Source organism: Sorex araneus, chromosome 3 (genome assembly GCF_027595985.1).
Source record: "Sorex araneus isolate mSorAra2 chromosome 3, mSorAra2.pri, whole genome shotgun sequence".
Taxonomy (NCBI): Eukaryota; Metazoa; Chordata; class Mammalia; order Eulipotyphla; family Soricidae; genus Sorex; species Sorex araneus.
In genome coordinates, this window is record NC_073304.1 from 218091783 (window position 1) to 218213518 (window position 121736).

The 121736-nt window shown below is 41.3% G+C and overlaps 5 protein-coding genes across 7 annotated transcripts in view; all 5 read right to left on the reverse strand.

Moving 5' to 3' along the window:
- The window catches only part of LOC129403566 (keratin, type I cytoskeletal 27), a 5581-nt gene extending 293 nt beyond the window's left edge, over positions 1-5288 (reverse strand). The window contains exons 1-7 of the mRNA XM_055132444.1: positions 4857-5288; positions 4141-4223; positions 3447-3603; positions 2619-2780; positions 2400-2525; positions 430-647; positions 1-41 (exon numbers count right to left, since the gene is read on the reverse strand). The exon at positions 1-41 is cut by the window's left edge and continues 9 nt beyond it. Coding sequence (XP_054988419.1) covers positions 1-41; positions 430-647; positions 2400-2525; positions 2619-2780; positions 3447-3603; positions 4141-4223; positions 4857-5288 — 1219 coding nt within the window. The remainder of the gene's footprint in view (positions 42-429; positions 648-2399; positions 2526-2618; positions 2781-3446; positions 3604-4140; positions 4224-4856) is intronic.
- A 12910-nt stretch (positions 5289-18198) lies between these two features.
- Positions 18199-27920, reverse strand: KRT28 (keratin 28). The gene is made up of 8 exons (XM_055132452.1): positions 27471-27920; positions 26765-26847; positions 26059-26215; positions 23525-23686; positions 23276-23401; positions 19894-20111; positions 18608-18663; positions 18199-18341 (listed from the first exon to the last, which is right to left on the reverse strand). Exons 1-8 carry the CDS (start codon positions 27918-27920, stop codon positions 18199-18201), a joined length of 1395 nt encoding a protein of 464 aa, XP_054988427.1.
- A 10900-nt stretch (positions 27921-38820) lies between these two features.
- Positions 38821-43123, reverse strand: KRT10 (keratin 10). 3 transcript variants are annotated; one of them, XM_055132375.1, is made up of 8 exons: positions 42509-43123; positions 41720-41802; positions 41194-41350; positions 40887-41048; positions 40663-40788; positions 40116-40333; positions 39579-39638; positions 38821-39152 (listed from the first exon to the last, which is right to left on the reverse strand). In XM_055132375.1, the coding sequence occupies exons 1-8, from the start codon at positions 43121-43123 to the stop codon at positions 39044-39046; spliced, it is 1530 nt and encodes a 509-aa protein (XP_054988350.1). In that variant the 3' UTR covers positions 38821-39043. The 3 variants fall into 3 exon arrangements, with proteins under 3 accessions (XP_054988350.1, XP_054988349.1, XP_004609002.2); XM_055132374.1 differs by having other exon boundaries at positions 38821-39150; positions 39567-39812; XM_004608945.2 differs by having other exon boundaries at positions 38821-39150; positions 39547-39812.
- Positions 43124-83815: 40692 nt separating this feature from the next.
- LOC101552012 (keratin, type I cytoskeletal 12) lies at positions 83816-90609 on the reverse strand. Its single transcript, XM_004622712.2, has 8 exons — positions 90016-90609; positions 88827-88909; positions 87689-87845; positions 86599-86760; positions 86177-86302; positions 85843-86063; positions 84706-84782; positions 83816-83913 (listed from the first exon to the last, which is right to left on the reverse strand). Exons 1-8 carry the CDS (start codon positions 90607-90609, stop codon positions 83816-83818), a joined length of 1518 nt encoding a protein of 505 aa, XP_004622769.2.
- Positions 90610-97522: 6913 nt separating this feature from the next.
- On the reverse strand, positions 97523-104499 carry KRT20 (keratin 20). Its single transcript, XM_004608946.2, has 8 exons — positions 104113-104499; positions 102380-102462; positions 100807-100963; positions 100142-100303; positions 99892-100017; positions 98862-99082; positions 98128-98162; positions 97523-97620 (listed from the first exon to the last, which is right to left on the reverse strand). The coding sequence occupies exons 1-8, from the start codon at positions 104497-104499 to the stop codon at positions 97523-97525; spliced, it is 1269 nt and encodes a 422-aa protein (XP_004609003.2).
- Between the last annotated feature and the right edge of the window lie 17237 nt (positions 104500-121736).

Consider the following 121736-nt stretch of genomic DNA (forward strand, 5'->3'; position numbering starts at 1 on the left):
GGTTTCCTGGTCCTCCATAGCCCTTAGATTTGACACAAGAGCTGCAAAAATAGAGAGCTGTATTAATTACTTCCAAGTTTAAAAGGAGAAACTGAAAGACAATGACTAGAGATGGGAAGTCATTTCTTTATTTTAATTTTTTTGGGGGATGCATATATGGAGACACCCAAGGGTTACTCCTGGCTCTGCACTCAGGAAATACTCCTGGCGGTACTCAGGGAACTATATGGGATATCTGGGATCAAATCTTGGTTGGGCACACGTAAGGCAAGTGGCATACCCAGTATACTATCTCTCAGGCTCCTTATTTGTTTCTTAACACCAGACATCACATATGATGTAGGTCATTGATGCTTTGAACCTGACTTTAACAAATCTTTAATAACCTTTAAAGAAATAGTGTTTTTTTTAAACAGGAGAAATATTTACCCATCCTCTCCATCTATCAGATGGCAGTAGGTTTCAATTTCTTTTTCTAAGTGAACTTTGATGTCCAACAATTGATCGTACTCCAGCTTCTGGCCTTCCATCTCAGTCCGGACCTGGTGCAGCTGCTCTTCCAAGGCCCCGATTTGCGCCTGGATCTGGGCCAGCTGCGTGCAGTAGTTGCCCTCGGTCTCAGTGAGGGAGCACTCCAGAGAATGTTTCTGTAGGTCAGTAAGACATAGCTCAGTTAAAACATATAGATGTTTCAGTCAAAAGCAAGGGTTGAGTTTAAACCTTTGCTTTTGAGGTAGCTGAGTTATTCCTATATTATGCAAACAACCATATCCATTTAAAAAATTCCACTTGTTTGACACTTGTTGCATTTTTAAAGAAATTATGTCTTACTATTTTTCTATTTGGGAATAATAAAGAGATAGTGAATGTTTTATATCCTCATTAGTGTTAGCAAAGATGAAGTTATTCCTCAATAAGGCCCTGTTTAAAGAACCCTCCCTCACACCAGCATAGCCTGTACTTATGAGATTTGGTACAATTCACCACTTTTTTGTCTAGAAATTCCTGACTTGCCTTCTACACTTTTCCATGTTTCAAATTGTGGGAGAGACTTTGCTATGTTTCAGATAATGAGGATTGCCACTTTGCCACAATTTTCTATGTTTTAAATCATAAGGATTGACACTTTTATATTAAAAAAAGGAATTCTGTAATCACCTGTAAACACTTTCCAGAAGTCAAATGAGACAGAGAAAAGAATGAGCCCTTTAGACATCAAATCGATGAACTCATTGGCTTACAACTCCAGATGGGTTTAGATAGACTTATCCCATGGAGGGATGCTTACTGAAATTTGGCCTGGAACGTATACGGGAATGTCTTAGCCTTGAATCAGAATGAAATTTTATTAAAGTTCTAACTTAATATTCATTTGTAGCCTCCTTTGTGGGTAAACTGGAGAGGTTATTGCCCTTAATAGGAGCCAAGTAGACTTGGGACTTAGGTTTGGAGAGAAGTTCTGATGCATTTGCATCCAAACCGTGGGACTCAGGGAAACTCCTTAACATCTTTGCATCTTCTTTTGGAGATAACAAGAGCTCTGAAGTCTGCCAGGTTCTTGCCTTAGGGTTCTCTGGGATTCATGTGGGTGAAAGGGCTGTACAAACCCTTAATGAAAAGGGTGCTCTTATCAGCACACATTTACCTTCATGTCTGCTTATTGTTTATGCCTTGTTAAGGGAACATGCAAATCTTAAGTGGTCAAAAGAAATGCCAATTAAAGAGGCTAGGAGTTTTGCATTGCATAGACAAGTGGATTTTGATCTTTTGACCTGGGAAGATTTGGGGTGAAAACAGATTTCTTTTTTGTCTTTCTCAATATATAATTATACTTGTTAATTTCTCATGTTTCACAGTTATGCGCATCTTGGTATAATTTCCAGGTAAAGAGGATTTTACTGGCCTCCTACTTCAAGTAGCACTGTAGCACTGTCGTCAGGTTGTTCATCAATTTGTTGGTGTGGGCACCAGTAATGTCTCCGTTGTGAGACTTGTTGTTACTGTTTGGGGCATATAGAATACGCCATGGGTAGCTTGCCAGGTTCTACCGTGTGGGCGGGATACTCTCGGTAGCTTTCTGGGCTCTCGGAGAGGAACGGAGGAATTGAACCCGGGTCGGCTTATTTCAAGTATCATGATTATATAAATGAATATAATAAATAAATGAAGAAAAAACTCTCCCCTCTCTCCCCAACCCTTGCCTCAATGTTCTTCTTCTTCTTCTTTTTTTTATTGAGGGGTGGCACACCTGGAGATGCCCAGGGGTAACTCCTGGCCCCTCACTCAGGAATCACGCCTGGTGGTGCTCAGGGAACCGCATGCAGCGGTGGGAATCAAACCCAGGTCTGCCGTATGCAAGGCAGGGGTCCCTACCCGCTGCACCGTTGCGCTCCACTTACCATCGCTAGAAGGGACTGAAGTTCGATCTCCAGGGTTTGCAGAGTCCGTTTCATCTCAGTGAGCTCATTGCGGGCGGAGGTGGTGGCCCCAGCGTCGTCAGAGATCTGCTGCTGCAGCGTCGCGCTCTGAAAGGTCACGGGTGGGTGGGTGTCAGGGGCATGCCAGCGGCAGCATCAGGGGCCAGTCCCAGGCAAGGGCGCCCTGGCGTGCCCGTGTACCTTCTCGTTGAACCAGGCCTCGGCGTCCCTGCGGTTCTGCTCCGCCAGGTCCTCGTACTCGGCGCGCATGTTGTTGAGCAGCACCGTGAGGTCCACGCCGGGCGCCGCGTTCATCTCCACGTTCACGTTGCCTCCCGCCGCGCACTGCAGCGCCTTCATCTCCTGAGAGGTGCGTTCAACTCGGTTAGGAGGGGAATATTTTCTTTTTTCTTTAAAACTATTTTTTTAATCGCGGTATGGGGATGTACAAAACGGTCCATCTATCATACTTTTCACGCATGCATCAGTCCAATATCACACTCATCATCAGAATGCCCGCATCCCCCCACCGGTGTTCCAAGGACCCCTACCACCACCCTGCTACCCACTGAAGTTCAGTTCTATAGACAAAATCTTCAGTTCTGATGACTTTGACCCGTTGTAGTTCCTTAATATGTTTCTTTTTAAAATCCCATATGCAGGAGATCTCTCTCTCTCTCTCTCTCTCTCTCTCTCTCTCTCTCTCACTCTCTTTTCTTTCCTCTCTCTTCCTCTTTTAATATGGAGGTGGTGACACCAACTTACATACAGATATATGGAGCTAACCTCCTGGAATTAGAATGGTGATATTTCAAAAGAGCCAGACAGTCATGATCCATCAGCTAGACACTTAAATTAAAAGATGAGCTTCGCCCCCCGGCCCCCAAGGGATGTATGGAAACAAGCTTTCAAAAAGCCATCTCAGGCGATTGTCAAGTACCTTGAAGAAAGGATGTGAAAAATCACCCTCTTTCTTATGTGAGGTGACTGAAAAGTAGGGGGTGCGCGCAGAGGCAGTAGGGTGCCTACCTCCTCGTGGTTCTTCTTGAGGTAAGCCAGCTCCTCGCCCAGAGTTTCCACCTGGATTTCCAGGTCTGTTCTGCACAGGGTCAGCTCGTCCAGCACCCTGCGCAGGCTGTTCACGTCGGCCTCCACGCTCTGGTGAAGGGTCAGCTCATTTTCGTACCTTAGGAAACATGCCAGCGTAACATCCATGATCCCTATCCCCTTCAAGCTCAAACTCAGTTTTGGGGTCATACTGCTAATATACACCTAAAATATCCGTTAAGGTCATTGATGCATTTCTTTGCAATGATAGGGTAGGGGGTAGCATTCTCCTTTAGATGATCTTGTTGCTCATTTATTCCAGTCCTCCATTTTCCCGAATAAAATATGGATTCAGGACTAGAGAGACAGTACAGTGGGTAAGGTGTTTGCCTGGCATGAGGCTGACCCAGATTCGACCCTTGGAACCCCATAGGGTTCCCCGATTCTGCCAGGAGCGTTCTCTGAATGCAGAACCAGGAGTAAGCCCTGAGCACAGCTAGTGGCCCCAACTTCCCAACCCCGTAACTCCTTCCCTACCAAAAAAGTTCAGCCAGATGCTCTAATTTGCATTTGGTGAAAAAATAGATAAAACAAATCATTCAACTAACCTCTTACAGCCACACCCAGAGAGAGAACTACTTAGAAAACATTCTGGTTTTGTCTTTATTCTACTTACTTTAGCTTGAAGTCATCAGCGGTTAGTCTTGCATTATCATTTTGAAGTATCACATTGGCATTGCTTGTAGTTGCAGAGATGATCTGAGAAATGGAGAGTTAAGAGAAAGAAAATGGGGGAAAATAAAGTATAAAAAATAAGTTATGTAAGAGAAAGGGTGGATGTTATTTTTTCTCCAAGTAACCTTGAAATAAAGTCACCTAGGAGATCACAGTAATTTTTGTGGCATTATCTTTACACAGCTAAGGTTATTCTTTTGAAAGTGTACTGTATTTATAAAAAAAGTCCTTCTAGGAAAGCATATAAATATATAGCTAGAAACAGTCAGCAACTTTTGATATAATATTCAAGAAACATAAGTATACAAAAGATAAACCACATCATCTCTTTCCTGTCTATTTGTAAATTTCTGAACATCATGCAATTTTCAAGTTTTCCCAGCTTTTCATACTGTTTGAAAACAGGCAATACAACTTTCTTCTCTCTTAATTGAAATGGTAATAAAAACAAAGTACAAATTATATCCACCTAATATCAAATGATGGGTGCACCACGTTCAACAATTCCACTTTTTATATGATTATGTTTAATATTAGGACCTAGATAACCCCAATAAGAAGCCAATCCTTTGCATTTGGGATTGCCTTTATGTTGAGTGAAACTTAGTGACTAAATCCTTGCTTGGGTAGTAACTCTCGTGAGGTTGTGTTTCTTACCTGGTTCTTAAGGTCATCAATTATTGGGAAATATCTGCTGTAATCGTGATCAAGACCGCGGCAAGAACCAGGCCCAAATTTCTCATACCACCCCTTGATCTTCTGCTCCAGGTCAGCATTGGCCTCCTCTAGCGCGCGCACGTTCTCCAGGTAGGAGGCCAAGCGGTCATTGAGGTTCTGCATGGTCACCTTCTCATTGCCGGAGAGGAGGCCGTGCTCATTCCCGGCAAAGGTGGCGTAGGAAGCACTTCCCCCACCCAGGCCGCCTGCAGATGAGCTGCTTCCGAAGGCACATGAGAAGCCACTTCCAATGCCTGGCACCCCACAGGTGTTTCCAGCCCCGAAGCCTGCGCTGGTGCCGGAGAGCCGCACAGAGCCAGCCCCGCTGCAAGAGCCACGGCGTCTGGAGGCAGAAGAGAAACGCAGAGACATGGTGTCCAGACTGGAGGGATTGTTTCTGGAGCGGAGCGCTGGTGGCAAGTGTCCTGCTCCGACAGTTGGGTTTGTCTTTATATACACATTATTAGGGTGTTTCTTGACAACTGTGCTACCCATAGCAAAATGATGTTTGCCAGCTCATCATGAATTATTCATAATTGGGTGATTTTTTCCCCCTTAATGAATGTCTTCACTGGGTCCATTTCTGTAGGTGGATAGTTACCTTGGGGTTATTTATTATCTCCGAAACGGGACAGGGAGGACTATTATCAAGATTATTATAGTGATGCCTTTTAAAGGCAGTATGAGTCATCTTTCCTGTCTTCCAGACTTCAGGACTATAAAATTCCTATCAGAATAAAAAAGTTGATAGACAAATTTCTCTTCCCCTAGCTCAAACCGACAGCACTGCATTTACTCTGGTAGGTAAAGTATCACAAGGGTTGCTTTCTCTGTATTCTGTGATCTTTACTTCCCATAGGTTGAAAATGATTTCAAGACCATGGAGTTATCATGGTAGAAAGAAGGACACTGGGTCCTAAGGCAAAATGAATGAATTAAATGGACCCTTCTCTGGAGGTGGAAACTTTTCCCTTCATTGATGTACCTTTTGAATAGCCATTTCATCTTTACTGACTTTTGGGGTCTAAACTCTGTTGCTAGTTAGGTTAAGTGAAGGGTTGATTAACCACTTCGGGCTTCAGTTTCCTCATCTGAAAAAAGAAGGCACTAGACTTAATATATTCTCCCTATTTAGATATTTCTCTTACTTTTACATTTCTTCTAATGTTTCTAGAAAAAAAATTTCTTTTAGTTCTTCCACTTTGCATTTCCTATTTTGTTTCTAATTCCTAAATTTTGTTTCTAATATTTTATTGAAATTAATCTCTCAAAGATTGGTCATTAACCCCATCTATCATTCGATCCTTCTCATATTCATCCTCCCACTTTCTCTTGGATACACTCAATGCTGACCCCCTCACCCCACCCAGTCTTATTGAGTTGTACATGATTACTTTCTGAGAATACTTTTTCCTCTCTTGTGACTTCTCTTCTTTCTTCTATACAGAGCTTCTGTGATCTAATCCATCATTCCTGTTTTGTGCTTGGTACCTGGGTTTTCTTATTTTCCTTTGTTTAACTGTCCTTTCTTATGGCATTTTCTCTAGGAAAACTGTTCCTATGTGAATGGTTTCTAAACATACATCAGTAGCACTGGCTGCTTTACCATTTTAGGCCCATATCCTATAGGGCACACCAGACTATCATGACTTTTAACTCAACACACCATACTTCATTGTCAACATTCTCATCTTTTTTCATTAGTTGTTGGTGGAATTACTCTGAGTTTTGCTTAGAGTTACTAAGAAATCTTAAATTGTGGTCATTTCGTACCAGCCCACATCCTGTAAATCTCTAGGTCTGGTGAGATCTCTTTTTTTGCAGTGTTTCTTGAAAACTTTGTCTTTTCTGTCACACTTCTTTACTATAGCTCAATTATTAGAATCTTGATTTGATTTCTGGTTTTGAGTCTTATTTTCATCATGGTCAGTAGGTTAGTGGGTTTCAAGGTATTATTCCTGATACAGAATACCATCCATCCATTGAAAGAACTTGGGCTCTTGAATCATATGTAGCACTACAGTGTTGTTCCATTGTTCATCGCTTTGCTCAGGAGGGCACTGGTAACATTTCCATTGTGAGACTTGTTACTGTTTTTGGCATATCAAGTATGCCTTGGGTAGCTTGCCAGGTTCTGCCGTGCGGGTGGGATACTTTTGGTAGCTTGCCAGGCTCTTTGAGAGGGACGGAGGAATCTAACCTGGGTCGGCCACGTGCAAAGCAAATGCCCTACTCACTGTGCTATTGCTCCAGTCTAAAAATGTATCAGTTCCACCATCATCTTATTGTATGGTAATGCAAAATTCATTCTAAGTCCTAATCTTTCATTTCTTATATGGAGATGTTACTTGTACTATTGGAAAGCTATTAAATGATAGTTACGAGGGTGCTCTTGGGAAGGTGGGAGGCACCGGCCCCTCCCACCGCCGAGATGTGATCCCGGGGGCAGCACACATGTGCGGCCTCTCCGCAGCTGTACAAGCATGAATCCAGACCCAGCAAAACCTCTTTCGGTGTGAGCAACTCCTCGCAGAATGTCTCCAGCCTGAGAACTAAGCCTCGGCCCTGTGCCCGCCCGGGAGGGGAAAGGTATTTCTCTCTCTCTCGCCTCTTTCTCTCCGGGGATGAAGGGCGCGGTGGCCGCCATATTAAGACGACCACAGATTGGGTTTTCAAGCCTGCAATTATCTAATATCTGGAAGAAATCTCCCTGGACTTCTTGTTAAAGTACAGAAATTCAAAACTGCGCGGCCGCTACTGTGGCCGCGCGAACTTATTTGTCTTCACAGTAGGTCTGAATCTAGTGGGGTACTCCTAACAACAATGGTGAGGTTTGTGTTGAAATATTGAATGTAACCAAAGTAAACAGAATGTAAAATGAAACTTATCAGTTACAAGGTAGGGGGTGGGGGGGCGGGATGGGAGGTGTACTGTGTGGGTTTTTTTTTTTTTTGGTGGTGGTATATGGGCACTGGTGAAGGGATGGTTGTTTCAGCATTGTATAACTGAGATCTAAGCCCGAAAGCATTGTAATCTTCCACACGGTGATTTAATAAAATAAAATAAAATTAAAAAAATAAATGATAGTTAAGTATGTGATATATTTATCAATACTATAGTATTTCTTCCCTTTCTATACTCTCTTATTTAAAATCCATCTGCTATAAGCTAGATAAAGCTTCTTTGTCTGATATCTACCTGACTTATTCGTTATTTCATTTGAATTCTCTCCACCTCCCATTTATCTTTGCTCTTGTTGTCATCTCCATTTGTTATCATTTGAGACCTCCTATTTGCCAAGAATGACTGTCATCATTTTCCATTATATTGATTGAAAATGAAATTGCTAAAAATAATTTTTTATGACCTAATCCATGAATTTGCAGAAAAGCAAGCCAGAAAGAATCTGTTGAGTAATCAAGAAACCAACTAAAACCATATAATTTATTGTATTACACAAAATTATATCAGAACATTGGATTTTGAAAGTTATATATTTATGCTATTATGCATATATCACTCCTATTTCTATTATATGTTATAAATAATAAAATATCAAAAATTTCTGTTTTAGCATCTCTGGTTGTTCTAGTATCTATGTTTGAATTTTTTCCTGACTTCTGAACAAAAAGTCCCATGTTTCTATTTTGCACTGGGTCTTTCTCCAGGGAAGATGAAGAATTCTAAATAAAAGAACCTCCAGATACAGATTATTGAGTATTTCCCACAACAAGAAGTTTACCACCAAACTACTTTGGAGTGCAATGCACTTACAAACAGGGCTGCCAAATGTTTAAGACCTTCTTCTTGAAGATCAGTAGAATTTCAATGAAGATCAATTAAAAAAAGATAATTTTATTTTAAAACAATACCACAAAAGACAAATGTTAAAAATAGTAGTTGGAATAACAAAGGAAGAAAAAAAAGGGGGAATTAAAGCAAACCAAAACAACAACAACTTTCAAGAAAAGGCTATGAAGATTGGCAAGACGACTCAAATGGCAGAGCATGTGCCTTGACTTGTGGGATCTGCCCCGTTACTATTAGATGTAGTCCTGGCCTCCAGGGTACTACTTGAGTTATTCCCCATAACTAACACAACAACAAAAAATAAATTAGCTATAACTAATGTCCTTAAAAGTAACAAAAAGACAGCACATTTTGGACATGAATAAAATGCCATAAATTTAAACAGCAAAGCAGCAGTAGGAGCTTATAAAATGAAAAATTAAGCCCCAAATGAAACTTCTACAAAAGCACTGGAAAATAAACTTAAAACAATATTTCTTCATAGTAGAACAAAGGGGAAAATATAGTATCTGAGAACATTAATTAGATGCTTGGCCAAAGTAAAACAACCTTAAGTGGAACTCCGAGAAAGAGAGAAGGAAGAACTGAAGAAGAATTTATCTTCTGAACACATTCCATAGTGCTATTGTGAAGGATCAAATTTCTATATGGAGAGAAACCACCAATAACTATTCATTACAAGTGAGAAAGAACCACAGCAAGACCTGTGTGCTGAATATTTTAAAACACCCCTGGAGAAAAGAGAGCCCTTGAAGTTTCAAAAGAAAACATAGGGCTACTAAGTCAATGATGGTTGGAAGAATCGCTCAGGATGGGAGATATGTGCTGAAAGTAGACTAAGGACCAAACATCATGGCATCTCAGTATCTTTATTGCAAACCATAATGCCCCAAAGTAGAGACAAAGTAAGAAGGAAGGTACCTGCCACAGAGACAGGGGATGGGATGGAGTGGCAGTGGCGGGAAGGATACTGGGAACATTGGCGGTGGAAAATGTGAACTGGTGGAGGGATGAATGTTCGATCATTGTATGACTGAAATTCAATCATGAAAGCTTTGTAACTGCATCTCACAGTGATTCAATAAAAAGATAAAATTAAAAATAAATTTAGAAAAAAAAAGAAAAGGTAGTACATCTCCCGAAAGGGGCAATCACTACAGTGTTGGACTTCTCACCAGCCCCCAAGTGCAGTTCTAGTGAAGAATGCCTCCAAAAGGTGCCCCCCTCCCTGCAAAAAATGCACAACCTGAAATGCTGTCCTTTGACAACCAATTTGTCACAATGGAGTGTGGTAAAAAATATTTTTAGACATAAAAGATCTTGAAATTTTACCTTCTTTGTACTCTTTACCAGGATGCCCCTAGGAGGAAATGAAGAAGAGGAAAGCTTTGGGTTAGAAAATGAACTGAGGTCTCAGAGTCAATGACTGCTTGTCACTATCACTGTCATCCCATTGCTCATCCATTCGCTCGAGCGGGCACCAGTAACGTCTCCATTGTGAGACTTGTTTGTTACTGTTTTTGGCATGTTGAATACACCATGAGTAGCTTGCCAGGCTCTGCCGTGTGGGCAAGATACTCTCGGTAGCTTGCTGGGCTCTCCGAGAGGGACGGAGGAATTCAACCCAGGTCCGCTGCATGTAAGCTGAACGCCCTACTGCTGTGCTATTGCTCCAGCCCATGACTGCATGTAGCAGGTCTAAACGCCTGGTTCATTCTCAAGAGGAGGATGAATTCTGAGTGAGATTTTAAGGGGAGAGCAAAAAAGGAAGACTGGTTTATGTAACGTGAAAAAGAGGTGTGTGAAAATAAAATACATAGGAAACAATTAGCAAATGTATTAGAAAAAGATTGCTTGCATGAAGAATAAAATATTTCCCAGTAAAATATGGAGTATTCCAGTTGACCCTACAGTGGACAATATTTACTTAGAATAATAAAAATAGTGAGCATTGATTGAGGCAATAATGAAGGCATAGAACACTATATTAGGCCATAAAGGGGAAAGATGGTAAAAGCTAAATTATCAATTTCCTTTTAAGAGGACAATAGATGCCTGAGAGTCAACCAAGTAATAGTGAATAAAATGCATTATTAAAAAACCATGAAGATTAAAGAAATGCTGAGTTCATTTAATTTTATTATTTTACATTCTTTATAGGGATTACTCCCCTTGCTAAGTACTGATGGAAGAACTTCTCCCTGAAAAAATAATTGACATGGTAAATTTTATTTAATTACTGAGTTTATTTTAGGTTTCTGCATCACACCCAGCAATACTGGGGAACTACTTCTGGCTCTGTGCTTTAAGTGGTGTTAAGGGGTCATATGCAAGGCAAGAGTCTTAGCTCCTGGACTATCTCTAGTCCCAAACAAGTATGCAAAATTTAAAAATAAATAGAAAATATAGCTAAAATAGAAAGTTTAACTGATGGAATAAGCAACAGATAACATACAACTGAAAAAAATTAGTAAACTATAGGAAAAATAAATGGGGTATTATTCTAAATGCTGGAGAGGGAGAGAGGGAGAGAACAGAGAGAGTAAAAAAGAGAGAGAGGAGGAGAGAGAAAGACATTCTACTACACAGATATTTCACTGAATTCCTATAAAAACAATATTAGCGTAATGGTGCAGAGGGAAAGAACTTTCTTGAATGCATTAGAAATATCAGACTGCGAAAAAAAAGAGAGGTATGAACTTGCAACAGTGGGAGGCATGCCTGATCTCGGGAGGGGGGTGATACCGGTGCGCTCTCCACCAAGATGCGACCCTAGTGGCCACACGTTCATGTGGCTGCTCTGTGGCTGATCGACCATGATCTGGAGGCCAGCTAGAGTACTTTTGGTACCAGCAGCTGCTCGCAGAAATGTCTCTAGACCGTGAACTAAGCCATAGCCCCATGCTGCCCCAGGAAGGGAAATGGTGCAATTTCTAAACATAAATCCCCTGGACTTAGTTACTAAAATACTAAAATACAGAAATCCCAAACCATGTGGCCTCTACATGCAACTTCATATCTCTTCATTCTCAGCAATGGAAAACTAACTATCAAATGCTTCCTTTTCAGCAGGGCTGTTTTTTTTTGGGGGGGGGAACTCCAACAACAATAGTGAATTTTGTGTTGAAATATAGAATGTAATCAAGGTAAAGAGAAAGTGAAGTGAAATTTATCAGCTACGCAGGTGGGGGTGAGGTAGTGGGAGGTATACTGGGGTTTTTGGTGGTGGAATATGTGCACTGGTGAAGGGACGGGTGTTCAAGCATTGTATAACTGAGACATAAGTGTGAAAGCCTTGTAACTTTCCACAGGGTGATTCAATAAAATAAATAAATTAAAAAATATATCAGACCGCTAGGGTGGTGGAAAAGACAATACAGCAGGTAAATCACTTGTCTTCTATGTGGCTGACCTGGGTTTAATCCCTGACACCCACTACAGTCCCCTGGGTCCTGCCAGGGGTGATTCCTGAGCACAGAGTCAGGAGTAAACCCTGACACTGCCGATGTTACCCCAAATCACTCCCTCCAAAAAAATATCAGTCCTCCAACTTAAAAAGCAAAGTGAATTTAAAAAATGTGCTGTCGGGGCTGGAGCGATAGCACAGCGGGTAGGGCGTTTGCCTTGCACGCGGCCGACCCGGGTTCAAATCCCAGCATCCCATATGGTCCCCTGAGCACCGCCAGGAGTAATTCCTGAGTGCAGAGCCAGGAGTAACCCCTGTGCATCGCCAGGTGTGACCCAAAAAGCCAAAAAAAAAATGTGCTGTCACTCATAGCATTGTTCTGATCATTATGCTGAAGAACACTTTTAATGCCTCCAGAGAAAAAAATACATATCTACAAAAGAAGCCTAATCTGGCTTTCAATAGCTTTCACCTAGCCAACAACAAAAATCAGAAGAAGCTGCAAAATAATAAAACAAAAATAAAGTGATCAGATCAAAGCTGAGGACCAAGCAAAATGCTTTTTAAAGAATAAACTCTGGGGGGGCCTGGAGCAATAGTACGCGGCGAACCTTCTTCAATTCCCGGCATCCCATATGGTCCCCTGAGCACTGCCAAGAGTAATTCCTGAGTGCAGAGCCAGGAGTAACCCCTGAGCATTGCTGGGTGTGACCCAAAGAGCAAAAAAAAAAAAGGAATAAGTTCTGATGTTGGGGTTGCAGGGATAGTACAGTGGATAGGGTGATTGCCTTGCATGCAGTTGAACTGGGCTCAAACCCTGGCATCCTATATGTTTCCCCGAACACTACCAGTAGTAATTCCTTGCTGCAGAGTCAGGAGTAACCCCTGAGCATCGTGGGTGTGACTGCCCCCCCAAAATAATCTGGGAAATAATGGCAAAGATGGCAACATTATGAGTCTTTACTTAAGAATCACACAGAACAATTACACAGCAATATTAAAAGTTCAAATACAGCATTCACAGCACAGCTTGTGATAGGAAGCTATAAAAAGGGACCCCAGAATATAAGCTGGTAACCCAGACCATCACTTGCCATAGGACATGTCCCTCAAAGTATTTCTGTGGGAAGAAAAGGGAATTCAGAAGCACTGGAAGGGTCAATGACCAGGGATATCCCATAGAGCCAACTGAACATGGCACCAGGCAGATTTGAGAAGAGCAGGTAGAAGGAGAGCATACTTTCCAGGAAGGCAAATGGGGGATCAACCTAAAGTCTGTCATTTCTTAAAACCCATTGCTCGCTGTGGCTTCTGGGAGTGTGGCCTGGCATGAGGAACAACTTCTGGGAGAAGAATTGTAATTGATCAGGATTTAACTCTTAAGACCATTAGAGAAGAGGGACAGAGGAAGGTCCAGAGGCAGATGGAACCACAAGAATAAAGGAGATGTCAGAAACCAAGCCATAAATTCTGGACACTTCAAGGAAAACACGAGGAGAGGAAATGCCACAAATTTTGAGAAACAATTGAATTAAACTCACTTGAGAAGTTAAGGAACATGAATTCCCTGCGAAAATGACCAAAAGAAAACAGAGGTAAAATCCCTCCCAAAGTGAATAAAAACAAGAAAAGGAATTGCTGAACAACATCCTTTTTTGAAAATGAAAGGTTGTCATAGTATCTTGACCACAAAACTGACGAAGATCTAACCTGCCATTTCAAAGGAACCTAAATTGCATCAGCAATCTCAGGAGGGGAAAAAGTCAGTCCAAATAGAATTTTCAAATACCTAGAAATGAGAGCACAGAACTTAGGAAAGAAATAGAAATAAAAGAAAAGATATCATTATACTATAGAAGAAAGATACAATCACAGGCAATAAGAAGTTCAGGGTAAATTAAGAGAAAAGATGTAGTCTGAAAAGGTACAAGCTTAAGAGGTCAGAGAGGGATCTTGCTGGGGTTAAGTTTCTTGTGTTGATTGTGGCTGACCTGGTTAGATCCCTGACACCACATGTGGTTCCCTGAGCACCTCCAGGGGTTACAACTGACTCCTTGGAACAGGCCACAAGCATCCCCTTCGATGTGGACTCGCCTCCCCCATCTTAAAATGTTACAAATACAATTCAACAGGATGACAAAGAGCACATAATATTCCAAGAGAGTAACTGAAAGGAAATGTGGACGATACAACAATATGTGGAGCAGCTAAAATGACTTCATGACAAAAAAAAATATATGATTATATCAAAAGTACCAGAAGAAAATCTGGGAAAATTTATTGGCGAAGTTGGAATGGCAAAAACTTTTCCCAACAAAAATAAAACTCAGAACCTATTAATGGAAAAATTTATACATATTCCAATGGATTATGTTTTACGATGATCTAAGGAAGGAAAAAATGAATAATATAAAAAAATTTGCAACACCCAATAAAAAGTGACAATTTTCTTCCTTTGCAGTGACCACCAGCAAATCTCAGGTATTTGTTGAAAGAAGGAACAGTTTTTTGTGATTTTTTGCTGCAACCACCCTCCAAGTCCAGAATTTTCAATTTCTTCTCCTTCAGAGAAAGGCTGCTTCCTTGGAAGTAACTTAAGGGGATAAAGCAAAAAGCTGCCTATTTTTTTGTATACTGCATGAGTTAAGAATGGCTTTTATCCCTGGCACCACGTGTGGTCCCCCAGGCACCTCTGGGAGTGATCCTTGAGCACAGAGCCAGGAAAAAATCCTGAGCAATCTGGGTGTGATACCCTCCATCCCTCCCTGGGATCACTACCAAAGGAATGTTCAAGAACCTTTTTTTTAATGGAAAGAACGGCATTGAATGACCTGCCAAAATAATTTGAAACTTGAATTTTACTATGATTGAACAAAGCCATGTTCATTTGTTGAGCTACTGCTATGGCTCCGTTCTGCTATGTTGGCCGAGTTTTATGTGTGGTTAAAATGGGGACCTCGTGTGCCGCAAAGTCTAATTTATTTACATCTCTGTAAATGTATTTACATCTAATGTATTTACATCTTTGCCTTCGGTCCTAAAAAGTCGTTAGTACTAGGGAAAAACTAATTAGTACTAGGCTTATTGCTATGATTTTCCCCCAGAGGTAATCCTCTTTCAAAATTTTTCTTTTATTATTAAAAAAATTCATGTATTTTGGGGCTGGAGAGATAGCACAGCGGGTAGGGCGTTTGCCTTGCACGCGGCCGACCCGGGTTCAAATCCCAGCATCCCATATGGTCCCCTGAGCACGGCCAGGGGTAATTCCTGAGTGCAGAGCCAGGAATAACCCCTGTGCATCGCCAGGTGTGACCCAAAAAGCAAAAAAAAAAAAATTCATGTATTTTGGGGCTGGTGTGATAGCACAGTGGTTAGGGCGTTTGCCTTGCACTCGACCGACCCGGGTTCAATCCCCACCATCCCATATGGTCCCTTGAGCACTGCTAGGGGTAATTCCTAAGTGCAGAGCCAAGAGTGACCCCTGTGCATTGCCGGGTGTGACCCAAAAAAGCAAAAAAATTATTTATTTTATATATTTTTAATATATTCTAATTTTTATTGTATTAAAAATTTTATTTATTTTTTAAATTGAATCACAGTGAGATATGCAGTTACAAAGTTGTTCATGATTGAGTTTCAATCATATAATATTTTAACACCTTCACCAGTATGTTTTTCACCACCAATATTCCCAGTTTCCCTCCCCCCTTTCCTCTATGGCAGGCACTTTTTTTTAATTGAATCACCATGAGATAGATAGTTACAAAGCTTTCATATTTGAGTTTCAGTCATACAATGATCTAACACCTATCCCTCCACCAGTTCACATTTTCCACCACCAATATCCCCAGTATTCCCACCCACATACCACCCCTCCCCCCCCCCCCCCCGCCGCTGCCTCTACGGCAGACAATTTCCCCCATACTCTCTCTCTACTTTTGGGCATTATGGTTTGCAATACTGAGAGGCTATCGCATTTGGCTCTTTATCTACTTTGAGCACATATCTCCCATCCTGAGCCATTCCTCCAACTATCATTGACTTAGTGATCCCTTCTCTAGTCCAGCTGTCTTCTCCCCCAGCTCATGAGGCAAGCTTCTAACCATGGAGCAATATTCCTGGTCCTTGTCTCTACTGTCCTTGGATATCAGTCTCATATGTTATTTTATATTGTGTGGCATGCACTTTTAGGGCTGGAGCGATAGCACAGCGGGTAGGGCATTTGCCTTGCATACTGGCCGACCCAGGTTCGATTCCTCTGCCCCTCTCAAAGAGCCCGGCAAGCTACCAAGAGTATCTCGCCAGTAGGGCAGACCTTGGCAAACTACCCATGGTGTATTCAATATGCAAAAAACAGTAACAAACAAGTCTCACAATGGAGAAGTTACTGGTGCCAGCTCGAGCAAATCGATGAGCAACGGGATTACAGTGACAGTGGCATGCACTTTTATCCTCTCCCCCTCTCTCCCTCCCCCCTCCCCTCTCTCTCTCTTTTTCTCTCTCCTTTCCTTTTGGGCATTATGGTTTGCAATACAGATACTGAAAGGTTATTAGGTATATCTCATTACCTACTTTCAACTCAGTACCAGTCGAAGTGATCATTTCTAGCTATTATTGTCTTACTGGTCCCTTCTCTATTCTAACTGTCCTTCACCTCCCACATACTTGTGGCAAGCTTCCAACCATTGACCAGTCCTCCTGGTCCCTGTCCTGTTATCCCTAGTCTTGGATATCAGTCTCAGACTATTTTATTTATATTCCACAAATGAATGCAGTTGTTCTATATATGTCCCTCTCTTTCTGACTCATTTTACTCGGCATGATACTCTCCATGTCCATCCATTTATAAGCAAATTTCATGACTTCATTTTTTCCAACAGCTGCGTAATATTCCATTGTGTAGATGTACCATGCTTTCTTTATCCAGTTGTCTGTTCTTGGAAACTGGGGTTGTTTCCAGATCCTAATTATGGTGAATAGTGTTACAATGAACAGCAGATGGTGTTTCTGCTGGGTTTTATTGGGCCCCCAGTGTATATTCCCAGAAGTAGTATTGCAGGGTCATATGGGAATTCAATTTTTTTTTCTCAATTCATTGTTGGTGGGAATGCCGACTGGTCAAGCTTTTTTTTTTTTTTTTGGCGGGAGGGTCACACCTAGCGATGCACAGGGGTTACTCCTGGCTTTGCATTCAGGAATTACTCCTGGCGGTACTCGGGGGACCATATGGGATGCTGGGAATTAAACCCGGGTCTGCCACGTGCAAGGCAAATGTCCTACCCGCTGTGCTATCGCTCCAGCCCCGTGGTCAAGCCTTTTTGGAAAACAATATTGACACTCCTCAAAAAACTAGAAGTTGAACTCCCTTTGATTATTTTTTTAAGAAATTGAATCATAGTGAGATACACGGTTACAAAGTTGTTCATGATTGGGTTCTAGTCACATAATGTTCCAACACGGGTCTCTTCACCAGTCTACATTTCCCATCATCAATGCCCTGGTGGTGGGCAGGGGGAGAGGGAGAAATGGGGGAAGGTTGGGGAGTGGGTGGGAGGTTTTCCTCTTTCTACCAGGACTGGTAGGTATCCTGCCTTTGTGAAACTTACCCCAGGAGTCTGAGAGGCTCAGGGCTAAACTATTGGGATTGTGCCATCTAGTGGTGGAACTTTTCAATCACAGGAGACTTTCTGAACTTTTCCATGTTATTTACACATGCAAAAATGATGGAACTGAAAGACCATGCCTGTGTCATATGATATTTACTATTATTTAAAATTGGAGTAAAAGCCAATTAAGATAAATCACATTAACTTCTGCCTACAAATTAACAAAGAAAAAATGAACTGCAAACAACTATTTATTAGTCACAAGTGAAAAGAGATGAGTCCATGAGATTTTTGATTTACCTTGAAACACCCAAATATTTAGTAAAAGTGAACTAAAGAGACAGATATTTTTGTCCAGTAACTTGTTAAGGGTAAGTAGTGTTTTTTATTATCCTCCCTTATATGTGAAGTTATGAAGCTGTTTGTAATTTCCCAGATAACTTTCTTATGAGGTGACAAGCTAGAAAGGGACTTTTTGTTCTGTCTTGCCATTGGTCATTTTAGATGTTTTTTCCTCAATGGAGTGAACTCTTGATGAAAGAACTTTGCCACGTTGATCTATTTCTTCAACCACTGTCTTAACTAGTGTAGTTTTGGATAGTTCTAGAAATAAAAAAGATGTGAATGAATATGCATATTCTATCAAAAAGCTTGGATAAGTAATCCCTCTTCTTCTTTTCACAGATTTCACACATTTTTGGTGAGGGAATGGAAATAGACTCGAGGGATGAGTTTGGAATAGTTTCATCCACTCAAAAGAAAAACAGTTGTTCACAACACGTTAGTTAAAATAAACTGTTGCTATCGTGTTCGACTCCCAGTAATGTGAAATTACTTGCTGCAGTAAACATAGAAGTAGATTTTATTACCTTTGGAGGAATTTGCTGAGCTTCCTGATCCAAAGCCCTTAGATTTGGAGCATGAGCTGTGAAACAAAAACAAACCAACTCATGAAGTTTACTGTTTAAGTGTAACCACTTTTTGGTGTATTGATTTCTAAAGTATCTTCTTTAATTAAAAAAATAATTTGGCCCATAGCTGGAATGCTCAGGGCTTACTCCTAACTCTGTGTTCAGATCACTCCTGGTGGGCTTCATTGACCATATGGGATGCCGGGAACTGAACCTGGGTCGACTGCCCACAAGGCTAGCACCCTACCCACTGTACTATCTCTCTCCAAAACTATATTTAGTTTTTTTTTTATTTTAAAGTGTTTGCTTTTGGTGTATTTACTTTTTCTGTGTATCAATTAAGAAATAGTCATTGGATCAATAGATGAACTCAGGTGAACTCTGAATACCCCATACAGAGAGGGAAAACATTAAAATTTTTGTTTGCAGGAGATGATAATAATTACTTGATATTTACAAAGGGGGTATATAAAACTCTTGCTTTCTTTTGAGTTTTTTATTTGTTTGCTTATGTTTGGGACACATGTGACTGTGCCCAGGGCTCACTCCTTACTCTGTGCTCAGGGACCCCTCAGGACATGATATGGGGTGCTAGGAATTAAATTTGGGTAAACTGTCTGCAAGGCAAACGCCCTACCTGCTGTACAATCTCTCTGACCCCTGTTTTAACTTTTTAAACCCAAGTATGTAAAATTATGGAGACGTCATAGATATCTCCTCTTAAGCTTATATATCCTGATTTTGCACAGAGGACACCTCTCTCTCTCTCTCTCTCTCTCTCTCTCTCTCGTTTCCAAGCTACATCTGGAAGTGCTTAGGGGTTACTTCTGGCCCTGTGCTCAAGGATCACTATTGGCAGGATTCAAGGGATTGAACCTGAGTTAGCCACATGCAAAACAAGTGCCCTTCCCACTATACTATCTATCTGACCCAAGGGGTCACTTATTCAGTGATATTTATTAGGAATAGATATAAAGATAGAGAAAATGGGCAGAGTTGGGTGGGAAATCCTGAAATATAACGATTAACATGGGTAACAAATTAGGACTTCAGCAGGGACGACTGGGGCCACCTGAGGCAGGTGCAAGAGGCATTGCGATGTGCAGGACATAGAAGAGATGACACCCCTCTCTGCAGAGGGAATGAGGAAGCAAGGGCTGGGAGGCATGAAAACCAGACCGGCAAGCAGTTAGGGTCATAGTGAGAAACGGGAGAGACCAGGGGACTCAAGAGGCGTGACATACTTCCCGTCTCCATCTATCAGGCGGCAGTAGGTCTCAATTTCTTTTTCCAGATGTAGCTTGAGGTCCAGCAGCTGCTCGTACTCCAGCTTCTGGCCCTCGGTCTCGGTGCGCACCTGGTGCAGCTGCTCCTCCAGGGCTCCGATCTGTCCCTGGATCTGGGCCAGCTGTGTGCAGTAGTTACCCTCGGTCTCGGTGAGGGAGCACTCCAGAGAGTGTTTCTGAAGAGGGAGAAGATGCCGGAGGTGGGATGAAAACGCTTGGAGAACTAGGCAGTTTCTCAGTAAACAGTAGGCGCTTAAGGGAGGTGTGTGCGCATGCGCAGGAGTGGGATAGGGTGGGGGGGGGGCTTGTCACAACCCAGTAGGAGGGGGAGAAAGAAGGCAAGTGACAGGCCCTTCCTGGGAAGTTTTGTTTGTTTGTTTTGGGGCCAGATGACCTGCTGTGAGATAAAAACATTTACTCACTGGCTCCATGGATGTTTATAATATTTGATACATGCCATATGATTACTGGCACATGTACTAAGTACTTTGTGGGGAGAGCAATAAGAAACAAATTTTAAACAAAGAAATGAATGTTGGAAAACTAACACTTTGAGATTCTGTATTTGGGGTTACCTGCTGCTAGTCAACCCCCATAAATTCAGATTCTGTATTTATTTGGGGTTTTCTGTCAACCCAAATAAATACAGAAAATAGTATGTAACTATTTTCCCCAGAGATTCATCCAACTGCTCTTCCAAAACCTGTGTGCATTGCTTGTTCTTCCAATCTGTCCTCAATATTCTATCATCTGTCAAAGTCTTTTATTAAGTCCTTGAGATAGAGTGAATGCTTTCACGGGGCTGGCATTTCAAGGCAAGAGATAGATTTACAACACAGACTTGATCAAGATTTCAACATGACTCTCATGAATATTATACTTCCTCAGGTCTCCTTCCAAAGTCTCTAATTTGCCTGTTGGGCAAGTTCTACCTCAATTAAAGCAATTTTCCTCTTCCCCTTATCATATATAAATACACCTGCATGGTAATTACTTCTGATATTGGTTATTATGTGACCTTTTACCTGTATCTCCACTCTTTGATTTTCCTTTTTGTGGGGAGCAACTCTGATCTTTCTTGTTTAAAATAAAACTTACTTATTAAAGGATGATACAAGCTTCTGTCTTTATCTGTTTTTTTTTTCTTTTGGTTTTTGGGTCACACTTGGCTCTGCTCAGGGCTTACACCTTACTCTGTGCTCAGGGTTCATGGCTAGTGGGCTGGCGGGCCACATGTGGTGCCAGGGAATTGAGCTGGGTCAGCTGTATGCAAGGCAGGCGCTTTACCCACTCTTCTATGTCTGACTCAAACCTCTGCCTTTTTCATAAGACATTTTAGGAGAGATGGTCCAACTCTTTAAGTTTTTAGTCTATTGTATTCAAAAATGCTCTTCTGTTTTTTCAAATTGCAGTTCTGGCATTATATTAGTTAAAATTGGTATCTTGTAAACTATGTTGTTTATTGACCTCATTCTAAGATTATAAGTGAGAATTATGAAATATTCATCACATGAACAGATGCTGGCATGAGTACACTACAACCAGCTGGTCTAAACAGATGACTGGTGCTTGCTATGGGCACTGCTGGGTGCTTTGGAGGTGAAGGGGTGCAAAGTGAGCTGGAAGGCAATGGAAAGGTGAGGTAGGTGAGTGGTAAGATGTTGAAGTGGTTGTAGAGCCATTTAAAATGCTAGTTTCCCTGATGAGCTGTCCTCATGAAGCATTTTTTGAAAAAGGATTGCTAGTATTCTCCTAAATCAGAGTCGCCATGTCTGTTTCACCTTCCATTGTCAAGGCTTGGCTTCTAGATGAGGAAAGAGGGAAGACAAACTTGGACCTTCATATGCTACAGGGAATACAAACCAGCTGCATATTCACACAATACCTGACTCACACAATATTTCCGTATTGAATGATAGAAGAGCAAGCTTCGAATTTGTCCTACTACCAAAGAATCTCAGGCGTGAAAGTTAGGCTCTTTGCTGCCACCAATTTACCATTCAGTTGTTTGTTAAATTATCCTTTATCAATTATATTATCTTATGCACCCAAGCTATGACTGCACATAGCACAGATTTTAATAAGACTCCAGACAGCACAGATTCTAACCAACCACTTTCTAACACCAAGGCTTCTATGTGAAAAGGATCAGAATTCTGGGAACTGAGGATTTTCTTTATTAGAGCTCAGAATAGCTCAGCAGCCGGATTCTAGGTGCTAAAAAGAAGGAAGTGGGGAAGGGATTCAGGGATGTTCTAGGAACCCAGAGTGGCAGGGAGGGTGTCTGCTACCAATGTCAAGGGGAGGAGAAGAGGGGGAGGCCGTTAGCTGGGATAAGTCAGAGGAAAGCAAGTGTCCAGTAGAAAACCCAATGGGTTAGAAAGCAGTGGTCCTTTTGAGGGTGGTAAAATCAAAACACAGGTTTTGAATCATCTTTTCCTTCTGGGATCACTGCTTATACTTGTGTCATAATAGCCGCTCTTCCCTTAAACCCTTCCTGATGTGCTGGGGAAGGGAAAGGTTGTGCAGGGGACAGAACCCTCTATCATACCTGTGTCACAATTCCTGGAATCAAGTCTTTTGGTTGCCCCCAGTCCACACCCCCGCAGGAAGTCCATTTGGCCCTGGCCAATGTAAGGTCTCAAATTCTTAGTGCTTACACTGCTTTTTGTTCCTCTCGGAGAGCCCGGCCAGCTACCCAGAGTATCCCGCCTGCACTGCAGAGCCTGGCAAGCTACCCCGGGCGGTATTCGATATGCCAAAAACAGTAACAAGAAGTGTCACAATGAAGACGTTACTGGTGCCCGCTCGAGCAAATCGATAAACAATGGGATGACAGTGGTACAATGCTACAGTGCTTTTGCACCACACACACACACACACACACACACACACACACACACACACACACACACACACACACCGCTAAATGGACTTCCTTTGGGGGTGTTGAGGGGTGTTGTTGACTGCAGGGCTCTGTGAGGTAGGGGGCGGGGACCTTGTCCTCCTGGTGAGGAAGGAAGAGACTGGCAGGGGTTCTGGGGGGGAACACAGAGGACCCTCCTTTCCTCTGCCTCTTGAAAGCACAGGTGGCTTTTACCCCGCCACGAGGGAAGCGGTTCCCACCAGTCGGCCTGGGGTGTCGGAAACACCTAGGTCTGCCCAGCACGTCCAGTTGGCAGCAGAGCCCAGACTAGCTCTGCGTGTCTCTGCCATCCCGGTGCGCGCCTTCAAACGCCTGCCAGCGGGAAAAGCGCGCGCGGGGCCAAGGGACCCAGCCGTCGGGGCGCGCCTGGGCCTCATGTACCGCGGCAAGCAGCGCGCCCAGGCCCTCACCTACCATGGCCAGCAGGGACTGCAGCTCGATCTCCAGCGTCTGCAGCGAGCGCTTCATCTCCGTCAGCTCGTTCCTGGCCGAGGTGGCGGCGCCCGCGTCGTCGGAGATCTGCTGCTGCAGGGTGGCGCTCTGCAAGGCGGGCGGGCGCCCAGGTGAGCGGGGGTGGTCGGGGCATCCCTCGCCCGCACCTCCCCCCCCCCCCCCCCCCCCGCAACCTCCAGTCCCGAGGGAGGGTCCCCGCGGTGGCCGCACCTTCTCGTTGAACCAGGCCTCGGCGTCCCTGCGGTTCTGCTCCGCCAGGTCCTCGTACTCGGCGCGCATGTTGTTGAGCAGCACCGTGAGGTCCACGCCGGGCGCCGCGTTCATCTCCACGTTCACGTTGCCTCCCGCCGCGCACTGCAGCGCCTTCATCTCCTGCGGGGGGGGGGGAAGCGAGCCAGGTGGGCACCTCGAGGGACACTATAGAAGCAACCCTCGAGTCCCCGGAGGGGTTTTCCCAGGTGTGACTTTGCCTCCCAAGGTTTAAAAAAAATTAAAAGAGAAAAAGGAAAAAACCTCAAAAAACCCCAACACAAAAACCACAGTCACATCATCTTCTAATCATCTATTTAATGACTGATTCGTTCATTCAAAAGTCACTACCAGAGCCACCACCCAGATGTCCCGTGTCCAGAGACGTGTTTTATACTCTTCAACCAGGAGAGCTGAGTTATGAAGCACACCGTTATTGAGGAAACGCCTGGGCGACTTCTCGGGAAGAGAATTGATTCCTGCACCCCCCCAATTCCTGCCCTGCTCTCCCGAGCCTGCATCTGGCAAGCGGGAATGGTTCTCGCCGTGCTTCTGTGGGAATTCTCTCAGCCTCTGCACATCCGACCCAGAGGCAGCACTGCCCTGGCTGAGCCCAGCCTCAGGTCCATCACCCACGGACTCAGAGAATCCTCTGATGAATGACCTCAGCTTAGTTCTTAAGCTACGGTGTTTTTAAGTCCTTAAGCTAAAAGGAACTTTTTCCTTTGTTAACTGTGCTCGCTCGACTGGTAGAGCTGCTTTCTTAAATCATCCTTCCCAGGAGCTACCAAGAGTAAAAGATTTACATTGTCCAGGGAAATTATTTAATTTCCACATTCTTTTTGACGTTTTGTGTCTGATTCTAGGTGAAGAAAAATATTGGCGCTGGGAAGGGGGCAGTGGCGGGGAGCTGTGTGTGTGTGGGAGGGGTGGGGGGGTGGGAGAGGGTGTCTCACAAGCATTGCTCAGAGGCCTCTCCCGCTGATACTAGACCAACCAGCCCTGGTGGTCTAATGCTCAGGTAACGATGCACCGAGACTTGTGCTCTGTATTCCTGGGGACCACCGGGGTCACCCCAGCAGGTGATGGGCAGGGGCCCTCCGTGGTCCCCCGAGAGGTACCAGACTTTCAGTTGAGGTCCTGGTGCTCACAAAGAGCACCTGTGGCCCTGGGCCTTCTTCTACTTCTGGCCTGAGAAAAATTCTTGTTGCTGTAAAGGGTGCTAGTTGACTTCTTGAGGGTTTCCTGGGAAGAATGGTCAAGGGTGAGCGGGAGACACGGGGCATTCTCAGGGGATGTGATGTTAGGAGTTCTCTGCATCCACTCTCTGCATCCAGTGAATGCTATTTAAGGGGCACAGTGCACCTACTGTTTGGCCCTGGACTTGAGAGAAGCCCTGCTGGCCCTGCCTGTTCTCTGGGTCTCTTTTTTTTCTGATTGCCACAAGCACAGCCCTGTTGGGTGCTCTCAGTGAATGCTCACCCATGGCCCCTCTCTTTCATCCTTCTGACCTGGGACTTTCCTTTCTCCTAGATCTCTCTCTCTCTCTCTCTCTCTCTCTCTCTCTCTCTCTCTCTCTCTCTCTCGCTTGCTCGCTCACTCTCTTTTTCTCTTTTATTTTCTAATATCCCTTCTTTTCTCCTCTTCCATAGTATTCGTGTGTGTGTGTGTGTGTGTGTGTGTGTGTGTGTGTTACTGAAGTAGTTTTGGTGTTCGAGCCATTTCTCAATGGTGTTGTGACTTTACCCATCATTCCCAATGATAGTATATCTATGTATTCCTGCTGAAGGGTATTTTCTGAAAACTGATCATTCATGATTTTCAACACTTTTGCGATTATATTTGGGAAAACCGTTTTTATTTTTTGGTAGAGTACTGAAGTTTTTTAGTTTTATGTATTCAATAATGGGTTTGTTATTTTGCAGGGTTCAATATTACAGTAAAGCCAGGCTCATCAGCAGAGAGAAAACTGATAGCACTTGTCAGAGAGATCTTTTGAGAGAAGATTAACCTCAAGATAGGTTCAGATGAATACAAAATATAGTTCAGTGGAGAGAAAGATGGTTGTACTAAGGCAAAAGTCATGCCTTGTTTGAAAAGGACAGGCTGTTTCTGCATAAGAAATGGAATGATACAGATCCAGTAGCTCCTATTTGTTACATTGAGGGGATGGATTTCTTACTTTTTTTTTCTTTTTGAGTCACACCCAGCAATGCACAGGGATCACCCCTGGTTCTGCACTCAGGAATTACTCCTGGCGGTGCTCAGGGGACCATATGGGATGCTGGGAATCGAACCCGGGTCAACCGCGTGCAAGGCAAATGCCCTACCCGCTGTGCTATTGCTCCAAACCCCAAGAATTCTTACTTTCTATTCCTTGGCATTGTTAGAATTGTTAGAAGGAGCTTGGTTTATTCTTTTTAACTTATTGCCCTCCATGGAAGTATATAAGACATACAGAATTATGTTTGCACTTGAAGGAAAGCTTCTCCTACCTCTTCATGGTTCTTCTTGAGGTATGTCATCTCCTCGCTCAGGGACTCATACTGTAGCTCCTGGTCAGTCCTGCAGAGGGTCAGCTCGTCCAGCACCCGCCGCATCCCATTGATATCAGCCTCTGTGTTTTGATGAAGGCTGAGCTCATTTTCATACCTTGGGAGGCAGGGAATGAATTTCAGCACAAGACAGACTCTCACACGCAATGAAGAGTCAAACCTCCATGGCTTTGAACTGGAGTAGTAAATTGAATCAGGCATCTAAGTATTATCAAAAGATACAAAGAGGGCCCTCCTGCACTCCACACCCCGATTCTTTGTGGGCAAAGCCGCAGTGATTTAATCAAATATATTTTAAATGACACATACCAACAAAATAAAAAAGATACCATTTTACGATTTTATTTAGATAATATTTTTTACTTGTTAACCAGTACTAAGAATCCACTAGGCATTGTTCTAGGCAGAGGTAGAAATGCAGTGATATTTTTGTCTCCAGAATGTAATAACTGTGTATAAATTTGTTGTGAGTACAGTTGAGTATAACAATAGAACATGCTTTGTGTTCTAGTATGTTGTAGTATAAACACTGCTTCATTTAATTCTAAGCTAAGGATCATAGTTTATTCTAGTTTGGTTGAAATTGAAATTTTATTGCACAAGTTAATAACAGGTTTTTTTTTTCTAGAGCGTGATCATCACTTACTTGAGCCGGAAATCATCAGCAGCCAACCTAGCATTATCAATCTGCAGAATAACATTAGCATTTGCAGTCGTCGATGCGATTATCTGGAAGAAATTAAAAGGGAGAGCACACCAAATAAATCTGCTCTTACATTTATCTTTGTGTGGAACAAGCTTGTTGTGGGATGAAGCTCTTGCATAAAATATTGCTTTCATAAGTTACAACCTAGATGATTGAGATCAAATTAAAATTTACAGATAATGACGTTACTTCTGCTCACATATTCATCTATCTTTTAGGATATTAAAATTTTTATCCGTGGATACATTTCAAAATAATAGTGGAACCAGTAGTATTTAAGGTACACTGAAACTCACAAATCAAAGTTCCTGTTTTGAATAATAGAAATAATTATTTATGATAATAGAGAATAAAATGCAGGCAAGTCATGAAGAATTTCCTGTTGTTTTATTTCTTGTCCTAGGTAATTCTTTTAGGATTTTTTTTTTTTTTTGGAGGGCACACTTGGTGGTGCTCAGGGCTTACTCCTGGCTGTGTGCTTAGGGAGCACTCCTGGTGGGGCTTGGGGAACCATATGGACTGAAGGTTTGAACCCAAGTTAGACCCATGCAAGTTAAGAGCGCTTTACCCACTGAACAATCTTTCCAGCCCCCCTGTTAGGTAATTAAAAAAATATATAACTAGCTCCATATTTGTTATTCCTCACCTTAGTCTTAAGATCTTCAATCGATAGGTGATATCTGGTATAGTCCTGGTCAAGTCCACGACAAGATCCAGGTCCATATTTTTCATACCAGCTCTTGATTTTTCTTTCTAGTTCAGCGTTGGCCTCTTCCAGAGCTCGCACATTATCCAGGTAGGAGGCCAAGCGGTCATTGAGATTCTGCATGGTCACCTTCTCGTTCCCAGAGAGGAGGCCCCCATCACTTCCAGCAAAGCCAGCGCCAGCAGCATTTCCAAGGATACCACCAGGATGGTTTCCACCAGGAATACTGCCCAAGCCCCCTCCCAAAGCACAGGAAAATCCACTTCCAGTAAGGGAGTTGCCACATGCATTGTTGCCCGCAAAACCGGCACCTCCGTTCGAAGGTCTGGCAGATCCAGTTCCAGACCGTAAACAAATATGCCTGGACCCAGTAGAAAAGCGGAGAGACATGGCAGGAAGAGGGTCCTTCACCTTGCCTGTGGATGGCTGCAACTTCAAAGAAGAACAGAATATGGTGCGCCGATGATTTTGTTGTGCTTTTATATACAATTATTGGGGTGTTTCTACTAGGCCTGCCAAAAGAAAACTGGCATCACCCAGATTAGCATGAAATTATGTATAATTGGATGGATTTTTTTTTTCAAATTAACGTCTAACTTCCCTGGATGTTGCTTCAGGATATTTGTTATCTTAAATATAGTAGGGCCTATTCTATATTAAGTTCATTATTTCAACTTTTAATTTTGAGTGAGTAATCCTTTACTTTCATCTAGACCTAAGAATATGGCATCATTATGTGGCAAAGGGTATTATAAAGTTTTATAAGTTAAAGAAGGTTGTTATAGAGTACCATCAGCTACAGTCAGGTCTTAATTACCAGAAAGACATATAAAGAACCATTAGGTACTGAAACGTATGTTTTAGACCGCCTAAGTAAAAAAAAAATGTGCTGTTAAAAATACTATTCTGTACTGGAATACTGTTTTGCAATTTGAAGTCAGGCTCAAAGAAGAAAAAGGTTGCAAAGAATTTTTTGATGTGCTTCAGAAAATGGTTGAGCTGACTGACTGTATTGTTATATGAAAAGAGGAAAGGTAAGACAAGAGGGAAAAAGATAAGGGCTGAATCACTGGGTATGTTTCCAAAGTCATGAAGCAGACATGGCATGAGCCAGAGATAAGTGGATGTGAAGGAAGTTGGTTAAGTTGGATGGGGGATGCCAGAGTCTCGATTTGATTTTATTTTAAAATTATTTTTATTTATTTATTTATTTTTGCTTTTTGGGTCATACCCAGCGATGCTCAGGGGTTGCTCCTGGCTCTGTACTCAGGAATTAGTCCTGGCGGTGCTCGGGGGACCATATGGGATGATGGGGATTGAACCCAGGTTAGTCCCATGCAAGGCAAACGCCCTACACGCTTTACTATCGCTCCAGCCCTGAGTCTAGAATTTTCAAGTAACATCAACTCAGATTTTAACAAAGTCCAATGAATAATGATGGGGAATAGACCCAACAGTAACCAGAATAAGAGGAAAAAAAGTGGCTTAACTGAAAAGCCATTGGAGTAGGTTAGGAACCTTTAGATAGTGGTATTAAATAAGTCAGGGACATAGGCATGAATGAAGTCTATTATTCATGGCAGGAGACGGGAAAGGTTGACTGTGAGCCAGATGTCAAGGCTCTTGGATGATTTGATTGTGAGGCGGGTAATTTGGATGGCATCAACCTAAAAAAATGAACTTTACCTTAAGAACTAAATGATATTAATACAGAAGTGCCAGTGAACTGTAAGATTTCAGCTTCTTCAACCATCATTGGACAATTGGGTTACTTCCATATCCTGGCCATTATACTAAGCACAGCAAGGAACTTAGGTATGCACATTTATCTTTTCGAGTTAATGTTCTGGTGTTTGGAGTGTAGATGCCACTGGAAGTGGAATTGTTAGGTCATATGGAAACTCTTTCCCTCCCCCCCCCCCCTTTTGGTGATATATCATACAGTTTTCCATAAAAGTTGAACCAGATGACATTCCAACCAACAGTGAATGAGGATTAACCCCTCTCTCTTTATTTAAACCACATCCCCACTAACACTGGTTGTTTTAAGACTTTTGATACATGCCATTCTCCCTACAAGAGATGATAGCTCTTTGCTATTTTGATTTGTATTTCTCTGGTAAAATGTACCAGCGACACTTTTTCCATACACCTACTGGCCACCTATATGTCCTTTTCATGGAGGACTACCTACTTTCTCCTCTTCCCATTTTTGATGGGATTATTCCTTTTATGGTTGTTGAGCTTTGTGAGTGCTTTCTAGATTCTGGATATTAGCTCTTTATCTGATGTATGGCATGTAATTATTTTCTTTTATTTGGTAGGACAGCTTTTATTTTAGCCAAGTTTTTTTTTGCCATGTAAAACCATTTGAATTTGATGTAGTCCCATTTGTTTATTTTTTAAATTATCTTTATCAATGGAGTCCAAGAGCTGAAAATCTCTCTCTGAGGCCCATATCTTGCAAGAGTTCTGCTAATGTTTTCCTGAAGGAGTTTTATGGATTCTGGCCTCATCTCAAAGTCTTTAATAAAAGTGGTGACATCTTTTCAGATGGGTGGACAGCCTTAGCAATCACCTGGTCTAAGATAATAGAGACCCAGAAATATAGATCCTGTGAAGAACTAACATATGTTCCAGGTGACCCTGAGATTAAGGCATTATCAGTGCATTTTAGAGATAATTATTCTTAATGGTCCATGCAAACGTGAATATTTACTTGTATTGCCTTGAATAGTCTAAGCATTGTGAAACATAGAATAAAATTATTGTGCAAAATTCTTATCATTGTGTCACTGTCACTGTCATCCCGTTGCTCATTGATTTGTTTGAGCGGGCACCAGTAATGTCTCTCATTGAGAGACTTATTATGTAAAATTGTTATTTAATAATTTATCAAAAAATATAAATATTAAACCACAAGAATATTAATATATTAAGAACTAGAAATTTCTTCAGTAAGTGAATAAACAATCAAACATGATGGCTTTTCAGTATCTGGACTGCAAATAATTATTCCCAAAAGGAGAGAGAGACAGAGAGAGAGACAGAGAGAGAGAGAGAGAGAGAGAGAGAGGGGTGGGGGGAAGTGCCTGCCATAGAGGCAGGTTGGAAGGTTTGGGAGGGTGGGATGGGGAGGTATTGGTGGTGGGAAGTGTACACTGGTGGAGGAATGGGTGTTGGAACATTGTATGACTAAAAATCACGAAAAGTTTTGTAACTGTATCTCATGGTGACAGAGTGATTCAATAAAAACTAAATTAATTTAAAAAATGAAATTTCTTCAGTGCCAAAGTATTAACTGTAAATAATAATTAGACATAATTGTTGGATATATCTGTATCTTGCATCTGTAAATAAAATATTGAATAAAAACATCTGTGACAAGAAGAGAAAGGAGTTATTTTACAGGGCCAGAGCAATAGCACAGCAGGTAGGGCTTCTGCCTTGCATGCAATCTCCGGAATCCCATATGGTCTCCGGAGCACCGTTTGGAACAATTTCTGAGTGCAAAACCAAGAGTAACCTCTAAGCATCGCCGGGTGTGACTCCCCCAAAATTTGTTTTACAAAAAAGCATTCCACCCACAAGGTAGAACCTGGCAAGCTCCCTGTAGCATATTTGATATGCCAAAAACAGTAACAAGTCTCACAATGGAGACGTTACTGGTGCCCGCTCAAGCAACTTGATGAACAACGGGAGTACAGTGCTACAGTGCTACAAAAAAGCATAAGATTAAATAATTTCTTGAAATCACTTTGAATCAGCATCCCCCCGTTTTTCCAAGCCATATCATTTATTTATTTTTTAATTAAAAAATTTTTTTATTTGTGAATCACCGTGAGGTACAGTTACAGACTTACAAACTGTCGTGCTTGAGTTTCAGTCATACAATGATCGAGTACCCATCCCTCCACCAGTGCCCATTTTCCACTACCAATGGTCCCAGCATCTCTCCCACCATCCTCACCTCATCCCCTCCACCCTGCCCTGCCTCTGTGGCAGGGCATTCCCTTTTGCTCCCTCTCTCCTTTTGGGTGTAGTGGTTTGCAATAGTGGTATTGAGTGGCCATCATGTTCAGTCTATAGTCTACTTTTGGCACGCATCTTTCAACCCAAATGGGTACTCCCAACATCCTTTAGTTGGTGTTCCCTTCTCTTTCTGAGCTGCCTTTTCCTCCAGCATGTGAGGCCGGTTTCCAAGCCCTGGAATAGACCTCCTACTCTTTACTAGGAGTCTCTATTACTCTCCAAGCCACCTTATTGACCACACTGGCCCTGCGCTTCTACTTCCACCAGGGGGCAGTGCTTGCCTTCAAATGGATGTTGCCTGTGCTTTGCTCTCTCCTTGTGCCTGGGTCCCACACACTGTCAGAGGGAAACCATTACATCTGGGACGAAAAAAGCACGGATTTAATGGTGCTTAGAAAAAAGATAAGTGGGAGCATTTATCTTTTCAAATAGCATGATGAGTATACAGAAGACATTTCCTACGTGTGATTTTCACTTTTGAAAGAGAGTTGTATTTTTTTCTCATTTGAACTTTACAATGAATCTGTAAATTGGGAAGAGAAGTTTCCTTCTTCTGACTTAAAAAAATATTAAAAAAAAATTTTCCTTCCTCCAACTTAAAGATGAGGAAATTGAGGGAAAGTCTGGCATGAATCTTGTAGGGTAAGGTCAGAATGGGTCTTGAGATGGTGGGGTGGTCCTTTTAGATCACTTAATTATCTGTTAGATAAGTAAAACTTAATGTAAAATGCCTCTTAATGAAAAATTTTTCTTACAAAATTGTTTTTACAATTCCTGATTAATAGACAACCCTTCCCACCCTCACACCAACCAAAAACCAACCAAACAAAAAACCCCAAACAAATCAAAAAACAAAAAAACCAAATACCCTTGATTCAATCATGTTGCCTGTTAGGTGTCATTAATTCACTTGCGTTCATTCAAGAATCACTTAGTGAACACCAGTGTCTTACTTGGCACTAAACTATTAGTGTGGATACAGTGAGGGAAGAAAATTGATGCCTTTTGAGCTTGTACTGTGAATAATGCTGATGTGAACACGGCATGTACAAATATCTCTTTAAGACCCTGACTCAAATTGTTTTTGGCTACAGACCCAGAATTGGGTTGATAAATTAGATTTGCTGGGTCATATGATAATTATATATTTAATTTTAAAATCAATCCCATCTCCCTAGCAGCCCTCCCATTTACATGCCTATCCACAGGACACAAAACTTTGAATTTATCCACATCTCTGCCAAGATTTAAAAAAAGTTTGTTTCTGAGGTAGGGCACACCTGAAGTGTTCAGAACTTACTCCTAGCTCTGTGCTCAGGGACCACTCCTGGTGCTCAGGGGACCACCTGGGTGGTGGGGTTCAAATCTGGGTTGATGATATGTGAGGTAACAGCAGTAGCTATCTGGTCCTCAACATTTGTTATTTTAAAGTTGTTGTTGTTGTTTTTTTGGATAGCAGTCATCCTAAATTGTGTGAAGTGGTATTTTTTAAAGTTTTGTTTTATATTTCTCTAATGATTCCTGATGTTTGAGCATCTTTCCATGCGGTTATTGGCAATATCCAACTCGCTTCACTCTTTGCAACAATTGTTATTCAGCCTGTCAAGATGCGTTGTGTGCCATTTTGTTTTCTGGTCTTTCCTAAAAGCTTTTCATATTACAAAACCTTACAGAGATTTTTTTAGATAAAAACTTACTGAGTGTTCCTTTTCCTAAGGGATCCTGAGCTTGGTCATGGCTCGGTTGGAATTTAAACCTATTTTCATGATTTTTAAGCAGTTTTCATGAAATAAGGTGTTTTGAGTAGGACAGATTAATACCAAACTTAAGTATGTATTTGTTTTTTTCTTGGCTAAAATCCTGAAGGAGATATCTGTTTTCACAACATCACTCAGATTATTCTTCAAGATAATAATGCCCACCACTCACACTAATTCACAATAATTCCTTCCACTTATAATAGGCTGGAAAGAGCTCTTATTCAAGTTGGGATGTGGTTGGCATTTGTAGGAACTACGTGACAACTCAAAGAATTGTTCCTCCATTGGCATAGTTTCTGTGTACAACCTTAATCATAAAGTAGCCTTCAAAAAATTCTTCCCATTTTTCAGAATGAACTTATTCCTGTTGTGATCTCTTATTTCTCTTCATCACTGAAGAACACAACTAGAGAACTTGCATCGTGATCAGGCTGACCGCAGTCAGAGCTTTTAGGGACGGCCAACCATCTTATGAATTAAGGCCAATCCTCTGGGCCTCTTCACTTCCTCTCATGGACTTCTTGATACATATTATTGGATTTAAGATTCACAGGATTAGGTTAGTCATAATCCTTTGTGACACACTCTCACCATTATTCCATCGTCTGAAATTTAGTTTTTTGCAGCCTTGGGACAGCAACCTGACCTTATTCTTGACTGCTTGGCAGATTACATTAACAATCACCTACGGTAACAAATTATTGTGATATTTCTTTTTATTTTTGTTTATTTTTATTATTTTTATATTTTATTTTTTGGAGTCACATCTGGCAATGCGCAGGGGTTGGTTGCTCCTGGCTCAGAGGTTACTCCTGGATCTGAACTCAGGAAACTCCTAGTGGTGCTTAAGGGACTGCATGGGATGCCGGGGATCAAACCCAATTCAGCCACCTGCAAGGCAGGTACCTTACCCACTGTACTATTGCTGAGCCCCTTGTTTTCATTTCTATAGAATCACGTTTATCTAGCCAGTAAATATATTTATTTAAAGATGAACAGGATTCTATTTCTTTATTTCTTACTCTATGTGCTGAACATTATTTTAAGGAGATCATAGGTCTGAACTTATTTTATTTCTCACAATAATCTGGTATGAGTTAGCTATTATTCCTGTTGTATGGACAAGAAAACAGAGTCTCAGAGGGTGGAGTAATCGGTACAATCTTTCTGGGTAAACTTGTCCGTGTAAATTTATGTTCACATGAATTGCAAGTGTGTGCCAGGAAACGAATCCCAGGAATTATTGACTTTGAGACACATGCTTATAACTGCAAATAAGCTCTTCCACCAGTTCCCACTCTTGATGCAATCTAGATGGAAGATGTTGGATGGACCTTACTTAGTTACCCTTACTCAAACTATTTATCCCATAATGCTGACTATAAATAAAGTCACTTCATACACAAGGAAAAAATATCAAGTCATTATGAATAACCAGATCAGAGTGTAAAGCTTTTGTTTATGGTCTACATCCATTGGTGCTCAAGGTTTACTTCTGGCTCTGTGCTTAAGGATCACTCCTGGAGCGCTCAGAGGATTTTATGGGGTGCTGGAGATAAAACCTGGGTCTGCTGCATGCAAGGCAAGAATCTTACCTACCTGCTGTACTATCACTCCAACCATCCTTCCCAGCTCACCCCATGGTGCAAAGCTTTAAGTCCTATAGCAACATTGTAGGATAACATTGGGTTTTTCCTTTCAGCCTTGCTGCAGGGAATTTAGGTTTATCCGGTTACGCCCATCACAGTGCTCCCGAGACACTCCCATTCCTTTGTTTATCTGTAAACTCTTTTCTGCACTCTCCTTCCCAACCAGTTAATCACGTTTTCCCTAATCAAATTCTGTTAGCTTGCAAGATCAGATCCTTCTAAGGACTCTGAACTTGTATTGTAAGTTAGTGTCTTTTGCATAGTTTACCTTAAAGCAATGTCCTTTCTGTATGGACACAGGAAGACAGTTAATATTATGCTTTGTAACTTGGGAGTTGATTGACTCCAGTAATATTTACTCCTGGGCATCTGCTTTCTCTACTCAGTTGCCTTTAGTTCCTAGCACTCCAAAAGCAGGGTCCCGACGAGGGACAGAATGGACCCAGGGCAAGCTGTGAGCTATGTGGCATCGAAATGGGCCAGGCCAAAGCGCCACAATACACAACTATAAGTTGAGGGCATGATCATGAAGAAATGCTGTCATGATCCAAAAGTAGCAACGAGATTAAGATCCTGCTGGGGTTAGGAAGACTAACCTGACCTGAGGACTGTGTTCTGGAATATATAGTGAATGTCCCCAGGAAGAACCAAACTTTAAGTTTATATCTCTTACTGTGCTTATACAGAATGACATTGCTAGAAATATTTGAAGTAGATTTACTACAACTATTTAAGTGGATTACTAGTTGAGGAAAGAAGAAAGGGACACAGCCTCGTTGGGATCCCACCCTTGAGCAGATCTCCTAGTAATCTGAAGTAATCTCTTTAGATGAAATTTTGTTAATCTCCTTGAGGAGTGGTCTTAACCCTCTTTGTTGATTTGTTAATGTTCAACCCACCTTTGTGTTACCACTCTATGTGATTGCTATATAAACTAAGACTGTAGGAGAAGTAAGGGGAAGACACAGAAGCAGAGCACAAGGTGAAAGAGAAACAGGGAGTCATTGGAGCCAGAAGCAGGGGAAAGAAAGAGCACAAAGTGAGTCAGAAGTAAGAGTCAGAGTCACAAGTAAGAGCGAGAAGGGCTGAGAGACAGAAGCAGAAAGGGAATGGATATTGGAATAAAATTGCAATTGATACTGACCAGCAGGGCCCTCATTCGTTCCTTCGCCTACCTATCACCATTGATCTCCCCGGGGTGGGGGGAAAGGCATGAGACTACCTAACGCAGGCGGCAGAAGAGAGATAGAGAGTGAGTGCCACTGACCTTTTGTGAATACACACATTATGCAAAAAGTTTGGAGAAACAAGCTTTTGCTATCTTTGCTGTTTAAGATTCCCTGTCAAAATGACTTGCATATCAGGGAACTGCAACACTTTTATAAACTATAAGGTTATAGGATTTAAAAAATTAATAGCCACATGATAAATATCTATAGCAAATTAGTGATCCATATATATATGGATGGAGCTTATTTATTTATATATTTGATGGAGTTCAGACAGTAGGAAACAAATCATAGACAGTAAAATATATATATACACCTCTCAGAGAGCCCGGCAAGCTACTGAGAGTATCCTGCCCAGATGGGCAGAGCATGGCAAGCCACCCGTGGTGTATTCGATATGCCAAAAACAGTAACGATAGGTCTCATTCCCCTGATCCTGAAAGAGCCTCCAATCATTGGGAAAGACAAGTAAGGAGAGGCTGCTAAAATCTCAGGAATGGGAAGAATAGAGATGTTACTGGTGCCCACTCGAGTAAATTGATGAACAATGGGATGACAGTGATACAGTGATATCTGTTCTTATTAAAAATAATCAATTTTTAGACAAACCCCTGATTTCAGAGTACGGTGAAGAGAGTGGTGTTTTTGTAGTACTTATTTAAAAAATGACATACAGTATCATATATAGCTATAGCATAATGGTTCAGCAAATATTTATCGTAAAATAGTACCATAAGTTTAGTTGACATTCTTCAAGATAATATTTAAGAGATAAAGAAGTTATTTCATTAAAGAATTTAATTGCTTGGGGGCTGGAGTGATAGCACAGCGGGTAGGGCGTTTGCCTTGCACGCGGCCGACCCGGGTTCGAATCCCAGCATCCCATATGGTCCCCTGAGCACCGCCAGGGGTGATTCCTGAGTGCATGAGCCAGGAGTGACCCCTGTGCATCGCCGGGTGTGACCCAAAAAGCAAAAAAAAAAAAAAAAAAAAAAAAAAAAAAAAGAATTTAATTGCTTAAGAAGTTGCTAGAAGATGAAAAAAGGCAAGAGAGTCCTCCCAAAGGACTCTTGGGAGGAAGAGGGGAATACTGATGATGGGTATGGTGTTGGAATTATGTCCACGAGAAACCATTATTAATAGTATTGTAAACAAAAAAATTAAAAAGATAGGACCCAGGTGATTCAATACTTTCAGGAATGAATGTTTGGATTACCATTCAATTAGATTAAGAACCGACTAGTTGAGATCCTGGGTTACAGGTGGTGGGGAAAACTGGGTATAAGAGACAAAGTTTAGTAACAGCTACAATGATCTTATAACTACATACTTGCATTTATGTTAAATTAGCTATCATTGTATAAGAAAATACTTTTTTTTCTGCAATGAGGCAGATGACCATCTTGACTTATGAATAATACTCTAGGTTCTGTAGACTTAACCCGATACATAATATTTTTAAAGACAGTGTTTGGGAAAAGCAATCAGTGTGTATATATATGTGTATGTGTGTGTGTGTGTGTGTGTGTGTGTGTGTATGGTGTTCAAAGACTCCTTCTGTAGCAATCTTTCAGATTGAGGACTTTACACTGAGGCATGTTGAAATTTCTACAGTGAACCTTGGAGGATTGGACATGCTCACTAGTCCATATATGAAAAGACATGTGTAAAAAAATGGAGAGTCTGAACACTTGTAACACCAAGTCATAAAAACTTGGCTATAGGAAGTTCATTCATATTCAAATAGGGCTTCAGCCATCAGTTTGGGAGACAGAGGGTAGGCTTTCCTACCAAGCAAATGGTCTGGGGCTTAGGTCCTAGGGAAAACTGGAACTCAGGATGGATACCAAGGAAGGTTGCCTCTTGGTGGCCACTGAGAATTCCAGAGTCTGTCAGGAATTATAAGATAGTCTTAGGACCATAAGATAACACTGGATCTTTGTACCCCATATACTGGCTGAATACTAAGCATTACGAGTACATTGGGCTCTTATCAACAGAAGGATGTGATGGGGTTGACCCTGCAAATACCAGGTCTTTAGTGCTGATCACTGAGCAGGGTTGGCAAAGGCAAGAATATAGAAGGAATCCTTTGGTGAAAGTGGCATCACCCTCTCTGGATCCTGCTTCTCTTCATCTGACAGACCCCCAATGCTTCTGTTGGGGTGCTATGATTTTAATGGGCAATTAAGTTAGATAATTGATTAGCTATTGCAATTGAGTTAATACTGCTAATAGAAAGACTATAAGGACAGGTAAATGTGAGGAGTAATCCCTAAATATGAAATTGCTAATGAACTTGATTGGGGGGTCTTCTATGAGATACTTCAGAATTTCCAAGATTGATTTAATTTTGAAGTCAATGAACTGTGAGCTTCTCACAGGGTGTGTGTCTTTAGGAAAGAGTAAGACTGGGGAACTCAATGAGATTACTTGACACTGGTTCAATGTACTACAAGAGTAAATCACAGCGGCCATAATCCCATCTTAGAATCTGTGGATAACTCAGTCTTCACCATAAAACCATACCCATGCAGTAAGCAACCTCAAGGTTAAAAACAGGAGCTAATGCCAATAAGGACCATTCAGACAAAATCAAATTGTTTGCAGCAGTAAGAAAGTTTATTGAAATTCGTTAGTAAATGAGAACAGAAAGGCATTTTTTTTTTCTTTTTGCATCTGAAGAACACTTTCTGGTAAAGTAAAGAGAAGAACTACAGAAACCACAAAACACTGCTGAGACACTCATTTCCAGGGGTGACCATTTGCATAGACCATTCAGACTGCAGGTGTCACTGGAGCTTTCGCCAGCAAACTTGCAGGGTCGCTGTGCTCTCCATGCCTCAGTAGAAATGCTTCTTGGTTTCCGATTCAACAAAAGATGAAAGGACTCTACCATCAGGTGCCACCTCTTCAATAATCGTCTTGATTACCCTGGTTTTACTAGTATCTGTAAGTGAAGCACACACACAAGAACCAATTAGATACAGACGATGCAATCTGGGTGTGCCAGGGTGGTGGTGGTGAAGGGGCTTCCTAGTGAATCGGCCACATTTCTAAAAGAGAAATGCAAGGAGATCCAACTTAAAAAAATTTTTTAATTTTATTTTAATATGGCTCTTTTAGAAAAAGAGCAATGTTTCAGCGATAGCATTTTAAACCATGCCATTTGGTGTCGGGTATAGTTCGCTGTTTAAGAAGAAAAAAATAAGGCAAGTAGGGAAATTCTGATTTTTTAGTGCAAAAGGGCACTTAAAAAATTTGATAAAAAAGGAAAAAAAAGAACGGCTTTATAGCTGAAAATGCAACAAAACCATCACAGAAAGTTAAAGCGGATTCTGATTACCCCAGTTAGTTTCTGCTGACCTGGGTCCCTTATTTGAAGATTCGCCCAAGGAGCCGGAGCCGGAACCAGGGGACTTAGAGCCGCCACCGTAGCTGCCCCCTGCTCCACCGCTCTGGCCACCGCTGCCGCCGCCGGAGCTGCCGCCGTAGCTGCCGCCGGAACTACCGCCCTGGCCGCCGCCGGAGCTGCCGCCGTAGCTGCCGCCGGAACTTCCGCCGCCGCGGCCACCGCCGCGCCCGCCGCCGTAGGAGCCGCCGCCGGAACCCCTGGTTAGAATAACGGGTCACATTTGCTTAACTCTAACTGGGGCAAAGGGAGGCTCGCCTCCTAGATAATTTAGGCAGGAACATGGTTTTGGGTGGGGGGTAGGGAACCTCCAGCTCTGCCAGATTCGTATTTAAAAATCGATTCTTTAAAACCAGTGTTAGAATTCACACCCCTTTAGAGTGTCATTCTTGAGCCAAATTCAGATGGCAGAGAGACTTTCTTTGGATTTTGGCAAAGCCTTGCAATTTGGAGTGTTAAATTAAAGCACTGGAAGCAGGTAAGAAAAAAAAAAAGGCATTTACCCTCCCTCTCCATCTAACAGGCTGCGGTAGGTTTGAATTTCATTCTCCAGTCGGATCTTAATATCCAGGAGTTGTTGGTACTCCGAGTTCTGGCATTCGGTTTCAGCTCGGATCTGTTGCAGTTGTTCCTCCAGAGAGGTGATCTGGCCCTGGATCTGGGAGAGCTGCACGCAGTAGCGACCCTCGGTTTCTGCCAGGGAGGATTCCAGGGATTGTTTCTGCAAGGAAGGAGTAAGCCACAGGTTAACGACCTCCTCGCTTAGCTGAGAACAGCACAACTTATTTACTGATGTAATGAATTACATAAAGAGAAAAGCGAGTAGAAGCTGTGTTTGATGTTTAATGGCAAGCATTCAAATTCAGCATTGTTAGATCAATGCCACTAGTAACGCTTTTTATGCCAATTAGGAAAAAAAAGGCTGCTTTTTTTTTTTAACTCTTTCTTACCCCAGTTCTGCATGTTCTCTTATATTGCATTCCCTCACACAAGACCATGACACTTTGTTGATAAAGTTAAAGCCACTTCACAGGAGAATTATTCACATACCAGGGCGAGTTGGGACTGGAGTTCAATCTCCAGACCTTGCACGGTGCGTCTCAGTTCGGTAATCTCAGACTTGTGGCTGGACATTTGTTCAATGTTGCTGTCGATTTCTGTAGTCAGTTCCTTGCTCTAGGATATTAAAAATAAGGGAGAATATGAGAAAAATAGGAAAAATAGAAAAATAGCCCCATTTTTTTTCAGCTTCACGAGGAAGAAAGAGAAGTTACCTTTTCATTGAACCAGGCTTCTGCATCTTTCCGGTTCTGTTCCGCAAGTTGCTCATACTGGCTTCTCATGTTGTTCAGAAGTTGAGTGAGATCCACACCTGGGGCAGCATTCATCTCCACGTTCACGTCACCAGTGGACACATTTTGAAGGTCTTTCATCTCCTGTTTGAGGAACAGGAAAAATTATAATGACATCTCTGTAGCTATATTGGAGCTTTCTTGTGTGTGTGTGTGTGTGTGTGTGTGTGTGTGTGTGTGTGTGTGTGTATGGGGGGGGTTGCTGGGAAAACTGCAATGTTTGTCTCACCTCTTCATGGTTCTTCTTCAGGTAGGCCAGCTCCTCGGTTAGGCTCTCAATCTGCATCTCCAGGTCAGCCTTGGTCAGGGTCAGCTCGTCCAGCACCCGGCGCAGGCCATTGATGTCTGCATCCACACTCTGGCGCAGGGCCACCTCATTCTCGTACCTGAAACAGGCAGGATAGAAATGCTGTATATAACAGTGTTGCTCAGAGATGTTCCTGGGCAGAGACTTCTTAAAAAACAAATACAGAGTTATAGCATGGGAACAGTTGTCAGAGGCTAACTCACACAGGGATATTAGGGAATTTATACAAAGAAACCTGGCAGTTACTTTACAATGCAATTTCTTTTAGGATTGCCCCACAGGTAACACTGAAATGAATGATTTCTCTGACAACTCTAAAATAGTTTCTGTTGGAATGTCTTAAGGGAGATAGTGATAGTATTGTGGGCATCCAGAGCCATTGTTAAGAACGACTCATTTATGTCACAGTAACTGTGTGAAGGTACTATGTCATGTTCACTTAGCTTACTTCAGTCTGAAATCGTCAGCTGCCAGCCTGGCATTGTCAATCTGGAGCAGCACATTAGCGTTGTCAGTTGTTAGAGTGAGGATCTAGAAAGAGAGGCAAAGAAATTAGATACCTACATGGCATACATAGGTGAACTGAATTTTACAAAATTGTAGGAAACTTAAATCATGAAATATCAAAGCATACCCATCTCTTTGAGTCACTTGTTAAAGTTTCTACACTGTTTTCTAGTATCACCCCTTTCTGAAAACCAACCAGAATGAATTCATTGTGTTCCTATGTGTCACCATCTTTTACATATTATTTCCATGTATTTCAGCCAACTTTTGATTTATATCTGCATTTGGTTTAACTTATGATGTATATTCTGAATAAATAAATTCTAAGCTGTCACAAAACTAAGGTAGGCCAGTAATATCTCATTTCCATATTGAAAATTCAGGTTTCTTGGTATTAAGTTGTTTTTGTTATCAACCTGGTTTGATTGATAATCTTTTTAGTTTCTTTGTAATGATCTATTGTGTATTTTAACTATGAACTCATTAAAACCTAAACATTTCTCAAGAATCTACCATCCTATAAGATAGACAATGCCCATGTTGGCTTAAAGATTACAATGGCATACTATCACAAATTTTTAATTTTGATGACAATATATACTTTTTTGAAAGCAAGGATGAATCACGGACAAACACATAGAAACGTCTACATTGCACGTAAGGAGGAGATATCTCTGGATGAAATGAATAAGCAAGAGGTTGACAGCTGGGTTCTGAAAATGCCCCTTACCTGATTTTTAAGATCTTCAATGGTTTGGTAGTACTTGCTGTAGTCACGGGGCTCCCGCTGGCTCGAGTTGCCATGCTTTTCGTACCACTCCTTGATTTTGCCTTCTAGCTCATAGTTGGATTCTTCTAGAGCCCTGACTTTGTCCAAGTAGGAGGCCAGGCGGTCGTTCAGGTTCTGCATGGTGACTTTCTCATTTCCGGAGAGAAGGCCTCCATCTCCTCCAAATCCACCACCGCCGAAGCTGCCCCCTCCGAAGCTCCCTCCGCCGAAGCCGCTCCCTCCACCGAAGCCGCCCCCTCCGAAGCTGCCCCCTCCAAAGCTGCCCCCTCCGTAGCTGCCCCCTCCAAAGCCGCCCCCACCGCAGCTGCTTCCATAGCCTCCACCGAAGCTGCCTCCACCAAACCCGCCTCCCATGCCTCCTCCATAGCCACCAGATGAGCCACCCCCGAAGCAGCCCCCACTCGAGCTCCCACGGCTGAAAGAGCCCCCGCCTGAGCTATACCCTCCCCCGAGGGACCCTTTGCTGCTGGAGATCCTGAGAGCTGATCCCCCTCCTCCACCTCCTCCGCTGCGGGAGGAGGAGAATTGCCTGCTGGAGCTGTATCTGACAGACATGGTGCTGCTGATGAGATCAGGGAGTGAATGCCTGCTACCACGGACAGGGACCAGGGACAGCCTTTATATACGCAGAGGGTGTGTCTCACCGGTCCCACAGGCTGCTTACGTGCATGGTTTTCTTTCTGCCAATTTAGCATCTTTGGCTGATGATTGCATAAATTATCTTCAGTAATAACCAAACCCAGTATGGATGATCCTAAATTTGCCTGGAGAACAAAACAGGATTTTGCTATGTTGAAACTGAAGTTGGGTGTAGTTCATCGTGAGCGCAGGTTTCATTAAGCTTTGCCCACCTTTTTTGAAGAACACTGGGCAACTTTCAAAATCTATATATATATATATATGTATATATATATATATATATTGGCACCAACTTACATGATGTAGAATGGTTGTAAACTTTGGGAAAAAGAAGTTAGTTACAAACTAATAGCTAAAGTAAGATTTTTGAAATTCACATGTTAGCTGATTGGAATAGCAATTAAGCATAAAGTCTGACAGAAATATGGCATAATAGGTATCTCATGGAAAACTGAAAAAGGGAAACATTATGAAAAACTTAATTGATATTCAAGAGTTGCCTCATATAAAAAATAAAGTAATAAAGGAACAAGTTTGTTTTTCTGGCCATACCTGGCAATGCTCAGGGCTTACTCCTGGGTCTGTGCTCAGGGATCACTCACGGTGGGCTCGGGAGACCATGTATGGTGCCAGGGATTAAACCCAGGTTAACTCTGAGCAAGGCAAGTGCCCTACCTGCTGTACTAGCACTCCAGCTAAAAAAACCCACAAGTTTGTGACTGTGTGCAATTTTAAGGAGTACTTTATTTGGAAAATGAGAGTACATTAATATTTTGAAATAAGCAGTGACCCAGAGGGTATAGCTAAAATTTTTAGGTTTAATGGTAAGTTTCTTTTTAATATTAAAAAGTCTGAAATCTAGGGATCTTGGAGGGACTAAAGGGATGAGGCACTTGCCTTGCATTTGATGGAACCAAGTTCAATCCGTGGCACTGCAGATGGTCTACAACACATACATACCAGGAATGATTCCTGAGCATAGAGCTGGGACTGAGAGTAAAGCACTGTCAGGCATAGTCCCAAAAGTTAAAAAATAGCTGAAATATATTGAAGTTATTCTGGATTTTTTAAAGTTTAAATTTAGTAAAGGCTATGTGAACACCATATGCGGAAATTTGTCGCACATAGCATGAAAAACTAGCTTCCAGCTAAAAAATAATTTGATTGAAAGGGGAAATTTTAGGTACGATTTAATTGTGAGTAAAATTTTTCTTGGAAGACTATAAACCTAGGTCAGAGAATAATAATTGCTCCAAAAAGTACGAACAAGATTGCCAACATGTTTTCAAGCTAGATTTAGTCTTCAAGAAAACTATTTCTTGGATGTACTATGTTAGAATTTCATATAAAAGTTCATCTAGTGAAGCAATTAATTGTGACTTTAGCACATCATATAAAATTTATATACCTGCTATAGGTTATACATTTGCTATTATTTAAAAATGTATTACATATTTATATGAACATATATAGTTTATAGTTGTATAGTACTGGTTGTTATGCTGTGATTTTATAATCTCTGAAAGAAGCTGAGATAGTGGTGATAGTTAATATCTCTAGTTTATAGAAAAGGAAGTTGAAGGTGATAAAGATTATGATTTTGCTTAAAGTTACATAATAGGTGGCTAAACTGAGAACAGTTGAAACTTGATCTCTGCACACTTGGATTTTGATTCTTTATACTTTATCAGTGTGATTTCTATTCTGCCATGTTCTCTGACTATGGTGGATTTCATCTGATAGTACTAAGTACTTTTATTTCTTACCACAAAACTTTTCTTTGTCGTCAAAGCAACAATGCAGCAGGAAAGGCACTTGTCTTGCATGTAGCCACCCCGGGTTCAATCCCCAGCCTCTCATACGGTACCCTGAGCACCACTGGAAGTGGTTTCTGAGTATGAAACCAGGAGCAGTAACCCCTGAGCATTGCTGGGTATGGCCTCCAAACCAAAATCTAAAACAAAACCCCTTTTCGATCCATAAAAATGAAACAAAAATACTTAGAAAGATGAAAATGTTGAAAGGGTATGTGATTTGGCACCCATTCTCCCATCACTGATTATCTTTCAAGTTTATGACTGCACATTCCGGTTTGTCAAACTGGAGAAATAGCTTCTGCAGGGAAAGGGAATGTGTTTGGAAGCAGCAGTGAAGAGCTGGTTGTGAGAGCGAGGTTACTACCCAACACAGTGCCGCTCCTCCAACTTGTTAGTACATGCAAGTGGGGCAGCAGATGGGAGAGAAAAATGAAACCCAACCATGGGAATTGATCCTTGATGAAGATAACAACACAGTAAAGGAAAGCTATGATAAACCAAGGTAGACAAAAAGATTCCAGTAAGTTCAGAGAGGATGGTAAAGCCTTGATATTAATGAAAACAAGTTGGAAAGAAAGCACGTCAGAATGGGATCAGTTTTACCTGAAATCATCACAAATTTTGAATCTTGATCTGAAAATTTTTGCTTAGTATTAGCTTTTATTCCCTCCATCTCCACCCACTCTGAGGTGGGAAAATATAAAATCTCAGCCTAGTTGTGTTACTTAACAAATAGTTTGAAGAGACCTGATTAATCAAATTAAATAAAATAATATGTGAGATAAAACTTTGCATAAAATTACATTGGACAAATATAGAGAAGGTCTTCAAATGCTGATTCCCTTATAAACCAACTCCAACTTCAATATTATAATAAAATATTACTTAATAATTTGTATTATTCTAAAAATTAATTTGTTGGGTTTGAGCTGACATTTGTTAAAATGTGTCTTTGGCATAAGTGAAATTAAGAGTGTCATGGCATAGTTCTACAACTAAAATGGATGAAAATTTGTGACTATCAGTTCTTTTTTGTGGCTCTCTACATTTGCCTGCAGTAATCAATGCTCTGTAACTGTAATTTTACTATTCTCATTTTAAAAATTGTGTCCCTATGGATGGTAGATGAAGTGTTTAAGACAATAAATGAGGTTTTGTTCCTGCCCTTAAGGATTGTACCAAGTCATTACAACTTAATTGAGACATAACATACATTATCAACTTAAGTGCTGTGGAAAAGGTAATTGAAGTTGGAAGGAAGTGGTGATCATCTACAATGTTCTAGATGGCTTATCTTCCTTTAATACTCTCCCAATATCTCTGATAGGTATTATTTTTCTAATTTCTAATTTTAGAGTTGAAAAAAATTAAACCTTAGGAAGCTTCTGAAATTTTCTCAGAGAAACACAACTAGTTTATATTAGAATTTGATTGTTGGGGCTGGAGCGATAGCACAGCAGGTAGGGCATTTGCCTTGCACGCGGCCCACCCGGGTTCGATCCCCAGCATCCCATATGGTCCCTGAGTACCTCCAGGAGTAATTCCTGAGTGCAGAGCCAGGAGTAACCCCTGTGCAGAGCCAGGTGTGACCCAAAAAGCAAAAAAAAAAATTTTGATTGTTAATTCAGAGATAATACTGTTTTAAAAACAATGTGTTCCCACTGTAATCCCGATGAGTAATGAATCTTACAAGGGTTGTTGTAATGGGGAAATGGAATAACCTACAGTCTAATGGATCAGTTGGAATTTAAGCTGAGCCTTATGGAAGGTGGGTAGAATTTTTTGGGGGGTGATTTTAGCTGGAACATATAACCCATATTATGAATTCATGTGACAGTTTTTATTATTTGCAATATTTCCTGGGAATATATCAAAGGTTAAGATATAATTTCCATCCCTTAAAGTGTTTTTGTTTACTTAGAGAGGCAAACAGACATAAACATAAACCAGAGATAATGGTATAGAGTATTCTAGGCTACATTTGATGTATGGAAAAATATTAAAGGGGTGCAGAGAGGAATCCTAACAGTATGGGGTTTGTATTGTATTGTTTGTATGTATATCTTTGATATCTGTAAGAACAGTAGTGAAAAAAAATGGAATAGTGAATTCAACTTGTTTGTTTTGTTTTGGGGCCACACTTGTGGTGCTCAGGGGTTACTCCTGGCTCTGCACTCAGGTTATTCCTGGAGGTGCTTTGGGGTATCATATGGGATGCTGGGATTGAACCCTGGTTGGCTGCATGCAAGGCAAATACCCTACTCACTGTGCTATCACTGTGACCCCCGAAATCAGCTTTTAAGGAGAAGGGTTTAAGAAACGAATTTGAAGCAATACCAGAATATTTATGTAAGGATTTTTTTGGGAGGGGTGAGTTTAGACGTCTAAGATTATAATTCAGGAAAATGATTAGAGCAGCAGATTTCAGGATTGTAATAATACCACAGTGAAGAAATTTAGAAATAAGAAGAATATCCAATCTTGAACTAACAGAGCATCCACTTTTGAGGGGCAGGGAAAAAGAATTCCAGAGTAGTATTGAGCTGGAGGGTAACTAGAATGGGGGAAAAATTGGGGGAGGAACCTGAGGCCCACTGAGAAGGAGACCAGGATAAAGTTAGATAGTCCCCAGAGACAGGCCAAGAAAAAAGATGATTGAAGAAAAACTGGTTTGGCAGGAAACATAAACTAGGAATGGGAAAATCTGTGACAGAAACTCAATATCAGAATGGATTTAGTCTGCTTATCATATTTTGTTTTCTTATAGTTCTGATTACTGCCAAGGTTTCATGGATACAACCCTTCCAGCCTGCCCTGCCTCTGTTCCCCCACTGCCTTGGATCTCCCCTGGGCAATCCCCGCCCCCCAGAGTGACCACTGAAACACGGTCAGCACAACTTCCTCTCGACTGCAACTCGGGGAACTTTTCCTTGCAGCACTCAGAGGGCACAGGAGCCTGTCACCGTGAACAGTCTTGTGGGAGCGTTAGGATTCCTTGCCCCTTTATTCAGGCTTTTATTTTCGGACTGTTTGAGATGCCGTGATTGCAGAGTTGTTCATATGGAATCATTACAGGTGAAGAGTGTTCAGCTCCAGCCCCGCCCCCATCCCCACTCCCTGTGACCCTGACCACCGCCAGCCTCCCCAGGGTCCCCCCACCCGCCTTGGTAGGCACATACCATTCGTTTCATATTACTTGGTCCAATAACACAGGAATGGCAAGTAGAATTTATCAGAAAATAAATCACGGAAAGTCAGTTTGTGATGATGAATTGTGTGTTTTTAAACTTTAGTAGAGAACATTGGGCTGGAACGATAGCACAGTGGGTAGGGCGTTTGCCTTGCATGTGGCCGACCGGGATTTAATTACTCCGTCCCTCTCCAAGAGCCTGGCAAGTTACCCGTGGCGTATTCGATATGCCAAAAATAGTAACAACAAGTCTCACAATGGAGACGTTACTGGTGTCTGCTCCAGCAAATTGATGAGCAACTGGAGGACAGTGCTACAGTGCAGTACTATAGTTCTGATTATCAACTTATTTAATTGTTTCTGGATTTTTAATCATGGTTAGGAGATATCACTGTATCACTGTTATCCCATTGCTCATCGATTTGCTCGAGCGGGCACCAGTAATGTCTCCATTGTGAGACTTGTTGTTACTGTTTTTGGCATATTGAATACATCACGGGTAGCTTGCCAGGCTCTGCCATGCAAGTGGAATACTCTCGGAAGCTTGCCCGGCTCTCCGAGAGGGGTGGAGGAATCGAACCTGGGTCAGCCGTGTTAGGAGGTATTCAGATGTTATTATCATGGTGTTAATTTGGCTGGGACATTTGAAGCATGCCACTGATTCAGCTGTGCCACCACTTGACTTATCTCACTGTTGGGATTTGGATCTTTCCAATTCCTTATTTTGCTTCAAGTAGAATTCTCCTTTGAAGTTTCTTATTGAAAATTCAACCTGCAAATTTCTTTCCCTGGATGAATGATTGAGATACAATGAGCACTTTAGGTAGTAGTAGAAAGAGGACTCGTGTAGTGGAGATTGTGTCTTAGCATGACAAGATTCATGGGGGAAAACAAGTTTAGAATTATTATTGTCTATCATGCCAGGGTTGAGAATTGCTTGACTGTTTTTGGTTGTGTGCAAATTGCTGAATGTGCCTTCCTGATTGCTTAGCAACAGCATTAACCCCATTAAGTGCAAGATTGCACAACTGATGAATTTGGTGACTCCTTCCCAGATAGCTGAGTAGTTAGGACAACCAAGATAGTGATAAGGCCAGATAGTACCATTATTACTATGATCTATTTTTCAAACCCTTTCTCATTGGTTAACCCATAGGAAGGACAGCATAATATGAATGAGTGAAAGGCTACAGTTAGAAGCTAAAATGTGGCGGCGAGGAGAAAATTGATAAGTATTGACAACTGTGAAAAATGATGCCATATTTTCCTCTGAGTGGTACTTGATTGTGTTTTCATCTCTTACTTTCATCTAGTCACTAGTTTGGCTACATTTTCTTTTGTGATGCTTGACATCTTGTGTCTTTTAGTACTGTTGCAACTGCCCTAGCACAGGCTTTTACTATTTCCCTTAGAGATGACATCACCAGCTTGTGCAGTAGTTTTCTTGGCTGAGCGTTAGTTATGCTACTTAAGGTCTATTCTGTTCAAGGATGCAATATTAGCATTCTTGAAAAAGTACAATCATCACTTCATTAATATTCACAAGCACCTTCAGTTTCTTTCTCTTGTGGATGGATTAAGCCTTTTCAATAACCTTGCCCTATTCTGTCTGTTCAACCCTATATTTCCTGTTGGTGAGTAAATATGGTATGGTGGAAAGAGGGCTGCATTCTCCTCATAAAGTATTCATATGACCTTAGGCAAAACACTGAATCTTTTGGTGACATTTACTACCCTATAAATATAGGTTGTAGCAAATATGAAAGTATGTGTAAAAGAATGCTTCATGGGCCAATGAAAGATTATGTTAGATTTTCCTTTAAAAATTCTTGGGTAGTGGGGTCAGGGATGTGTCTCAGCAATAGAGCACATGTCTTGCATGTGTGAGTTTCTGGATTTAATTCCTGATACTGCTTGGTTGGGAGAGCTTCTGGGAGTGACTTAGGGACCGAGTAGGGAATAACCTCAGAGCACAGCTGGGTGTGGCCCAAAACACCTCCTCAAATTCTGTAGTTTTAAGCAAGACTTTCTTTTCTTTTTAATTCTGGCCAACACACTATGTTTTAAGCTTTTTGGGGTTGTTTTGGTTTGGAGCCACATCTATTGCTCAGGGATTACTTCTAACTTTGTGCCCTGGGATCACTTCTGGCAGGCTTGGGGGACAAAATGGGGTGCTGGGAATTGAAATCTGGTTGCCTGCATGCAAGGCAAGTGCCCTACCCACTGAGCTCTCTCTCTGGCCCCTTCTTTGGATCTTTCTTCCTCAATCCAAGTTCTGGATTAAGTGCCATTTTTGGTAGGCTTTTCCTAATCTTGAAGGGGTGACTTTATTTCATTTCCTATGTGTACAGTTTATTATTGTGCTTAAACATGATGTCGTTATTATTGTTGTGGTGGTTATTTTGGCCACTTCCAGCCGAGCTTGGGGTCCACCAGGCCTACACCCAACGGTGTTCAGGAACCATGTGGTGCTTGGTCAGACCTGGGACTACCTTCTGCAAGACCTGCAGCCCAGGCCTCTGAGCCATTTTCCCCCATGATACATAATTATATTTCATGATGAGATGAGACACTAAGACATTAGAGAAGGGAGCTATGCATGGTAGGTGCTTCTTGTTTTCTGAATGTTTTTGTGTCGCCTCAGTGTTTTTCCTAAGTATATTTTCTTTGCTTTTATTTTACTTTCTAAACTCTTCTCCTTTACATTTTGGTAATAGCGTACGTTCGAGATGTAAGTAAAGTCTAGTATAAGACAACAAATTCAACCCTTCCTTTAAAGAAAATTATAGATGTCAGAAGGTTGTGTGAGAATAGAAAGAAACCCAGTGTTCCACAGAGGAATTTTAAGATGTATTGCGACTATACATTTGCAGTATATCTTGAAATTATAAAAATGTATACCCTAGGATATATATTTATTTATTTTCCTGTTCATAGAAAATAAGAACACAAGAGATTTTACTTATGTTCAAGATTGGACAAACTTTGCTTATTATCCCTACATTTGTGATAAAAAAACACCCAAAAAAAATTTGGGAAAGAAAAATAATCAAGGAGACAAGACTTCCTGCTTTTGTTTGGAAAGGTCAGATTTGTGGGTCTTGCCCTCACTTTCTGAGGACCCCTTCTGCTGGCCTCCTGGAGGTTTCTAACTCTCCTGCAGATTAGTCCTCAACCCCAGACCAGTTATTAAAATAACAAATCAGAGTAATTAGCCGTCATGCATAATTGCAGTCTTAATCCTTTTATAATGCTGCTTTTCCCAGAGGGAGCTAACACCCATTCTAGAAATCAACTGCTTCCACCATGTTATTGTTTTCTCGAGTACTGGATTGATTCAGTGGGATATTGTGACATAACCCCAATGTCTACAATTTCAAATGCTGCAAAAATGCTTCTTTTTGGTGTCTTTCACAGAGTTCCCTATGTTGGTCATCATTTTGGTTAAAGTGTGATGCTAAGGATAGCCTTTATAAAAGTTTTAAGTGATTGGATAAATATAGAATTATAAGATGTTGCATTTTATATTATTTCTTGAAATCTGGAGTATAAATGCAATATAAATATGATTTAGTACAATTATTTTTTAAAAAATTAAAATCTACCCCAACCAATGATGAAGTTCCTACAGCCTATAATAGGAAAACTATTATAATGCTCCATTACACTCATGTTCATCAAGTATGAGAATGTTAAAAATAACAAGAACTTTTACTACCTTTCATCACTAACATTTATTAAACATTTACTCTGCATCAGGCAATGTGTTAAAAGCTTTATATGCTCTTTCTTGGGGCCGGAGCGATAGCACAGCGGGTAGGGCGTTTGCCTTGCACGCGGCCGACCCGGGTTCGATCCCCGGCATCCCATATGGTCCCCCAAGCACTGCCAGGAGTAATTCCTGAGTGCAAAGCCAGGAGTAACCCCTGAGCATCGCTGGGTGTGACCCAAAAAGCAAAAAAAAAAAAAAAAAAAAAAAAAGCTTTATATGCTCTTTCTCATGCAACCTACTTAACCCTAAGATAGGCATATACCTATCTGCCTTCCTTTTCTTTTTCTTTTCCCTCTTAAACAGAGGAGAAAATTGAAGCTTAGATGGTTTCATATCATATACAGGTAAAAAACTATTAAATTGGTAGTTGAGCCAAACTGAAATTGGTTTGTCATTTCCAGATTCTATGTTTTCCAATACTGTTCTTTGCCAAATATTTAATTAAACTTTATTTTGTGGTTTCAAAGACTATTCCAGAAATAGGAATTACAATAATGAGGATGAAACCATTTTTTATTATAGCAGGTTAACTTAAGACTAGGCTTTTGCTTCATATTTAAAAAATGAATTTAACAATTTTTAAGGCTAACAGATTTTTTGAGGAACTGTCTTAATTATATAGATCACTTTTATTTTTTTTTTTATTTTTTTATTTTTTTATTTTTTGGTTTTTGGGTCACACCCGGCAATGCACAGGGGTTACTCCTGGCTCTGCACTCAGGAATTACCCTTGGCGGTGCTCAGGGGACCATATGGGATGCTGGGATTTGAACCCGGGTCGGCCGCGTGCAAGGCAAACGCCCTACCCGCTGTGCTATCTCTCCAGCCCCTATAGATCACTTTTAAATGTTGTTTGGGGCAAAGAAGAGAGTTCAAATGATTCCCAAGGCTCTGAGTTTGATCCCTAATGCCACCTGATTCCTGGAATACCACTAAATATGGCTCCAGTGACCTGGGAGCTGCTGGGGGCAGGATCACATGGGCACCAGGCTCAAATCTAGGGCTGGGCGTTGCTGGGAATTGGCTCCAGCCCTCTCCTTCCTTTCTCTTGCCTCAAATCCTCCAGTACTTCTGGGCATGGTCCTTATAATAAATAAAAATATTGTTTTTAAAAATACTTTGCAAAGGGTCCGTGAAATAGTACAGGAGTTAAATAGAAGCCTAGTATGCCATTGATCCTGGTACCACACAGTCCCCTGAGCATCACTAGGCACAGCTGTAGAGGCTCCTGAGCACGACTAGGTGTGACCATAGTGGCCCCTGAGTGCCAGTGGGTACTCACAAGGCTAGAGCACCACCCTATCCTTGGACCCTCACATTGAATGTTCTGACCAGGTTGCCTGGGAGTGGCGCCCTGAGTCCAAGTGGCACGTTTTGGACTTCTTCCCCTTCCTAAAAATGCTCTGAGAATACTTTGTGATGCTGATACGTCTTGAGATAATGAATTTTACTGGAATAAAGGTGGGTTGACCACAATGGTAAGCTATTTTATGGCAATTGCTCTTGTATGTCAAGTGTTCTAGGTTTTAGCAAGTATGCAAAATCAATTTAAGAAGAATATTTAATAGAAGGGCTAAAGTTTTAATGGGTTCTGTATTTCATAACTTGCCCAGACTTTCCGCTCATTAGTTTATGATAACTTTCAGTCTCATTCATTAATCAAATCTTCATGTCAGATGTTATTCTTATTCAGTGTTCTGGTTTTCTACTGCAGAGCTTGTTTGTCGCATCTTCAATTACTGATCATTTCTTGAACTTATGGCACATTAGTTATTTTTCAGCGTTTGATTCACTAGTGCCAAAGGATTGTGTCTGAAGGAATAGTAAGGAAAAATAAGAAAACAAACAAACAAACAAACAAACAATAAAAGATTCAATTAAAACTGCAAACTAGGAAAAAAGAGAATGACATCTACTACCAGAGGGAATGTCATTTGTAGTTTTCAAGAAACCATTCCAAGTTTATTTCCTCTTGGCATTTCTCTTTCTTTATCTTTCTCTCTTATCTCCATTCATCTACTGTTTTTTTTTTAACTTTTTGGGTCACACCCCCCCGATGGCTAGGAGTTACTCTCCTGGTGGTGCTTGGGGGAGCATACGGGATGCTGGGAATTGAAGTTGGCCGCACACAAGGTAAACGCCCTATCCACTGTTCTATCACTCCAGCCCCTGAACCTAGTTTTTGCTTTTTGGGTCACACCTGGCAATGCACAGGGATTACTCCTGGCTCATGCACTCAGGAGTTACTCCTGGCGGTGCTTAGGGGACAATATGGGATGCTGGGAATCGAACCCAGGTTGGCTGCGTGCAAGGCAAACATACTATCTGCTGTTTTATCACTCCAGCTCCCCTCCACTCATCTATTGCTTAACCTTAAAGAAGGTTTCTTTTAATTTTTACAGTGCAGGCATTCATCTATGGAGTCACAAAATGATCCGAGAAATCGGTAACTCTCCTGTAGCTGTCACCCAGGGAGATAACCACATGGTGCACTGTGTATGTGATGACTCTTTGGACTGTCACAACCACACATCCCGGCATTGTTCCCTGGACGTTGGCCCGAAGTTCTAATTCCTGGGAGAGTTTGAGGCTGGGTTCTGACTCCAGTCGGTACTTGCCAGTCAATACTTGCTGGTTCAGTTCTTTCCTTGGAACTGTTAGTGTGGAAGGAAAACATAAACACAGAGTGCCAGGTTTTAGGAGCACAGCTTAATGCTGGATTAATTTTTTTCCATATAGAGTTGGATATACCTTTTCATTAAACCAGGCCTCAGCCTCTCTGTGGCTTTGTTCTGCCAAGACCTCAGTTCTGCTCCCACACCTGGTTCAACAGGACCACCTTATGCCTCCCTGTGTCCTGATTTTCTCATTTACATCAGCACGAGGTTGGTTTTTGTCTGGAATATGGTCATTGAGCTTCAGAGTTTCTGAAGATAAGGCTCTGTTCTTGGCTTTCCCATTCTCGGCATTTTTTGGTGGTTTGGCACAAGCCTCAGACAACCACAAGCTAATGTCCAAGCTCTCAAAGCTGTGCAGAGAAGCGACAAAGGAAGACCTCAAAGAGAGAAAAGCAGCAGTGTTGGCTGATGTGGCAGAAGTGGGGGGAAAGTATTTGCAACGCTCGCCTGTCTGCCAACTACAAGACCAAGATGACTGCCCTCTGACGTCCTGATGGATCTATCATATCTTCCAGAAAGGCAATAGAGAGGATTATTCGTGACTTCTACTCAGATCTCTTCGAAAGCCACATCCAACTGCCCACATACCAAATTCCACAGGATGGATATGTCGTTCCCAACGTCCTCCCTTCTGAAATCCGACATGCCATTTCATCGATAAAGACACATACAGCACCTGGTCCAGACAAGGTCAAACCCAAACACCTGAAGAATCTGCCACCAGTACTTTGCAATACACTGGCTTGGCTCTTCACATGCTACCTGTCTGAATGCAAGGTTCTGTCCCAATGGAAAACCAGCAGGACAAGAAGGGAGACATCCACAACATCAGCAACTATCGCCCAATCTGCCTGTTATCTGTCATCTACAAGTTGTTCACTTGAGTCATCCTGAATAGAATAGGCAGAACACTAGACAAAGGACAACCATGAGAGCAAGCCAGGTTCCAAAAAGGATTCAGCACGATCGACCATATCCACATGGTGACCAAACTCATCGAAGTTTTGCGAGAGTTCAAGATGCTGCTCTGTCTAACGTTCATCAATCTAAAGAAGGCCTTGAGACTGAAGCGGTCATCGAAGCCCTAGATAAACAGGGTGTTCAAACTCAGTACATCAAGATCTTCCATGAGCTGTATTACAGATTCACCACCAGGATCTCACCATTCTACAAGGAAGTGATCATTGACGTAAAGAGAGGGGTTCGGCAGGGTGATGCCATTTCACCGAAATCTTCAGTGCCACCCTCGAGAACGTTATGCGATGACTGGAATGGGAAGGAATGGGAGTGAAGATAGACGGTTGGCAACTACACCACCTCCTTCGCTGATGATAAGATCTCATAACACCAAACATTAGCCAAGCGGCACAAAGACTGGCCTACTTCGATTTCAAGTGTGGAAAGGTTGGACTACAGCTGAATCTCATGAAGACAATGTTCATGAAAAATGAACTAGTCCCTGGTGTTCCATTTGCGTTCAATGGAACGAACATCTCCGAATGCACCAGCTCTGTGTACCTGGGTCGAGGACTCAACATGAGGAATGACTTGGTGCCAGAACTGCACAGGAGGAAGAGAGCAGTGTGAAACGCCTTCAAGAGTGTCAAAGAAGTGGTTAAGAGGACTACGAACCTCTGGCTCCAGGCACATCTTTTCTACTCCACTGCTCTTCCTGCACTAACATACGCCTCAGAGACCTGGTCCCTACGCAAACAGGATGAGAACACTATTCTGGTATCCCAAAGAGGAATCAAAAGAGCTATGCTAGGAGTATCACGTTTCACTCAAGTGAGAGAAGGAATTCGGAGTTCTGACCTCTGTTAATGGTCAAGAATCAAGGACACTGTCTTGTTTGCCAAGGCATCAAAAATCAGATGGGCCGAACTCATAATGTGATTCAGAGATGACCGATGGACTAGAGCTGTTACTGACTGGATTTCACAGGAAGTCAAAAGACTGCATGGCTGCCCACCAACGAGATGGTCAGACTTCTTTGTCAAAACCCTGAATGAACGATTTGAGGCTCTTCCTGTTCCTGGAGCAAGCAGATATCATTGGGTTATGCTAGCACGCAACAGGGACAAATGGAGACGTTACTGGCGCCCACTTGAGCAAATTGAGGATCAATGGGATGACAAGTGATACAAGTGATGGTCATTGAGAAGATAAAATTGGAAATGTAGATTTTAGAAGTCATCATTAAGAGATTTAAACATCCTAGAAATGTTTTTTTCTACTCTGGAGAAGCGCATGTTTTCTTTTGAACACTCATCTCTCTCTTTCTCTCCCCTCACATTTTTTCTAAATTTCTTTCAATAAATGGTATTTTGCTTTACTTAATATATTCTAGGAAGTTAAAAAATAATATTGCTACATTTTAGCAAATAAATACACAAATGCCCAATTAAATTTGGTTATCAGATAAACAATAAATACTTTTAGTAGAAACGTGTCTTGTGCAGTTTGGGGAATGTACTTCAGCCAAAATTTATTCATTTTGTCCAACCTTTAATGGAGAGGGTCCTAACTTTTATTTGGAATTCCTATTACAAAATATGTTCAAGACCAATATAAGATAATCATAGTTTTATATTTTACAAAGAATCATAACATTTGTATTTCTTCTGATCCTTACCATCACAGTAATAGAAAACTTGAAGTAGGGGTATTATTATTATTTAATTAACAAAAAATTTGAGACTCTGAGAGTAACAGTTTGTCCAAGTCATGTTTAATGACCACAAAGCATGAATCTAAATCCAGGGTTTTCTATTCTAAGTACTGCATGTTTCTTAAACATTTGATGCAGTTGCCAAATACAAAAAAAAAAAAGTAGCACTAAGGATTAAGAGAGATGCAAATGGCAATAATAATGTGAGAAATAACTGTACTCCTGATCCCAACACCTAACATTTCGGACCCAACTTTCACATATTTGCTTCTGGCTGAGACTCCTCGCCAGCACAGCATATCATGATTCTGTCCTCTGAAAGCATCCTTCTCAGTGACACCCCCTCTCTTGACCTGCCTCTTGGGGGCTATTACTAGGACAAGTGACCTAGGCAGATAGAAGGGGAAAGGTGATAAAAGTCAGATATGTAGCTCAATTTCATACTCTTTGTTATTTTACTGTGTTTAATGAAATGTTTATGATTTCCCCAGAGGTCAGAGAATTGCATTCCCATAAACCCCTTCATAAGGCGCACTGCTGCCCTAGCCCATGTATTACTTGTGCCTGCATGGCTGAGCCCATGTGGTGCTTGAGCCTATGTGGCGCCAACATCTCCCTTCTCGAGAGGGGTATTTTCGTGTTTTCATATAGAGACAGGCTGAAGGGAGGGTTGTAGTGGGAAACTGGGGACATTGGTGGTGGGAAATGTACACTGGTGGAGGGATGGGTGTTGGAAGTCTGTATGACTGAAACCTGACTATGATCAGCTTTGTAACTCTCATGGTGACTCAAAATTAAATTAAATTAAAAAATTAAAACTCTTACAAAAGATCTCCCCAAACCCTCACCAAAACCCTTCATAAGATCAAAATTGCTGAAAGAAGTAATGTGGAATTCTTTTTTGAGCTTTTTCAGATTGTCTTTTAATTTTGAATTCAAGCCCACTGTTGTCATGTCCCAGACAACACATCTTCCCAAAGTGGGAAGCTCTGCAGATGTTTAAGAGCTGCATGATTTCTCTTTCTTTAAAGAAAGCTACCGTGATCAGAGCCAACTAAGTCTTCAAGGCTCACATGCAGCCCAGCATTCATGTTGCTTTGCCCTGTGCCAACACTGCACCCAGGCCCCACACCATAAACTTCCTCAGAAGTTCTCTGTACTCTCAGAACTACGGTAGTATAAGAGCTTCTTCCAAAAGGCCTGCAGCTACAGTAGCATCACCGTACTGCCCAAATCCAGGGGGATGGTCCTTGTGTGCAAGTATAGCAGAGGTCAGAGGTCAAAGTGTAGACCCTCCCCCCAAATCAGTGTATTATGGAGATCATTGCAGAATTTTGTATGTATCACTAAAAGATGACATCATCTTTAATAAACAGTATTTTTATTTATTTATTTATTTATTTTTGCTCTTTGGGTCACACCCGACAATGCTCAGGGGTTACTCCTGGCTCTGCACTCAGGAATTACTCCTGGCAGTGCTTGGGGGACCATATGGGATTCTGGGAATCGCACCTGGGTCGGCCGCGTGCAAGGCAAACGCCCTACCCGCTGTGCTATCACTCCAGCCCCATAAACAGTAATTTTTTGAGATAGCAGGTAGGGCATTTGCCTTGTATGCGGCCGACCTGGGTTTGATTCCTCCACCCCTCTTGGAGAGCCTGGCAAGCTAACAAGGGTATCCCGCCTGCATGGTAGAGCCTGGCAAGCTACCAGTCGCATATTTGATATGCCAAAAACAGTAACAACAAATCTCACAGTGGAGACATTACTGGTGACCGCTGGAGCAAATCGATGAACAACAGTGCTACCTGCCATTTCTATTATTATTATTATTACTATTGTAATTGGTTTTGGGGCCACATCAGGCAATGCTCAGGGGTTACTCCTGGTTCTGCCTTCAGGAATTGCTCCTGGTGATGCTTGGGGACAGTATGGGATTCTGGGGATTGAACCTGGGTCAGCTGCATGCACTTGTCACTCTGGTCCCTAGGTCAACTTGATTTCTTTTACCTTGGTTTAGTGACTGAGGAGCCCCATTCTCAAGCAATGCATCCTTGGGTTCTAGAAAGCCGCATGTGAGTGGGGAAAACAGAAAAATCCTGAGCTTATGGCTTTGTCATTTGATCTACCACATCTCAGTCTTTTTGAAATCCTGCAGATAGATATTCCTTAAGCTGAAACTCTGCTTTCTCCTGACTTTCCCCGTGTGCTAATTCTTCTGCCCTGAGCCACGCTCAGGCCTCTCACTTTTTCTGCGGCTTTTCAAGCCAACGGCTAGTTCCTGTTTACTGAGCGTGTGGGGGAATTGCCTGTACACTTCAGATCTAAACAGATCTGGGTTTGAATTCTGGCCTCCTGTTTTCCAGCTCTGGTAAAAATTTTCTTTATCTTTTTTAAGCTTGTATGAAAACTTTATCAGTTTTTCCTCAATCTTCCTCTTTTTTTTTTAAAGGCCTAATACTTTTTTTTTTCATTTTTTTCTTTCTTTTTTTGGGGGGGGCTTCACACCTGGCTCTGCACAGGGGTTACTCCTGGCTCTTCACTCAGGAATTACTACTGGCGGTGCTCAGGGGACTATATGGGATGTTGGGATTCAAACCCGGGTCGGCCGCGTGCAAGGCAAACGCCCTACCTGCTGTGCTATCGCTCCAGCCCCTCAATCTTCCTCTTAACAAGGAAGTCTTCCTTCCCTTCAGCGGCAGGAAAGGTGGGTTGGAGGGAAGAAAAGGTGGGATCAGGTATGAGCATCCAATCCACTGGGGCTGCTCATGTCTTGGAACTACAGAAACCGACTCACCCCTTTCTTCCTCGCCTCCTCACCAGATGCAAAGCAGGATAATCAAGGCCGTAGGTGGGACCATTGGTTGGGTTACAAGAGCTAGCAGGAGTTAAGAAACAATGCAACATGAGTTCTTGCACTGAAGAGCCAAGCCTATGTGCCAAGGCGGGGCTGCTATGTATCAGAGAGGGTGTTTTCTCCGGCTTGGGAGGAGTAGAAGAACCAGTCACCTCACTGAGTTTCCATCATTGCATTTGGATCTTTGTTTTAGTATTTTAGTATCCTCTTTCTCTCTGCAGCTTCTGTGCACGAGTCTGAACTTGCTCCCTGGGACCACAAAATCACATCCCAATTTATTTGCTTTCCCCTAATGGGTTCGTTTCTCTAATTTCTCTTCTCCTACTTCCAGTTCAGTCTGTGCTCTCTCTGGGAATATATACTGGGAGGACAGTTATCAGGTTATCTGATTTTGACTAAGGTGTGACTTACTGACAAAAGTGGGTAAGAGTGGTGAGTTACTAACACCAGCTACTCCCCCCCACCCCCCCAAAAAAACCCAGCACATTTTATCTAAGTAGAAATTCAGGTATGGTGGTGATAAAAATTTTTGAAAAAGGGCCTTTGGTATTGTTTCAATTCATGCAACTTTACTGTTAGATTACCTGAAGCTGATAAGAAGTATGCATTTCTTGCCTTCAGGGATATTGGAGAAAAGGGATAAAACACAAATAATTCAGAATAGGTGTGGGTTTGTACAAAGCACCAAGAAAGAGAAACTAGAGCCTGGAGCACATAGGGAGATTCCCTTTGAATTGGTCCTTTAAAAATGATGTGGGAACTCATTGTGTGTTAAAAAAAAGGGGGGTGGTGGTTAGGGAATAAAAAGGTGTAGGTAGAGGAACAACCGGCTTGTATAAAGGATATATAAACTAATGCATGGCATAGATGAAGCTTGGTTTGGCTGTGACATAAAGCTGATATGAGTGAGTGCCAAGAGATAAGACTGGAAAAATAGATTGGGGCCAAGTGGGGAGGAACTTTAATACCATTCTAAGGAATTTGGACTTGGTCCCAGAGTCAGGGGGTGGACTTCTGAAGACTTCTAAACAAGGGATAAACATGATTTTAAACTTTAGAAAGATAACTTTGCCAGTGTACTTGGATTGTTGGGAAATATGAGGCAGGGTAAGAGATCTGTAAGAGACAAAGAAGGGAAAGAGTCCATTAGAGTTGTAAGAAAGTAGCAGTGGGTGGTAATAAGGAATGATAGAAAATAGAAATAGCAGCAGTTGTCTATTAACTAGCTAAGAGCTGATGAAAGGGGGGAGGCGAGGGGTTCTAAAAGGACAGGATTCCAGTTTTGAATACTAGGGATTGCCATGGACTATTATGGAAGTATGAAGGAGAATCAGGTTTTGTGGGAAAGATAATTAGTTCAGGTTAGGGGAGAATAGGATTGAGTCATGTACCAATATTCAGGTACAGATATTCCATAGGTGGTTACCAGGTTTGGACTTCAGAAATTATGTCTATATTTTATATAACTGGCAAAGAGCAGCTGTGAAACCAGGTAAAATTTCCCAGGGATCATAAGTAGAGATAAATATCAAGAAACTATAATATTTGAAGGGTAATCAAAGGGGTTGAGATAATCCTTAACAAGAATCAAGAAGATAGAAATTTCAAGAAAGCCAAAGGAAAAGAAAACCTCAAGAAGATGGCATGGTCAAAATGCCAAAGAGATTAACAGTTGGAGATGTCAAGTGGAACTAGTACTGCAGAGTTACTTTTTAGTTGGACTATTTTGGATTCTAAAATAACTTTATAAATACTGTTGGGTGAATTTTCTCAAAGAGACTGAAATGAAATGCACCCCAGTTCTCAGTATCTTTTTTTTTAAGTTTGTGTGCAGTGGGATAATTTGCACAAAATGAAGGAAAATTTAAATTTTTGTTAGAAAGAATATTAATATAAGAATCTTAGGACTGAGCCTAAGACTAGAGATAATTCACAGGAGATAACAAAAAGCCTTCAGAAAAAGGCTTTTATTGACTTTTTTTAAGAAAGAGAAAAGTAGAAGGTTTAGAAGGAATGGTAAAGAAACCATCAGTGTTAGCTATAGCAAAGGGGAAAATATACCTAGTAAAAGAAGTGAGTATATAATTGGCTAGGAAAAGCTTCAGTTAATAATGCATGGATAATTCAGTCAACAAAGCTTCCAGACTCTTTTAGTGGTTCTCCCAGTTCTCAAGTTTCAAATTATGCAGAGATCAAGGAGAAAGAGAGCTAAAATATAAACAGTCATGGTATTGCCACAGATTATCGGAGACCTACAAGTAGGGGTTCTCTGAATAATCAGATATCAGAGGTCAGATCATCAGACCATCTATCATTATGGGAGGAAATGTTGGTGATTGAATGGCATCGTCTATGTCTTGTACTTCTGCAATATGCTGAGTGGGTATAAAGACAAAAGAATGGTGAGGAAAGAGACCATGACTTACTGAAGACCATTTGTTGGGTGTAGAGTGCACTTAAAAACAAAAGTAATATAATTTTAATGCTCTTTAGAAATATTTAGGAGATGTTTCCTTTTGGGAACTTGAGAAAAGGGGAATGACAGGGAGCCAAGAAATGAGATAACAGGTACCCAGAAGGAAAGAGTCATAAGAAACAGAAGTGATTGAAGATGGGATGAAACCTCAGTGATCAGGGAAATCACTTTAAACTTCACCCGAGGAAACTTATTGGAAAGAGACATTGAGAAAGGTTTTTAAAAAGGACTGCTGGGAAAATGATACATTTTAGAAGTCAGTGTCCTGAGTCTGAGAGGAATTTTGTTGTTCTTCGTATTTTTAAAGTGATAGATTTTATTCCTGTGTACTATGAACCCAGAGACTTCCTTCTGTACTTGAAAGAAGTAGTTGTAGCTATAAATATGGGTCTGTCAGTGAGGTATCCCTATGCATTTTGAGGAGAAAGAAATAGAGTCGTCTTCCTAATGGAACTAATAATACTTAAATATAATATATTGCTCAGACAACAACCATGTTTTTACAGGTAAGTTAAAATTCTGTTTTAGTTTAGATGGGTTGTTAGGGTTTCCGGTGACCCAAGTTATTAAGAATTAAGTGGAAAGGACCGAATGGCTTATCTTTTTTTTCCCAGTTGAAAGACTGTGAATTACAAAGTTACAAAGATATTCATGATTCAGTTTAGGCATACAACTCTCCTGTACTAATTAATCCCTTCACCAGTATCCACTACTCTCTACCCGTGTTCCCCAGTTTCTCTCCCATTCTGTCCCCTTCCACCCTCCCCAGCCTGCCCCCAATGGGAAATATATTTCCCCTCCACCATTGTCCTAGCTATGTTCCCTTCCCTAACTTATCCTCTCCCCACCCTACCCCTTCCTACTGAAGACCAGTTCTCCTGCTCTTTGTTTTGCCTTTGGGCATTTGATATAACCCTATGGAGTTTATGTCTTAAATGTGAGAGAGATCATTCTAAATCGGCTCCTCTCCCTCTGACCGACTTCCCTCAGGATGATACTTACCAAATCCACTGATAGGAGCAAAATGCAATAATCCATCTTTTTTTAAGACCAAGTTGTATTTCATTGTGTATCTATACCATACTTTATTTATCCATTCATCTGCTCTTGCACATGGGTTGTTTCAGATTTTGGCTATTGTGAACAGTGTACTGCAGTGAACATAGGAGTGCAGATAGCTTTTCTGCTTTGTGTTTTTTGACTCTTGGGATATATTCCTAGGAAAGAAATTGATGCGTCATATGGAAGCTCACTTCCTAATTTTTTTGAGGAATGTTAATATTGTCTTCCAAAAAGGTTGGACCAGAAGGCATTACCACCAGCAATGAACGAGAGTGCCTTTCCCCCCACATCCTTGCCAACACTGGTTATTGTTCTTTTTGATGAGTGTCAGTCTCTCTGGTGTGAGGTGATGTCTTACTGCTATTTTGATTTGTGTTTCTCTGATGATTAGAGCATTTTCTCATATGCCTTTTGGCCACTTGCACTTATTCTTTGAGGACGTTTCTGCTCATCTCTTCTCTCCAGTTTTTAATAGAGTTGAATTTTTTTTAATTAAAAATTTTTTTATTATTATTTTTTGATGTTTACCTTTTTTAAAATTGAATCACCATAAGAAAAGTTACAAAGCTTTGAGGTTTAAGTCTCAGTCATTCAATGATCAAACACCCATCTCTTCACCAGTGCACATCTTCCACCACCAAGAACCCCAGTATACCTCCCATACCATCCCCCCAACCCTCGTGTGGCTGATGATTTTCACTTTACTCTCTCTTTACTTTGATTACATTCAATATTTCAACAGAAAACTCACTATTGTTACTTGGAATTTTCCTCCAACAATCAGACCTGCCGAAAAGGCATCATTTGATAATTTGTTTTCCATTGCTGAGAATGAAGAGCATATGAGGTCACGTGGCCTCAACAGCACGGTTTTGGATTTCTGGTATTTTAGTAATTAAATCCAGAGAAATGTCTGCCAGAAGTCGCGTAACTGCTAGCTTGTTCCTCTGTTTAGTGGGCTCTAAAAGATGGTGGTTGCCACGCCGCTGCTGCTGCCCAAAGGAAAGGCTGAGAGAGAAAAACCTTTCCCCTCTTGGGGTGGCATGGGGCCGTAGCTTAGTTCACAGTCTAGCGGCATTTCTCTGAATTATTTTTTTTTCTTGTAGAGTTCTACCAGTATTTTATATATCGGATATTAACCCTTTAGTCAGCCGAATAGTGGCAAATAATTTTTCCCAGTTTGTGGGCTGTCTTTGTATTCTAATTATCATGTGGGGTTTTTTTTTAGGTTTTTTTTTTTGAGGTACAGAATCTTTTTAATTTAATGTAGTCCTATTTTATCTTTGCTTCCACTTGCTCAGTCAGTAGCATTTTATCTTTAGATATTTCTTTAGCTTCAACATTATAGAGAGTTCTGTCTATATTTTCCTCTATGTACCTTATGGATTCAGGTCGAATATAGAGTTTAATCCACTTTGATTTGACCTTTGTGCATGATATTAGAAAGAGGCCTGAATTAATTTTTTTTGCATATGGTTGACTAGTTTTTTCAGCACCACTGTTGAAGAGGCTTTCCTTGATCCACTTCATACTTTTTGTTCCTTTATTGAAAGTTAATGGACCATACACTGGAAGGTCTGTCTCTGGATTTTTTTTTTTCTTTTTGGGGTCACACCCGGCGATGCACAGGGGTTACTCCTGGCTCTGCACTCAGGAATTACCCCTGGCAGTGCTCAGGGGGACCATATGGGATGCTGGAAATTGGACCCAGGTCGGCCGCGTGCAAGACAAGCGCCCTACCCACTGTGCTATTGCTCCAGTCCCTGTCTCTGGATTTTTATTCTGTTTTGTTGATCTGTGGGTCTGCCCTTATTCAAGTACCACACTGTTTTAATTACTACTGCTTTATTGTACAGTTTGAAGCCGGGGAAAGTGATACCTCCCATCTTCTTTATCCTAAGGATTGCTTTGGTTATTTGGGGTGGAAGGTATTGTTTCATATGGATTTCAGGAGCATCTGATATATTTCTTTGAAAAATATCATGTAGGCAAGAGGAAGATATTAAGTCCCTTTAGGGACTTCATTAAATCTGTATAACGCTTTGGCAATATTACCATCTTGATGATGTTAATCCTACCAATCCATGTACTAGAGATTTGTTTCCATTTCCTCGTGTCTTCTTTTGTTTCTTCAAGCAGCATTTTCAGCTTTCTTTGTATGGGTCTTTCATCTTTTTAGTTAAGCCAATTCCTAGGTACTTGATTTTCTGAGTCAAAATTGTCAATGGGATTGTTTTAAAAAATCTCTCTTACTTCTATATCATTATTCACATATAAGAAAATCACGAACTTTTGCATGTTAATTTTGTAGCCTGCCACTTTACTATAAAAATTTATTGTTTCATACAAAATATATTATTTTGGTTTTGCTCAAGGACAGGGATTTGGGCTTGGGATGGAACCATCCCAAATATGGGAAGGTGAATGGTGGTGGGACTGGTGTTTGAATATTAAATGTAATCAAATATTACAAACTACCTTATAAAATAAAAAATTAGTTTAAAAATATATTGTTTTTATTTTGTAACATCTTTAAGATTCTTAAAATATAGCATTATGTCATCTGTAAATAGTGAGGGCTTGACTCCTTCCTTTCCTATATGGATGCCGTTAATTGCTATGGCAAATGCTTCCATACTGTATTGAAAGAAAGTGGTGAGAATGGGTAGCCCTGTCTTGTGAATTATCTTTTGAGTTTGAAGTAATGAGAAAGATAACTCAATCTTTGTTCCAAAGAGTCTGGATATTCTGACAGAAATAATACCATACTAGATAAATTCATAGAAATTATCAGGATATAATTATCCTGACTACTACACTGGCTGGGTTTTAACCATAACAGACTTTTCAAGAGAACTTGGAGGTCATTACCAGATTTTAATTCTTAGCTCTGCCTATTGTTGGGTGTGCAGTAAGTTAACCCTTCTGTATTCTTCTTATCTTCACATGAGAAATGATATCTAATTCAAACTTTGATCACCAATTTAAATAACAAAAGGCACTTGCAAATGGTTGGTACTCACTGGTGTGTTTCCTTCTTGCTTCCTTTGTCAAAAAGTATTAAACAGGAACACAAAAACATAAATTAAAAAAGATATAGACACATCCTTGTTCACTGCAGCACCATTTACAATAACCAAGATTTGGAAACAACCCAAAATGTCTAGGAACTGATGAATGGTTAAGGAAATAGTTACTGATGTACAAAATGTAATGCTACTTAGCTATAAGAAAAGATGAGCTCATGCATTTTGCTACACTTGGAGAGAATGAGATAGTATCATATTAAGTCAAAGGGATAAGGACAAATGCTGGATGATCTTACTTATGTGTTGTGTATAAAGAAACAAAAACAAGGAAAGGGAAAGAAGCCAGTGAAAATAAATCACTGGGTTATGATAACAGAACTGAAGTTGCAGTGGGGAGGTGATGGTGAGGAAGGTTAGGGAGTGAGAAAGGAGAGACATAAGAATAGTGATAGTCTTTGGTACTTCGGTGGTGACAGTGGTGCAATAACGATGTATACCAAAGCATAATATTAACTGTTTGTTTGTTTGGGGGCCACACCTGGCAATTCTCAGGGTTTACTCCTGCCTCTGCACTCAGGAATTATTTCTGGAGGTGCCTGGGAGACCATATAGGATGCCAGGGATTGAATCTGGATCTGCTGTCCTATTCGCTCTACTATTGGTCTGACCCTAATATTAACATTTTTTTCTGCTTTTCCTCAGTCACTATAAAATGTATTAAAAAATTTAAAATAGCTCTGGGCTGGAGCGATAGCACAGCGGGTAGGGCGTTTGCCTTGCACGCAGCTGACCCGGGTTCGATTCCTCCATCCCCCTCTGAGAGCCCGGCAAGATCTCGAGAGTATCTCGCCCACACGGCAGAGCCTGGCAAGCTCCCAGTGGTGCATTGGATATGCCAAAAACAGTAACAACAAGTCTCACAATGGAGACGTTACTGGTGCCCGCTCGAGCAAATCGATGAACCACAGGACAACAGTGCTAATGAAAGGAAGATCATTGATTAAGAAGGAATTCCATTTTTAAGTTCCTCTAGCTACTAATTTCTTCTTTATATTAAATACAATCTCTCACACAGAGTAAGTTTAAAATTTTCTCACTTGAATCTTAGATTTGGAGTCTTTTGAGTATTTGAAGAGGGTTTCTCTACCATCCTGAATCTTTTATTTTCCAAGCCAAGCTAAGCTAAACTAAGCTAAGCTAAGGGGAAACAAATTTCACTTCCATTTTTGTGTAGGTTGCCATCATTTGGATTATTTGTCAATCTGTACTACTGATTAAGCTTTTTTTCCCTATAATATTATTAATTCAAAGATATTAAAAATGGAATTTATGTAGGCTGCTTCTTCATTCCATTGAATCAATCTGTAGCATAATTTAACTCCCAGTGGTATAATACAGCATCCCTTGTTTTCCTGTTAAAATTAGTATAAATTATTTAAGTTTAGCAGTCATTAGTAACATACAGTCCATCCTTTCTTGGTTTCAGGGAAGCTCACTGTCTTGAATGCATTCGTAATGGAAACTTGTTTTACTCACTTTTGGGATCACCCTCTTTACTTGGGTGTGGGGCCAAGACCTGTCACTCAAGACAATTCTGATTATAGCGTTGATTAACTAATTGGTTCCTAAGCTATAATTACTTTACTCCATCAATTAAGATCACATTTCTATATTACAACACGAGGGATTGCAAAATCTAGTAACATATACTGACTTTTTATTTTCCTCTAAGCAAACTTTCCCTGACAATTCATATTTTTCCTCTGGTTGTACAACCAGTGGGTATTGCTGTTAGATTACTGGTCAGGTGGGTGTTTTTCTCATGAAGTCTGAACATTATTGGACAGTTTGCAGTTTTGTTGGGTTGATTTCTTGCATGTCCAGTGAGCAGAATAAAATGATTTAAATGCACTCTATTATTATTTCAGATGACAGTATTTTGAGCGACTCAAGCATGGAGAGCTATAGCTATGACAGCATAATTGGTATGAAATATATGGAAGATGAAAAGTGCAATCAACATAGGCTTTTATTTGGAACCATGCCAAGTGTTAAGCTTGGTTAACAATTCTCATTGAATCTTACTCAGTCCATTATCCATAAAGTTTTCAATCATCTTGACAGCGTGTATAAATGGAATGTGGTGTTTCTAAACACCACCTCAGCCAAAGTGTCTGTGTCGGGCATATCTCCACCCTGCCAGATACTGCAGTAAATACTGGGAGTTTATTCCTAGATGTCCAACAGTGCGCGTTCTTATCTCTGAAGAAGAATCAGAGACACAAAGTCATCTTCTGAAGATAAAGTTCTGACCATTGTGATGAAAGATCAGGGTTCTTAAAAAAGCATCATGTAGACTTATGAGAAAGCCTGCAGGGCAGAGTGTGTGAGGAGTGCTTTTTGGTCCTCTTGCCTACTTGATCCTACTGGTTGTCTTACATTGGGATTTTATATACTCATTAAGGCTCTGCTTAAATGCTACTTCTGCTTAAATGCTACTTCTGCCACATGCGTGGTCCTGTCCACATGACTGCATCCTATAGAATCTCTCCCTGCTCTGAATTTCTGTAGGACCTTGTCTGAACTTCCCGCAGCAGGCGGGTTTAATTATAATTCAAGGTAAGGGTATTTGAAGATTTGCCTGGTAAACATCAGAGTAATTAAGAGAAAAAGCATTTCAAATAGAAGGCTTTCATGAATTAGGGGAAACAAGTTTTAGTTTAGTTTATATTGCCAGGAATAGCAGGCCTTCAGGCTCACAAGTCACTGCGTCTCCCTCATCAATTGGTTTAAGAGAACTCAGTTTTCTATCTATAGTTAGGTGATTGCCTGTGTAGAACCTCTGATGTATGCTCTAGTGAGTTGTAAGAGAATGTTCCTTCTGTAAGTGACCATTAAAAGACAAACTCCTTGCCACCCACTGCCTTATAAAGACTCCACAGAAACCAAGTTACCCTATTTTGTGGAAACAACTTGTAGGATTACTTAACTGTATGGGAAAAGTCCTCAGGTCAATTTCCTAAAGAAGGGAAAAAATGTACCATGAATTAAAGGACTGCTTACTGAAATGAGAATCAGTTTCTACTGAGTCATCAGTATTGAGCAAGATGATTTCTATCAATATGCCTTATGACATGACCGGGTGAGGATTTATGTAATTAGGATAAAATTTCATTTCTGTACAGATTATCAAGTTGACAGTTTTCTGAAAATATTAATTGAATTCAATAAATATGCCAGTAAGAAGCAAATAACTTTTCAGTGTTTTTTTTTTCCCCTGATAGCCTGATTCTTATGGTCTAATTCAAAATGAAAGAATAGCAGATCCTGGAATAATGTAATTTCATTCAATGTCACTTTGTTATAACACTGATGAAGACAAGCATTGATTCCTGCTGAGGCCACTGTCTGTGTGGGCTTTCGCGGGGTATTGTGATTTCTTCCCACATCCCAAAGATGTGTGTATTGGGTTCATGGGTGTGTTTCCATCTAAGTGTGTGTGTGTGTGTGTCAGAAAGAGAGAGAGAGAGAGAGAGAGAGAGAGAGAGAGAGAGAGATGGGGGGAAGAGAGAGAGAAGGAGGGAAAGAGAGAGAGGAGGGGGGAGGGGAGGGGAGGGACGAAGAGAGTAGGAGAAGGAGGGAGGGAAGGAGAGAAAGGAAGGGAGACAGAGAGAGAGAGAAAGAGAGAGAGAAAGCTTGTGAGTTATGCTGCACTGGAAGGGTGTCCTGTCAAGGGCAGGTCTCTACTCTATTGCCCTGAGATGGTGCAGGGAATGTATAGACTCTAGTCACTCTTACCTCAGACTGAATAAGTGGGTTGAAATATGAATGAATAAAACACAAGTGACTTTTTGATATTACACCTATTTCGGGTCTTTATTACATTGGTGAACTTGGGGGCACCATGAGTTTTTTTTGGAACTAGAAATTTAGTAGGAACTAAATTTTGTTTATATCAACTAGCCTGTGGTCAGTCTGGTTTCAATGTATGTCACTTTGTGTGAAGCTGCCATTTCCAAAAATCTGGAGATATTTAATGAGGGCTTACTATAGTGAAATTAATTTTCATGTGATTCTTCATTTAAAAAACAAAGTTGGGGAGCTGGAGCAATAGCACAGTGGGTAGGGCATTTGCCTTGCATGCAGCCGACCTGGGTTCGATTCCCAGCATCCCGTATAGTCCCCCGAGCACCGCCAGGAGTAATTCCTGAGTGCATGAGCCAGGAGTAACCCCTGTGCATCGTCAGGTGTGACCCAGAAAGCAAAAAAATAAATAAAATTTAAATGAAAAAAAAAAAGTTGGACCAAGAGATGATATAGCAGGTGGTATAGCCTGGTTCAATCCTTGGCACTACATATGGTCCCCTTAGCCCAGGCAGGAGTATACACAGAGCCAGGAGTAAAACTTGAATACCATTGGATGTGGCCTCAGAGCTCTAAAATTTAAAATAACCATCAAACTTATAATAACTAAAATAGATTCAAATTAAATAGATTTAAAGAATCCTCTTGGTGTCCCCTATGTTACAACCTGCTGGTTACGGCACATTGATTAGTGTTTGCTCCATTTTGCCAGAGATAAAAATGGAAATATTAACACTAATGGATAACAGTATTATGGCTTTTCCAAGAAAATAATGAAAAATATATTCCTACCATTCATCATTCAGGCAACAAATGTTTATTGGGTGCCTTATATGTGGTAATTCTATGCTAAATTCTTCACTTCTTTATTTATTTATTTTTTGTTTGTTTTTTAGGCCACACCCTGCAGTGCTCAGGGTTTGCTCCTGGATCTGTGTCCAGGGATAACTCTTGGTGGAGCTCGGGACCAGATGGGATGCCAGGGGTTAAATGCAGGTTTGCCGTCACCTCATGTAAGGCAAATGCTCTACACTCTGTATTATTGCTCTGGCTCCATCTATGCTAAGTTCTGTGGATGCCTGCAATGTGATAGATGTTGTTCCAGTTTTTATTACATGAGTCATCTAGCGCTTGTGCACAATCCCATGTTATCCAAGAAATATGTATAGTCTTCTTTGCGGCAGGCTAGATGTGCTGCTGTTTTGCACCCTGATCTTCTAGGACTACAGTGGAAAGCAAAAAAAAATAGAGGCATTGGAGAGCTTGCAGTGGTAAAGGCAATATGAATTCACTACTGATGTAAAATATAATATCTTATAAATTTGATTAATCTATAGAGGAAGACCAGAGACAACTATGAGGATGTATATTAGGAGTACCTGGTGAATATGTGGGAAGGGTGGCCCAAGGCTCATCAAGGTATTACAAGGAAGATGTGTTTTTATATTCAGACACAACTGGTGATCAGTGGTCAGCCTGGCCAAAGTGGAGAGGAAGTGTGTTTAAGGGAGAGCCTTTGGGAAAGAGTAACAGACAGAAAAGCTCAAGTAGGTCTGTATGTTGGTAGAATAGAAGGTAGAGGAGGTAGACAGTTTGGGAGAGGGGATAGATAGAGATCCAGGTAAGAACTTTCTAGATTTTTGTTTTTGTTTTAAAGATCATAGGACATCTTTGAAGAACTTGAATCAATGGAGTAACATGGTCAGGTTTCTATTCTCAACTTGATTTCTCTGAAAGTGGTGTGTGAATGGAAAAGGGGGGGGTACACAAGGGAGCTTACGGTCATTCAGATGAGAGACAATGAACTGTGTATGAGTCCAGACCACAGGTGGTGGAAGTGGAGAAAGTTCCTATCAGAGATATTTAGCATACAAACACCAGATATGACAAGGATGTGCTTAGACTCTTTATCAAATGAATGAATAAATTAATGGATTCAGGAAACATGAAGTTTGACCTACTTAAAAAGTTACAATTAAAGGATTTTGGGATCAGTTCTAGTGATGGAATTGCTTTTGAAAATATTGTTTAGAGGTAAGGTTCAATTTGACTAAAATGAGGCTGGAGTGAAGGCACAGTGGATAGGGCGTTTGCCTCGAAGAGCCAGGAATGACCCCTGTGCATCGCCGGGTGTGACCCAAAAAGCAAAACAAACAAACAAACAAACAAACAAACAAACAAACCAACCAAAGAAATACCAAATGATTTTTTTTTTAATCTCTCAGATTTTCTGCTTTTTCTGACCCAACCAAGCAGATCAAATGAGTCAAAAAGATCCTTCCAAAAAGTTAAGTAATCAGGATGGTAGGTGAGGTTTGGAGGTACGTGCACAGAGCAAGTGTTTCATGACACGTAGTACACATTTGGGGAAGTGGTTTTCTATGATCAGGTTTTCAGAGTTTGGAAAATACAGCTGAAAAAAAAATCTCCCTAGGGCTAAATTGGCAAATAATTGTGCAACTCACTATGTTAGCTTTGTGTCTTGGGAATTGGAAAATTATATTGTCCTTTAGCTCCTCTGTCATCTCCGCTGTCATGCAAACTGCTCACTGTGTACCCTGGAGGTGACAGATAAAATGATAATGATGACTAAACTGTTCAATGGGTTCTCCTCCCTGCAGAGACCTACCTTCCCCTGGAGCATTTCGCATCTTCCCACCTGTTAGCTTTCAGGACTCCATGCTCCTTCCAGCTCCCTCGTCAATGAGAAAGGGAACCTGGGCTTCCTTATTCTCCTTTATCTCTAACCCCATTGAGGAATGAATTCTATTGCAGTCTGGATTTAGTTCTGCAGGTTTTGTTCCAGGAGTCTTGATTAGATGTTGATTGTGCATGCTTCTTTGATTTTCAGAATGATGGAAATTTTGACTTATTTATCAGTTAACTCTGTCACTTATTAGATAAGACAGGGAAGTTTGACATGAGAATCATGCCACCGTTCAGAATCAGCACATAAGGTTGTTTAAGTGGGTGTCTAGCCGAAATCTCCTAATATACCTTGAAGATACTTTTATATGAGGAAAGATGCAACATACAATGTAATTAAACACCAAAGAGCATCATAATTTAAAAATATGCCCAGAAAAGATACTTAATGGCATGAGTTGCTCCTTTTAAAACTATAAAACTAAAAAAAAATCTATAAAACTCATTAAAATGAATGAGGAGGTGCCTTAGCATCTGAAAGGAGCTAAGTGTATGCTGGTGTGGAGCAATGATTCTTTTGCCAATGAAAAGTGGTGATGCTTTACCTCATTCCATTTTATAGCAGTGCAAAAAACAAAAATAAATAGGAAATATTATCATGTATATACCTTTTGTTGATAAAAGCAGAGTTTGTTTGTTTGCTTTTGGTTTGGGGGCCAAACCCGGGACTTCTCAGGGCTTGTTCCTGGCTCTAGGTTCAGAGATTACTCCTAGTGGGGATTGGGGAACCATATGGGTTGCTGAGGTTCGAACCTGGGTTGGCTACATGCAAGGCAAACACCGTACCCGCTGAATGATCTCTCTGCCTCCAATATAAGCAAGTCTTTGTATGGTCCATTGAAAATTATCTTCATTTTGGGGCTGGAGAAATTAATTGTACAGTGAGTAGGGTGCTTGTCTTGTGCATGATCAACCTGGGTTTGATCCTCAGCATTCCAGATGGTCCCCCAAGCCCTGCCAGAAGTAATCTCTGGAGTCTAGAGCCAAGACTAATTCCTAAGTACCCTCAGGTCTCTCTCACACCCCAAACCTGCCCCAAGAGACTTGCATATAATTGGTGCCAAATATATGTCTGTTGAATAAATCCATAGATAAGTGAGTTTGGGATTCCTCATATGCATACATAAGTATACTAACTGAGTGTTATTTAAAAATAAAAATTATTTGAGCTGATTTTTAAGAAATGCCTGTTTTGGTAACAACTGTAGCTTTTTATGATTTTTTAAAAAAGACCATGCATGGCATCTAAAAATAAATGCAACCTTCCAAATTGGGTACAATCTTCTCAGCAGAAACTTCAGGTATGTGAAACTTTGAAAAAGGGTTCCACATTGGTAATTAAAATGAACAGATTCTGACCCATAAAGTTCATGGGGCTCATGTCTATGACACTTTTTATGGGGATTCCAAAAAGCTGGGCTAATGCGATTATACATGATATTATTATTGTCTTTTTGTGGAAGGTGAGTCATCTCAAGTTGAGTAACTTGTTCTGATTAAAATAGTGACTCACTGTGCAAGGTTGAAAATACCATGTAGTTTCTACTAGTCTACTTCTTTGTGGATATTTCTGTTACGATATCTTATTTGAAAGTCCGCTTCTAAGACCTGTTTCTGCCTATTTGAAGAAAAAATGAATTTCAAAAGAATGTGTGCATAACGAAGAATTAACAATGACTTTTTTGGACAACTAAAATTCACAGTCAGGGGCTGGAGCGATAGCACAGCGGGTAGGGCGTTTGCCTTGCACGCGGCCGACCCGAGTTCAAATCCCAGCATCCCATATGGTCCCCTGAGCACCGCCAGGGGTAATTCCTGAGTGCAGAGCCAGGAGTAACCCCTGTGAATCACCAGGTGTGACCCAAAAAGCAAAAAAAATAAATAAATAAAAAAATAAAATAAAATAAAATTCACAGTCACTTGAATTTGAAGCAAACCATTGCAGAATATTTTCCTCAAAGACTGGATTGTCAGTCATGTGCTTGCATTTCATAAAGTTTGAGTATTGACTTTATTTTGCAATATATTGAGTGTCTCTAAAGTATTGCATTTATTCAGGATTTTATTGAATTTTATACTATGCTGATTTGGGGAGGACCCCTAATATTAATGACATTTCCCAAGAAAGATTTTGATCAATCTCTTTTCTATACCTTTTATTCACTTTTAGGATCTTTACTAATGGGAAAGTATGCACAAACATCAACCACTTACAATTTTAATATGTTTTATAGCTTACAAAGCTCTTTTGCATAAGTTGACTTTTTTTGGTTGTGCACCACAGCTAGTGATAGGGGAGGATAAGTAATATCCCCAGCATGTCTCGAGATAGTCCAGGTGAAAAAGAAAATGACATTTCTTTCCTAAAATTTGAGTTGCCTGAAATTTGTCATGAGTAGAAGGAAAAGAACAAGTAAGTCTAAGCATCTGAGAGGAACTAGGCAAATAAATCCATTTTTCATTGTAGAATGGCTTTAATATTTTTTTTCTCTAATTATAACAAATAACCTTTGGTTATGTCCCTTGTATGAACTAACTCATTGAAGCCTTGTCAAAACTGTGGGCACTAGGTGCTAGAATCAACCTGACTTTACAGAACCTAGAATTGAAGGACAGAGGGGAACACAGAACTTCTTGAGAGTGGCAAAGCTGGAACCCACACCCCAATCTTGTGTCTCTAACTCAGTGGTGTATGGGTAAAAGGCAGCTCTCCGGGGACTGGAGAAGTATAGTTCAAATTCCAGCAGTTAAAGATCCCCATCATGATCAATTTCAAGCTTCCAGTGGTTTAACAGCAAGCTTGCTGAGTTCCTGAGTTGCTATTAATATTAACTAGTGTTTGGGAGCAGGCACCAGCTCACCCCAGCACATCAATGATCATCCTCCATGGCCTCCTCTTGCTTCCAGCACAGTCTTATCATGAAGTCAGACCACTAAGCTCACACTAGTTTAAATTGGACTCTATTGAGGTGTGATTTACTGTCAATAAAGGGGACTCGTTACAAGTGTAAAGTTTAAAGAGTTCTGAAAAATGGGAATATCCATGTGACCTTCACTATTGTCAAGAAGTAGAACATTTCCCTTAGTCTTGGAAGTTCTCTTGAGCCCTTTCCCAGTTAACTACTCATTTCAGCCAGGCAACCACTGATCTGCTTCCTGACTCTATAGATTTCATGCATTCTTCCTGGTTACTCACAGACATAGAATCATGCAGTATGTGTAACTTCTTGTTTTGCTTCTTTTGCTCAGCATGACGTCTTGAAATTCATCCGTGGAGCTTTTCTGTCATTGGCTCATCTTTTTTTTTTTTTAATTGTTAAGTTGTATTCCATTTATGGATGTGCCACAACTTATCTGTTAACCAGGCAATTGTTTTTCAACCATGATTTCTGATCATAATAAATCTTTTGAATAAATGTATCATTAAATTCTACACCCATATCTTCTATACAGAGCTCTTAGTGGCAAAGAGGCTGCATTTCATTAACTCACTAACTTTTGTAAGCTTGATCTTGAGTTCATTATTCAAATACTAAGGAATGATATTTAAATCTTAAATCCAGGTCCTCACTTAAGACATTTTTTCTGAGGCCAAGGAGATAGTTCAATGGAGGGGTACATGCCTAGCACATACAAGGCTCTGGTTTTTACCCGGGTATCACATGCCTCCTTAATACCAGGGTGTGATCCCGATTCTCCAGCTGAGTACCAAAGCCTGCACCAGGCTGATATCTTCTAGAAGTTGCCCTGAGCCCCAAGCACTGATGGCTGTGGTTCATATAAAAATAAAATAAAATGTTTACTGTCACATAATAAATAGCATTAAGATACATTTGTAGGCCAGGGATGTGTCTTTTTTTTTTTTACATTAACTATTAAATTGGGAGGTATTTATTTATTTATTTATTTATTTATTTATTTATTTATTTTTTTATTGAATCACCAAGTGGATGGTTACAAAGTTCTCAGGATTATGTCAGTTATACAATATTCAAACACCCTTCCCTTCACCAGTGCCCATCTTCCATCACCAACCCCCCCAGTATATCTGCCGCCCCCTCCCACCTCCCTAGTCCCCACCCTTGTACGTGATAAGTTTTACTTCATTTACGCTTATCTCGATTACATTCCATGTTTCAACACACAACTCACTACCGTTGCTGGGGTTTCCCCCCAAAAAGAAAAAGAAAAAGACAGTCCTATTGCCAATGAGGCATTTGATAGTTCTCCATTACTAAGAATATAGAGATATTAAGTCCTGCTGTTTGTTACATAACTTTTCTTTTTCCCCCTTGCCCCGCGCCACCGAGTTCACGCCTGTTTAGTAATCGCCACGCTGTCTGACAAAGGGAAAAAAACCGAAGAGGATGGTTATTTCCCGTCATCAGCCGGCGTGGGGCTCTGGCTTAGTTGATAGTCTAGTAGAGTGTCTGCAAGCAGTTTCTGGAACCAAAGGTCTTGCGCTGATATCGGCTCCGGCTCGAGATACCACCAGCGTCCCGCTGGTCCATGTACCTAATTTTTCCCCTTATTTCCCATTCCCACGCCACCAGGTCTGTTTGCTTAATGGACATCACACTATGTTTGACACCACGCCACGTTTCTTCCCGAGAAAGAAGGATATTTCTTCTCAGCCGGCGTGGGGATATAGCTTAGTTCAGTCTAGAGAGATGGCTACCATTTTGATTGCCTTCAATATTTCAACAAAATACTTACTATTCTTGTTAGGATCACCCACAAAAGTCCGACCCATTAAGAAGGAACCATTACATATTGCTGATACTAAGATGACATTAGGTTTTGGGTTTCTGTCTAAAGTCCAGGGAAAAAGTTGAAGGAGAGAGAGAGAGATTTCCGCACGGGGGACCTGGCGGAAACTCTCAAGTCACATACTGCAGGTTGCTGGTGGGCTGCTGGTGTCCCAAGCAGCTCCCTCCTCTTCGTCAGTCATTCTGGGGGTGCGGGCGTGGAGAAATGGGCAGGGATGTGTCTTAATGGTAGAGTGTGTGCCAGCTAAGTTCTGTCCCTAACACTGAATTAAAGACACCTCAATCCAATAAAACAATGAAAACAAAACAATCTTGGCTATATGAGCACATTTTTGTTTTATATTTGACTATTTTTTTTTTAAAGCTTGAGACGTCCCTTTGGCTTGTCTGGATCAATAAATAATAACAAACTTTCTTCTTTTTGCCTTATAGAACATACTTCCTTACTGGTAGACTGTATAGAAGCTATTACCACTTTACTTAAATCAGAAATTTTCGTTCAGGGTGTTATAAAAGTCTCCCTTCCCCACTCCATCCCTTCCCTTTGTTGTTTCAGTGACCATAGATTGCAAACACACTTGGATCTGGTGCTTGCACACCTGACTGTGTGCCTGAGATCTCTCTCTCTCCATCTCTGTCTCTGTCTCTCTGTCTCTCTCTTTGTCTCTCTTTGTCTCTCTCTCTCTCTCTCTCTCTCTCTCTCTCTCTCTCTCTCTCTCTCTTTCCTGCATTGCGGAGGCCCTAGTCAGTGGAGCTGCAGGGACTGAGCTGTATCTACATGGATGGCACCAGGATGGGACTCTTAGTCTCACACTCACAGTGAGGTACTTTTTGCCACTGAGCCATGACTGTCATTCACTTTCTTAAGCAAGCAAGCAAACCACCTTCAAACATGGAACTTGACTCAAAAAGCTGGAGTAAGTTTTTCAGAGTTGTCCTAAACTTCCAGTAGGCGGCACTCTTACAAAGCCTAAAGAAGTGATTGCTTTGGCAATCTGCTGGTTCCTATGGCTTCCTTCCTGCTGTGACCTACTTGCAAACCTGTTTGTTTCCTTGAGCTAAAAATGCATTTCCCCCTAGTTTTTAGAGTTATACATACTGCCCATGAAGCACTTAAACACTTACAATTTAAAAATACCCTGCAAACTCCTTGATATTTCTCAAAAGGGAATCACTATTATAGTTTAGTAAATGTGTTATTTCTCAGAAAAGGTGAACAGCAAGTGTGAGTGTGGGTTGAGAGACTGCACAGTTGCATATTGAAGATGTCTATCAAAGCTTAGCTTCCAATAGCTTAATCTCCTCCATGGGCTTTTGCATTGGCCTTGGAATTCCTTCAGATCTTCCTGACACCTCTCTCTTCCTTTGCTCCCTTTGACAATCCTTGCTCATCGTTTACTCATTATCCTATTTCGGTTCCATTTTGTACATTGTCACGGAACCCACATATTCAGGACTCATCAGGTGCCAGGGATTCTTCCTAGCACATTCTATGTGTAACACCTCATTTAATCTTCACAAAACCCACCTCATTTTAAAGAACATAAAACTGAGGCACATAGAGGTTAAGCTTTTTGCTAGTAAGTGGCAGGGCCAGGAGTTGAAGCCTGACTGGCTTCCAAATTTGAATTCATAAGTATGAAACCCGACTCTTCTATTTCTTGTGGAATTTGAGTTTGGCAACCTAGACTGAATCACCTTCTACTTAGGCCTGCAGTCAGAACATGACATTTCTTACTGACCTGCAAGTCTGGAACACTCTTTAGAAACCAGCTCTGGGTCTAACAGTGCCCGATTGGAGAATGAACATCAAAGCCATGTTTAATGTCCCAATGTCTTTACACATGTGTTTTTTCTTTTCCCTTTCTTTTTTCCTTTGCCTAATGGTTTCGTGTGAAGCATTAAGTTGCCCTGACAAACTGTTCACTTCTTTCCTGTGTTCACAGAAGCTCTTTGATTTCTCTCACTGAATCCTCTTTCTTGGTAGATGTCCATCTCTTCCTGCAAGAGCTTTCAAGACAAAACATGAAAGCTTGTAACTATCTCACTGTGATTCAATAAAATTTAAAAAATAAAAAAAAGAGCTTTCAAGACAAAGGCCAATCTTACTTTCCTTTAAGTCCTTAAACGGATGCACTCTAGGGTCCAATACCGGTTAATTTTATTTTCTTCTTCTTTTTGGGCAGGGGAATGTGTGGAGATTGAACTCAGGGCCTTGTACATGTGAAGCATGTGCGCTACCAGGAAGTTCTACCCCAGGCCTGACTGAATAGAAGAAGGTGTGAGAAAATGGGAAGCACACTATCATCTCCTATAGGGGCAACACAATTTGCTTATAGATTTGTGTAAAAAGCAAAGACTAGGGGGTATGGTGCCGCCAGCAGGTAAACCTGTACCTGTAGGGTGAGTGCACCAGCAGCCTGATGGTGCCTCACTCTTCCAGATACCCCAAAATTGCTGCTGTTTCTTTGGCCAGACCCCAAAAACTTGGGGCAAAGTTTACCAAAAAAATTAAATGGCCAAAAGTTAGGTATGTGGGAGACACACTCACAAACCACCTCCAGCTTAGCTATATAAGCTCATTTACTGGCCTTATTTCAAAGACCCATAAATCTCAAAAGAGATCAAAAGAGGCTGTTAGGGCCTGTAGCACAGAGGTAGGCAGGAACCTGTGACTGAGAGCTCCAGACCCTCTTGGATCGGGTTTGGGCCTCCTCCTCCCCAGGTCCCCAGTTTTCCAGTAGCTTGGCAATCACACCCACAAACTGCCCCCAGTGCTATGTAATCTCACAACGGCCAAGACCCAGGGACTATAAACTAAAACTCCCAAAAGAGAGTGCCGCAAAATGTCCTGACCCAGTGCCAGGCTGTCTTTACTGGGGTGCCCCAAAGGGGGGTGGATGAGAGCCCTACCCGCCCCAAGAGATGCAGCTCCAGCAGCCAAAAACCTCCACAACCCAACCGCGGCCACGTTCAAGGCTGCTCCACACGAGCTCGGGCTGAGCCTCACGCATGAGTGAAGTCCTACGGAACCCAGGTAATATGGAAATTTGTGACTTTGGACTCTGGGCTCAATGGGACCAGGAGTGAAGATCCTCTGCCCATTTCCCCCAGTCTCCGATAACCCAGGGGTCACACCCATAAGCCACCTCCTCCTGGCATCAGATACTCTCACCATCGGCCACTGTCCAGATCATGTGGCTGCTTCTCCCAAAAGGGAGCATAATATGAGGTCCCCATAACCAAGCCACCTGACTCCGTGCCAGGTTGTTTCACACGTGGCGCCCCAGAGGGGGGTGGGTGAGAGCCCTCTCCGCCCCAAGGATACTCCTGGACTACACTCCCTACCCATTCCCCATAATTATCACACCACATTTGATGGGGTTCAGATAGTAGGCAACAAATCTTAGAGGGAAATATATATATATATATGCATATATACATATTTTCAGATATATATACCAAAGCTCACATCACCCAAACTTTAACATGTTAGTGATATCCTATAGAATATCTTAATGGCTCCCGCCAAATAGAACAATCTTCACACTGTTTCCCATACGAACACTTTTTTGTAAGCATGTTCAGCAGCTTTCCACAACAGACAATACAACATATATTATTTCAGTTGTGTTTTGGGACAGGGATTGGGATTTGGGATGGAAACATCCCAGATTTAGTAGTGGGAAGGTGTAATGGTGGTGGGATTGGTGTTTGAATATTGAATGTAATCAAGCATTGTGAACTAACTTATAAAATTAAAAAATTAAAAAAATAAGTAATGTGGAGTTCATGCCCAATTCAATTAGCTTAATCAATGGCTGAATAAATAGCAGTGCTCCTACATTATATGAAAAAAAGCAAAAACTTTCTTAAACCATCTTTTTTTTTAAACTTTTTATTAAATCACCATGTGGAAAGTTACAAAGTTCTGAGGTTTATGTCTCAGTTATACAATATTCAAACACCCATCCCTTCACCAGTGCCCATATTCCACCACCAAAAACCCCAGTATACCCCCTGCCCCCACCCCCTACCCCCTACTGTATAACTAATGAATTTCACTTCATTTTTTCTTTACCTTGATTACATTCCATAATTCAACACAAAACTCACTATAGTTGTTGGAGTTTCCACCCAAAAGAGACAGACCTACTACCAAGGAAGCATTTGATAATTAGTTTTCCATTGCTGGAAATGAAGAGATATGTAGCCCACTGCTATAAGTACATAACTCTCTCTTCTTTTTTTTCACGCTCAGTGGCTCCGGATTTATCTGGGCCGAGGGTGTGCCGGTTACGCCCCCTTCCCATGAGTTCCTGGGAGCCCCAAAATAAAAACCGAATACCTCTGGGTTTGGAGTCATAGAAGATGGCGCCTGCCACGTGGGTGCCACCAACCCGCTCTTTTCCGTGCAGGAAGACAGGATGGGGAGGAAAAAGATCCACCCCCTGGAAGCACAGAGTTGTAGCCCAGTTCACAGTCCCAGTGCATTGCTATTAGATGCAGCGCTGGATGCCCAAATGTGTTAGATCTCTGGAATCAAAGTCTTTAGGCACAGAGGGTTCGCTTCACGCTCAGCGGCTCCGGATTTATCTGGGCCGAGTGCGTTCCGGTTACACCCCCTTCCCATGAGTTCCTGGGAGCCCCAAAAGTAAAAACCGAATACCTCTGGGTTTGGAGTCATAGAAGATGGCACCTGCCACCTGGGTGCCGCCAACCTGCCATTTTCCGTGCAGGAAGACTGGGTGGGGAGGAAAAAGATCCACCCCCTGGCAGCACAGAGTTGTAGCCCAGTTCGCAGTCCCAGTGCATTGCTATTGGATGCTGCGCTGGATGCCCGAATGTGTTACATCTCTGGAATCAAAGTCTTTAGGTGCAGAGGGTTCTAAACCATCTTCTTTTTTTAAAAAAAATTTTTTTATTAATGAATCACCATGAGGGTACAGATACAGATTTACATATTTTCGTGCTTGTGTTTCAGTCACACACTGCTTGAGTACCCATTCCTCCACCAGTGCCCATTCTCCTCTACTGATGACCCCAGCATCCCTCCCACTTCCTCCATTCCATCCCCCCACCCCACCCCGCCTCTGTGGCAGGGCATTCCCTTTTTTTTCTCTCTCTCCTTTTGGGTGTTGTGGTTTGCAAAGGAGGTATTGGGTAGCCATCGTGTTCAAAAAGATGTCTTATCTCCCCATAGGGGAATCAAACCCCGGTCTCCCGCGTGACAGACGTTAAAGCATCTTCTTAAGCACCAACCTTGACATCTTTGTTTATCCATTGTATGATTAGTATTTCACAGATCAATTTCTGTACCCTTGTCATTAGAGTTGAAATAAAGAAGGTACACATTTCACATTATTACCACTCATCTTTTATTATTACACTTATTAAAACACTACTACTTGATCATTGTTCTGTTATTAAAATTGTGTCTAAAATCACCAGAAGAAAGTTTATTGAAAGACCCATTCCAGGATCAAAAAGATATCAAGCAATTTTGATTTGCTGATGAAGGCCAGCATGTTCTAATCCCTTGCAACTGATTATTGTCTTAGAAGGGCAAAGAGGATTCAATGTGAATAGAAAATTCACAGAAAATGAAACAAAAATAGAGACTGAACTGATTGAGCAACTTACTTAGATAGGATTAATTTCTATTTGTAAATTTCTTGTTCTTAAGGAACCAATCATGGGGCAGATCTTGTGAAATTTTATATTGCTTCTTCAGTTTCCTGAATTTGAGAGGAGACCACTTCACCATTTATCACCTCCTGCACAATTGTTTTGATTTTTCGGGTTTTGGTTGAGTCTGCAGTTGAAAGTGGAATAAGGATGATAAAGTTAATGTTTCAAATATCCCTGATTGACTGATGTTTAACTTAAACTTTTAAATTCAATCTAATTTACCGAATTCATAAAAAATGACTGCTGCATTCTAACACCAGTGTACACTTACCACCACCAAGAACCCCAGTATATCCCCCATCCCACCCCTCGCCCTGCCTGTGTGGCAGATGATTTCCACTTTACTCTCTCTCCACTTTGATCACATTCAATATTTCGACAAAAAACCCCCCACTATTCACAAATTAAAAAATTTTAATAATACTTAAGAAGGATTATGATGCTTGTTATACCTCTCTATAGAACCTAATTTTGGTCCCCTTGGCTTACAAAATACTTTAGTATCACTGTCACTGTCATCCTGTTGCTCATCGATTCATTCGAGCAGGCACCAGTAACGTCTCTCATTGAGAGACTTATTGTTACTGTTTTTGGCATATCCAATTGGCACGGGTAGCTTGTCAGGCTCTGCTGTGTGGGCTCCATACTCTCAGTAGCTTGCCGGGCTCTCCGAGAGGGGCGGAGGAATTGAACACGGGTTGGCCGTGTGAAAGGCGAATGCCCAACCACTGTGCTATCACTCCAGCCCACTTTAATATAGTACAAACAATTCATTTTTATGTAAGATCACATGTTTTTATCTTAGTATATATATTAAATATAAATTATTACTCTGATTGTGATATTCAATGCATTCTTACAATGTTAGTCATGAATGAATATGACTTATTCAGTCAATCTGAGAGAATCTGCTTACCTTTAGAGGAATCAATTGATTGGGCTTGAGATTTGGATTCAGATTCAGTCACAGATGAACTTTCATCTAAATCATCACTGTAAGGACACAGAGGAGATGACATCACACAGTGCTTTCTAGGATGAGGAGAAATAAGGGGCTTGCTATTTGAGCCCTCAAAGAGTAGTGTAACAATTTGGAGCAGAAGCAGGAAACTAGAGGCAGGACCTTTGGGCAACCCATTTTAGGAGCTGGGCAAAGACAGTAGATCATAAACCATAAAGTTATCACCAAAACAGAAGAGCCAGACAGATCTGGTTGCTTGAGGAGAAAGGGGATGGGGCCACAGAAAGAGTTAGCAATTACCTATGTGGAACTTAAAACAGAATGTACTAATCACTGATTGTATCAAGCATTACATATGTTAGCAACCTTTCTGTGTGTTAGACGAGAAAATTGTTCCCATAGAATCTGTGTCCCATGCATCTAACCTATATAAGCTTTGTGTGAACTACATCTGGGGCTTGACCCATTTTGGCCTTTGCACGGTGGGTCCTCCTCAACTCCTCGAATCTCTCACATATTTGCACCTGTTTCTTGGTCAGAGTTTTGTAAGAAAAGGAGAAAAGTGCATCACTTATTGTTAAATAGCGAAGGTGTTCTGAAGTTCTTGATGGAGCACCCCGATAGCAATTAGTTGTTGCAGTGCACATCCTGCCTCAAAGGGGCTTTCAAAGGGGTGTGAACTGACAGTTGATGAAGATCTGGTCTCAGAACTGAGTTTTCTCAATTTAACAGCCCCGAGTTCCTCCTACTAGTCCAGATTTTGGGAAACTTCCCTACAGTCGGTTGGGGGTGCTCAGATAGCTGCTATCTGATGTTTTATTCTTGTCCATATTGCGTTATCAGAACTCTCAAATGGGAGATTTCCCCGTTGGTACTCATTTGCAGTATGCCTCTATCTACTGTGTCTTCTTGCTCATCTCAGCATTTTTATGATCTAAAATAGTGGGTGGCAGCAACATTCCCTAGTGGAACACATTTAAACCTACTGCGTGTATGCTCAACCCTGCCTTGTGTGCAGCGGAAACTGCAGCAGGAGTCCACGTGTGGTGAGCCATCAAGCTGCTCCCACACACCCCAGAGTTAGCTAGTCACCCTTGTGCCTCTCTGTCCAGCAAGCGGCGGTAGGTCTCGATCTCCAGCTCCAGGCTGGCCTTGATGCTCAGCAGCCGCAGGTGGTCAGCATTCTGGCGCTCCGTGTCCTCGCGCACCTGGAGCAGCTGGGCCTCCACGCTTGAGATGAGCTGCTGCAGCTGGGCCAGCTGGCTGCAGGACCCGCTCTCAACTTCGGCCAGAGAGTCTTCCAGGGAGTTTTTCTGCACGTGGGAGGCAAATGGCACCAAAGAGCAATGGAGGAGACTGAAAAGAGGGAGGCAGCCAGGAGGCAGCCAGCAGTCCCACGTTAATTTGGAGGTCGTCTTTCTCCTACCGTGGCCAGCTGGGCTTGGAGCTCGATCTCCCCCTGCTGCAAGGCGCGTCTCAGCTCTGCGACCTGCCTCTTGCTCGACTGAAGCTGCGTCGCGTTGTCGCCCATCTCCTTGCTGAGCTCTGTGCTCTGCCAGGGCACAGAGAGGGGAGTGGGGAGGGTGTGAGGGGGCACTGCTCTCATGGTGCTCAGTGCCAGTGTCTCTGAGAACCTGATATTTTTTTCCGCACTACCTTTTCTTTTTTAATTTTATTTTTTTTGGTCACACCCGGCAATGCTCAGAGGTTCCTCCTGACTCTGCAGTCAGGAATTACTCCTGGCAGTGCTTGGGGGACCATATGGGATGCCGGGGATTGAACCCAGGTCAGTCACATGCAAGGCAAACACCCTACCCGCTGTACTATGACTCTGGCCCCTTGTACTACCTTTTCAATGAACCAGGCCTCGGCGTCCTTGCGGTTCTGCTCTGCCATGGTTTCATATTGCGTCCTCATGGCGTTGAGTAGACTGGTGAGGTCCACACCAGGGGCAGCATCCATTTCGATGCTGACCTGGCCTGGGCTGCTCGCCTCGTAGCTTTGGAGCGCCTGGGAAGAGCAAGGGACAGAGAGAGGGACACAGGACTTTTGTGGCCTTTTCTTAAGAAAAGATCTTAAGATCAATTTTACAGCTGCATGGTTATATAGACAAACATAGGGACACGACATGTTAAAAGAGGCTTGACTGAAAAAATGCATGGTTTCGTTTGATTCTGAAAGTACCTAAGACATTTTCATGAACCCCTAAGCTCTTCCTGCTCCCTGTCCTCAGGTAACCCCAAAGCTGACCAGCTTCTTGAGGGTTCCAGGGCCCTACAAGTGGAAAGACTGGTGGAGAAGGTACATAGGGAGGTTTCAACCACAGCTGCAGATCAGGTATACCATTGATCAAGACACACAAATGCCCCTGTGAATAGGTCAATGTGTCTTTTATAGTTGAGCAAAGGAGGTGGATAGAGGTCAAGTGACTCTGTGGAAGCTACTTGAGACGCCAGGAAAAATGGGTCAGGAGCTGCACAGTTGGTCCCTGAGTTATTCCCACACTCTGTGCACCATACACTTTAGCTTCTCCATAAAGCTCTCTGAGGCCATCATCAAGGTCATGAGTGGACTCTGGGCAGTGAATTTTTGCACAGCGGAAACTGTTTCTATAGCATAGGCAGCTCTGAGTAGCCTTGGCAGGTTTTTGATAGCTTCAAGACACTAGGTTTAAAATGGCCAAATTGGAAATATTCAAAATTCTCAATCTCTACCTAGGGGTGAAAAGGACAAAGTGAGAAATTGCCTCTAGCTTATCAGACATGATCCATATTACCAGCACTACTGCACCTCTAGCACATATACAACCACCTCCCCCAGAAAACGATCCTTTGAGCAGATCCTCTGCCTTCTGTCTTCAAACTCCTGGGAGGGGGGACATGTGAAAGGGTGACCTGCAGGTTTGGGAGATATAAAGCAGCTGCCCTTTCAGGCAGACCTCTTCATGGTTCTTCTTCAGGTAGACCAGCTCCTCCGTCAGGCCCTCGATCTGCGTCTCCAGGTCGGCCCTGGACAGGGTCAGCTCATCCAGCACCTGCCGCAGGCCATTGGTGTCAGCCTTCACGCTCATATGCAGAGTCTGCTCGTTCTCATATCTGAAAACCAAATGAAAAACCCAAGTAGGAGATCCTGTTCATTTGAATTATACCCCTGCCAGCCTCTGGGTTATTTTGTGCATGAATCTATTAGCTATTTTAAAATGGCAGCGTCCCCATGGGTGATGCTTTGGTTTTTGGTCCTTTTCCCCTACACTTTTATAGAGTTTTTAATTATTTTTAATTTTTTTATTATTTTATTTTATTTATTATTTTATTATTTTTTATTTTTCTCTCTCATGATTTCTACTGCTCAGTTGGAGAGAAGTGAAAAGACTTAAGAGGAGATACTTTTCTGACAGCGTCCCAGGGAACAATATTCCCTTCGACTGGCTGCCCTGGCGGAGTCTTATTCAAGGTAGAGTCTCCGATAAGATTCAAAATGTGGATGAAAAGAAAACCTTTTTGCTTAACTTGACTCATGACTTAAGTAAAATACCAGGAAATTCTTTCTGCCTCCTTTAGCAAGATTCTGTTGACACAGGATCATCCTTACTGCAGTATTTGGTGAAATTTTGTGGAACAAAAGGGACATTTGTATTTCTTTCCTAAGGTCTTGGAGGGTGGGGGATGGCAAAAGAGGAAGCAGTAAAATACTGAGGAACAAGGTTAATTTGTTGGTTGTATGTATCACCAAGGAAAAGAGCATTTCATGAACTCTTTAACAAAACTGTTAGTAATCCATTTCAGTGCATGGGAGGTTGAGGTTTAGTACACGTGTGGAATCATCATATTGTATCATGAGTCAATACAGATCGTAACATCTGGCTCTATCACCCTAGGTTTAAGAAATGCACAAAGACTAGTAGTGTGAATTGTGTTTGACACTAATTACTTTCCACGATCCTCAATGTCTATTTGCCAAAATATGAAATGTTTGGAGTATGGTTGCTGCAGAAAGTTTGCTGTCAGTGAAGGCAGGAAAATAAATGAGAAAGGTGAGACATGCAGTTGTCTTTGTTTCCCTTTTGTTCTACTCACTTCATCCTGAAGTCTTCGGCAGCCCATCTGGCATTGTCAATCTGCAAGATTATCTGGGCATTTCCAATATTGGCAGAGATGACCTGGTAGAATGAGGGAAGACACAGAAAAGGGCATCTTAAAATACTAGGATTATGCAACTATGTTTTTGAAGGGGCATATGTTAGATGATAGTAATGTGGTATTTCCTTATTAAGAATTTCAGTCTGCATAACTCTTCAAAATAAAATATTCTACGAACTAATGAAAAATAAAAAAAAACATTTATTTTATTTTATTTTTCATTTTATTTTTATTTCCTACAGCAGAAAGATAGTGGAAATAAGTTGCTTGAGAGTAAATCATAAAGCACTGTAGCACTGTAGCACTGTCGTCCTGTTATTCATCGATTTGCTCAAGTGGGCACCAGTAATGTCTCCATTGTGAGACTTGTTGTTACTGTTTTTGGCATATTTGAATATGCCACAGGTAGCTTGCAAGGCTCTGCTGTGCAGGCCGGATACTTTCAGTAGCTTGCTGGGCTCCCAGAGAGGGACGGAGGAAACGAACCTGGGTCGGCCAGGTGCAAGGCAAACACCCTACCCGCTGTGCTATCATTCCAGCCCAAATCATAAAATGAAACAAAGTAATCCAGTATGAGAAATTTCCACCGCCCTCCCCACTCTGTTGAATAGAAAAATATATGTGTCAGGTTATCAACACTATAAAATACTATAATAGTGGAGCCAGGGAGATAGCTCAGAGATCAGAGGTTTATGGTGCTTGTGCTCAGGGACCCGAGTTCCACGAGTCCCTGAGCACCGAGAGTGCTGCTCTGGTGGCCCCAGGCACTGGTGGCCCCAGGCACTGCTGGACCAAGAAACGCTCCATTGCCAGGTGGATACATTGACCCATCTGGCCCTGGAAGGGGCCTACAGGCTCCCTGAGCATTTCTTGGGAGACCCTCCTCATCTTATAATAACAAAAACAGAAATCAACTTCCCAGGGATCTCCAACATTCTATTACTTTTTATTTGAAGGGGTAGCTCCAAGTAGTATGTAGGAAGCCCAGTGGCTGTTCTCTGCGACACTCAGGCAAAACGGCCAGCAGATCCATGCTGGGACCTGTGTATGTGGTGCTGCTCAGATCCTGCAGTGCTAGAGGGCACAAAGGCCACCCCAGAGGCGCTCAGAGGCCCCTCATTCTTACCTTATTTCTGAGGTCTTCGATCAGTGAATAGTATTGACTGTAATCACTCCGTGGTTCTCCACTCCCAGGTGTTCGCGTTTCGTACCACTCTCGAATTTTATCCTCTAGTTGAGCATTAGCGTCTTCTAGAGCTCGAACCTTATCCAGGTAGGAAGCCAATCTGTCATTCAGATTTTGCATGGTTTCCTTTCCTGATCCAGGAAGGAGACCCCCATCACTGCTGGGGAGAATTGCTAAAGAGCCACTTCCTGGGCTCCCCCTAAATCCACTCCCCAGAGCTCCTGCACAAGCCATGCCTGTGAAGAAACTTCTAAAGCCAGGACCAGAACCCAACATGGAAGCAGCAGAACTGCACTCCAAGCCCAAGGTGCTTCCCCCATAGCCTGTCCCAGTCTGGAAATAATGTTGCTGTGACAGTCCAGAGGGGCACGCTGAGAAGGACATGGTGTTAGGGGAAGGTGGCTGTAGCCCGAGGAAGGCAGTGACAGTGAGGTGGGAGGCACATCTTTTATAGGCCACCAGTTCTGGGTTGAGGTTAAGAAGGTCACTCTCTTCTGTCAAAATACAGTTCCAGCAAGTAAATGAGTTATGCATGTTGAAAACTCATTGGTCTGGAAATAATCGAATAATTGTGCCCATTTTTAGTTTGCAAAAATGAAAACTGGGTGTAGAAGTAAATTGTCAAAAGTAATCTTTCTTCCCCAAGTCATTTTACTCCCTACATTCTCCACTCTGCCCAATGCCTGGTACACACCAGGAATGCAATGAGAGCTTGTTAAGTGGGTGAAATGAAGAACACTTCTTTCCCAAACCTTTAGCTGTTGCAAGTGCATCGCCCATATTTTCTGTTTGTTGTCCTTAGAAACTTTCAGTATAAAGCATCTGAACATGATCCACTTTGTCTCCGAATGGGATTTTGTCCTAGCAGCAGTTGTGAAAATTGAGGTGTTCATAGACCACTTATTGAATTTCAGGCTAGGCTATTTATGGTAACTTTGATATACGGTCAGATAGTAGATAGGTGTAGGGATAGGGTTAGGGCTATGGCTCAAGACAGGTTTATGGATTAAGGTTGGTTATATCCAATCTTAAAACTGGTAGTTTAGAATGATTGTTTAATTTAGACTATCTGGCAGGTTTATGCATAACTTAGGATAAGGCTAGTTTAAAGTTAAGGCAAGGATGAGCATTCTTAGGGTTAGGGTTAAGGTTCGGTTATGCAGAAGGATTAAGGGTTAGGCTTGATGAACTTCAGAGTTAAAAATCAATATTATGTTTAGGGCTTTTGTTAATTTTAGGATAATTGGTAGGCTTGGATCACATTTTGGGTTAGGTTAATACAGGGATGGGTCTCAAGTTTTCCAATGTTGGCAATAAAATTAGATATAGAGAGATTGTTAATCTTAGGTTACCTGGTATGGTTAAGCCAAAGTTAGAGTAAGTTTAGTACAGATTTAGGGATAGAATGAACTTTAGATTCTTGGATAGGGTTAAGATAGTTTCACATAAGAATTAAGGGTTAGGTCTGGCTATATTTAGAGTTGAAAGTCAATATTATATTTAAAGCAATTATAAAACTGAGGCAAATTGGCCCATTTAGGCCTATGCTAGGATAAGGTAAAATCAGGAGTAGGATTAGGATTAGTATAAAGGATAGGTTTAGAGTTAGAATATTTGATAGGATTTTGGTATTACTTTGGGAATGCTTAAGATAAAAAAACCCCTGCTCAGCCCAGATAAGATCCGGAGCTGCCGAACGCGAAATGGACCCTCTGCTCCTAAAGACTATGATCCCAGAGGTCTTCTAACACATTTTGGCACCCAGAGCGGCTTCTTACAGAAATGCATCTAGACTGTGAACTGAGCTAAAATATCAGAAATCCAAAACTGCGCGGCTGCGAGCTCATAGAGTCTTCATTCTCAGCAATGAAAAGGAATTATTAAATGATGCCTTTTCAGCAGGCCTGATTGTTGGGGGAAAATTCCAAACAATAATAGTGAGCTCTCTATTGAAATATTGAATGTATTCAAAGTATAGAGAGAATAAAGTGAAGATCATTAACTACTTAGGTGGTGGGTGGTTGGGAGGGGGGTATTTTGGGGTTCTTGGTGGTGGAACATGTGCACTGGTGAAGGGATGGGGGTTAGATCATTATATGACTGAGACTTAAACCTGAAAGCTTTGTATTTGTTTTCACGGTGATTCAATAAATAAAAACTTAAAAAAAAAAATAAAAAAACCCCCCAATGTTTCGTATAGGGTGACTTTCCTACTTATGCTAATTCATAGTTTTAGGCCTAGACCTAGTAGGTTTAGGGTGAGGGTTACTGTTAGGTTTAAGGGGCTAGGGCTATGTAGGTAGGTTTAGAGCATAGGATTCTTTATGTCCAATCTTGGAAAGGAAAATTGAATATATGGAGATTGTGAACTTAAGCTAACTGGTAGGCTTCGGCCTAGTTTATGGTCAGCCTATTACAGGATTGGGACAAAGAGGAACATTAGCGCTAGGATTAGGTTGAGGTTTTGTCAGTGGATAGGGGTTAGGTTTGGCTATGTTCAGAGTTAAGAATCAGTATTTAGGGCGGCTGTAAAATTGAGGGTAATTGGTGTTAGTCTAGCTGGGTAGACTTAAATCAGGGGTAGTATGGGGTTTACCATTAGGGTAAGTTAAAGTTGAATTTTTGTTAGGATTATGGTATTGCTTTGAAACTAGTTAAAGTTAAAAAAATTAATGTTAAACCTTTACTCAAAGACTACAGTTATCTCTAGATTTGTGGTATGACATGACAGAAAGTGCAGGAGCTCAGGTCCTTGTCCTCGAGCAGCCAGGATTGAAAACAAAGGACAGGAGATCAAATGGTCAAATTTAGTTAAGGGGAGGAAAGAGAAAGCAGGGGAACTTCCGGGTTGTGGAAGGGGTTTCCTGAAGCAGTATTCCAGAGAGAAGCAGAGACCTTTCCTCTTTCATACCTTTTTATGGGGGCCAAGTGAGCATTTCTTTATTTCTTTATTGAGTTTTAAAGAGACGATAGGTCAGTAGAAGAGGGGAAAGGATACTAAGATGGTTATCTTAACATTTAGATTTAGATTATTTATTTGATCATTTAATAATTGGGGCTGGAGCAATAGCACAGCAGGTAGGGTGTTTGCCTTGCACGCGGCCAACCCGGGTTCGATTCCCAGCATCCCATATGGTCCCACGAGCACTGCCAGGAGTGATTCCTGAGTGCAAAGCCAGAAGTAACCCCTGTGCATCACCAGGTGTGACCCAAAAAGCAAAAAAAAATTATTCATATTATTTAATAAAAAACAAAGATTATTTAGAAATGATAATTAATAATAATTTGATAATTAATAAATAATTTTAGTTAATAAATAATATTAGATTATTTAATAATCTAAATGATTGTTTTAGATTTAGATAATTCAGTCATTTAGATTATTTGGTCATCTAGGTTGAGAGCCCAGGTCATCCAGGTTATATGACATCACCTAGGCCCACCCTTGTCATATTCCACACCAACAATTACTTTTCTTAGGGAAATATTCTGAATCTCTAATATGCTATCAATAGGGTCATGGTGTTCTATTTCTTAGCATATTTACGAGGTGTTGATAGCTAGGGAGATAATCTCCTCACTCACACAATTACTAATTGGCAGAGCAAGGGATCAAGCCATCTGGTTCCCTGTATGATCTCATACAGGAAACCAGATCATCTTCATACCTGGAAGAAACTGGCATAGCAAAAGTAAGGATTAATCCTCATTTTAATGATTGGAAGTAGATTTAAAAATAATGACCCTAACTCTTGTCACAAAGTCATCACTGCCTTAGGACAGAATTCCAGTGCATTTCAAATTGATCTCCTGTAGGATTATTATACATCAGACTCATAGTCTTTGGTTATTTGCATACCAAGGCTTCAGGCTATTTTGGATTTTGTTTTGGTAGGGGAAAAAGAATTCACTGTAAAAGTTCTTAACATCTTTAAAAGCAAGGTGCTAACTAGTGGGTTTTGGAAGAATAAGTAGAGATAAATTTTCTGGGAAAAGTTGTGTGGACTCACCATGCAAGTGGAAGCAAACATAAACAAATTGGACTACATCAAACTAAGAAGCTTCTGCACTTCAAAAGAAACAGTGACCAAAATACAGAAAGAGTCCACAGAATGGGAAAGAATATTTACCCAATACCCATATGATAAGGGATTAATATCCAGGATATACAAGATACTTGTAGAATTGTATAAGAAAAAAACCTCAACCCCACCAAAAAATGGGGAGAAGAAATGAACAGAAGTTTCCTCAAAAAAGAAATACAAATGGCCAAAAGGCACACGAAAAAATGCTCCACATCCCTAATCATCAGGGAGATGCAAATCAAAACAAAAATGAGATATCGTCTCACACCACAGAGACTGGCACACATTCAAAAGAACAAAAGCAACCAGTGCTGGCGTGGATGTGGGGAAAAAGGGATGCTCCTTCACTGTTGGTGGGAATGCCGACTGGTCCAGCCTTTCTGGAAAACAATATGGACAGTCCTTCAAAAACTAGAAATTGAGCTTCCATATGATCCTGCAATACCACTTCTGGGAATATATCCCGAGGATGCAAAAGAGCACAGTAGAAGTGACATCTGTACCTATATATTCATTGCAGCACTGTTCACAATAGCCAAAATATGGAAACAACCCGAGTGCCCTAAAACAGATGACTAGTTAAAGAAACTTTGGTACATCTACACAATGGAATACTATACAGCTGTTAGGAGAGATGAAGTCATGAAATTTGTTTATAAATGGATAAACATGGAGAGAGTATCATTCTAAGTGAATTGAGTCAGAAAGAGAGGGACAGACATAGAGGGACTGCACTCATTTGTGGAGTATAAAATAACATCACATGAGGCTGACACCCAAGGACAGTAGATACAAGGGCCAGGGGGATTGCCCCATAGCTGGAAGACTACTTCATGAGCAGAGGGGAGAAGGCAGATGGGATAGAGAAGAGATCACTAAGAAAATGATGGCTGGAGGAACCAGTTGGGATGGGAGATGCATGCCGAAAGTAGAAAATGGTCCAAACATATGATGACATCTCAGTGTCTGTGTTGCAAGCTATAATTCCCAAATGTAGAGAGAGAGTATGGGGAATATTGTCTGCCATGGAGGCAGGGGGAGAGTGGAAAGGGGTGGCATACCCTGGATATTGGTGGTGGGGAATGTGCACTGGCGGAGGGATGGGTGTTTGATCATTGTGAGATTGTAACCCAAACATGAAAGCTTGTAACTGTCTCAAGGTGATTTAATAAAATTAAAAACATTAAGAAAATACAAAAACAAAAACACAACTTCCTCCTGCCCCTCCAAGTGTCATTATCTTATGACATTGCATAGGTTTCAGGTGTGCATCCTCTTTCTACTGACTTAGTGTCCCCCTCCAACTTCCTCAGTCTTCCGCTTTTCCTTATAGTGATTGGATTGGCCTCACAGTCTAGAAGGTCATAATTGTTTTATGAAATGGCTATTTTTGAAAGTTAAGAACATAATTACAACACTGACCAGCTCATATGATTGAACCTAACAACTTCTTCATAAGATTACTGTGAAATAAAATTAGAAATGGATATGAAATGTCTAGCACACCATAGATGGTTCAGAGTTAGTGCTTAATCAATGGTCACGTTTTGGGTTTGTTTTGGGTCACACCCAGAAGTGCTCAGGGTTTACTCATGGCTCTGTGCTCAGGGATCACTCCTGAGAGTGCTCAGAGGACCACATGCTGTGATGAGATGAAACCAGCATTATCCACAGGCAAAGCAAGAGCCTTCACCCCTGTACTATCTCTCTGGCCCTCAAATGATAATTGTATTAAGGTGAATCACATATCACACTCAAAATTCCAGTTTTATTTTTTACAAACCTCTATCAAATTTAAATTCAAGTTATTTGCTTTCTAGGATAAAATGAGAAGGGGCAAATTAATGCTTTTACTATAAACATTTGTAAGGCAGCTTTTCTCACTGAAATATAAAAAAGGTGAGAATACAATGCCTAATTTTGAGGTATCTTGGTCACCTAGAATAATGTTTTCCAGGGTTACCTATGTGATAGCATATACCTCTATTTCTTTTATTACCAAGTCCATTAATTGAATACTGCCCAGTTTTTTTTTCTGTTATCACTGTTATCTGCTATAATTCAATAGGTATTTGCTTTTTCCACTTTTGGAATATTATGCACAATGTTACTAAGAATATTTCTGTACAAAGAACACATTGTAGGTTCAATTTGTATGAAATATTTATGTGAAGAAACTTTGTAAAGAGAGAAGTGGATTAGTGGTGCATTGTTGGGGTGTGTGATTAATAATATTTTAATTTTTTGAGTTTTGTGGTTTCAACATCATTGAAACATAATGATGTTGAGGCAATAAAATACAATGGGGTTTCTTTTCTGGTATGATAAAAATGTTCTAAAATGAGAGACTAGTCATGGTGATAAAATCCTGTGAACATACTAAAATTCACTGAAGTGTATAGTTTCCAAGAATGAATTTTAGTGTATGAATTATATCTCATTAAAGCTGTTGTTAGCAATTGTGAGAAACATTTCATAACATAAATCACTACCACATAAGAAAAGAGAACATCTTATGATGTGTGCAGTAAAATGGAGGTTATTAACATCAGGAGAAGCAGTTGGGCCTGAGGAAGGATTCACTAATTTTGCTTCAATTCAAATGAAGTTTGTTTTAAATCCATCTATTTAATTCTGCTCAGTGTGCATGATTGGATTCTGACTCAAACTATTCAGAGAACTGTGTAGTTATAAAAGACAGTGAAGACAAAAGCAGACATAATGCAAAGTGAACAGAGTTGTACCAATACTGATAATTTAATAAAATCAGACAAGAAATTGTCTCAGTTAAAAATTGTGGACCAGGGAGGTAGTTCAACTGGCTGGAGCTCATGCTTCCCATACAGGAGTACTGGGTTCTACCCCTAGTACTGCATGTTCCCCTGAGGAACCACTGGGGGCACCCCCCTAATCAATAAGCAGGGAGTGTCCCCCTCAAACAAACAGAATAAAATAATCAAACTCAAGGGCCCCTAAAAGTATATTTTTGCAATTCAGAAATAGGAAAAACTAGAAGGAGGGGGTGATTTGCAATTCATTTAGATTCTTCTGCTTGTGAAGTTGAAGTTGAAATGTGTCGTAATTTCCAGGAATCTTTATTGACATTAACTGGTCTGCAATTACTAATTCATGCGTTTTACAGTAAAGATGGCAGGAATGAGGTTTTAAGTATTCCAGTGCTCAATGAATTTTATTGAAACAGGCAATTTGCAGTTCCTCTGAGTAAAATATTTTTATTCAATTATGCATATTGATAACTGGACTGTTTTCCTTCTTTCCAACAACTACAAAGTCACTTTCTTGCAAGGAGTAAAAATCATGGTTAAATTCTTTCAGATCCAGCACCGCCTTCTGGGAATTGTTCACATGTCTTCTTCTATTTCTTTGACTTCAGATGACACAACCTTGCCGTCTACTACTTCTTCCACGACTGTCTTAATTTTCCTTCTTTTCTTTGACTCTGAATTCAGATTTCAACATATATGGTTAACCCAGATGCATGGTTCAGATCAAATCTAGTAGACAGCTTTAAGTGATTGCTTTGTGTGTATTTCCTTCATTTAGAAAAAACTTGAGCCTATCATCTTTCTGATAGAGTCCTAAGTCCATTTCATAAATACATGTGGACAACGTGCCATTCTCCCCAAATTTACGAGTGATCTTCACTCCGTAATCCCAAGCAGAAATATTAAATTAGGCAAAATGCATGTTTTCATCTTAATTTTCTTTGTCAGATACTCAGAATGATCATTCTGTCTGAGGGAATGGGACAAATTCCCCACATGGAGGATTCTATAAAGAATGTATCTGATTTCCAGAATTTCCAGGATTCTAACCATTCACGTGAGAGCTGATTCCCCTGTGTTTGTCATCAGTGACTAATAATAAGAGGTAAGCTACCGAGTGATATTGAGTGAGAATTCATTTTGTCTTATAGAAAATGTAATTTTCAAATGAGAGCACTTACCTTTTTCTTCTATGGGCTGAATTTCTACTTCTCTGCTATTTTTTTAAAAGAAGAAGAAATAGAACAAAAAGTGTCATTTTAATTTTTGAAATGAAGCACTTTCCTACCCTTTATTTTTGTTTCAAACTAGAGCCTGGAGGGATGTATGTTTTGATTCTGTGGTAGGATTTCTTTCTTCTAGGTGTATTACTTTTTAAATTAAAAAAATATAAACTGTCACCACTGTTTAAGAGGTGCTGGATGTTTTTGTAAATATATATCAAAATTACAACAGTATTAAGTTTTGGATTTTCTTATTGAGTGTCTTGGATGTGGTATTGAAGCCAGTCACTTCTGTAATGCTGGCCTACTATTTTCCGCTGCTTTCCCAAAACCTCTGTGGTCTGTTGTTTAATTCAGAGTATCTCAGTGAGGATTCTACAAGGTAATAGTGCTTCTTTCAATGATGCATTGATTATAAAATTTAATGCAAGGACAACCTCCATTATCTGTACAATTATCTTTGAACTTAGTCCTGCCATGCAACCTCAAGTACAAAGGCTGTACTTGATAAATTTGGGGTATATCTACTTGTTGGTGTATTTGCTGTTGGTCTGTGTTTGTATAAACATGCAATTTCTTCTATGCTTCGGATTATATTGGTGTGGGGAATGAATGATAGGGTTTAACGTGGAGACAGTAAAGTATATAGAACACATACAGTGACATGTGTCTCTCGATGCTAAGACTCCTACCTGACGTCTTCTCCTTCCAGAAGGCGACGATAAGTGGCAATTTCCTGCTCAAGCCTGGTTTTTATGTCCAGGAGAAGATCGTACTCTTTCATGTGTTGCTGTGTGTCATTCTTAATTTGTATCAGCTGGTCCTTTAGGATATTTAGCTGTAGCTGAATGGTGTCATGTTGCTCGCCATAGCGAATCTTGGTGTCCTCAAGTCTCTGCTCCAGAGATTCTTTCTGAAAGAGGTGGATCAATTTTAGTTTCTTTTGAGAAGAATTTCTGCACTAGTCAAGTTCTCACTCTCCATTGAGGCCAGCTTAGCTAGCCAGCTAGGTTATTATTGACTCCTGGGTTTCTGTTATTATTGTTTCTGGTCTCCTAGTGTGCTTCACTGTATCATTGTTCTCAACATTGCTCCCCTCTCTCTGCTCTTCGTGGTAACTCTCCTTGGACATTGGACAGGATAAGCAATCTCCTTATCCTGTCCAATGCCAGGTTTGATCATGGGCCTTTTTCTGACCTATGAGACTCAGGTTAAACTGAGGCACACCTCCACGAGCTATCACTGGATGCAGGCATTGCCTTAATCTTTCTACCACAATACCAGCAGACCCCATGTTCCCTTCCTCAGCCTTATCCTTAATGTTGAAGAGTCAGGGAACAGAGAAAGTGTTAATCCATGAAGACTGAGATAATTATTGGCCCCTATAATTTGGGAGTGTGAACGTAGCAAAATTTAGTATGAACTGAACGAATAGTTTATGGGATGCCTTTACTTCTCTTCTCCATTTCAAATTCTACCTCAGTTTTTTTCCGAGGTAGCTAATTGCCACTTTGCCCCTGACATTCCCAGATCTAGTTCACCCTCAGCATCCTGAGCCCTTGGCTTGATTTGTTACTGTCTTTTAATTATCTTCAATTGTTTGATCAGTCTTCCTTCCAGCTTTGCAAGGGAAGTTATTCTTTCTTGCAGATCCATAAGTTCTAGCACAATAACTTAAGAAGCTCACAATGCATTGAGAACTCACTGTTCAAAGTGCCTTACCATGTTCACAAGGGACCGGATATCTATCTCGTAGGACTGGTAGGTTTGTCTCAACATCTTGGCTTGACCCTCAGCTTCTTTTAGTTCCTCTGCGCTCAATGTTACTTCTTGCTGCAGACTGCCAATCTGAAGTTCCCCAAAGTAGAGAAATAAATAAGGCAGACAAAAAAGAAAGATAAGAATATGAGTGATCTCTTTTTTGGAGTATAGCATCTATCCATTTGCTAATCCTCTCGAAATGCTTTATTACCTGCAATTCAAACTGTTCTTTGGCCTTCTGCAGGTTCTCCTGGGCCATGGCTTCATATTTCTGCCTCATTTCATTCATGATAGCACCAAGGTTCCTTCCTGGAGCAGCGTCCACCTCTACTGTGACGGATTTGTTCATATGACCACGTAGGCTTTTCACTTCCTATGAAAAGTGGAAATCCTGATTGCTATTTAGTTTAAGCACATTGCAGTTGAGGTTGGGCAGAAAGGACAGACTAAATCTTAGCCCTCCTTTCATTGAGAATGCATAAAAAAAGAGGTAAGTAACTTAGATTGAGCTTGTTCTGGTCCAAGGATTGCTCTTAGTCAAAAGCAACATTATGAACAAAAAAATTAGGGGTCACAGGAAATAGCTCAGGGGTCAGGGAAGCATGGCTTGCATCGGCAAGAATTGGAGTTCAATCACTTTCCCACCCTCAACACTGGTGGTCCTGGTGCCTCCAACACAGTGCAGTATGGTGTCACTGGATCTGAATATAGAATATTTTGAGCCAGTGGACTTAGTTTCACTGGAAGTGGCCTCTGGATCCCTTGAGTACTGCTTGGGAACCTCCCCAACTCAAGAAGAAATTGTGGCTTACAACCTTATAATTATTACTCTAATTGTTTCATCATTATGAATACCCGTTATGAATATTGCTTCACCTCTTCATGTTCTTTTTTCATGAGAGCCAGTTCTTTAGCACTTTCTTCAATCTCCACCTCCAGGTCTGCTTTATTGAGTGTTAGATCATCAAAGACTTTATTCAGGCCTTGGACATCAGATTCCACAGAAAAACGTATTGCCTTCTCAGCCTCATACCTGGGAATAAATAAGTAGAGATAATGAGTCCTTTAGAATTAGAGAAGAGAACACTTTACTAAAATGAGACACTTTTATGGAGCATAGGAGATTCATGTCTATATATTGTATCTGTCTTTGTCCATTTCAAAAATGTTTCTCAGAACCAAGGACTCAGACAAATTGTTCCATAGTGCTTTGGAGAGATTGACTGGAAAAAAAAGTTACCTGAAACTTACTTTCAAAACTCAATAATTCTTGGTTATTCAGAAGAAAGTAAAAACATTATTTTTAATGACTGTGTTGGCAAAGGGTTCTCAGCATGTATATTAAATAGTGATTAGTTAGATTTACTTAATGAATGCACATAATCAATTTATTTTTATTTTTTTCTCAACTGACACAAAGTAAATTGTCTTAAAATGTCTCCTCTAGAGGCTTAGATGTTTTCATTAAGTTACAAATTTTAAAAAATGATTATGCAATGGAATCTTCATGCTGACTTGAAATAAAGGAACTTTAACCACTTTCATCTTCAGAACTATTTTCCCATTTTCTTCTTTATGATCCCTGCAGCATTAACATACTTCCTTTCCAAACCACAAAGGACTTTGCAGTGCCAATGCACACGTTTTAGGACAGAGGTTTAGTGTAGAGGTTTGAGAGCAGCAGAACTACAAGTGGGAGAGGACTGCAGAAGAGTGAGTTCATTGAGAGCTGCTTTTACCAGCCTCCCAGCTCTGTAAAATAATCACTGGATAACTAAGAATCATCAAGAGACACCCACAGAACTCAGGTCACACACTTGCAGGCACTGGAAGGAACCTGGGTGACTCTCCTGGAGAATCAGTAAAGGCAAACACACAACTCTCAGTAGATAACAGAGGGACTCTGATACTCTGATACGGAAGGGAGTTGTCAATTGCTTTGTGATTGCTCCAAAGGGCAGAATTAGGCTCAAAGGTGAAAAGGCAGAAAACTGTCTAGGGGCTGGAGAGATAGTGTAGTGGGAAAGGTGATTGTCTTGCATGTTGCTGGGTCAGGTTCTATTCCTAGTATCCCATCTGATCCCCCAAGTCCCAACAAGAATGATCCCTGAGCACAGAGCAAAGAGTAAACTCAGAGCACCACCAGGTGTGCCCTGTCCTTTATAAAGGACACCCCACAAAAAACCCTTTATAACATTCAGAGCTAACCAAAGAGAACAGTAGTAGAGAGATGTTCAGTTATACCCCGGGTAGCAGTCTTATGATTGTGGGAGAGAGAAGTTGAGCATTGAGGTTTGGACTAGATCAGAGAGTTTCTCTACATTCTGTGATTCTGAGAATATATCATGACTTCCTTCACCAACAATTGGTGAACCTGATGCAACATGATGGACCACTAACGGAAATTCTCCTTTACAGAAAGTTTTGCCATTGGCATGAGAGAACTTACTTTATTTTGAAATCTTCAATAGCCAGCCTAGCATTATCGATTTTCAGAATACATCGTGCTCTGTCTAATTCAGCATCTTTAATCTGGAAAACACAGGAGAAAGGATATTTTCAATGGGACAGGGCTTTCTGAGGCTTGGATTTACCTTCAGATAAACCACTAGTTTATCAAGGATGATTTCCATTTCAAGAAATTGCACAAGGAAACCAAGAAGAAGAAGAATGAGATGGGTATTTAGCATAACCGAGTATAAAATGAAACACTGATTTTGTTGGTATCTACTTAGGGTTTAGTTTCCTTTGGGGTTTGCTTAGCTTTCTTGTGATTTTACGAAAAAAATTTTTTACTTCAACTTGACCCGTTAAACCATATTGAGTGTCTTGTTCTTTACCTCTCTCATTTGGTAACTTATTTTCTCCTGTCTTAACTTAGACATCATTGCTTTAAGGAACCCAACTTTCATTGGTTTTCTCAAAACAGAGCTGGCTACACCACCTGATCTCTCATTCGCCTATACAACCCTCCTTGGAAACAATTACCATCCAACCTTTGTCCATGTCCATTTCCTATTTTCCAATACTGGACTAGCACCTCGTTAGTACGAACTCAGTATTGACTAATCAAATGGATCCCATATGGTGGGAATTTGTCAAACTTTAGGGATCTCAGGTTGGATAAACCCTGATCTTCAGAAGTAGTTGCCAATGGATGAGTTCCCTAAGATGTATCAAGATCATCTGAACATGAACATGTCTCTATCAGCAGATTCAGTCCTAGGGAGAAATGCCTAGAATACTGGTTTGGCGCAGCTAAATGGGAGTAATGCCCATGCCTCTGTATTTTTGGGTTGATGCAAAGTAGATTAGAAGACAACATGAATCATGAGTCAGGGAGGGCAGACTAATTTTAAATATTTTAGTGGGAGCCTGAAAAAAAAGTGACTTGTTGGCAGGAAGGACAATTTAAACACTTAAACAATAGGCCCCATTGTTCCAGGAGCCCCGAAGATATGGCCCTTAGAATTAAAACCAAACTTCACTGATGTCTAATACAGTACAATAAAATATATATCAGTAATATGTGGCTGTTGTCTCAATGGAATATGGATTTTGAAGCAGAGATGAAAATAAAAGGGGACTTTCTTTGATTAGGCAAGAATTTTAAAGCAACAAAAATTCTCTGGGTCATATAAAAATCCTCGCCTCTCTCTCCCACACACACAGATAATGGACAAAACAGAGTATATATGTATTGAATGACAAGGGAGCAGTGCATTTATGATAGCAATAGATTTGAATTGGGGGCCATAGACCATTTTATTACTGTGAAAGTAATTTCAGAACTGTCTAGTGACGAGGATGAGATTATTGGAAATCTCCTTTTAAAATCCTGGTGTCTTAGAGATCTCCCCCTCACCCCTGCGTTCCCACCTTGAATCACACATCCTTGAAGTCTTCGGTACAGAGTTCTAATACTTGGGTTACAACATTTCCATCAAAGAAAAGGAGGGACAGCTCAAAAGAGGGGTTTCAAAATGGATAGGAACTAAGTGAATAAGAAAGATTTACTACTGGCACATTTAGTTTTAATCCTTGTTAGAAGCAATGACTACTGTTCCCCTAATCCTGACCGGAGAAACTGTGCCAAGCAAGCAGGTGATAAGACCATTACAAAAGTTGGGCAGGTGATAAGACCCTTCCAAGGGGGAGAGAAAGGTAGGCATGAGGCCTCACCTGATTGCGCAGCTCCTCGATTTGCCTGTAGTAGGCACTGTAGTCCCGGGGGCTGCTGGGCGCGTTGGCTTCATACCACTGCTTGACCTTCAGTTCCAGGGAGGCGTTGGACTGCTCCAGCGACCGCACCTTTTCCAGGTAACTTGCCAGCCGGTCATTGAGGTTCTGCATGGCCATCTTCTCATTGCCAGTAAGCAGCTCCCCCCCGAGGGCGTTCCTGGGGCCCCCCATGTAACGGGCAACGGAGATGCGCGTGTTGTAGCCTCCAGCACCCCCATAGACGCTGCGTGCCAGCCCGAAGCGCTGTCCACTGTTTACGTTGGCCATGGCAGTAAGATCCTCCGAGGAAGAGCTCAGATGCCTTCGCAGCTGGTGTGGGTTCGCCATTGGTGCTCTGGGCTCGAGAACACGTCAGGAGTTGCAGAATGAGGGACGCAGAGGCTGTTCTGTCTGGTGGCTGAGCAGCTCTTTATAAGGTTCCCCAGCTGACTCCTCCTCTGCTGACTTCTCACCTCAGGACGGCCAGCAGTGCGCCCTGCCTTCTGAGTTGATACTCACACTTTGGACAGCCGGTGCTTTTCATCCTGCCTCAGGAATCACCACTAGAGGCCTTTCTCAGAGGCAACTTGCTTTTGATTTCTTTTTTTAGACTGGCTAACAATAGGAAACAGGAGGCTGTATTCTTTCCCACACTGTGTGCACCTCCCTTAAGCAGATATTGTCTTTCCCATCCTCCTATTGACAGTAAGATTATTTGCATGAATAATTTAGGTCTCTGAAAAGACAGTTTTGGATTCGGAATAGTCGCATTGGCAATAAGGGATAACCTGGGGAAACGTTGTTTTCTTTGGGTGGGGGAGGCAAGCATTTAAGTTCTACTCTCAGTAAATTTCAGTTGCAAAATGCAGTGTTACCTCATTTTATTTTTTTTAAAGAATTTCATTATTTCATAAGGTAGTTCACATATTTGATTACATTTAATATTCAAACACCAATCCCACCACCATTACACCTTCCCACCACCGTATTTGGGATGTTTCCATTCCCAAACCCCAATCCCTGTCCTAAAGCAGCATGGAAATGATAGATTTTGTATTGTTGGTTAGGAAAAAACTGAAAATTCTACAAAAAAATATCCATAGAGGAGAGGGTATGAAGAATGTTATTTGGGTCTCCCAGAGAGGAATCAAAAGAAGCATCACGTTTCACTCAAGTGAGAGAAGGAATCTCGAGTTCCAACCTCCGTCAACGATCAAGAATCAGGGACACTGCCTCATTTACCAAGGTGTCGAAAATCAGATGGGCCAGACACATAATGCGACTTGGAGATGACTGCTGGACTAGAGCCATTACCGACTGGATTCCACGGGACCTCAAGAGAATGCCTGGCCTTTGAGATGGTCGAACTTCTTTGTCAAGACCCTGAATGAACGGTTTGAAGCTCTTCATGTTCCTGGAGTGAGCAGACACCATTGGGCTACACTAGCATGTGACAGGGACAAATGGAGACATTACTGGCACCCGCTCAAGAAAATCAATAAGCAACAGGATGACAAGTGATACAAGTGATACATACATACATATATATATATATATATATATTTCCCTCTATGATTGGTTGCCTACTATTTGAACCCTATCAAACGTGGTGTAGTACTCTTGAAGAATGGGTAGGATGTGCCTTATGATGTGTTGAGTGGCTGCATTTACAGTTCGGGAATGGGTTGACTAGTGCATGAGGCTCAGCCCCAGTGTGTGGGGAGCGGCCTTGTGCATGGCGGCAGTTGAGTTCTGGAGGTTTTTGGCTGCCGGGGCTGGGTCCCTTGGGGTGGAGGGGGCTCTCACCCCTGTCTGGGGGGCACCGAGAGTGAAACAGCCCCATGTGGTGTTACCACATTTTAATAGGAGAACATCACATCCTCCAAGTCTCAAAAGAATGAAAAGGTTGTTTTTGTTGGTTGGTTGGTTGGTTGGTCATTTGGGTTTTTTGGCCACACCCAGTGAAGCTCAGGGTGAAATTTTGACTCTGTGCTCAGAGGTCACTCCTGGTGGGGCTTTAGGGACCATATAGGGTGCCAGGAACAGAACCCAGGCCACCCTCCTCGCTCTGCCCACATTACCATCTCTCCAGCCCCCCAGATCTGAAAGTCTATCACTTCTTCACGTTTTCTCCACTCCACAGCCCCTACCAACTCTTTTCATACTGTTATCTGTCTCGGGTCTTTTTGTTTGTTTGTTTGGCTTTTGCTGTTTTTCAAAGCTGTACACATAAGTGACCTCATGCAGTATTTGTCTTTCTCTGCTGGACTAATTTCACTCAGCATAATATCCTCACGGGCCTTCCACATTGTCACAAATTCATAGTGGCATTTTTTTAGTTGTTTTATTTTGGGGTGTTGGTTCCCAAGCAAGACTCAGGGGGCCCAGATTTTCTCTCAGCTCTTCTTTCCTGCTGTTCAGGTGGATGGGAGGGCCCGAGGATGTATTGCTACTTGGGTCCTCCAATACCGGGCCACCAGGGCTGCCCCCTCTGTTGTTTGGGGGCCTCAAAGGCCACAACTGGTGATGCTGGTGGGGGCATAAGGTCAAGAGTGGCCCGAGAGGATAGCTGTCAGCACTGTTTCCTAAGTTTACTCATCTTGGTGGTTTGTATTCCATCACTGTATCACTGTCACTGTCATCCCATTGCTCATCGATTTGCTCGAGTGGGCACCAGTAACATCTCCATTGTGAGACTTATTGTTACTGTTTTTGGCATATCAAATACGTCATGGGTAGTTTGCCAGGCTCTGCTGTGTGGGTGAGATTACTCTTGGTAGCTTGCCGGGCTCTCCAAGAGGGGCAGAGGAATCAAACTCGGGTTGGCCACATTCAAGGCAAATGCCCTACCCGCTGTGCTATTAGAGACCCTATGTATGCAACCTTCAGAAACCTTAAAAGAGTATTTATTGTATTTTACTAAGCAATTAATTGCATTATAATTTACAAATTTCATTTTTGACTGAAAGAGTTTGTACTTATCCTTTTCCTATGATGGAAGTGGAAAGCTTACTGAATAAGTCCTTCTAATAGAATGGATTTGGAGAAACAATTATTGTTAATGATTCCAAAAGAAGTCAAGAAAACACAGAAATGACTTTCAATGGATGATCATTATTATTCATTTCCAAATTCAGATTACAAAAATAAAGAACTGCAACAAAAATGTTTTCAAGATCACTGATCACAAAGAATTTGATATAGGAGTGAAACCATCTGGTCATCATCTTTCATTCCCAAATTCGAGCATATAGTCACCTGAAGTTACACCCATGCTATCACACGGTTTCATATTTTCAAATGGCCGAGTTGCAGAGCTCTGTGTGTATATTTGTGCCACATCTTCTTTATCTACTTATTTGTGAGGGGTCATTTATGTTGATTTTTATCTTTTGGCTTTTGTGTATGGCCATCAATGCAAATATCTTAAAAAAAAACCCAAACTGTAGTGGGGCAGAGTCATAGTACATCAGATAGGGCTTTTGCCTTGCAAGCAGCTAATTTGGGTTCAATCCCTAGTACCTCATACAGTCTCCTGAGCCCTGAGTGCAGAACCAGGAGTAAGCTCTGAGTACTACCAGGTATGCCCCCCAAACAGCAACAATAATAATAATAATGATAAGCTTTAGGGTATGTTAATGAGAATAAGCTTGCTTCTTCTTAACTGCTAGTACAGCTCTTAAAAATATTTAATGAGGTACTATGGCTTGGGTTGGAGCGATAGCACAGTGGTTGGGTGTTTGCCTTTCACACGGCCGACCCGTGTTTGATTCCTCCGCCCCTCTCGGAGAACCCGGCAAGCTACCGAGAGTATGGAGCCTGCATGGCAGAGCTGGGCAAACTACCCGTGGCGTATTGGATATGCCGAAGACAGTAACAATAAGTCTCCCAAATGAGAGATGTTACTGGTGCCCGCTCGAACAAATCGATGAGCAATGGGATGACAGTGACAGTGACAGTGACTTATAGTACCATTCATAATGGTTACATGGAGACATTATTCCAACATATCATTTGCCACCAGACTACCCCTTTCCCTCCACCAAGGGTCCAAAGATCTCTCCTGTTCAACCCCTGTAAATTCAGTTCTGTGGATCAACTTTCCAGTTCCACTGAATTAATTTTTAGTCTCCCTTGGATAAATGCCTTTATGTGCTATTTCTGGATCATATGGAAATTCTATTTTCTTTTTTTTGAGGGGGAGGGTAGAGGTGCACACTGGGAGGTGCTTAAAGTTTGCTCCTGGTTTTGTGCTCACAAATCAATCCTGACAGTGCTAAGGGGCCCAGATGTGATGCCACAGATCAAAATTGGATCAGCCATGTGCAGGGCAAGCACCTAACCTGCTAACCTGTTGTATCATCTCTCTGGTCCCTATTTTCATGTTGGAAGGGACTCTCCATACTGTTTCCCAGTATGCCATGGCTTACATTTCCACCCGCAGTGACAAGCTCTGCTTATCCTTCATAACTTCACTCACATTGGTTGTTTTCAGTCTTTCTGAGAGAGGCCATTCTCATAGGGGTGAGAGAAAATCTCACGATAGTTCTAATTTGTGCTTCCCCAGTAGTGAGACAGCGGGAAGTGAGGGTGAATGTTTTTTATGTGCTTCCGGGAGTGTGACTGAGTATTCCTTGTCTTTTCAGGAACACTGAGGTTGTTTCCTCAGCATGGGCTAAGATTATGAACAATACTGTAATGAGCATGGGAGTGTCAGTCTCTTTGCAAGATAGTGATTTCATTTCCTTTGGGTACATACCCAGAGGTGGAATTGAATATTGCACATATACATACAATATATATTTGCTTTCTTGGGTCACACCTAGCGATGCACAGGGGTTACTCCTGGCTCTGCACTCAGGAGTTACTCCTGGCGGTGCTTGGGGGACCTTATGGGATGCTGGAGATTGAACCTGGGTCGACCGAGTGCAAGGCAAAACACCCGCTGTGCTATCGCTCCAGCTCCACACAATATTTATTCATACAAAGTATATACATCCACTTGGAATTATATCTGTTTGGTTTTGGGGGGCTGTGGTGAGTGCTGGGGATCAAACCCTAGGCCTCACATAGGAGGGTAAGTGCTCTAACGATCGGCTACATCCCTGGTGCAGTAGTTAAATTTATTTTTGAAGAAATCTTTATATTTCCTGCTCTGGTGCCTAGAGTGATTCTCATACCCATCAGTATTGCAAGGGCTCCCCTCCCCCCTGCCTGCTAACATTTCATAGCTCCTGTCATTTTTGATGATAATCATTCTTTTTTTTTTTAGTTTATTTATTTATTTATTTATTTATTTTTTAAAAATTTATTTTATTGAATCACCAAGTGGAAAGTTACAAAGTTCTCAGGCTTATATCTCAGTTACAAAATGCTCAAACACCCATCTCTTCACCAGTGCCCATATTCCACCACCAATAAAAACAAAAACAAAAGCAAAAACAAAACAAACAAACAACAACAACAAAAAAGTATACATCCCACCCCTCACCCCCCAACCCACCCCGTACGTGAGTGATAATTTCACTTCCTTTTCTCTTTACCTTGATTACATTCCAGATTTCAACACATAACTCACTATTGTTGTTAGAGTTTCAAAACAGACTCACTATTTTTGTTGGAATTTATCCCCTAAGAATACAGCTCTATTAACAGGGAAATATTTGATAATAAGTTTTCCACTGATGAGAATGAAGAGATAAAATTGTAAATGGCCGTGCGGTTTACAATTTCTGTATTATAGTAATTAAGTCCTCGAAGATTTAAGTTTGAAAATGAATCATTTCCCTTCCTGGAACAGCATGTAGCCAAAGTTAGTTCACAGTCTCCATACATGGGTGCAAGCACTTGCTGGAACCCCAATTCCTAAAGCTGTCTCTGGTTCCCGCTTGTTCCACATCCACCGGCTCTGCAGAGGCATGGGAACCGGCGCCGAAAACCCGGCCGGCCGGAGCCGAGCACCGGCCCCGGCTGGGGCTGGCCCTGTATCCTGAGGCTGTTTCAAGTTCAAAGCACACATTTTTTTTTTTTTTTTTTTTGCGCCACAAGTTCATACCTTCTCAGTGGACCCACAAAATGTCGGACACCACGCCTTTTCCCGGAGCGGAGAGAGACCAAGAAGGAAGGTTATTTCCTCCGTTAGCCGGCGTGGGGCAAAAGCTTAGTTCACAGTCTCCATACATGGGTGCAAGCACTTGCTGGAACCCCAATTCCTAAAGCTGTCTCTGGTTCCCGCTCGTTCCACATCCACCGGCTCTGCAGAGGCATGGGCACCCGGGCCGAAAACCCGGCCGGCCGGAGCCGAGCACTGGCCCTGGCTGGGCTGGCCCTGTATCCTGATGATAATCATTCTAACAGATGGGAGGAGACAGCTCATTTCGTTTGATTTATGTAACAACAAGGGTTCGTATGCATTGATAAATAACTTCAGCATTTCTGTTTTAAATTAAAAATGACTTTTAAGCTTATCCTTGTTTAGAAGTCACATTTTATTTATTTTTGGGGGCCATAAATTCCCTGTGGTTTTCAGGAATTACTCCTTGCTCTGAACCTGTGGATCACTCGTGCTGAAACTTGGGGGATCATACGAGGTGCCGGGAATTGAACCTGGGCCGGCCACCTGCAAGAAGCTCCCTACTCACTGGACTCTCGCTCTCTCCCCTAGAGATCATATTTTATAAGATGATTAAAAAGTTTGTAATAAACACAATGCCTCAAGTATGTAAAATAGGAATGAAACACACATTTGGAGTGGAAATTTAGGAAAGTAAATTAAGTGAGTTTAGGTGAGTGATAGGTGGATGATTTTGAAGTGTTTTCCTAATTCTAATGTTCTAGGAAAAAATGGAAGTTCAATATTTGGCAATCAAGCCCAGCTTTGGTTTTCTGCCTAAGAAACTTGAAATAAATAGACATTGCTTTTCACCTGATCTGTGTAGGATCAGTTCCACTCCTCTGGTAAATTTGCCCCTGCTCTGTCCATGCTGGACTTCTGCCTCCTAGAATCCCCGATGAATTTCACTAATTTCACAAACTCAGTGCACTATAGGTGCAGCCCAGGGGCAAAGGTCAGGAAGGACCTGTGATCAGATGCTGGGGCTATGACCTGTCTCCCAGATAGGGCTGGACGCCATAGGAGGTGTGGCAGCCTCCAGCAAGCTGAGCTCACCAGTCTGGATCTGATAAACATCAGAACATAATTTCTGAATTGCACTGAACAGAATTTATTCGTCTGTCACCCTCTGGTTCAAGTCTCCTGGCCCTCAAATTCACACTCCTCCAACATGCAAATTGTTTTCTTATAAAGGATTGGAAATAAACCTCATCCATTCTCATCCTATTCTTTTATTGAATGAAGTTTGAATGTTATAAAAGCAGACAAGCAAGTGTGTAAAAAGAAAAAAAGAGAAACCAAACAAATAACTTCCAAAGGGCATATCTGAAACCCATAAGTTCTTTCTGAAGAAATGGAATCTACTGGTTTTTGTCGCCAATTTGTGCTGGAGCGATAGCACAGTGGGTAGGGCATTTGCCTTGCATGCAGCTGACCTGGGTTCGATTCTTTCATCCCTCTCGGAGAGCCCGGCAAGCTACCGAGAGTATCTAGCCTGCACGGCAGACCCTGGCAAGCTACCCATGGCATATTGGATATGCCAAAGACAGTAAATCTCACAATGAGAGACATTACTGGTGCCCGCTCGAACAAATTGATGAGCAACGGGATGACAGTGACAGTGACAGTAAATTTCTGAGCATTTAAAAAAATCAACTCCTTTCAAAATAAGGTAAATAATAAGTTTTAATAGCATTCTATGTATTAGATGTTGCTTGCATTCTATTACTAGAGTAAATATGATGTGTGGTAAACCTATTCCATGCGCGTTAGGGTATGTATGTGGACACATATTTATCCATTCATATATGGATCAGATAATCCTCATTGAATACTCACTAGCAGTGAATAAACACACTAAGTGGATCTTGCTATTTACTGTAATGCTGTAATTTCATATAAGTAGGTATAAAGGACTTTTGCAAACACATGAACTCTGTTCTATGCATATGTTCACGCATTTTTGTTTTTGTTTAATGGGGGCAAGGAAATTGCTTAAAGGAAGTTGTTCTGCTTAAAGTACATGTGTTTTGGGCTAGGAATGTGACTCAAAGTGGTGGGCGGCCCTGGCATGTGCAAGTTTGATCCCTAAGTTTGATCCCTGGTACCACATTACCCCGAGCACCAAGAGGTTTCAGCTGTGCATCTCTGAGTGTCCCCCACCCTTGCCTCTCTGCACTCCCTGCACACTTTATAAAAAAATATTTAGGTGGATTTTGCAGTCAGTTGGTTTCAGCTAGACATTTCAAACACTAACTCATAGTGTCATGTGTAAAGGAGTTATTTAAATCAACAGCTATTTATATACACATATAACTACATAACTATCTAACTATAACTTTTAGTATTTAGCACCATCCTTCTTTATGAGTGAATCCTTTTACATTTAAGTCAGAGTTAACAATCTCATTACTGATAATAAAATAAAGTTTAATTTCTTTGAAAAATAATTTTGTCATTGTGTTTTTACAGTACTACAGTTTTTGCATTAGTTTGGGGCCAGAATTTGTAGTCACAATTTGTCTAGTTTTTGTAGATTAGTTGAAAATGATTAAATTTGAGTTTCAAATTTAAACTAAAATTTGCTGCTATGGGTCTATTAATATGGGGTGAAGGCATCCAGTCTATTTGCTTATCAGAGTAGAAATATTCTTGCTATGATGACCTCTGCGTATTTATATAAGGTCTGCTCATAAAATTACTGAATTTTATGCTTTGATTGATTAATGTATATTATTATATGACTTAGGAAAAGTGCAATTATGAAAACATGACTTAATAAAAAAGTGATGACTTTTTTCCTGGATTGGACTTTATTCCTCTATATAAATCCTATTGACTTTTATTCATACACAAGTCATAAGTGTAGAGCACCTGATATTCCAGACTATTGGATGACTGTGGCTCTAAGTATATATTGATTAGATCCCAACTTCCTTATATCTAGTAAAAGGTGCATTTTGACCTACCCATGGGATTAATAATTAATACTAAATATGCCAGTGATTTGAAGAGCAGTCACAAGTACTCTAGTTGTCAGAGGACTTTCAACCTTTTTTTTTTGTCTGTGATAGATAAATGAGGACAGTCCCTGAGTGATAGGTACAGACTCTGCAACCCATTATTGTAGGACCGATGTGTTATCTTGGTTAGAAGATGTTGTTTGTAGTAGTTGAGAAGGAAAGCATATAGGAATACTGGGCATTTCTAGCACTGTGGTTCTAGATCAGAATAAAGTTAAGTTAGGAATAAACCAGCCTCTGTGCTATGAAAACAGATGTACTTAGATAGTTATGAATTATTTGCTGTCTTTGATTTTCTCCTAAATGGTGTGGGAGGGAGAAACTGGGTAGGAAGGTTGATGACATTTGATATTGAGTTATTTATTGAAGCTGGGAAATGGGTAATTGGAGCCTTGCTATATTAACCAGTGAGTCTTATACTTGCCTAAACATTTCTATGATGAAACACTTCAAGATGTGGATGAAGTAAGATTATGGGACAGCATTTTTCAAGCTAACCTTGCATCTTCAGGTTTTGAATAGTACTGATTTGGTAATTCTGTCCTTCTGTGTTTCAATGAATTGGCAGATTTCATGCCATAGTGTCTCAGACACAGTAGGAGCTTGCTCTCAGCTTGCCATAGGAATAGTGAATCTATTATCTAATTTCAACCCTATTGAAGATTTATTTTGCTTTTTTTGGGGGGGGGGTCACACCTGGCGATACACAGGGGTTACTCCTGGCTCTGTACTCAGGAATCACTCCTGGCGGTGCTCAGGGGACCATATGGGATGCTGGGAATCGAACCTGGGTTGGCCACATGTAAGGCAAACACCCTACCTGCTGCAGTATCGCTCCAGCCCCATCAACCCTATTGAAGATTTATTATGTTTGTTTGTTTGTTTGTTTTTTTGCTTTTTGGGTCACACCTGGCGATGCACAGGGGTTACTCCTGGCTCTTCACTCAGGAATTACCCCTGGCAGTACTCAGGGGACCATATGGGATGCTGGGATTTGAACCCGGGTCGGCTGCGTGCAAGGCAAACGCCCTACCCGCTGTGCTATCTCTCCAGCCCCCTGAAGATTTATTATGAACGGAAAGGATCCTCGGAGAATAAATAGTAAGTGAAAACAGGAATCTTACGAGAGAACCGAGAAAATTGTCTTGCACCCTGAGTTTTTAGTTTAGTTGGAGATCTCCATCTTCCTTTATGAAATCTAGAAGTGCACGGGAAATAAGGGATAATTTAGGACCTACCCAAAGTAGGATACCAACAGGGAATGTTAATGTAAAAGGGCAGTAAGATAATTTTCCTCTGATCTAATTGATTTTTCACACTATCCTATGGATGTAAATTTCAGACAAAATTTCAGCCTTCTGGATTTTTAAGATTCCAGAGCCAGACCTGCTGTCTCACAAAGGCTGTGTTTTCTCTTTATTGTGCTGTCATGAATTTCAGTGACCTCAAAACTGAACATCTTTGGTGCTGGATTAGTCTATTGCCTAGTTTGATAATCAAATGATCATAAGCAACGAGGATTGAACTTTTATGGACTATATTTTAAGGAAAGAAGTGATCCGTGATTCCATTTTATGACATACTTTTATGTAAATCAGAGCAATCTAATGCAGTACTTTTGAAAGCATGTAAACATGACAATTAGTATGTATTTTTATTTTTCAAGGTGCTTATGTTAATAAATTAATTTATTCTTTTTTGGGGGGGCCATACCCAGTAATACTCAGGGCTTACTCGTGGCTCTGCAATAAGGGATCATTCCTGGTTGTACTCAAGGGACCATATGTGGTGCTAGGGATTGAAACTAGATTAGCTACATGCACAGAAAAACTTACCTGCTGTATTATCTCTTAAGCCCAAGGTGATAATTTTTAAATACAAAAAAACTCTCATAATTTAAGAAACTTTAAAAATCATATTGTCCAACCTCATTTTCCTGAATGAGTGTCAAAGTGTTCATAGATTTGTGATTTACTTATAGCAACAATACAAATATCAAAAGTTAAAATTATCAATACAGTGCATGTTCTCTAAGCTGATTTTCATGAAATGCTCCTGGCCCAGGAAAGTTGTCTTGCAAACATCAATATGATTTATAATAAAGCGTTTCCGCCCCCCCCCCATTAGATTACTGCTTTAAAGGCTAATATACAATTCTAGTTTCCACCTGGGGGTAAAGACCTGATCTTTCTATATCATCCTTCATTGACTCCTAGTGAACAAGGGTTAGTGAGTATTAACTAAATAGAGAGGTGTATTATTAACTCTGGGAACACAAATGGCAGATGTGTTCACATTTCTGCTTTGCTGGTGTGTGTCATTGCTTTTTACTGTGCATACATAAATTAAAAAGATGCAGGAGTCCCAGATTTGATTGCTGACATCACATTACATGCAGAAACCCCCAAACAAAACTAAAATAAAACCAAAATAATTACAAAACAGAATATTTATTAAAAGAGAAGCTCTAGGTGCTGATATACAAAGTTTGTCATAGGTTATAGGGTAGAACTTTTAGAGAGAGAAGAGGTGAAAGGGGTGAGAGAGGGAAGAGGAGAGAAGAGAAGCAAAGAGAGTGAGCGAGAGAGAGAGATTGAGAGAGAATACATTAACAGAAATCTAAATTTAGAAGATGTAGCACTGTAGCACTGTTATTATCCCGTTTTTCATTGATTTGCTCGAACAGGCACCAGTAACATCTCCATTGTGAGACTTGTCATTACTGTTTTTGGCATATTGAATACGCCATGGATAGCTTGCCAGGCTCTGCCATGCAGGCTGGATACTTTCGGTAGCTTGCCTGGGTCTCTGAGAGGGACGGAGGAATCGAACCTGGGTTGGCCATGTGAAAGGCAAACACCCTACCCTCTGTGCTATTGCTCCAGTCCAATTTAGAAGAAAGATTTGCAATTCAGTTTGAGGAATACTGCCCATAAATATGAACATTTTTTGATGCAGGCTGTCTGTGAAACATGAAATTAAGTTTTAACAACAGGTTCTTAGGAAAATAGCAGGTAATGTAGTCAAGTCAAGTCATCTCCTACATGTGCTTCGTGGGGCTTACTGGATGGTCAGACTTAGCTTTGACAAGGTTTAGCAGAGGGAATTGTGACATGACTGTTAATTTTGAAGCAGGTGGATAGGACAGATGAGGAAGATTGAGATGTGAGAACAAATGCCCCACAGGTAAAATAAGTTCAATCTATATGTGGTCTCCGGTGCGCAGGCTCTCTGTGAACTGTAGAATCTAGTTGTGAGCATCCAGGAAGGTATCTAAGCCTGATAGAATTCCACGGGCCTTCTGAGGGTCAGGGTACATGGTTCCACTGAGAGGAGCTCCCACTTAATGGATTTTGAGAAATAAAGACAGGGGGCCAGGGAGCTAACTCAGAAGTGAAGGGTATGCTCTGAATGTGCAAGGCTCCAAGTTTGATCTCTGGTTCCTGCTTGCATTCCCCTTCCTCAGCACTGCTAGGTCTAGCATTGGTGGTTCCTGAGAAATGCTAGGTGTGGCCCTAGGGGATCCCAACCCTGCTGGGCCAGATCAACACTACACTGAACATCAGTTCTGGTTAAATAACTATAGTTGAGTTGACCTCCAGGACCACCAAGCTCCACTTGGGAGCTGTCTACCTCAACCCCACACAAAATGATTGCACAGAAGCTCTGCCATCACACTGGATTCCTAAGTCTCAATGGTGGCTGTGGATGTTTATCTTTGTGTGGATCTGGTGCTGGGTTCTTTTTCCTTATAACCTAAGGCTGAACTTTATGCCACAGACACTTTGTGTTCGTAGGGTCTTGGTTTATTAATACATATTTTTCAAGGATGAGTTATCACTAGCAAACTCTCACAGCACATGTATTATATTTTGATGTCCAAGGTTCTATAAAGGCTGCGTTGTTTGATGTTTGCCACTATTTTAAGCAAAGAAGGGTAGGAAAAGCTCAGAACAATTTCTCAATGTATCTGGCACACATGTTTAGGGGTACTTAACGTTGCTGTCAAGGGTAATGTAGAACAGGACTTTATGATCAAGACTTATGTGGGTTGAGTGGACAGGCTGGTAGCTACACACACTTTTTCAAAATAAATATAGATTGGTGAAATGAGCTGTCAGGAGGACCATGGGTCTTGGGAGTCTGGAGTAATTAAGGAGCAATATATTGGCTCTGGGGAACTGACTCTAATGTTGACACATAATGTTTCCGGGCAATTTGATCTGTACCAATAATTCTTTTTGTTTCTGACTGCAGGACTCATTTACTTAATAAGTCATTTGAGACTTTATTAAAGGTTTATCTTGGGGCTTTTAAAAAAAGCATAGCATTTACGGTGGTGGGTTTAGTTATCAGTTATGTTTATTGACCATAATAAGTATGACATTCAGCCAGAATTTAGCTTCTTAATCTCTAACTCAAATTATTTCCTTCCTCTCAACATCACATTGACAGAGTGCCTTTCCAAGGTCAAAATAGAACAACCATCTAGAGAAATTAACCCTCGAAGCAGCCATCAATTATTGAAGAGAAGAAATGGAAACCCATCCTTCCGAGCTGTCACTTGCTCATGCTAACACTATAATTCTTAGTCTGCTTTGTCAGAATCATCATGAGACTTTCCCCTCTGTATTCAAGGAAACTTTAGCATTTTTTAAAGGTAGAATTTGAATGAAATCTCTTTTGGTAGAATTACAAGGATCTGTATGTGGACTATGCCTCTTATACATTTTGATCAAAATGAACTTAGCAAGTAGGTTGTCTGTTATTTCAAAGCTCTGGAGCTTTAAACTTGTACTGAAGAAATTTATATTCACAGGAGATAAACCTCCAAGGAAAACTGCTGCCACAGAATCTTCCTTTTGGAATAAAATTTTATTTTGCAGAGGAAAGAAAAATAAAGTTGAAAAAAAGACCTCACATATAAGCCTGATTAAAAATAATTGCTCTTTCCTTTGAAGATTGTTTCCAAGTTCATGCCTTTTTATGTAAAATTCATTGCTAATTAAGAACAATTTTTCTGTTTTCTCTTTAGAAGACTATATTCTATGTGCTACTCTGACATAGTTATAATAATTGAAGCACAATGTTTGTGTATACACACCTGTATGTGTTTAATAATCTATATGAGCAGTGTTTAGATGTGTTTATTTATTTTTATTTTATTATTTATTTGTTTGGGGCCGTGAGTCACATCCAGAAGTACTTAGGGCTTATTCCTGGCTTTGCATTCAGGGATTTCTAAGCTTCCATTTATTAATAAATAAATACATCTCAAAAATTGAGAAGAAAGAATACAAGAACTTATTTGTCTTGCTATGCGGATAGATAAAGGGCACCACCCCAAATTATCTGATGTCTCTTTTGCCCCTATTGCTACACAGGTCACTCTACTTATGTTGTTCGCATCAAATCCAGGGCAACTCAACACTGCGGCTCTGAATTTGAATCCTCCCTGGACCACTTGCTGTGTCACTGTAGTAAAAGTCTGAACCTCTGTGAGCCTCACTCCCTTCAAAGCGGGGGATAAAAACAGCAGCCTCACCCAGGAGGAGGATTCGCTGTGAGGACCGAGGCAAAGCATGGAGCACAGCCCCTCACACGCAGGCAGGACTCTGGCAGCTGGAGCCGTGATCGAAGCAGTGACTGGAGAAAAGTGCAGGAACTGTAGCCATGGAGCTGATGACAGAAGAGAGTGACTCATGTGCATGTTTGGCATGGACCAGAGGGGCTGAGCTAGTCACATCACACCAGCAATACAGAGTGAGCCCACCTGCCAAAGCACAAAGAAGGAAAGAAATGAAAGAGAAGACAGAAAAGAAAATGAAAGAACAACCAGTGGCTGTGAAATGTAGACATGACCTTTGGGATTGGGAGAAGGAGAAGCTGTAAATCTTCTCCATAGAGCCTGGAGACAGCAGCTCCCTAAGGATAACTTAGCTATTGGACTCTGTGTGGGACAGTGGGCAGAGAAAGATGCATGGGACAAGCTCCTGGGGTGTGTGGGTGTGTGTGTGTGTGTCTGTGAGAGAGAGAGAGAGAGAGAGAGAGAGAGAGAGAGAGAGAGAGAGAGAGAGAGAGAGATGGAAGGAGCATGTGATGGAAAGAGCCAGAGAAGTATCCTGGAGGTGGTGAATGCCAACCAGTTGGCAGGTTGGTTCCTGCCCAGGTGATGTCCAGGCCACACACACAACCTGCCACCAACACTGTGTTTAGGGTGGGGAGAATGAATGCGGGAGAGAATGGAGACGCCCCAAAGCAGTGCCACCCAACTTTCTACATCAAACGACATTAAAAGAGATAATACAGGGGTGAAGGCTCTTGCCTCACCTGGGCTGACCCCAGCTTGATTTCCGTGAGCTCAGAGCTGGGTCATTCTGTGAGTAGGCCTTGGATTCGATCAGGTATGGCCCCAACACTTCCTGCCCCTATAAATGTAAAACAGAAATAGATGGAATCAAGTTTTTTAAAAAGTAAACTATTTAAACTGACATCAAAAATATAATCAGTAAAAATATTAATGAGCTATTTAATATTTTTAACTAGTAAACTGTTTTGAGTGCTGCTGGTGTCCATTTAGAAAGCCAAAATGAAGCACTCATAAGGTACAAGTAGTGTGGCTTCGCTAATGGACAGGACAGCTCTGGAGCTCGAGGACTTCATGTGGGAGTAGCCCCAGGGAGGTGACCCTGGGTGAGTCAGCACAGTGGAGACAGGCTGCCCTGGACTGGGAAAGCCTGTCACCGCAGATCCCACGCCCTCTCCTCTCATTGGATTTACACTGTCCACTTTCTTATCAGAGATCAGTCCATGGTTTATCAGATTCAGACCCAAGGTGGGCTCAGGATAGCCCTGGTTGGAATCATCTGGGTATTATTCATCAGAAGCTTGAGATATTTTAGAAAAAAGAAGGAGAAAGGAGAAGAAGGAGAGGGAGGAGGAGAAGGAAGAGGAGAAAGAGCAAGAGAAGGAGAAAAAGAACAAGAAGAGAAAGAAGAGGAAGAAGACTTTTTATTGAACTCTGTAATGAATGACACCTTCATTCTCACTATTGATAATCTTTTCTAATGTGTGTTTTGGGGTGTGTGTGTGTGTGTGTGTGTGTGTGTGTGTGTGTGTGTGAAACTAGGGAAATCAACATCATTCTATGATTGACTTGTACCCCTGGCCCCAACACATACATACGTATACACACACACACACACACACACACACAAATATACATTTGTTGTCATTTATGATAGATACTCCAGCAGTGCTTTTGGACCTCTGAGTCAAACCTGTTTGTACTTGAGGGGACATGTGTTATCGGAACTTGAACCTAGGATATCGCACACGCAAAGGATGTGCTTTACCATGTGAGCCCTATTCCTGACCCTGGCATATGTGTGTCCGAGTCTTTCCCTCGGGCAGACTTCAGACTTTGGCAGGAACGGGGCTTGCTCTGCTGTCACTGCACTGTAGTGTGTCATCATTTTTCAACAAGAGATTCTGTAGGTCCGGTCTGCACTGGGTCTCGTAAAGGAGACAGCTGGTCCTGCCCTCCCTGAAGATGAACTGAACATTCACTTGCTGGCCTCAGAAAGTAAATGGGTTCTATAGGTTCCTGTTCTCACTCTCCCATATCCACAATCTCTTGAGAGTCAAGGGAGGGAGTGGGGGAGAGGAAGGGAGAAATCTTGCCTCTGGAGGAAGTGGACCTCAATAATGCTTGGTTATCAGTGTTCTCAAGTTTGATGTCAATGTAGGTCGAGTGCTGTAACTATGCAACCAAACACCATTCACCATGGGACAAAGGGTGTTTCTGAATCAACATGTATAAACAGACCCACCCTTCCAGCATCTCCACCAGGTACTGTCTGATAGAGCTCGGGGGCGTCTGGACGTGCCAGCATGTTTGGTTGGGTCAACCCTGTTGGAAGTTTCATCTGGCTGAGGGAAAGGGGCGGTATACCCAGGATATTGGTGGTGGGGAATGGGCACTGGTGGAGGGATGGGTGTTTGATCATTGTGAGATTGTAACCTGTAGGATTACATAGCCTCAGGTAGTTTAGGTTTATTGGGTTACTCCCATTACGGTGCTCCCATTCCTCTGTGTTTGTTTGTAGCTTCTTTCTTAGTGTTCTGTTGACTTGTAAATATTGTTTTTCTCTTCTCCTTGAGTCCTTTGCATAATTTATTCAGATCCATGTCCTTTTTGCATGGACACAGGAAGACTTAGCAAATGCCATGTTTTTGTAACCTGGGAGTCATTTGACTCTACATGGTATTTTCTTTCTGGGCATCTGTTCTCTCAACCTAAGCCTCAGCTCCCTTACTTCCTAGCACCCCCAAAAGCAGGGTCCCGACGAGGGACTAGATGGACCTAGGACAAGCGGTGAGTTGTGTGCTACCCTGGCATCGAGATGGGCCTGGCCAAAGTGCCTAATGCTTAACTATAAGTTAAAAGC

Excerpts from the sequence above, each read along its gene's own strand:
- LOC101552012 (XM_004622712.2), bottom strand. The coding sequence starts at position 90,609 with ATGCATAACTCATTTACTTGCTGGAACTGTATTTTGACAGAAGAGAGT. Across the intron at positions 87,846-88,826 it reads GCCGAAGACTTCAGGATGAA|ATATGAGAACGAGCAGACTC; the intron begins GTGAGTAGAACA and ends TTTGGTTTTCAG. Across the intron at positions 86,303-86,598 it reads AGGCCTGGTTCATTGAAAAG|AGCACAGAGCTCAGCAAGGA; the intron begins GTAGTACAAGGG and ends GTGCCCTGGCAG.
- KRT10 (XM_004608945.2), bottom strand. The coding sequence starts at position 43,123 with ATGTCTGTCAGATACAGCTCCAGCAGGCAATTCTCCTCCTCCCGCAGC. Across the intron at positions 41,803-42,508 it reads TTGAAGATCTTAAAAATCAG|ATCCTCACTCTAACAACTGA; the intron begins GTAAGGGGCATT and ends CTCTCTTTCTAG. Across the intron at positions 41,351-41,719 it reads GCTGACGATTTCAGACTGAA|GTACGAGAATGAGGTGGCCC; the intron begins GTAAGCTAAGTG and ends TGCCTGTTTCAG.
- KRT28 (XM_055132452.1), bottom strand. The coding sequence starts at position 27,920 with ATGTCTCTCCGCTTTTCTACTGGGTCCAGGCATATTTGTTTACGGTCT. Across the intron at positions 26,848-27,470 it reads TTGAAGATCTTAAGACTAAG|ATAATCGCATCGACGACTGC; the intron begins GTGAGGAATAAC and ends AATTTCTTCCAG. Across the intron at positions 20,112-23,275 it reads TGCAGTCCCTGCTGGCCATG|AAACACTCTCTGGAGTGCTC; the intron begins GTAGGTGAGGGC and ends CTCCCTCTTCAG.
- KRT20 (XM_004608946.2), bottom strand. The coding sequence starts at position 104,499 with ATGGCGAACCCACACCAGCTGCGAAGGCATCTGAGCTCTTCCTCGGAG. Across the intron at positions 102,463-104,112 it reads TCGAGGAGCTGCGCAATCAG|ATTAAAGATGCTGAATTAGA; the intron begins GTGAGGCCTCAT and ends TGTGTTTTCCAG. Across the intron at positions 99,083-99,891 it reads TCCGGTCCCTTGTGAACATG|AAAGAATCTCTGGAGCAGAG; the intron begins GTAAGGCACTTT and ends CACCTCTTTCAG.